Source organism: Lontra canadensis, unplaced genomic scaffold (assembly GCF_010015895.1).
Source record: "Lontra canadensis isolate GAN:19392208 unplaced genomic scaffold, GSC_riverotter_1.0 scaffold11, whole genome shotgun sequence".
Taxonomy (NCBI): Eukaryota; Metazoa; Chordata; class Mammalia; order Carnivora; family Mustelidae; genus Lontra; species Lontra canadensis.
This window is the reverse complement of record NW_022631005.1, coordinates 15,208,869-15,353,047: the sequence shown is the minus strand read 5'-3', so window position 1 is coordinate 15,353,047 and position 144,179 is coordinate 15,208,869. Positions and strand designations below refer to the sequence as shown.

General features: G+C 35.8%; 1 long non-coding RNA gene across 1 annotated transcript; it reads left to right on the top strand.

Annotated features, from left to right (window-relative positions):
* Positions 1-41,415: 41,415 nt before the first annotated feature.
* LOC116866870 lies at positions 41,416-131,464 on the top strand. Its single transcript, XR_004382499.1, has 5 exons — positions 41,416-41,478; positions 45,349-45,510; positions 53,316-53,459; positions 119,884-119,945; positions 131,116-131,464. It is a non-coding gene; the product is annotated as an uncharacterized LOC116866870 (long non-coding RNA).
* The last annotated feature ends 12,715 nt before the right edge of the window (positions 131,465-144,179 follow it).

Here is a 144,179-nt window from a genome sequence, read left to right as displayed (position 1 = left end):
TTTTCTGTTTTGTAGTTATTTGGCTCCAATCCTATTGCCACATTAAAGGTTTTGCACCATGATATAAATACTGTGGTATGTAGTATGTTTCTAAGGTATTTCAAATTTCTATTTACAACCACTTTTATGCTAATTGTGTAAGCCATATGCTAATTGTTTAAGTCATTTCTGCTGTGATTTGATAGTGTTGGGAAAACTGGTGACCAACTAGTCCTTTCACCCCTGCTTTTTTTTTTTTTTTAACAACATTCTTTGGGGAAACTTGATTTTTTTTTTTTTTTAAGATTTTATTTATTTATTTGACACAGAGAGAGAGATCACAAGTAGGCAGAGAGGCAGGCAGAGAGAGAGGGGGAAGCAGTCTCCCCGCTGAGCAGAGAGCCTGATGCGGGACTTGATCCCAGTACCCTGAGATCATGACCTGAGCTGAAGGTAGAAACTTAATGCACTTTTTTGAAAGGGATTGTATTGAAAGCCACTTGATTAACTGTAATCCTCTACTTCTTTACCCCTTCTTGTAGGTTTTCCAATAGTTAGAAGTTATTGACCCCAAAGGGAATCTTGCTGCTAAGGGCTGGGGCTGCATGAACTCTATGAAGTGCCCAAGTTCTGACCTCCTCACTAATGGGCTTGAAGTAGGAAATCAATTCTTTCAATCTTAGAATAGAGACAAATTTATTTTCTGAATGCCCACCTAATCTCAATGAAAGTTTATTCTGTTTTAGTAGGTTATGGAGAATATTTGTTTAAATGATTTTATACAGAGATGTAAAATCTTTCTATACCTATATACCTATATAGGTATATAGGCATAGAAATCTATCTATACCTATATTTCTATACCTATATTTGGCATATACTTTACTATATGTATATCTTGATATATAATGCATTAGATAGGGAAGTACTTTTTTTTTTTTTTGCAATGAATACTTGGCTAATTTGACTTGATTCCCTTGCATTTTACCAATTATGTACATTTATTTAGTGCATAAAAAGTGTAACAATTAATATTGAGGTGTAAATGAGTATGCATGTTATACCACTGTTTTATTCAAATGTGATGTGTCAAAATCAATTTGATATGAAATGCAGAGTGATAGATGAGAGTGATAGATATAAGGTATGTATAGTACAGTATGGAATTCTGTCAGTCTCCCAGCAGCATTTGAAAATAAAGAGTATAATGTGGTCTTTAATAGAAGAGTTTCTTGGAGCACATGAAATTGATCAGATATTATAAATAAGTTATACATACATTCAGAGAGGAAAGTTAATGAGGAAAGTTAAAGAGGAAAATAAATATATACGCAAAATGTGGTTTTGTATATATATTTATATTACTTTTCTTGTTTGTATAAACATTAAACAAATTTGAAAGTAAAAATAATCTAATAAACTTCAAATAATTGTTCAGTACTTTCATTAGAGTTTTTAATTTGATATTTTACAATCGTGTTTTCTATTTTTTATTTTCCCTTGGAAAGTTATAATTTAATTTTGCTCATGTTTAAAATTTTAAAGGCTGTCTTAGTGTTCTTCTATATTGCTTATTGTCACTTTTAAAATGAAAAGTATTCTTTATGTGCCTATTGTAACGTTTGTAACTTTAAAATAAGAAAAAAGTTAGTTTTTCTTTCTCAAGGTCTCAGAAATCATACTATTTAATATAATGATTTCTTTGTTGAGTCCTATAAGAAATAAGCAAAACTAGGTGGAGAAAGTGTAGATTTTTCATCTTATGTCAAATTACAATTGCATATTAATAGAGTATTTTTTAACTTAGAAATTATAAAAGTTCTACTTGAAAAGAAAGGAGTCATTTTTGTACATGGAAAGAATTTCTAAAGGTGAACTTGGGAGAAAAGATTAAAGGAAGATGGAAATAATTGATGATCCTTTTATAAGCTTTTAGAGAAAAAACATGCAGACACTGCCTTATGAAAATTTTTTTTCTTAGAAAATTGCACTTATATCTGAAATATTGTTGTCATATGACAACCTTAATTCCAATGAAGTGTTTATATATATAAACTATATACATAGCTGTCCTTAGTTGGAAGAGCAAATTTCTTTTGAATAATTCTTCTTTATACTCTTCCCAATTTTGTATAAATTTTCTTAGAAGTCATAAATGAAGCTCTTTTTCTTCCTTCTGGGACAAAATCTAATAATAATAGCTAAATTAGGATTATTTTATAAATTAAATATCTTTCTAAAATACTGAAATACAAAGGGCTAATTTTTTCTTTTTAGATTTATTTATTTATTTGAGAGAGAGAGAGAGTGGAGTGGGAAGGGAGAGGGAGAGAATCTCATGCAGACTCCCCACTAAGAGCAGACTCCCCAGTGAGCCTGGAGCCCCATGCTAGGCTCCATGCTAGGCTTAATCTCATGACCCCAGGATTATGACCTGAACCAAAATCAAGAGTCAATTAACCTACTGAGCTACCCAGGTACCCCCCAAATGCTGATGTTTTAATGTGAAAGTCACAGCTGTAGTAGTCATTTTGCTTTTATATTCCCTTTTCTTGATACATGTCTCTTTAACCACAATTTTTAAATCAATTTTTAGATAGAAATAAGCAGTTGTTTTCATTAACTCTCTACTCTCACCAAGAAAGATAAATGTAATTTTAACATAGCTAGAAAGTATCTACATGTAATTATAATGTGGAATTTTCCATGAATGAATTCTGCCTCTATTCATTGGAGTGATTTAAACTTTCCTGTTTTCTCGTTAGACCTAGATTTCACATCAGATATGTAGAAGAGAAGAATCAATCTCTTTTAATTATTCCTCTCTGTGCTTTAAGATGAGATTCTCTGTGACAAGTTCTGAACCTGGGTTTCCATGCAAGTCTTATCAAAAGTTTAGGATTCAGCCTAAAAAGTACGAATTTAGATGCTGCTATTCACTACAGCTATAAACTCCACTGTAAAGGGAGTGCATTGCACATCTAGAAAAATCTGCTCTGAGATTCCCTAAGATGATGCTGAAGTGTGGCATTGTGAATTCCAAAATGAATTAATGAAGAACACTGGAGATCAAATGTATATGTGTGTATATATATCATAGCTAACATGGTAACTGGACCACAGAGCCTTTTTTTTCTCACATTCTGCCAGCCATAGCTTAAACTTCCCACAGAGGATGGGGATTAACAGCCTGTCTCCTATGGGGTGAGGGGAGTATGAGTCAAATAAAATGTAGAATCTGCAAATGGAGCTCTGAAATGATGTAGTGAATGTTACATATGTAGTCTATTATGGTAACTGAGAACATGTGTGTCATAATGTTGGGCAAACCGATTCTAAAAATGGGAGAGAGGAGAACAAAAACTGACCCCCAATTTCTGCTCAAGTCACACGATCCAAACAAGATGCGCTGTTAGGAAAGATTTAATAGAATACAATTCTCTCCTGTCCACCATGCCTGTCTCTACACTTTTCTGCCCCTCCACATTGTCCCTCCTTATTTTTTAGATATAGTTTTCATTTATCAATTTGGATGACTAACTTCCCTATTATTCTGGAGTACCAGTATGTCTTTTAGACTTTTCACTAGTCTTCTCTGAACCCACAGATAGCTTTAAAATATCATGAACTTGAAATATTTCCCAAGAAGAAATAATGAAAACCCTCTGGCATAAGGACCTGAGAGGATAGAAGAGACTGGAAGACATCAAACCTTCGGAGACACTTACCGTGCATTTGGCACCTTGATCACTTACATCACTGGTGAAAGCCACTGTTGCTGGTTGCGCTCAGGTATTCATAGCTCTATCTGGAATGAGTCATTCGAAAGGGACTATATGGGGAATGGGGAGTAAGTACAATTGTGGAACTGATAGCTCAATTCCAGTGTAAAGAGTTAGTGAGTGCAGAGTGGGAGATAAGTAGTAGGAAATTCAAGCACATGGAAGAATTAGACCGAGTATCAAACAAAATAAGGAATCAAAAGTTTTGAAATGTGAGTTGGAAACATGGAGGCTAGTGCCCGTACAGGGCACCGGGGCACTGGTGTAACAAAGTTAATTTGAAATGTCTGCAAATTTAGTGACTGTTGTGGGGTTTCATATTACTTTCTTCTTTTCCTCTCATTGGCTTCATGAGTTTTGTTTGTTTAGCCTTACATTGTCCTCATTATTCAGTTTAAGATGCGAACATGACTTAATACAGTATATTTTAAAAATGTGTCACTTAGGGGCACCTAGGTGGCTCAGTTGGTTAAGTGTCTAACCCATGATTTTGGCTCAGGTCATGATCTCAGGATTGTGAGTTCCAGCCCTGCATTGGGCTCTGCACTGGGTATGGAACCTCATTAAGTTTCTCTCTCTTCCTCTCCCTTTGCCCTTCCTCTTTCTCTCTCAAAAAAAAAAAAAAAAAAAGTAATTTAAATTCTTATTGGTGCTATTGCAAACTCCTGTGTTTTAACCTGAGCTGCAGGAGCCTGTCCTCTATTTATTTCCTGGGGATTCTATAACACCAGCTCATCAGCAGAGATTGTTAAATCAAGGGGAGAAGGAGTGCAGACAGTAGTCAGTTTATAGATGGAAAATTAAATGGAGGAATGCATGACATTCTGGGGTTATTCACTCTGTCAAATATGGCTTAAAAAGATGAAGAAGAATAGGTAAATCAGGGTCCTTCCTTCCTTCCTCCTTTTACTTCTACCCCAATAGCTCCAGCAGACATGGAAATTTACAGGATAAATGCCAGATAATACTTGCCAAAGGGAAAAAAATAGAATTTCTAACTCTAAATCCACATGGTTACTTTTGCTTGCCAATCGTGCTCTAAAATGTCTTTACAACATTCTTCCTCTCTCATTCTTGTAGCTAAGTGCAGGCCTCTTTAACTTCCCAGTTGTCATTTACATTGCCTCTTGCTGCTGCGGTAGGCCCGTTTTCTCCTTCTTGAGCCTCACCTTGTTTTAATTCCTTTTGTGAACATTTGCCAGTTTAATATTCCCAGTGAAACTCGCCTGTACAATAACATGTCTCTTCTCAACAGTTTCAAAAAGTTTACCAGGTATTAGTTAAATATCCTTAACTTGATACTCAATGCTGTCCTATAATATGGTTCCACGTTATTTACAAGCTTACTTCCAAATGATGACTTTTAGCCTCCCTTATTCTGGACAGATGGCCTCATTATTGTCCTGACTCAAGTCATAGTTTCCCATTCTCGAGTTTTTGCTGTCACTGGTCCTAGGTCTACTAAGCCTTCTTTCCCACTGTTATGTTCAACTGTGCCATGCTGACCTAAGATCCTTTATTCCAAGATCCTATATTCTAAGATCCTGATCATTTCACTTAACTCATCACTTATGAAATTTTTATATTTGCACATGTTTTGTGGCACACCAATTTCTATCTTATAGTATAGTTCTCACATACAGCTATATTTGAATCTGTATTTTTATCACATCTATCTATATCTGGCGTCTTTCTTGGCTGTATTATTCAACCCATATTCCTTACATGCATGGTCTGGATAAGATTTACCTTTATATTCCGACCGCTCCTAGCACATGGCTTATGCATGAAAACCTTCAAGTATCTGTTGAGTGAATTAATAAATATGCTTAAGAGTTTTAACACTTGTGTACCGTAAATGCATTTGCATGAGTTTTGCAGATGATTCTAGTTACTTAATTTTTCTTTACAAACACTGTCATTTGCCCAGAGTTCTTGGTCATCTATGTCTTTTTTTACAAAAAAACGATTTCTAGAAAGGCACTTGCAAATTCTACATTTTAATTGTTCTCAAGATTCGGTCAGCTTAGTCATATCTTACCAATTATACAGCAAAGGTTTTTTTTTTTTTTTTTTTCATAGAAAATAAGAAACCAAAGAGAGCCCTGGAGAAGATTTCACAACTCTGTTTAGTAATCTAGAATTATGGAGTCTCATAAAAATTATGTCATCAGTTGCCAGAGGGTAAATTAATTTATTATTCCTAGTTGTATATAAGAGAAACAACTGATCATTTTGATATTATGTAGATAAAAGAAAATTGGAAAAGTTAAGAAAATATCCATACTATTGTGGTCGTATAAAATATTTGTAGTAGCAGGTATTCAAGTAGGTACTCAAGTAGGTACTCAAGTAGGTACTCAAGATACATTTTGATTTGAATTACCTGATTCAAAGCCACTCTTCCCTACTAATATGAATTAAGACTATAAATTTTAATAATTTTTTTATAAATAGTAATCATTTTGTCTCATTAAGAATATATTTGGGTTTATGTTTGCCAAAATAGATGTTTAAAAAATGTTTTAAAAATTAGGCAATGATGTTTTTCATGTAAATAGATGCCAGATAACTGATTTGGCCAATTTTGTGATTTATTTTACAGTTTACAAGATATTTTCACTTACAGTTTTTCATTTAATTTAATTTTTAAAATAACCTGATGAGATGGGTGGGATTCATTATTTTATACATGAGAAAATCAAATTATAACAAATTTAAGTTTTGAGTACCCAAAACGAGATATGTATAGAGATAAACCTTTGGATTCTAGGCTAGTGTCTTTCAAAACACCATTCACTTCATAGTAGTATACTATATATTTTCAACAAATATTTGTTAGTCAAGGAATATTATTCAAGGATGAGTATAGTATTTTTAGGATATGGGTATACCTGGCATAAAATTATATTTGATGAGTGACTATCAATAGATTAAATTTATGTAATAATTATGTAGAATATGATTTTTAAAATAAAATGTAGAAATACTTAAGGTTTTATCTTTGTATAAGTCTTATATTCTGCATGACATACCTTTGAATGATTCAGATATAGGTCCTCTCTGGGCCTAATGGTCTCTCTAGATCCTTTACTTCTAATATTGAGAATCTGTTATTGAGATAATAGCATTCTTATATGCATATGATTGATAAATTCCTGCATTTTCTAAGAGATAATTTTGAATTTGTTTTTAAATGTTGGGTAATACTGGATTATTAAGTGATTCCTTATTTACTGTCAGTTATGTGATAATTATTTACTAATGGTCATATCTGAATGCTTCCCTTACTTTTATGTATACATTTCTTTTTATAATAGCAATGAAAACACTCCAGGCCACACATTTCAGCATGATTATTATACCTCACAGGTGGTTAAATCTATTTTAACTGTCTTTATCTCTGGATTATGTAGCTCACCCACAGTTTTGACCACAATAATTTTTAAATTAAGGGGTTTTATTGAATTTTAATTAAGGACAACGCTAATACTGGTACTCTAAATTTAGTAAACTTGAAAGACACTTAAGTTTTAACAAAATAAATAAAAAGGTGTCTGGAGGGTAGCACAGAATGCAGGTCACAAATTGGACAATTATTTTAAAATATTGGTTAAGTTTATAGTATGTTCCAGCAGCTGGACACTGAGTGAATAGTTTAAAAGTGGTTGTTATGACAATGGTTTTTTTTGGTCTGTTAAAGCTAAGAAAAAATAGTTTTTTAGTTTTAGATTTCGTGTATGTAATATGGAAATAACAGTGATTTCTAAGCACAGGCTCTATTTTATATATTTTTTAATAACATTTTACTCCTAATGGACATATATAATGACTTTATGCTTAGAAGTACATTTTATTCGTTAAGGTGATGAAAACTTTTTAGCTCTATAGGTATTAATATTTTCAATTTTGAAGCTCTCTTTTTTCCCCTAATATAATAAAATTTTCTAGATCCTACCATATTGATATTTTCATTATCTGTTGACTGAAATGTTATGTAGTAGTAGTAAGTCTAGTATAACTGAGTAGTAGTGAATTTTATTTACCCCATACAATAGTCTACATATTTTTAAAAAATAATATGTGTAAGAGAGATATCATTTTATTAACATACAAGCAATGTTTTGTTTTCTTGTTCCCAGTGATTCATGGAAATATTGGGCTTTTCAAGGGGGTTTGATATGCTGAACCTTACAGCTGTAGGTAATATATTTCAGAACTATCCTTCTTTATCTTGGATGGGGGGCATTTAGAGGTAGCATGGCCTGGTGGTTACACTGGATTCAGATAAACCTGGGTTCTGCTCAGGGCCTAGCATTACTCCGTACCTAACAAAGTATGAGTCACTTCCCAAGCCTAAGTGTTCTCATCTGTAAAATGGAAAGATTTAATGACAACTACTTTATTGGGTTGCTATGAAGATGAAGCTGAATTATAAATGTAAAATAATTAGCATGTTTCCTGGCACACACTGTGAATTTAGGGATGTTCCTGATGTCATCATTGTTACTATTGTTCTTGTTGCTATCAACTCCCTAACCTTCTCTCTTCCATGACAGTAAGGATTAACATATATATTATGCTTCACTGAGATTGTGTGTCTATAGTGTGCTAAAATCATGAAAAAAATGAACAGTTCAGCAACTTAAATTTATTGACCTTCTTTAGTGTTTCTATTATTAGGCCCTATTCAAGGTTGTTTGGATATAGCAACACAGGTTGGAACATTCACATAATCCAGTAAGTTACAATTCATTCAAAATTTTAAAGCATGTGCCATATGATAATTTTAGGAAAGAACAACAGTGCATCTAAAATTACTCTAGCAGTGGAAGACTGAAGTTTCTTTTGAGAACATTGGAGGGTACTTATTCAAAAGAACCTAAACAACCTATAGGATTATCTTCACTGAATTGATGTATTTCTCAAGTGGCTATTGGTTAAATAGTTTTAAAATTTGTATTTTAAAATGCATTAAGTTGATCTAAAATAGAATCTGTGCCTCCTTACATACCTGGCTTGCTCATGGGGCTGGATATGTCAAATACATCTCAAATGGAAGCAATCAGTTCCACAAACAAATATGGAAGTGAGCCCGTTCACTCTGGACCAGTCTTCCTCATTTTACAATTGCTTAAACAGTATGGACAGTGTTCTTGGGACAACTTTAATGGTGTGCTTGAAGGAGGGCTAGTATTTCTGGGTCTACAAAATGCTTTGACTGTGCATGCAGGAGTAGTAAATCACAGAGGTCCTATCTTATCAGTGTGGCTACACTCATGTACATTTACTGGAAGGATAGAGGACAGGACAGAGCCCAGCATTTAGGAAACACATTTATCTGATGAATTAGGAGGAGTGACAGACATCAAAGAGAGTTACCTACAGAGAAATTAGAATCCTCATACACTGCTGGTAGAAATGCAAAATTGGGCAGCCACTTTGGAAGAACAGTCTGTAGTTCCTCAAAAGTTAAACATATAGTTACCATATGACCCAGAAATTGGTATATACCACTCACTGGTATATACTCGAGAGGAAGTTGTCCATGCAAAAATTTGTACACAAATGTTCATAGCAGCGTTATTCATGATAGCCACAAGTTGGAAACAGCACAAATGTTCATTTGCTGATGCATGAATAAATTAAATGAGATAAATCCATACAGTAGAATATTATTCAGAAAAAAAAAAGAAAGAGACAAAGTAAAATTACATGCCACTCCATGGATAAAATACTTAAAAATAGTATTATTCTAAGAGAAGGAAGCAAAGAACAAAAGTCTACATAATGTATTGGTCAATTGATATGAAATCTCCAGAATAGGAAAACCTCGAGATAGAAAGTAGATTAGAAGTTGCCTATAGGTACAGGTGGGGTGAGGTGGTAGGAAATGGGGAATTACTTCTGATGAGTAGAGAGCTTATTTTGGGAGTGATGAAAATGTCCAAGAATTGATCGCAGTGCTGGCTGCACAACTCTGAATATACTGAAAAATACTAAGCTGTACAATTTAAATGGGTAAATTCTATATGTGAATTATATCTCAATAATGCTGTCATGTAAAAAAGAGTGAGTTGCAAATCCCGCCTGTGTATCCCACAGATATTCATGATCAGTTTCATAAAACAGACTATCATGAGGATTTTCAGGTTTCGAGTTTAGAGTAGTTGAAACACATTTTCAAGAACAGTATTCATTGAAATGCATCAAAGTATAAGTGCACTCCCCGAAGAAATACTTTAACTCATGAACTTAAATAATAACCAAATTTAATTCATTCCAGGTACATTCTCATTAAAGAAACTGCTGGCCAAAATGTTGAAATAAGCATTTAGCTACTAAGTGAACAAATTAAACTCCTTTATGATTTAATTGCACCAGTGAGTATTTCTTTCTGGAATGTGTTTCTGCTTTGATACATTTCAATACACATCATGAATTATGTTGAATGATGGCATTTCAGCATGTGTGTGAGTATGTATATACATATGTATTTTCAAACAGCATTTAAAATGTTATTTAAAATATCTATGCATGTGTACATGTGAACATTCCAATTTCAACATTTATGTGTATGTATACAATACAGAAAGACATATTCCCATAAGTCCCATGCAGTGTAGTCATATTGTGGAGTATATATTTGCCAACTACTTGCAAGCATTAGCAGAAATATTCACTCTCTGCTTTCTCTCCTTTCCACTCCATATATATACATATGTGAATGTACAAATATTTGATAATGTTTATTTATCACGTGATAGACCCACAGTATTTATAGGTGGCTATTTTGATCATCATGCATATTTTGAACCACTGGAGCTATTTCGAGGAATTTTTAGTGCTTTGGAAATATACAGCATTTCACTTGTAGATGCACACAGATTCATGGCAGTGATTATAGAAAAGGAATGACTATAAAAAAATACAACAAAACAGAATTCAGCTCAAATCTTTTCCTACTCTTGTAAATCTCAGTGCAATGCTTTTTAGTCCATTGCTTCTGTCTCATGGAATTCTTTAACAGTGTTAATGTCAAATTTAAAACTTATTCCTCTTAACCTATGGATCATCTAACAAGAAATGAGAACTTTCCCTGTGTAAGAGAAATTATTTTAAAATTCTTTGAAATGAAAAAAAAAATTTTCTTTGTGGTCACACACATGCACTTACACACACACACACATACACAGAAATCATACATTTTTTTTCTTATCTAATTTCAGAGCTAGTCAATTCTGATAGTATGTTTGTTGAGCATATTATAGATAGTGGGAAGTCTCCTCTCACTGTCCCTTAATTCCATACCTGAATACCACTGTTCACATCCTTTACCTTTCTTGCTCATCCTGAGACATTCCGCTTCCTCTGGCACCCACAGACACCCAGAGATATTATAATTACTCACTTTTCCACAAAACATGTGTATCCCTCCCTTTCTTATACCTTTAAGGGGGATGCATGACTATAAATAAAATATACAGCTGAAATGTAGCAGTCAGGTAGCACTTTTAATAGCATTTAACCAGAAATGAGGTGGCAGTCCTTTTTCTGCCTAGTGGGAGTTTTATTTCAGGAACTTATTGCCACATGGAGCACAAAGGGACAAAATCCTGACTAACAAGAATAGAGTCTGCCTTCTCAAGGTGGGGTGCAGAGTGTCTGCCTGAGCAAATAGATAGCAGTACACAGACTCAGAGCTGACAAGCCCCAGGGGTTTGCCCCAAAGGAGGGACATTGTCTTTAGGGCCAAATCATTCCCAGAATGTCTTAGAAGAACCTGAGCTCCTTAATATGCCATGGTCAACTTGGTGAAATGGGAGCACCGCAAAGAATAAGAAATTTCTTCTAAATCACAACAAATGATAACAAGACCCGTGCGTATTATGGAGGGTCAAGGGTAACTGGAGGCTCATACAGTATTGGCAGCAATAAACAGGTGGAAGCAGAAATGTCCAGCCCAGAACAAGAATACATCCTTTTGCATTCATGCCAGAAATGCCAGCCTATCCCTTTGAGATTGTTGTATAAAATAATGATTCAGAGAGTTGTATTTCTGTGGTTCCATGGAATTGTTTCAATCATTTTCATCAATGACTTTGTTATCTTCCTAAAGTGCTACCAACTCTGGCAGATTGATATCTCACCTTAAATAGGCCAGATCTAATGATTCCTGATCAAGTTTTGGGTCTCCAGAGTGAACAAAACTGGAAAGCATGATATTGTCAAACATGGAGTTGTACCATTTATGTAGAGGCTCTTTCCTCTTTGTCCTTTAGCTTTGTCTTTTCTTGGTAAACTACAGCTCATTTGCAAAGGCTTGGGTGAAATGCCACTTTCTCTACGAAGTCTTCCTAGATAGTCCACCTGAGTTAAATTGCCTTCCACCAAGAACCCAAGAACCTATAACTCTGTGAACGTATTTTCCTTGTATCTATAATATTGTTTCATAGATTTTTTTTGGACTTAAGATTCTTTAGGGAAGGGGCTACATATTATTTAATTTGATATGCAAAGTTCTTTGCACAGTGCCTGAACATGGCCCTTAAAGGTGGAACCAATAAATGGTATCTGTTCATTGTCTAGTTTAACACACAATAAGAAGCTCCCTAGATTGACTTAGTGTTTTTCATTTAGTGCAGTTAATATTCGTTTCTCCATCATTTCTAGGTTTCACTTAGAATAGGAGAAGAGATGAGGACATAGCACATAAAAGTCTAACAAGTCATCCGATAACAATTCTGGATACCTTAGAGTAACCTAACAATATCGGAACTCCCCTTCACTTCATCATGGGTGTGAGAGAATTACACGTCTGTCCCTTGTGACCTTTTCTGTTTCTTATTTTCTTCGTTCATATGAGGAATTCTATAATAAAAGTCAGGGGTTTTGAAGGCATATTTACCTCATGCTTATCCTTTTGTAGTACACCCTTCTCGAGATTGTCAGCCAGCCGGCACACACCTGGTGCCTTTTTCAGAAAATTTCCTCTACTCATCTACCCTCTTCCACATGCCTATAGTTTAGTCATAAATTAGTCCAGGGATAAGCACTTCAATTAAGAAATTTCTTTTCAGCAATTTGGATTTAGAACCTCAAGTAGTTGGACCAGCTTCTCTACTGTCATAAAATAGGCCATACAGTCTAAGAAACTGAGGCGAGCAGAGAAACAAAGAATTGAACATGTGTGCAGAGAAGAGAGATGAGCAAGAAATAGAGTCCTTGGGGCACCTGGGTGGCTCAGTTGGTTAAGCGACTGCCTTCGGCTCAGGTCATGATCCTGGAGTCCCGGGATTGAGTCCCACATCGGTCTCCCAGCTCCATGGGGAGTCTGCTTCTTCCCCCGACCTTCTCCCCCTCTCATTCTCTCTCTCTCTCTCTCTCAAATAAATAAATAAAATCTTAAAAAAAAAAAAAAAAGAAAAAGAAATAGAGTCCTTGCCTGGATCCTTCCCTGACACTGAGCCACGCTTCTAGACTTGGGTTTCACAAGATAGCCTAGTATCCTTATATCCTATAAACTGTTTTTGTTTTTGTTTATGTTTTTGTAAAAAGTAATTAGATTTGGGTTTCTGACAGTTGAGTGTAGTGTCCTAACTAATTTACTTTCATGTAACGTAATGGATTAGTTGGCAAATGATAGTTTTTTTTTTCCTTTACAATCCACCCTGTATTTATACCCTCATTTTTTTTTTTTTAAGATTTTATTTATTTATTTGATAGAGAGAGGTCACAAGTAGGCAGAGAGGCAGGCAGAGAGAGAGGGAGGAAGCAGGCTCCCTGCGGAGCAGAGAGCCTGACACGGGGCTCGATCCCAGGACCCTGGGACCATGACCTGAGTGGAAGGCAGAGGCTTTAACCCATTGTGCCACCCAGGAGCCCCTATACCCTCATTTTTGTAGGGATGCTTTCTTAACGCAGACATGAGCTCCCCAATTATCCAGTCACCACTTCTCAGTACTCCTGATCTCCTGTCACATTATAGAATATTTAGACCTTGTGACCAATGTTCAGAAACAGGTAGATCTCTGGCACGTTCCATCAGGTGACAGCATTATTTTAACATTAATATATATATATTTTAGTATATATATATATATATGTATATATATATATATATATATATATATATATATATATATATATGCGCCTGTATCATCCTTTTTATTTAGGCTAAGAGAAATGGCAGTTAGGATGACTAGTAATGTCCTCACTATGGCACACACCATGGAAGTGTTAGCTCAGGAGGGAGGTGTTATTTAGGCTTAAGGGAGCTATAGAAGTACCTAAAGATGGAGGAAGGAAGAAAAATGAAGCCAGTGAGGTAGTGTGGACATGGTAAGGAAAGTGGAATATGACAGGGATAGAGCCGAAGGTCAAAATCATGTGCAAGATGAGTTGAGCAGAAGCTGACACATTTGTGCTGGAGAAGAGTAGCCCTTGGACTAAAGCACGGACCTTTATTGAGTGTTTTACTGCCACTGTGGAATGTGTAGGATTGAAAGTGTCTTTGTATTTCCTGTTACAAGTAAACAACTATGATCCTTTCTTAGGTACCTTTTGTGATTTATTGGCTTAATAAGATTTTTTTAAATATTTTTTTTTCCTACTTATTGTTGTTCTAACTCCTAATCTTTTAAAATTTTATTTATTTATTTATTTATTTATTTATTTATTTATAGTGTTTTATTTGCCCCAGGGGTACAGGTATGTGAATTGTCAGGCTTACACATTTCACATCACTCACCATAGCACATACCCTCCCCAGTGTCCATAACCCAGCCACTCTATCCCTCCTCCCCAACCCCCAGCAACCTTTAGTTTGTTTTGTGAGATTAAGAGTCTCTTACGGTTTTTCTCTCTCCCGATCCCATCTTGTTTCACTTTTTCCTTCTCTACCCCTCACAACCCTCCGTCCTGCCTCTCACATTCCTCATATCAGAGAGATATATGATAATTGTCTTTCTCTGACTGACTTATTTCACTCAGCACAATACCTTCTAGTTCCATCAATGTCATTGTAAATGGCAAGATTTCATTGCTTTTGATGGCTGCATAGTATTCCATTGTGTATGTGTATATATATGTATATGTATGTATACATACATATACATATATATATATATATATAATATATATATATATACACACACACACACCACATCTTCTTTATCCATTCATCTGTTGATGGATGTCTAGGTTCTTTCCATAGTTTGGCTATTGTAGATATTGTTGCTATAAACATTGGGGTGCATGTGCCCCTTCGGATCACTACATTTGTACCTTTAGGGTAAATATCCAGTAGAGTTATTGCTGGGTCATAGGGTAGCTCTATTTTCAACTTTTTGAGGAACCTCCATACTGTTTTCCAGAGTGGCTACACCAGCTTATATTCCCACCAACAGTGCAGGAGTGTTCCCCTTCCTCCGCATCCTCACAACAGGTCGTTTCCTGACTTGTTAATTTTAGCCATCCTGAGTGGTGTGAGGTGGTATCTCATTGTGGTTTTGGTTTGTATTTCCCTGATGCCGAGTGATGTTGAACACTTTTTCATGTGTCTTTTGGCCATTTAGATGTCTTCTTTGCAGAATGTCTGTTCATGTCTTCTGCCCATTTTCTTGATTGGATTATTTGTTCTTTGGTGTTGAGTTTGATAAGTTCTTTACAGATTTTGGATACTAACCCTTTATCTGGTATGTCATTTGCAAATATCTTCTCCCATTCTGTCAGCTGTCTTTTGGTTTTGTTGACTGTTTCCTTTGATGTGCAAAAGCTTTTGATCTTGATGAAGTCCCAATAGTTCATTTTTGCCCTTGCTTCCCTTGTCCTTGGTGATGTTTCTGGGAAGAAGTTGCTGTGGCTGAGGTTGAAGATGTTGCCTGTGTTCTTTTCAAGGATTTTGATGGATTCCTTTCTCACATTGAGGTCCTTCATCCATTTTGAGTCTATTTTCATGTGTGGTATAAGGAAATGGTCCAGTTTCATTTTTCTGCATGTGGGTGTCCAATTTTCCCAACACCATTTGTTGAGGAGACCATCTTTTTTCCATTGGACATTCTTTCCTGCTTTGTCAAAGATTAGTTGACAATAGAGTTGAGAGTCCAATTCTGGGCTCTCTATATCATTCCATTGTCTTTGTGCTAGTACCATACTGTCTTGATAATTGCAGCTTTGTAATAGAGTTTGAATCCTGAAATTGTGATGTCACCAACTTTTTTTTTTGTTTGTTTGTTTTTTTCAACATGCCTCTGGCTATTTGGGGTCTTTTCTGGTTCTATATAAATTTTAGGATTATTTGTTCCATTTCTTTGAAAAAAATTGATGGTATTCTGATAGGGATTGCATTAAATGTGTAGATTGCTTTAGGTAGCATGGACTTTTTCACAATATTTTTTCTTCTAATCCATGAGCATGGAATATTTTTCCATTTCTTTGTGTCTTCCTCAATTTCTTTTGTGAGTTAAGTTTTCTGAGTACAGATTCTTTACCTCTTTGGTTAGGTTTATTCCTAGGTATCTTATAGTTTTGGGTGCAATTGTAAATGGGATCAACTCCTTAATTTCTCTTTCTTCTGTCTTGCTGTTGGTGTAGAAATGCAACTGATTTCTGTGCCTTGATTTTATATCCTGACACTTTACTGAATTCCTGTATGAGTTCTAGCAGTTTTGGAGTGGGGTCTCCTGGGTTTTCCACATAAAGTACCATATCATCTGCAAAGAGTGAGTTTGACTTCTTCTTTGCCTATTCGGATGCCTTTAATTTCTTTTTGTTGTCCGACTGCTGAGGCAAGGACTTCTAGTATTTCGTTGAATAGTAGGGGTGATAGTGGACATCTCTGATGTGTTCCTGACCTTGGGGAAAAGATCTCAGTTTTTTCCCATTGAGAATGATATTTGCTTGCTTAATATGATTTTAATTGAGTATCTGTTGTATACTGGGCCCTGCTTTGCACTTTGTGAAAACAGGCACTGTCCTCACTCTTGTGGGGTGCACAGTCTAGTAAGGGTGACAATAAACAAGCACTTCAACAAATAAATCTTTGATCACCTATTATGATGATCACCTATGAGCCCCTTTCTTGAATCTTCCGCATCATGGTGCCATCTAACATTTCCTTTTGGAGTCAAGTACTTTTAGGCCAGAGAGCAAATATTTTATTTGTAAACAGATTCAGATGCCAGTTCATAAAGTTCAAAGAACAACTTCTAAAATAAGGCACATCATTTTTCCTAACTAGTAAACAAAGTAAGTTTCTATGCATTCTCTGCTTATGAATGATCTGGGTTGCAGAGAAGTGATGACATGTGAGCACATGGGATTGACCCAGCCTGGCTAACAGGGAAATGGCCAGGCACTTGGCTGTCCATCTCCTAGATGTTAGGCATGTTGGCAATGTCAGAGTAAAAGGATATTGTGACTGTCAGGACTGACAATTGTAAGAAACCCATATGAGAAAGTCGTGAAATGCATTAATATAAAATCTTACTGGTCCGTGTTCTTAAAAAAAGATTAATGGGTTTGAGGCATGACTTTTTCTCCAGAAGTTAGGGATTTCAGAAAGCAAGCAAGGACAATGTGCACCCACTTCTCCCATTACCTCAGGCTCACCCTCATCTTTGGCTCTAGGACAGCTCTGCGGTTACCATTCTAGATCAACCAGGATGGACTGTGTCTTGTAAGATGTTATCTCTGCACAAGCTAAAATTTACTTTAAATGCTGAAACAGTAACATGGAACATGCCAGAGCCTAGCAGTGCAATTATATGTGAAAGACTACAGATCTCCTCAAAGAGTCACTACTGGACTTTTGAAAGCAAAGCAGCCGGTGTGCCCAAATAATTAAATAATCAGTATGACCTGGATGAGGAGCACAGAGAGTGAAAGCCAGTTGTGGGAATGGATGTTCCTGATCTCCAAAGGCAGATCAGTTAGGGCACAAGCAGAAGCACAGAAGCAGCCAAAAAGCCACCAAAGACCTTGCCTGCCGGTGAAGGTAGCCTGCAATAGTTTTATATTGTGTCAGACTACATGCAAACTGGGTTTGTCCAGAGATCTTTAGTTTGACGTGAGTGATGTGGTCCTGTATCTCTTTGTCTATGCCTACTAATTACTACCTCAGAAGCACTTTTTCAGTCCTTTCTCATTATTTCTAAATCAGAAATTGAGTGCCATGCCACAGGCTTTCACTTATCATATGCTTAGCCTTACTGTGTGCTCAGACACGCAGTATGTGATGATTTCCCACAATTACCTAGCCATTCAACCAGTCAGCAAACAACCAGTCAGAGTAGGGGACAGCCACCAATGGTCCATGGGCCAAATCTGGCCTGCTGACTGTTTGGCCCATAAGCCAAAAATATCTTTACATTTTAAAAGGAAGAAAATCAAAAGAAGAATATAAAATGTGTCACATAAAAATTGTATGAAACTCAAATTTCAATGTGTCCATGAGTAAAACTTTATCAGAACACAGCCACACCCATTTACTTATGTACTATCACTCGTTTTCCTTTACCATAACAGAGTTGAGTAGTTGCCACAGATCTTGTACAACCCTAAAGGCCTAAAATATTATCTGGCCCATTATAGAAAAAAATTGTCAATCATGGCTTGAAGTATGTCCAGAACAATATGCCCCCATCTGGAGAGGCAGGGAGCATGAGAAGCTGAGCACCTCAGAGGTTCACAGGCTAGTGCTCTGATAGGAGGGAGCACAGAGACCTGGAGGCATTTATAACTTATGAAGAGTCATGGAAAACTTGCAGGATCAGAGGACATCTCTCAAAGACATGAATGTATCAATATCCATTTGATAATGAATATGTTGCTTTCCCAGAAAAACATCTTTTTAGCTTCCCCCCAGTACTTTGGTCATGTTTTGGTAGAGTTTTGATGCAGTCATGGATTAATGAGTTAATAGAGGGCTATTACACATGGGTTGAACATGCTTTTGTTCCCACTGGGCCACTGTTTAAAACCTTTTAATATTGACATTCCTAGAAAGTCACAGCAATGGAAGGCTTGTTCTGATGCAATTTCATCCATGTTGGGTGGTTCATTTTGAATAAAAATTGAACCAAACCAATAATGATAATAATGAGAAGGATGTCAATAGTGTGGGTCACATCAACCCTAGTGGCATTAATACTTAACTTGGGTCGCCAACATAAAAAGGCTTTCAAAACACTCAGGGTCCTGTTTATGTCTATGGTTATGTCTAAACATAGAGCAGTGGTTAGAAAAATGACCTTTAGAGTCACACAGACCTGGATTCTAGTACCTACGTGTTCACTACTTGTTCTTACTAGTTCATATACCATACTAAATCACTCCCTGACACATAATTCCTTCATCTGTAAAGAGAATAGTTATCTCTGTTTCATTAGGGCTGTTGGGATGCAGGCATTTAAGGTGGTTAGCTTAGCACAGTACCTGGCAGATAGTACCACTGAGAATATGTTAGCTACTGTTATCAATAAATATTGGCAATATAAAACAAAAGTCAAAGATGTAAATAGAATATAAATAATATTTGTCTATGCTAATATCCAGTTACCCAGAAAGGACTTCCTGTATGAAGTACACTAATCTGCTATTTTCCTAAACATCTGGGTGATCATAGGAACCATTTAGACCTTTTTTTTTCTTTTAATACAGATCTTTATCTTTCTTCTGATCTTCTGAAAACCTTGGCTATAGCTCTGGGAATTTGCACTGAACACAACAAACAGGTAGACAGATACCTTCCCAGGTGTGAAAACTATGAACATCCTTAGAAAAGGTAGGTATTATCTCAAAAATATGTATAAAACTGCTGTCCTTCAGAGTAAACCATAATTTTGAAAAATGTGGGAGATGTATAATCTAAGCAGAGTAAGTCAAAGTATTTATGGCAAGCCAATGTTTCAGAAAATAGAAAGTTTTGTGGTTCATATATGTAACTTATATAAGGCAAGCCTCCCACTGTATATTCTGTATCATTTTTCTTTTGATTAAATCCAGAATTAACCTTTCGATATATTACAGTTTGGTTTCTTTTCAATTAAAAATGATCATTTCTTTTTACTTTTCTCACAAGCATTATTTTTCCCTTCATCAAAGCCTTGCCTTTTATTCTACTTTTGACACAAGCCCCCACATTGCATAGGCATGAGCTGAGAACAGTCTTATTGAGAAGAGAGAAACATTTAGAATAATAGGAGTTGTTACACGCACAGTAACAAATGAAATACATCTTTTGTAAATAACTCCCACCAGAAATCTTATATTTCCAGGCATCTATGCATATACCTTCATATAACAACTTTTGCGTTCGTAAAACATTCATTGAAGGCAGCTCTGCACTTTTATAGAAAAACAACGTGCCAGGGATGCAAGAATCTTGCCAGTTCTGTGAAAAATGACACCAATTAAAGTTTAAATTGCTTGTTTTCTCATAAGGTACATATTTTCATAACTTTGAAATCAAATAATTGCTGCTTTTATATTAAATACAATAAAACAAAAAGGATGCTAGTTTAGAGGAACTGCTACAAGCATTTTAATATAATTTTCCCACCATTTAAAGTCACAAAATATGGAAAACAAGTCAAGTATGCAAAGTTCCAAGGAGATAGAGAAACTCCTTCAGATTATTACATCATTTGTCTTTTGTGTCAGGAAATGTGTATATGATTTCATTGTTTGATTAAATGCCAAAAAAAGGCACATTGCTCTTATCTAACTGATTACAGATTTTATTCATATGAAAAAGTATTTGTTAATGCTTTACCATTAGATTTTTTTTAAGTTCTAAACATGTATTTCCAAAAAAAATAATCCTCTAACTTCCCAGGCTTTATTTCTTTATTTTACATTAACAATACATGGTACTCAAATTTCCCAAAGTAAAAGCCGGTCCCTAATGATTTCATATCTGCAAACCAGGCAAACAGTTCCTTTCTGACTGGGTAGAGTGAGTGTGTGTGTGCAAGTTCTCAACTATATCATATCAATTTTCAAAAACATTAGGGAAAACACTTTTTAACATGTTGAGATATCTAAAATAAAAGGTTTTTGGATATGTGTCTCTGGGGCATTACAAACCAGAGAGGAAAATGCCATTTAGACTCTGATTCAAGTATTATAATATGTTTTGTTTAAATACGTTTGTATAATAATTCATTAATGTATATGTAAGGCTGCAATTAAGCAGATGAGTCTAATTTTCTTAACATAAAGCACTGATTAATAAATTTATGATATTTACTTAAAAACTTGTAGAACTGCTGTCACAGTGAGGCTCACATTTTATCTGGGGGTGTCTGAGTGACAGCTATGGTTTCAAAGAGAGATACCATGTGCTTTTCATGGTATAAACTAGCTGTCTGCATTAATAATAAGCTTGTGTTGAAGCCAATTTGAGGCTACATCGAGGGATTTCAAGGTCATTTGCCAATGGCCTGGCCTCCATTAACTTCTTCAGTAAAAGTCCCAATGATCCTTATTTTGGCCTTGAGTGTGGGTTATCAAAATCATCCCTCTTAATATTTCCACATAAATAGCTTGTTTCCTTAAATAGTCATTATATTCAGTGGGGACAGTTTCTGAAAGCTTCTCAGTTCAATAGAAAAATGCATTTGGAAAAGTCTGTTATTTTAAAATATATCTATATTTGGAAAAAGAAGACTTTAAGAATGCTTTGAATATTTAATTAGAAGACATTAAAGACAGATAAATGTTCCCCTTGTCATGGGGAGCATGAAGTGATACAAAACAGTGAGATTTCCAAAATATTGGAACTGTCAGTTTGCTAAAAGACAAGTAAGAAAGTAGGGTAAATAATTATGCTATGTTCACATACATATGTTGATTTAAAAAAAATGTCTTTTAATTGCTTACCGTATTAAATTAAAAGAATTGATATTAACACCTTGAGCTCCTTCCTTTACCATGCTCTTTTGGAAGAGTCACCCCCCCATTGTCATTTACATTAAAATCTGTAAACAATTGAAGCACTTTAACAAAGAGGACTTGGAAGCGATTGGTGAGAAGGACTAAAGAGAAATAGACCTTATTTATTGTGTTATTTAAACCTGAGTTACATTACACCATCTTACATTTAAGAGGCAGCCTGCTAATGCAAGCAAGGGTGTCTCCTGCAACGAGACAAAGATTAATGCCATGTGTACTGATGATGCTCCACCACAATTCAGAATTCTGTGGCGCCATGACGCCCCTGTTTGCTATGGTGGTTTGCCAAGAGAAAATTACTTAAACCAATTGTGAATGCATTCCTGTTTTACTTTTTATACAACCACATTTATGTAAGTAAATAGTATAATGAATATTTTTGAAATGATACATCATTTTGAATTCACCTAGTTTGTGTAAAATGCAACGTAGAGTTCTTTTTTCTTGCAAGAAAGACTTTCACATGGGAATGTTCAATTTTTCCCCCTGTGAAAAAGATTTCTCATAGACAACCAACCACAACTGGAATAGATTCCTTTAAACATATTGTAATGTGAGAATTTTCTTCAGCTGGAGGGTGTTTTATTCTTTAAATTGAAAGCCGTTGTTCCTCGGAACTAGTATGACAACATAATGCATGATGTGCCGGTCACTCTTTATATGCAGAAATTGATATGCTGAAAATACATATTAAACACTGAAATGCTATGTGATGTAGGAAATTCCTTCAGTGTTTTAAGTTTGTGTGCTTGATAACAGGGTTACCTGCTTCAGATACATGGGGGTTTGCAAATTGCATCGGGGACTCCACGTTAAGGATTATCTTTGTCTTCTAGATTCAGCCTAACTGGTTGGTTAAAGATGAAGAATTTAGCAACCAATAATTTGGGGGCAGTAGTATGTATCATAAAACCGTCACTTTTCTCATCCAACAATTAGCCCAATTTATTCATGAATGGCACCAAAAGACAGTGAATGTCTAAAACTTATTTCATTCCTCCTTAGAGAGCAGTTCCTTCCAAAACAGAACTGAGATCATTTATAGAGGATTTTGGTAAAACAGTTTTCTGGATTTGTTCATTCTGTTTTTTCCAAGGGGTTCCTTTAGTTTTATCATCCAGTGGAAATGTACATATGTATGCAAACACATGCATACATTTCTTAAGTAAGGGTTTATTTTATTATTTTTAATAGAAGTGTGAATATTTCAACACTTAGAAAAAAGAATTTAATTTCTGATGCTTTATATCCCTGACCCGAAAGGCACTGTGTTTTATTTTTCCCTTTTTGTCTTGAATGAGTCTGCTTATGACACTTAATACTGAAGTTTTTTATCTATAGAATGAAGAATAGTATCTAATTTATAGGATGTTTTAAGGATTAAGTAAGACCTTTTGTATAAAGAGCCTTGCATACTGCTTGACACATAAGTTCTCCCTCCATAAAGTTTGTTCTTTCCCCCCATTTGCTTCCCCTCATCACTCACCCTCTGTTCTAGATATGTGAGTGAGGGCTGGATGACTTCATATCGTCGTTTTGAGCCAAACAGATCATGTGATTCCTTTCATGGGATGTGGCCAAACTACTTGGTATCTGAGGCCCCTTGTGTTCACCATTTTGTCATAGAGGGAGGCTAACAATTTGTTACCTCACTGAATAAACAGTTAAAGGGTGCCACTCTTCTAGGTGCTGAAGACCCAGTGATGTGCATATAAATATTGTTCAGGGTTTTTATTCTTGTTTCTTAACATTTAATTAATTTCCCCTTCTACATTCATTCAGTTTCTTTTGACTTACTTTAACACTTTTTCTTGGCTTTACCTTAATCGAGATTGCACTGGTGTGTGTAGGTTCACAGGAGAACCCAACACCATGGAAGAGGGTTTTGGAGCAGGCAGGTTGTTTAATTTTCAGTGCTGGATGTCATTAACTCATCAGGGTTATGAGTTAACTCATCAAGAACTTATATTTGGGGACATAAGAGAAAGAAGTACAAATTATCATAGTAGCAATTGACAAGGTTGCGTTAAGTGTGTTGTTTGCTGTACAATTTCAATCATATTTATTTCTTGAAATGGTAGGCTTATACCTCTTGGAAATCCAAGTTGGTTTTCTGTAGAGCTACATTTCTTTTCTTTTTCTTTTCTTTTTTTTTTTTTTTAGAGCTATATTTCTGTAAGGAGAAAAACTCAGTTTTCACGAAAGGGTCAAGCGTATGTGAGAAATCAATTAATACAAATCAAGAGCAAGAACAAATATTTAGCTTGTAATGTCTCCCATGAGCTCAACACAGGGGATTTGGACAAATGAATCCTTTGTTTTCACTTAGCTTGAAAACTTGGTGACTCCTTACATAGTTAATCCTAATGTTTCCCATTCTGTAGGTATTCACTTGTATTACTGTGACTGGGCTAGAGTTTTCATTGCATGGTGGCTTTCTTATTTTTCTTGGTATCTCTCATCTTCTAGCAAAATGTCTGGTACATGGTGGTAAAGGAAGGTGAATCAGTCAATGGAGGGAAAGAACTTAAGTGTCCTGGATTTCAGAGTAAAACAAGGCGGACTGAGACTAGACCTTAAGGCTGTTGAATGCCATCCTTTGCCGTGGTCATTAACTGTGCATGTATTATTTATCTTCATCCATCTAGCATTGCAAAATGAGGTTTTTATTGATCAAGTAATAATAATATTTGTGACCACACAAGATTCTTTTAGAAGTTCCAGAGGAGTCATACTGATAGGAAGGTCTCAGTCATTCCCAACCAGATCTTCTAAATGCAACACAGTTTATTGGGTGTGAGAGGCTTTTGAAAATGCTCATAATCAATGTGCACTCCCTCTATCCTTCATGTACAGTAAATACCCCAGAGCGGTCAGAAGTGGCATGGACCCTCTGAACATGAATCCCGTCACTCTTAGCTCTAGTGCTGTGCTTTGTTCTCAGTGTTTGTCTTTATCTCTCAGCTGCCTGGCTGCAATTTATGGGGCAAAATTTATACCAGAAACGGTATGCAGAGTTGACTTAGGACAAGAGTTTTTCTGTAACTGAAATCTGCATACGGAAGCGTGTTTGCTTTCAAAGTCATTGCAACATTTACATTTTATTCATTGGGATGTACACTTTGGCATTTTAGAATATGTGACCATTTGGAGAATAGTCTTTGGAAGTTTCATGACTGTGCCATGTATTTTGTAAACACGAATTTCCCAGGATTTGCAAGAAGGTCATGGATTTGATCTATGACCCTGATGTCATAATAAGTTTGGCAACTTTTCCATGCCCATTCCTTGGATCTCTCTCTTTGCTCAACCACTGCAGGGTTGGCTCATCGACTGTGCACGGCTCTGTCTCTTTCCTGTGAGAGTAAATGTTTCATCAAATAAAAAGTTTTATGACTAGGCTTTCCTTGGACTGAGTTAAAATAAAAGCTTTCCCCTTATGTAATTAAGGCAGAGACAACTGTAGACACGTTCTAAATCCTTAAAATGCTCAATCCTTCTACAGTCCCCTGGTGCCCCCTTGGAGCAAAAGTCATTTTAATTATGTATTCTAGGTGAAAGGCAAAAGACCAGATCCCTCCTCATGTGGACTTCTAAGTCTTTCAAATCTCATCCACATCTCCTCAGTTTTTCTTTCATTTAATATTAAATGTTCTATCATTATCCTTAAACTTTCTACTGATGTACCAGTTTTTATTTAAAGAAATAGAAATTGGCCGAACGAGGCAATGATTGAGACTATTTTCCCCAGTGCCCAAGTCCCTTCCTGGGAGCGAAGCACTTCATGTTAATAACAATTTATTGCTCTTTACCTTAGTCAAAGGATATTTCTAAGGAGCCTAAAAGACCTAGATTTAGTGCAATCATGTGGTATCCTCAACAGTTCTTCTATACACAATCCAATTAACATAGTATCCAAGGCAGTCTGTGGAAATTAGTATAAAAAATGGGTTATGAGGGGCACCTGGGTGGCTCAATTGGTTAAAGCCTCTGCCTTCGGCTCAGGTCATGGTCCCAGGGTCCTGTGATTGAGCCCCTAGCCGGGCTCTCTATTCAGCAGGAAGCCTGCTTTCCTCTCTCTCTCTGCCTGTCTCTCTGCCTACTTGTGATCTCTGTCTGTCAAATAAATAAATAAAATCTTTAAAAAAATGGATTATGAATAATCACAAAAGTTTATGTGTAGATGTGCGTATTTGTGTGCATGAAGAGAAAAAGGGATTGGGAGTTATTGATAAGTGGTTGTATGTAATTATGGAGAGCCTACTATATCCCAGACAGTTGTGGCATGAGAGATATTGTAACACAGCCATGATCTCTAATCTCCTGGAGCCTGTGGAATAGAGGTGAGTAAGAGACAATAAATAAAGATCCATTTTGATTCTGATAAATGCTAGAAGGAAGTGAAATAGAACAATGACAAAGACATTAAGGGACTTCTTTTATACAGGAAAAGATTCTCTGAAATTATGGGATGGAGCCAACAATGTGAAGAAAAAGGAAAAAAGCTCTTCAGAAGAAAAAACACTAAGCACCAAGACTTGAGGGGTGGGAATGTATTAGAGCATAGTCATTTGGGATGGGGTTGTGCAGAAGTTTGTTTTTTATGTTATTGTTGCTGATGCTTTAATCTGGCTCAACTACGTCCTTGACCTCCCCTGGCTCTGCCATCTGTCAGAGTCCTGGCAGAAAAAATTTGGTTCACTCAAACTGATTGATTCAGGGGAATTTAATTAGGAGGTTGTTTACAAACCTGTGGGCACTATTTAGGGAAACAAACAAGGACTGATGTAATACCTTGTCACTTAGGAAGAAGAGGGAGCCTTTATAACTGGGCTTCTAGAAAGAGAGTTTAGGCTCAACAAGCCTTCTTAAGTGGAGCGTGCTGTCCACTGGAGGTATGGTCTACAATAAAGGAACACCGTCCATCCTCAGTGATCTGGAAGGTGGGGTAAAGGACTAAATGCCTTAGCTTCACTCTCCTCTAGTCCTTAGATAAACTCTGCTGGTAAACCTGAAGCTGGAGGGCGAAGGTAATTTGTTGATGCCTTTCACAACTGGTCACTTCCCAAGGTACAGGCAGGATTGAAAAGGGGGAGGGTAGAAATAGGAGGGCTAAGAATACAGAGCCAGTAAAGCTCTCTTTCCAGTTTCTTTCACAGTGCTAGGCCTGATCCAGTAGAGGGTCTTCGAGAGTGTAGAGTCTGAGGGGGGCATCATAGAGACTCACCATACATTTGGATGACTCTGACATTGGTAGACCACATGATAACCTAGTGGTCAGGAAGTGTTCGTGTTTTCCCCTAAATAACTGTGTTGCTGGGTGACTTAAGTGAAGAATTACGCCTCATGAGCAGAATAAGCAGCCTCTTTTAGGGTCACTGTCTACCAGGAACTAAATGTCCCTCTAATCTTTATGTTTCTAATTTGGGGAATGAAGGCTTTAGAAGCTGAAAACCATAGGGTAGTGAAGTATTATATGTAACTTTTTCATATTCATTTCTTATTTGAAATAGACTTGAAGTTTTGGGAAAATAATCTGGCATTAGTTTTTTCTCCAGTTCCTTTTTTTTTTATTATTACTTTTTTTTTTTTAAGAGAGAAAGAGAATATGATTACTGGGGGAGGGGACAGAGGGAGAGGGAGAGAAAGTCCTAAGAAGATTTCACAGGCAGCATGGTGCCCTGTGTGGGGCCGTATCCCATGACCCTGAGATCATGACCCAAGCTGGAACCAAGAATTGGAAGCCTAACCCACTGTGCCACTCAGGTGTCCCACCAATTCAATTAAAAAAAAATTATTTGTTTTAGAGAGAGGGAAAGAGAGAGGTGGAAGAGTCAGAGGGAGAGGGAGAGACTCCCTGCTGATCATGGAGCCTGATATGGAGATCATGACCTGAGTTGAAATCAGGAGTCAGAAGCTTAACTGACTGAGACACGCAGGCGCCATACCAATTTCATTTTTGATTGAGGCTCACAGGAAACTGCATTCACTTATAGATGATCTGATAACTATTGAACATTAAACATGCAAAGAAAGAGTATAATAGTTTGAGAGGGCTACCATAATAACCTACAACACACTGGGTGGCTTAAAAATGGAAATTTATTTTCTCATGGTTCTGGAGGCTGGGAGACCAAGATCAAGTTGTTGGCAAGGTGCTGATGAGATTTCTCTTCCTGGCTTATAGATAGTACCTTCTCACTGTATCCTCACATGTGCTGAGAAAGAAATTGCTGATGTCTCTTCCTCTTCTTATGATCCCAGTTCTATCAGACTGGGGCTTCCTCCTTGTGACTTCTTTTAAGCTTAATTATCTTCCTAAAGCCCTTATCTTCAAATGTAGTCACATTAGGGATTAGGGCTTCAATATATAAATTTTCAGGGCTCCAAAATTCAGTTCATGACAATGCTATGAGACAACTGTTTAAAGAAGATTTCAAATTGTCTGCCATCTGGGGGGGAAGTGTTTTGGGCCATCCTAACACCATATTTACTGAAAGCCAGAAGCAGATAAAGGAGGTAAGGTATGAAAAAAAAAAAAAAAAGAATCTTCTCTGTACCCACACTTCCCCTCTATTGTTGTCCCAGAGTGATGGTTCCTAATTCGTGAGCTGATCACTAAACACCAGGGGTCTTTCTTCCACCACCTCCCTTTCCTCACCCTCCACACTCTAAGTCTTAAAAGTTATAATTTAACCTTTTGGTTTGCTGAAAGTAATGGGGCATGGAAAATAGTCACACTATGCTACTTTCTCATATGTGGCTGTACTCACTTAGTTGATCCACTTCAGCCTAAGCAAGCTACCATTAATCCTGGTGATTTTAGTGCACTGGAGAAGTTTTAAAAAACCAAACCACTCACTACAAAAAAGACTGGAGTCAATTTGTGTCAGCAAGAAATATGAATGCCTGCCAAGAATAGGTTCTTAATAGTGCCATGAAGTGATTATATAGTTATCCACTCAAGGTCCTGCTTCTGGGGGATGTCAAATGGTATTATACCTGGCTCAACATGGTTCCTGTGTTTCAGTATGAGTAGGCACTCATTTTCAGTTTGTATTGCGAATAGGATGCAAATCATTCTACCAGAATGTGGTTAAGGTCCCTCCTTCATCATGCTGGTCAGAGAACAGTGGTCTCCTGGAAAGAACATAGTAGATAGTCTAGTGTGTTAGAAAATGTCTAATGGGGGCTTTCTTGAGGTAGAGGAGAGTTGGCTAATTCCATGGTGTAAATATTCCTGCCATAGCCAATTTCAAGCTACTTCCATGACATCCCTGGTTTCAGGGCTCTGAAGAGATGTACATAATCAGCTCTAGCAAGTAGTACAAGCCAGCTGCAGGATACCACTGGCAGTAGGTGGAAGGAAGAGGCAGAATGCTCAGGTCAGGTCTCCATCTAATCATTCTAGGTGGAAACATAGGCATGAACAACCTGTAGAGTGTATTCAGAGGCGCTTAATGTCATACAGCATTTTGCTGATGACCACTCAATTAATACACTTGATGAAAGCTATCTTTGGGGAAAAAAACATGGAAGAATTTTCTAGTTAGTAATGTAGACCAAAAAGAAAGGCACCATCTGTGTGGTGTGAAAGCTGAGAAACAGTGACAGGATTCAGACTAGTTTGGCCAAAAAGTTTTCCTCCCTCCTTCCATCCCTTCCTTCCTTCCCTCCTACAATATAAGATTTATTTATTTTACACACACACACACACACACACACACACACACACACAGGAAGAGAGACAAAGAGCATGAGCAAGGGGAAGGGCAGAGGGAGAGAGAACCTTAAGCAGACTCCTCACTGAGTGCAGGTTCTCAAGCAAGGCTTCATCCCAGGACCATGAGATCATGAACTTAAGCTGAGATCAAGAGTTGGATGCTTAACCCACTGAGCCACCCAGGTGCCCCCCGCCACAAATATTTTTTCTTTTATTTATATATTTATTTATTTATTTATTTATTTATTTATTTATTTATTTAACAGACAGAGATCACAAGTAGGCAGAGGCAGGCGGTGGGGGAGGCGGAGGAGGCAGGCTCTCCACTGAGCAGACAGCCCGATGTGGGGCTCGATCCCAGGACGCTGGGATCATGACCTGAGCTGAAGGCAGAGGCTTAACCCACTGAGCCACCTAGGTGCCCCAAATATTTTTTCTTCTCCTATTTGAACATTAAACATGCAAACATCTATGTGGTGCCCCAAATTTTCTTCTTTATTTCTTTCTTTACAGGGGAGGGAACGGGAAAGTTTTTATTTATTTATCTATTTAATATTTAATTTATTTTGTTCTTGAGAACTGACAATGAGATCAGAATATACTGTCTGTCCTTTAAAGTATATAAGTATTTCTAGCTACCTATATATCTTTTCATCATTAATTGTTTTCATCACTAATCACTCTCAGCAAATCATGTTTTTTTTTCTAAAATACAAGACTCCTTCTGGGTATTTGTACATAAGCCTTCTTGGATTAAATCGTCCCTGCCTGCCAATTAGATTAAGATTCTGAAGCAAAATCAAAGCCACTCCCCCTCCGCAGCATCCTTACTTAAAAATGTTTTGTTTTTTTTTTTCTTGTCAGAAATGCAAGTCACACATTGTATCTAAAGGTTCTATCCTCTGTGTTACAAAAACCCAGTAGAAGAAGAAAGCATCATTTTTTGTTTTGCCATTAGCATGATCCTTTAGATGCTGTTGATAGAAAGGCTTGGTACAAGGGTGGTAGTTCAGAATGAGAGGAGATGCTGCCTTCTTTGCTTCTTCTGGAGCTCAGGTGTCCTTGCCAAGACTCTGCTATGTGCTCTGGTATGTGACTGCCTTCATTGATGGGCATCAAGCATTTGCTTCTGCCACAATTCCTCATGACACCTGCTATTGCTCCTATCCATTGACCTCTGGCAGAAGACAGTATGCCATTTGGAATAATGATTTTTCTACATATTCTTCTAATTTAGTTTTAAATAGTAAAGCTCAAATCAATAAAGTAGAGTTTCAGAGACAGTAATAAACTTGTTCTAACTTGTACCCTATAAATTTCAAGATTGCTAGGATGCTGTATAGAGTATCTCCATATGCTTGATTACTCAGAATTTCTTATATTAAAATAGATATACATCTGCGGTGCTTAAATATATAACATATTAAGTAACAATGAACATTTATATCATTTTTACAGATTATGGAGTATTTTCAGATAAGATTATTTGATCCAAGCAGTAACTTGATGAATTTGATGGAATTACTTTATTAATGCCATTTTTTAATTAAAAAATTAAGTTTCAGAAAGATTAAGTAATTTTTCCAAGGTCTTATGGTCGGTAAGAAAAAGAATAGAAACTTAAGACTATATCTTCTGACTCTAAACCACTATTGTCCATGTTCTTTTAAAAATATACAAGCACCTGGGTGGCTCAGTGGGTTAAGCCTCTGCCTTCAGCTCAGGTCATGATCTCAGGGTCCTGGGATCGAGTCCCGCATTGGGCTCTCTGCTCAGCAGGAAGCCTGCTATCCCCTATCTCTCTGCCTGCCTCTCTGCCTACTTGTGATCTCTCTCTCTCTGTCAAATAAATAAATAATCTTTATAATTAAAAGTCTGTTTAAAAAAGTTTATATATATATATAACATATATATATAACATATATATAATATATATAGATATATATCTATATATATTATATATATATATGGGCTTAACATACTTAACTTGAAAGATCACTTAAAATTTTTTTTCTGCATTTCAACCTTAAAGTCTTATTCCCTGCGTTTATAGTCCTTTGATAGTCCAGTGTATATCTTTTTGCTTGAAAAAAAAAAAGAGATTATTCATTGTTTTCTCAAAAATGTCTGCCTAGGGTTTGACATCAGTTGACATTATGTAAGAAAAAAAGTCTCCCTAAGGTTTTTGAATTGTACAGAAACTTCAGGAAAATTGTACAGAAACTTTAGGAAAAAAAACTTTAGAAACGTTTTTAGAAAAAAACTTCACAAAATTTAGGAAATGTATGTTTGTTTCATAGATAAAAGTCTTTTCCACTTCAAGGTTGTTAAACACCTACGATGTACTTTTAGTGCTTTAATCCTCCCTCTCTCCCTCTCTTTTTTCCTTTCTCCTTCTCCTTTTTCTTCTTTTGAAGAATATTTTTGAATTTACCTGGTGCTTGGAGTATATGAAGTATAGATCCAATGTGTTCTTTTAGATGACTCTCCATGAGTCCCAGCAGCCTTTGTGGAATAATTCACCTGTATCCACTGATTTGAAATGCCCTTTCTATCAGAATCTACATTTCTGCATATATTGGGTTTATTTTCAGTTTACTACACTATTTTACTACTCTGTTAGTATTTGTATAATACTAATATACTCTTTTCATCTTTGAGGATTTAGAATATATTTTAATATATTGTAGAGATAATTTATATTTACTCATTTTCTGTATTGAAGGTCTCCTGGATATTCTAATGTGTTTATTTTTCCATATGAATATTATAGTTATCTTGTCTATTTCTTAAAACAGGAAAAAGCAAGATAGAACCAACCAAACAAACAAACAAAGACAAACACAAAAACACCCAGTTGTTATTTTGGGGAGGGTTATACATAAAAATATATGAGTTTACTTAAGGCAAATTGGTGTCTTTATGAGGTTGGGTCTTCAGTCCAAGGGCATGGTATCTCTTTCCGTTAGCTCAAGTCTTCTTTTCTTTGTCATTCCATAGCATTTACAAGATTTCTTCATATGAGTCTTAAAAATTATTTTTTAGTTATGTCTAGGTATGTCTTTAACTTTCACTTTCATTATTCTCTTTTTTACTTTGTTGGTCAGTACATTTCATACAATGTTAATCATAGTGGTATTGATTGGGCATTCTTGTTTTGTGCCCAGATCTAGTGTATTCACTAGAAAACACAAGTATGATGCTAGACTGAGAGAAGAAATAGATATATTTTTATAATGTTAAGGTATACTTTTATTCCAATTTTATTTTAAAAGCCAAAACCAAATTGATATATTTGACACAAAAAATTTTAAAATTTGTGCATGGCCAAAACCAATATATAAATGTTGAAAGATGAAACTCTGGGAAAAGTACTCACATTGTGGGGAAAAGGCAAATGCCACAAACATATTCTAGATCTTTAAAGTTCTCGTCATAAGAAAAAAAATGTAGCTGTATGTAGTCCTGAGTGTTAACTGAACTTATTGTGGTGATCATTTCCCAATATATATATTCACTGAATTATGTTGTATACCTGCACCTAATATAATGTTATATGTTAATTATACCTTAATTAAAAAAACATGGTAGAAATCAATGATTAAAAAATACCAACAACTTATATGTGGGCAAAAGTTGTGAAAATGAAACATACCGTTGGCTCTTATATATATGAAAAGAAGCTCAATAATGCCCACAGTAAAAGAAAAACTAAAGCGTATCAAGACCCCAGTGTTTCACTTACAGACTGGCAAAAGTCTAAAAGTATGTTGGTGAGGCTTCAGAAAAGTGAAAATTACGATGCAATAGAATGCTATTTAGCTATATCTATTAAAATTAATCGATTTCACTTCTGGTAATTTTTTCTACATATGTATTTGCATATATGCAAAATGATGTAGGCAGCAGATTATTCATTGTTGTATTACTTGTAATAATAAAATACTGGAAACAAGTGTCTATGTTAATTGTCTAGGCTAAATAACTGAACTAAATTAATTAAATTAATTATGGTACATCTATACAATAGAATACTACACAACTCTGAAAAGAAATGAGAAACTTCTGAATTTACATGGAAAAATAACAGAGTTGACAGCAATGTGCTTAGTGTGCTGTGTTTTGCTTATAAGGGGGAGAAATGAGAACATGTGTCTATTTGTGCTTATGTGTACATAACAAAGCTCTAAAGAAATAACCAGAAATTAAAGACAATGATTACCTTTGTGGACAGTGGTGTGCAACTAAACAGAGGAGGCAAACTGACAATGGAAGTTTCACCGTATACTTTTAAAATTTACTTTTCAAATCGTTGACCCATCTGACTGTATTATCTATTTAAAATTATGTTTAAAAAGACATCTATTTTGTTGAGTTTATTACTGAGAATGAAGGTTTAGTAAAAGTTTAGATTTCTTACCTGGGTGTATGATAGGATCTTTTGGTTACATCAAAGTTGAGAGAAACATAAAGGAAATAATCTAGGGATTATGACTGAATTTCTTCAGAAGAGGGCAAATAAAGGAAGACCTAGCATAAGATGTCATGGGGAATTATTGAAACTGAAGTCTGGGATTTTCTATTTTTAAGATTCTCTGAAAGAAATCCAGCCAAACTTAGATGATTTTCTCCTGTTGATTTTAATTTAATGTAAAATAATATGGTTTTTTTTTTTTTTGCATCTGGGAATTTTAATAAATTCATAAATAATACTTAGAGTTTTTGTTTTGTTTTAAATAACCTTACCTGTCTTAAGAGAATGTGCAAAAGGTAGTTAAGGTGGTTTTGATGGGTTTCTGGTTCTCCAAGGTGAAGTTCCTATAAAAGCTGGGGAAATCCTCAGTTGTCCCATTCCCACTTCATCCACGGAATTCCTCTGAGAGTGCCAGTCTGTGGCAAGAGAATGCCTCCAAAGGACACAGGGCCTGAGGGAGGACCATGGGTTCAACAGCAGTTCTGGGGCTTGTTCCGATGTGCTAATCCTATGACTGCTTCTTGGCTTTGCCCATAGCCTTGGCTCTGACTCTTGGCTTGGAACTTGGGCCTTGGCTTGGTTAACTCTGTGACTTCTGGTTCTGAACACTGGCTGTGACCCCAGAATAAATAGTTGCAGCAACCTCATTAGAACTCCTGCTCTGTGGTTCCATCCTGATTTCCTGGCCCTAGGCTGTTTAGCCAATGCCAGCTTGCAGACTTGAGACTTTGTCCAGAGCTATATGGGAAAGAACTTTAGTAAACTGTGAAAGTCTATACAAATATAAAAGATCAATAAAATTATTTTGATCCAACGTTTTGACAAAGACACCAATAAAGAAAGCTGGTGTATGGCGATAAGTGAAAATGGCCGAAGCCTTTGATGATAGTTACCAAGAACTGGACTAGAGATCCTCTACTTCTCTATCTATATTGGAAATGATGGCCTTATTATATGCACAGTATATTCATTCCATTAAGGAAAAAATCTTATCTCCAAAGTTTATTTACCATGCTTGCTTTGCTCCTGTGTTTCAGACTCAAATAGCCGACTGCACCCTGATTTCCCCCCATGAGGATGCCCCCTAGGTAACTCAAGTGGAATGTGGAATGTGGCTACAATTAAACTCAATTTATTCTATCTCCCTTTAAGCTTCTGCACTCCTGCTCCTTTTGCTGGTTCTCCAGGTCAAGGAACATTACCAGCATCTACTAATTGACCACATCAGAGACCGTGACATGAGCCTCACCTCTCTCATCCTTATCCTCAACTAACTAACAGTAATTATATCCATCTCTTTAAATTTCTTCTGTCTCTCTTCTCTCAAGCCAATATTACTCTTAAAGGGACAATGACAACAGGCTCCTGGCTGGTCTTCCATCTCCAATCCTGCCCCTACTTTAGAATTGAATGGAATAGAGAAGGATATTTTGAAAATACACACCTGATCATGTCACTGTCTGTATACTGTTCCCACCATTTGGAATGACCACTCTTCCATTGCCAGTAATGTAATTTTGCCTAATCCCTCACATTTTAGCATAGATGTCAAATACTCCAGCAGATTTTCCCTAAGACTTAGCTCATTTAGGACCAATTTAGTTGCTGTTTCTGGTTTTCTCTCATAGAAATCTACGTATGCTGTCAAAGAGCTTATCACACTGTGATATCATTGCCCAGTTATTTGTCTATCTTCTCCAAAGACTATAAGACACATGAGGGTAGAAGCAATGAGAAAAGAAGAAGAAATGTATATTTTAATTGTCATATTCTCAGTTCCTAACATGAACCAGGAATATAATTAGGTATTCAATAATTATATGTTAAATAATTGTGTAAATAAATGCATGAACTTTTAAAATGAAAGGCAATTCAGTTACTAAAACAAGGAAGGCATCTGTTTAGTTCTTTAGAGTAGTTGATTGAATGAAAGATACATATAGCTACAGAACAAAATAAAGGTGAAATGCAATAACGGATCAACAAATATAAAGACAGAGAGATGAGGAGTTTTCTAATTCTACTCTAGGTGAGGTAGAAAAGAAAAAGAGATACAAACAGCAGTTGTGCCATCTACTATATTCTCTAAGACACTTGAAAAATGAGAGGTAAGAGGAGAGAAAGGAAGAGAGAAGAATCAGATACCAACATGCAAAGAAAAATAGGTTTCCTAGCAGCTCTCATATGGGAAAGAAAGTATGATGGGTATCTTTGAAACTTTTTATTGTTAAAATTCTTTGGAACTCTGATGGGGAAGAGTTAACATTTTATTGAAGTTTTGCGGTAATGGATATAAATGGGGCATTAGCTTTTGGCATTTGCCCCACAGATTAGATACAAATAGGTCACGTGCAGGACATTCCTTAACTCTAGGCTAGCCCTCTCCTAGTGAGGATTCTACTGTCAAATGAACGTGAGTTTGCATCAAACTACTGAGCCCATGATTTTGAAATTGAACTTTGGAGTACTGGCAAGAAGGTGAGGCTGCAGAATTCCAATGATTCTGCTTTATAATGATTCCTCTTTATCTCGTTAAAAAAAAAAAAAATCCCTGTACGTGAACTGGATATTGCTTACCCATTTGAAATGTTATTATTGTATTATATATTCACTATTACATAGGAACTTATTTTTCTTCTCAAAACCCTTGAGCAAAGAGAATTTGAGTCTTAGACCATTAACTACATTAGAAGCTGTGGTGTAGCCACAGTAGTTATCAGGGATTCAGAAATACAACTGTAGTATAAATACAGCTTTTCTACACTTTACCTCATGTACTATTATCTTTTTTATTTTTTTTTTCTTCTGTTAATGAGGAAGATGCTAATTCTACTATGGAAATACTGGAAACAACTGTTTACATCTCCATCCACAAAAGTCTTCTCAATAACAAAATTCTTCTTACTGACTCCTCTATACAGTTTTTGTCATGTGTCTGCCTCTAGAGTTGTCCTTATCAGGGTCGTGTTATTTAATGAGATACAAGTATTAAAATTGCCCTACTAAGAACTTTGGGGGGAAATGCAATACCATTATTAGTAAGCCTGTATTAAATTTGTATTAAATTGTTTTCCACTCTTGACTGCCACACTAGTCTATGGCCAGACTTCCCCGACATGGGCACAATTGCCATCCTGGGCTGGGGAACTGTTGGGTGCAGGGCTTGCCCTGTGCATTGGAAGCTGTTTAGCAACATTCTATGCCCTCTGCCCACTAGATGCCTGCAGCACCCCCGCCTCAACTTTGACAACCAAAACTATGTCCAGACACTGCCAAACGTCTCGTAGGAGACAAAACGGACCCTGACTGGAACTGCTGCTCTAGGGTTTGTAGTTTGTTTTCTGTTGTTTACCCAAACTTTACACAGTCCAGGCTATGCGGTTGCTGCTCAAAGATTTTTTTTTGAATGAAGACATAAAAATCCTCTGTCCTCCCTGTGTTTTAAATAGGTGTCACCAAGAAAAGAAAAAAAAAAAAAAAGCTTTGGGGACCTTAACTATGTGCTCAATGCTGTTTTAGGTATTGTGGTTGACCCAAAAAGAAGTGCACAGCTTGGTTTCTGTGCTCAAGAAGTTTTTAATCAAGTTGGAGAGAGAAGACCAATACTCAAAGAATATGAGACTCACAAAAGACTGAATATATTGGCAATGGACCAAAAGGCAGAGTGGTCACATTCCGAAGTGTATGGCACAAGCTATGGTGATACTATCGATCTTTTGATTTGATGTTCCCTTGAAGGTTCTGTGACCTATTTTGACATGTGGGCAGTGGTTTATTAACTCAAAGCCTTCTGCTATGATATATAATAGCAAAGAGAACAGTAAGAAAATATTCTGTTTAAACAAACCAGATCACTTTTACATGTGACGGCCAAGCCATGCTGGGGAGGAGGCACTGAGCCTGGTTATGTTAGTAACTGAGTGGTAACTGAAGAAGACAAATCTAACCAGGCATGGCAAGCCCATGGCTGACATGTGAGCCTGTACATTTAGAATGAGGGTACGTTAATGGAGATCATACCATGTTTTTCCACTAACCTCAGACCTTAGCTATTTAATGATTATAAAACTTTCCTAACGTTTACCAGTTTTTAAACACATTCATTTTCTTTTATTCTGCATAACTCCTACTAGCATCAAACTGATTTGGGTCATGTGTTTTTGTGTTATCTAAACAGCATTCAAAAACCAAAACAAAAAATCCTTTTTTTTTTTTTTTTCACTTCTAATCATTAAAATCCTGGTTGGATAGTTTCTATCAGATTTTAATCTCCTGATAATTTTACTGTGATTAATAGTGGATCTTTGAAGAACAATATGCGGTCCATTACTATAATATCAACTTCATGTTTTATTTTTATTTTTTAAAAAATATTTTATTTATTTATTTGATAGAGAGAGAGAGAGAGATCACAAGTAGGCAGAGAGACAGGGAGAGAGAAAGGGGGAAGCAGGCTCCCTGCTGAGGAGAGAGCCTGATGTGGGGCTCGATCCCAGGACCCTGAGATCATGACCTGAGCGGAAGGCAGAGGCTTAACCCACTGAGCCACCCAGGCGCCCCTCAATTTTATGTTTTAAAAAACCTTCAAACTAAGTAATCTGACTAATTTCAGAGATCTCATACATTAAATGCAAAATAAGCCTTTTTTTTGTCACTACAGAGTTTAATCAATACCACCGACTATAGAGAACATTAAGTTGATGGGCACTGCTATGACTCGTCCAAAATATTTTGGCACTTCTACCTTCTCAGACCATAGGAGACGGTCAGATTCCCTATGGACTTTGAACTCAGTGTGGCCACACAATATGCTTTCACCAATGAAATGTGAGCAGAGTAACAAATGTTATTCCTGGACAAAAACTTTAAGAGGCTGTGCGTGATTTCCCTTTGTCACTATAACCAGTGCTGTTCCAGATAGTGGTAGGAAAGTGACCCCCGTGGATTTGCACAGAACTAGAAGAGGAAAGGAAAAATAAATTTGTTGTTTGAACAAGAACTGCAAATATAACCAACAAATACCAATATAACCAGTGAGATGGCGGGGGTGGGGGAGGTTGTTGTCACAGCCTAGCCTAGCCCACAAAATCCAAATTCTCAATTTTATTGAGAAATCTGTGGCTCATGGAAGTCATAGTGCTTGCATGTGGTCTCAGATGAAGTAGACAGAGTTGATTGCAGAGTGGGTAGCTGCTACCTGGAATAGTATGTTCTTTGCCCTACACTGATGATTTCCCAAATTTGGAATGTGTACCGATGGCAATTGGGAGGTGATTTTAGGTGTGATGTGACTATTACCTTAAATTCTAAAGACTCACATGGAGAGAAAATTAATCTCTGTCCAATTCTCTTTCATTCCTTTTGGTTGCAGAAGAAAAACTTCTCTGTTTGGTGCTACTGTGTCTTCAACTCCATATTTTTAGCTCCTGTCTAGCAATTGCAAATATCCGTTTCAAAAGAAAATCAAATGAGCCATCAGGACTCAGGCACTAAGCCATTCTAGATGGTCACCATTTCTAGATGGAATTTAATAAGATTTTTTGGTTTCATTGAGGCAAATTTTACAGTGACTCCCTTTATATGAGGTATGATTCTGCTTATCCATTGTCATAGTCTTAGGAAGTTAGCTTTTAGAATCTACTCAAGAACCAATAGTTAAAGAAAAGCATTAAGTAAGTAATAAGGTGGGTGATGGGCAGATGTGGAAACATTTGTGAAAACAATACACAGTGGTCAGTGGGTTTGAAGTAAACATGAGAGGGGAGGTAAAAATAACTGAAGCTGGGGAAACAAATTTTACCATGTAGAAGAACCAACTCTATTTCCTCCCTTTTTGTAAAAAAAAATAGAAATTCTAAAGAATTAAATATTTATTTATTCTATTAATTTCTATACAATCGTGTTAGCAAAACACACTGCTTTAACATGCACTAAAAAGAAACTGGTAAGCTCTGAACAGGGCAAAAATGCAGTTTCTCATACTTAAAGACTGAATATCACATATAACTAGAAAAAATGTCTCTGAATATAATGGAAAAAAGAAAATATCCACGATTTTACTGACCTTACGTGACCTGATTTGAACTTTGTACTTTCAAATTTAATAATCTATTTAAACAATGCTGGTGTAAACTGATTTCAAGAGTATTCTCTATGAAATATTGGGATTTCTGACAAGTACCTTTTCTATTATTGCATTCATTAATTTGAAGTCTCTGAATATTGTTTTCAGTTGACATTTATTTTCTATGCATGTGAATAAAATTTATTTTGTCTCAATTACATAACATTTTTCTTTTTGTAAACTTTGTCAGGATGAGGGCGATTTGGATGCTTTCTACTTAAATAAGTAAATAATTTTCAGTGAAAATGGAAGAAACAGTGGTTAGGGCGGAAGAAAGAGAAAAGATGACTTTCATCTTCTCAATATTAGTGGAGAATGGCTTAATTAACTAACATAGGTAACATAAAAGGAGGATCAGATTTTGAAACAATATACTAGGTATGATTTTGAACAACGATTCACATACTGGAGGTTTCAATAAATGGTTAATTCTCGGGCAATCCCTTCTGCAGACCTGTGTTTAAAAAGCCGAAATAATCAGAACATGAAACTATGTCAAGATCTGTATATCCATTTAACTTAAAATAAGCAGAGAAGCAAAGTATCAGTTTAGGTTAATCAAGTTTCAAAAAAATTTCAAAATTAAGATTCAGTAAATTTCAGTGTTATATAGAATGGTGGGAACTTAGCATTAACCTATTTTCTTATTAGATTCATAGCTGGGGTGTAATTTATTGAATACATATGTGTGTTTATCAGTTTTGAGGTCTCAAGGGCCAAACTCCATTTAAAACCACAGTGACCTTATAATGTCTTTGTTTTATGCTGTAATTTCTATGCTTTACCTCTGCTACCTTTGCAGTCAGATTGGAGTAGTATATTGCAATGATTTTTCTGGATTTTTCACTAAACAATATTTTATTGAATCTAAGTATATTAAATGAAGTTGGAGAAAGATCTCTTGGCTATACAACTGAATATCTGTTGCTCTTAAAGAGTTTAAAATCTAGATAAAGTAGATTTTATTTAGGGTGTAAGAATCAAATGCAAACTGCTAGAATAATCCTGTGTTGATTAGGCTGAGATTTATATCAGAGTTTCTCTTTCATTCGGTTGGAATATGGTAGAGGCAGTTCTGCTGTAACACTCATTTTGAAGACATGAATTTGTTCCAATGTGATTAATATATTAGGGAACAATTTGCATAATGCAAATTTTGCTCTCGCTTATGCACAATTTTGTCTATGAGAAATAAAAGGTGAGTAAACATAGAAAACCACAAGCCGTAGAATCAAGTTGCTTAGGAACACACACAACACCCACACACCCACACACCCACACACATCTCATTTGTCTGCTAGCCACCATGTTTGCTTCGTGTAGTAGGAGCCACACCCTTCTGTCTCATTTCATGTAGTCCTACATTCACGTCTTCACTTAAGACATGAGCTAAATCCTTCTGAGACTCACTTCCACAAGCAAAATTCAGGTCTTTTTCAAGGTAAATTGACATTTGCTATAATATTTATGCATTTATTAACCATTTATCATGTCTAAACTATGCTACAATTTTCATTAGATTTCTGAGTCCCTCATAAGTTTTTTGGGTATTTTGCCCCACTGTCATTTTCTTCATAAGTCTGTTATGTTATTGCATGATTTTACATCTATCTCATTTTAGCAGAACTCATGTTCATATGTCTGTTTATTTTGGTCTAATATCAATAGCAATAGTATCAATGACATTGAATCTGTGATAGATGGGAGGCTATATGGAAGCCTAACACTATAGCAATATTCACTATTTTACTCCAATACAGAAATATTTAGACTTTTTGAAACATTGCACTTATGTCTTACAAAAAGAATTCAGACATGTCTGTAACTTTTGCAATGTTAGTATCTTTTGCAAGGAGCCATTGTTTCTCAAATACATAGTCAATCATCTCATCTGGGAAGGATAGGGTCTTCTTGGATAATCAGCAGTTCTCAGTCTAACTGGACCAATTATTGTTACTTTGAATATTTTCCCTTCAGCGATTAAGGGACTAGAGAATGAAGTCCAGTTTCCCAACTCATTCGCTTATTCATGTTTTTGGCAAGTATTTATTGGGTAACTACCATATCATTCACTGATCGGCGCATGCTGGATGTTGTGGTGAGAGACACCAAAGTCTTGCCTTAAACAGACCTTTATATTTACCATAAACATTGTACATGTGCAATCACAGGAGTAATCAAAGAAAGTTAGCGGTAGATTTCTTAAGTCTTTGGTTTTGGAGTGAGTTTGTGGGTGGCACTCCTTCAGGATTAATGTTTCGTTTCAAATGGACCCTGACAAACTAGATTTAGATAGTTGTTCTCTTAGGAAGGGAATGCCAAAGACAAGTATTTGAAGAAAATGTTCTCAAAAAGAATGGCTTGCTCTTGGAAGAACGATCAACAGCCCTAACCAGGCCATGTTGTAGATGTGTGGCCTGGTGCTGTGTACCCAGGGCGTGTGGTAGAAAACTGCAAGAAAGACTTGTTTGGCTTCTAGTGGTTTCTAAATCGAATTAACCAAGCAAACATTTCAACTATTTGCCGCCAGTTGGAAACGTTAACTGTTCACATTAAACTTAAAATTTTTGACAATGTTTTAGTTCCTAATACAAATTTAGTTGAGCTCATTTAGTCTTAAAGGAAGAGGGGTAACTTACTTCGGTTCTTCTAAATATAAACTTGCTTTCCTAGTCAGATTATCCAGAATCTTTCCCGGTTCTTCTGGCTCTCTTTTCTTCCCAATTTCCTTTTGTTCTGCAGAGGGCTCCATGCCTTGGGTGAGGTTCTGAACTACAATAGAGGAAGAGGGGGCCTCTGTGGTCTGTTTTGAGTAGTACGAAAATGTATTGGACAAGTTTTACTTTCTTAGAGTGCTATATAGTGAATTTTTTTTATGTGTCTAAGAAATGGAAACATTTTGTCTCATATAAAAAAGAAATATTTTTATACTGCACTCCACTCACAGACCACATCAGAGGTATTCTAAGAATAGAATAGATCAAATATATTTTATGGAAATATAATGAGAAAAGGATGTGTTCCCAAAACTCACTCTGAACAAAGGAATGCAGCATAGTCAGAAATACTTTAATGCTCCTAACAATTTTCTCATGTGAAAGGCTGAGGAACAGCCCTGGTTTGAAGAAATCTCCCACTTCTCCCCAGGCTCCCTGAACTTGAGATCAGAACTAGGAAATCTATACATTGTGAAAAAGAAATGTATGGAAAAAGTGACTTGGGGCATTAACCAAAAAGGCATTTTTTGAAGGAAGAAAACATCAATATGAAACATTTTGTCATATTTCATTTCATTGATCATTTATTTATTTTATATATTCCAGAGTACTGACGCTTAGAAGTAACTGAAATTCTGGGGATTCATATTAGATTTGTCAGTCTATGTTTGAGGAAACTTACTGAGAAACCAAATATATTACAATCATTTGCTTTTATCATCTTGTTCTATCATGTATACAAAGAATAGTAAGACTAAGTATGTTGAACATATACCTTTCGTGAAAAAACAAAATACATCAAGGACTAAATTTACATTCAAATAATAACATTCTTTTTACAATAATAACCTACAGGTGTTCAAGAAACTAAACTTACTGGTTTTATTAAAATCACCTGACCAGCAGTTATATTTTCTTCTAAGCGTATTACATAATGTCATGTAACAATACATTAACTTGCTTTTTTAACTTTCCTAGCTGTTACACTGATGCGTAAGTGTGATTTTCTTGCTTTTCCGAGATTGTGTGTTCCAGTTTATATATTCATATTTATTCTTCTGCTGGAATCAGTGTTGCCACCAAATGTCTGTATTGTCTTGCTGAGTTTATTTTGCTTGATAATTTTTCACTTCTGAGATATTCTAAATTGGGCAATAATATTCAGCCCCCATTTCAACCCTACATTGTAGTTTCTTAAAAAATATATACATTCTCAATGGATTACTGATTATTTACTGTATATACTATAGTACAGTCTGAAGGGACTACAGAGTCCCATGAAAGAAAAATCATCATAATATTTATGCATTAAACACACATATTCATGTACATACATCTATTTTTTGAAAAAACCAAAATGCATATGCTATCATGGCCCCCAAGGTAGCAATAACATATGCAGAGAAAATTTATGCAGTTCCAGGCTGTGAACAGGATTTCTAAGAGCTACTTCCAGAAAACATTACCCCCCTCCTTGTTCTTCAATCTGTCCACTTACTTCACTCTGAAGACCTTCTTCTCTTTCTAAATTGACTAGTGAGCTGGATGAGTTAGTCTAATCACTTAGGTTTGCTACTTGGTGACTTCTGAGGAGCAAATGGAAACATTTTTAAGAAAGTGTGTATGGGGGTGCAGAGGCATGGTATAGTGTGTGTGTGCGCGCGTGTTCTTTTGTATATTTTTTTTCCCTCATAAAGAATTCACAGGATGGATACACAGCTTAAATATAGGAAGTAGCTTTATTTTTAAAAAGCTGAATGGTGTATTGAGGTGCATTTTTGTCAAGTTAAATTCCTCTAGTTATTTTCAACTAGGATAACAAATAGAAACTATGTAACACTTAGAAATTATTTAAAAATGTTTTCAAAAGATATATTTTTAAAATCTCACTTTGTAAAATCTTCTGATTGAAAAAGGAAATCTTACTGCTTTCATTATATAACAGACCTGCTCCAGGGGGATAAAAATGGTAAGAAGCAAATCATGCTCCGTCTTAAATGACATATATTCACATCTGTGACACAGTGTTCATTATATTATGTATTAATATTACAATATTTAATATTTGTGTAATATTTCTCTTTTTATACACTCACATATAGTGTATATATCCCTGTTATAAGCCTATAATTATGTACTTTAGCATAATATTTAAAAAATATTATATAGTATTACATGTTATTTGAAACATGCTAACTGCACTAAAATTCTGTTATTTGGGGACTTTTCCCCTAAGTTCTGATTCACCATGAGGGAATATTTGCATTAGAATGTGATAAAACGAAAAATCACATAGAATTTATGAGGTCCTGAAATCTCATTCCACTTGTATTTCTTGTCTTTTGCCTCCATTTTTCCACAAATAAGTTGGACATGGATTAAAGGATATACATTCAACACCTATTTTATTAAAGTTATGAGTTAAAAAAATAATAATTTTGCCCATGGGTGAGATAGCCCATTCTATTATTCATGATGTTAATTCTTAGTGATGCTTTTAAAATGGAGTTACATTTTACTGTCTTATACTTTCCATGCTTTGGTTCACTTTACATAGATTTTTACCCAGTCTCATTGGGTAATTCATCTCACAGAAAACACTGATATCATGCCATGGCCTACAAAGTTTTCTGTGATCTGGCTTCTGGCTACTTCTCAGGCAGCCTCTCCTGAACTCTCCCCATTGACTTGCTCTGCCTCAGCCATACTGGCCTTGTGACTGACCCTCCAATATGCCAGGCAATCTCTATCTTGAAGTAAGACTTTCACTTGATTGTTTCCTTTGGCTAAAACATTCTTCCCTAAATATCCCTGTGGTTGCCTCTCTTCCTTATTTCCATACTTTGATCCAATATCACCTCTCATTACAGTACTAATGCTTTAACATGTCACCCCACCCTTTTCCCACACTAGCATGCTGGATCCATTTAATTGTTCAAATTTCTACTTCCCTTGTTTATTATATTAAAGAACACAAGCTACATGAGGCAGGGATCATTGTCTCCTTTGCTTGCTGTTATATCCAACTACCCAGATTTGTGCCTTGTATGATACTCTCAATCACGTTCATTTAATGAATTCAATGAGTGAATGAATGAATTAAAAAATACAAGATAGTTTTTTTCAGTGACTGCAATGGCTTCCCATCTTTCCTCATGGCAATTTCTTTTCTCTGAATATGCTCCAATTTATTGGCATTCCTATAAAAATATCATTCCACAGTTTTCTTGATACATGCAGATCAATTTCGACTGTAAAGGTAAAATCTCTTATGATTTTGGGCACTAGACTGCCAGTGATTTTGTTTGTCATACTGTTGATTCATAGGAAGTTATAATTAATTAGAACACTGAAACATATTTTGTATGAGCTACCCTTATGTTTCATGCTCCCCCTTCCATGCTTGTGTTGTTGGTTCTATGGTTATAAATGTTGGAATTTGAATTTACTCATTTAACATATGATTTTATTATTGCTGACACAACTATTACAGGTTATTGAGATCCTCACTTCCTCCATTCATTCGGTCATTGAGTAAATGCTAATTAAATAACTACCTTGTACAAGGAATAGATATACAATGGAGAATAAGAAAATAAGGATCTTAGCCGTTCTATTGGAATGCAGCTCTATTGGAACTTACAATCTTGAGGGAAGAGAGGGCATTAAAATGTAATCATAATGCAAAATAGTAACTGTGTTGGAAGCTTCTCCCATCATAAGAACATGTAGTAGGGAGTTTGATCTGTCTCTAATTCATCTGAAAGATGAATTAACTAGTGGAAAAGGTGAAGGGAGGTTTCTGTGCAGAGGCAGTAGTGGAGAAAGCTTTTGTGGCATATAGCAGCATAATGTGTACAAGGACCTGAAAGAAGAACAAAGCATCCAAACTCAAGGATGTGCAGGGAAAGGAGTGAGATAGGGTGCAGGTGGGTAGGGACCTGATCCCGCAGGGCCTTAAAAGCAAGGTTAATGAGTTTGTTGTCTTAGATGCTCTTACTCGTTTGTAATTTAGAAGTCCTCAGAGGCAAAAGTTATTTTGTCCACTCTATCAAAAAGTGGTATGGTGGTGTTTTAGCTTCCTTATTGAACTTAGATATTCCATATAAGATTTATTTCAGTTAGGACACAATTACAGTCTTCAAGTGTATGGACCCAAGGGAATAAAAAGATGGAGGTTGGGAAAAGTCTGGTAATAAATAGCTTTCATTTATCTCCTCTGAGGATAGCACAGTGGGGAGTAGTTGTAAAATGCAGCAGAAAGTTGAGTAGAGCCAGGAAGCAGCACATTTTTTTTTCATTTTTTTTCTGTCTTGGTTTATATTTATAGGGTTAGGAAGAAGAGTTGTTACAAAAATCGGATGTCCCCTTTCAATTCAGAGTTTAAGCATCTTTTTGTTGTTGTTCAAACTTTCCTCCTCCTCAGTATAAAGAGTAAATATAAAGAAGTCAAACAAATGATAAATACTAATTAGATATTAACTTAATGCAACCTGAATGTACTTCTTCAATATCCTAAAGTACAAGTCTGGTAATAATTTCCTTATTTCAGTACATCACTCCACCCCCACACATGCTTATTAACAGGAAGTCTACCATAGGGAGAGGCCTCCTCCTACCTTCTGAATTGTTCGAGAACTCCAGGGGCTTGGCTGATAGAAAAGTGGTGTGCATTCAGTATTCTGCTTCCCAAAGTTTTGCTGAGAGAAAAGTCTGAGGCTTCTACCTGCCATTTAGTTAGGCCCCATTTGTCAGGACCCCTGCAAAGCCTACAGCGGTGCTACATGATGGGATTCCGGAGCATTCCTTGTCTGACTTCATATATCCTCACACATATATCCTCAGTCATTGTTTCCCAGGGCAAAACTCCCCACTATTGGGGCTGGCCCATGACAAGCTCTCAGTTCTCTTTCTGTCTTCTGTCAGAATCAATCCTCCCCCAGAATCCGTGAGGCTCACTCATAGAACTAGAACCACCAATCCAGTCTTCTACCTTGTTCCTGGAGAAGTATCTCTTGTGGTTATTGACATCACTTTCTCTAGATATTGGGCCCAGTCCCCTTGTTCTCCAGCTGTGAGGCTTCAGTAATGGGGCAGCAGGCTCCCACAGTCAGAAGTTCCCTGAGCTTGTCCGCCCTTCATTCCACTTCCACACCAGTACTCTACTGTCCTTAAGCCATCCAAAGAAAGCACATGTTTCCTTATATCTTTCTCATGTATTTCCAAAATGAATAGAGGCCCTTCAAATGACCTTGAAAAGCTTAAAATTTACTTTATGTTGACACAGTTAGGACTGGCCTGAGACCCAGGAGTGTAGATGTGGGATTGGCTTGATTACGTGATCAACTCAAAGGAAATAATTCATCATGAGAAATCAGGATGGGTGAGGACAAGGATCTTTCTATCTGATATGCACTGCTGTCTCTCTAGAACCTAGAACAGAATCTGATATATAACAGATGTGCATTTATTTGTGCTATTAATAACTGAATGGAATAATGACTTCTGTTAAATAGATTCATTTTTGACAGAATTGTGGACACAAAGTATCTCACCAAGCAAAAAGACATTAGTGGAATGCTTGGCTCAAAGTTTAAATTTAAGGCTACTTGTTAGAGTTTTGGAAGAGGAAATAGATGGAGAAGGTATGATGAGAAGAGCAGGATGAGAGACTGGGATGAAGAGCTAGAATGTTTTTCAGAAGCAGATTACAATAAAAACGTCACCTTTATAAACTATTTAGTTCTCTCTTTCAAATAAAGGAGGAAATAAATTTTCATGGTAACATAAAGCAAATAATTTTTTCTTCATTCTTCATACCCATATAAAGATTCTCCTTACATATTTAGCATTCATACAAATGTTCTTGAAATTGTCTCCTATGTAATATATATTTAAGGTACATGTCTCCTACATAAAAGTATATATTTTTAAGTAAACTAGATTAAAATTCAAAATAAAAAGTAAAATTTGATAGAATAGCTCTCAAAATGTTACTTTATTGTTCCTTCTATAAAAAACAACACAAAACAATGGAATATACAGGATAACCATCTATGTACTGCATAAATTTCATATATGTGATTTTTATTATACAGAGTGTAAGTCTTAATTAGGTAATTTGTATCTTAACCTCCAAAAGAGACATTCTGGTCTACTGGGCACATAGAAGAGGATTAAGAACAAACCTACCTAATCATGTAATTATATACCATACCAACATACCGAGAACCTAATATAAACCACTAAGATTTCTCATGTAAAGGATTGCATTCTCTGATAGTGCATTCTGGTAACTTTCTTTCCTTCAGGTGAAGCCCATATTAACTTATGGAATAAAGTGACAAGGTAAAAAAATGTGAACTCACTTATGTCTGTCACATAAATTTAAATCTTGTTATGTAATTAGGGTTGGTACAGATTGAATAAGAGGACATTATTTATTTTTAAATTCAATATATGACTGGCATTCCTTTATCTCAGATCATTTGGCCTTTGTGTTATTCCTGAAGCAGTATTTAATGTCTACTTTAACTTTGAACTTCTTGCTATGTGTTCTCCTGGAACTCTGAGCCTTATTCAAATTAATATTTATTTATTTATATAATTTATAAGTCTCTATTGAGAGAGCAATTCTTGTGTTAATTCCCAATCAAAATTTCTTATTTTTCTTTACTTGAACAACATCAACTTTAACTTCACTTTTGCATAATTCCTAACGATTTTCTCTCATCAAAATGATTCCCAAGAATAAACTGTGATTTTTTTTTTAGTAGGAAAAGGAACACAATTATGATGTTTGTCTTAGGAAATTCATAATGTAGAAACACAACAATTTACTGGCTTACAATTTAGGACTACCTCGAAATGAAATTGTGAAAATATAATAGCCATTTAACCCAGTACAGCAGAGGAAATTAAAAATTATATTAGACTATATAGTGTATTTGCTTGTAGGCAATGGGGAAAAAGTATTCTAAATCAAGTAAGATGTTAATTAAAAGGCTACTAGAAGGCCAAGAAAATAAAGTAGACAATTTTTAAAGATTCAAAGAATGTTTTTTAGTAATATTTATGGATACCTGTTCAGATTGTCTTTACCTGGTTCACCAAGGCAACCAATCTGTTTGGTTTATTTAGTGCTGTTCAGCACAGTGGTCAATCTGGCATTCCTTTTGTCTAAAGATGGTCAGGCCCACCAGGCTTGGTTGAAAATGCTACACAGGACTTTGAGACAATTTGAATATACAAAATATAAAAATATACAAAAAAAGAAAAAAAGAAAAAAATAAGAAATATACAAAAATATACAGGACTTTGAGACAATTTGAATTTTTAAGTCTCAAATGTCTATTTTTTATTTCTGAAAATTGAAATTAGGAACTCAAATCCAAACATTCTGGGTTATCATTCAAGGAGTATTTATTTAATCTGTCTAAATAAGTTGTAACCATTTTATATGTTATACACCTTTGGGACCCCTTAATAGCTGTAAATACTATGGTTAAAAACATCTGCATTAAGGTAGATGAAAACAGACTTAACCTCTGAACCTGTTTCTTACTAGCTGTGGGATTATTGGTAAATTACTCAACTGCTCAAAGCCTCTAAGCCTGTAAAATGGGAATACTAGTAATATTGAGCTATAGGTAGGATTAAATGAGATAATAAACTTTTAGAACAGTACCTGGATATTGTCAGTGGGAGATATTATTGGTAAAAACAGTAGTTTTTTTTTTTTTCTTTCTCTTTTCTTTTCTACTTAATAGAATACTATCTTCTGTTGACTCTCCATAAATGTTTGGTTGAGTGGTGATGATACTTACTCAGGCATACATAGAATTTGGGGCATAAAGTAAAAAAAGAGACCAGATGATGGTCATCACACTAAATTATTGTATCCCCATCTCCTGGAAACACACTATATTTATAGAATATTATATAAATATCATCCCCAAGTGGTTGATCCATTCAAGTTCTTATCTTGTGTCCATTTTGAAGAAGACCTCAGTTCAACATATCCTTCCTGAACCAGTTTGAACTTTACAGTGCTTTGAAGGCAATGTAGAATTTAACAGACAATTTCATGGTGGGTGGGTAGGGGGCATGTTGGAAAGGTAGTTTATATTTGACTGCACCTGGCAACATGTGAAGAAAATGCCCATTAGACATCTTTGTTTTTCCCACAGACATAGATTCCTTGTCTTCCCTCAACATCAAACCATCTTTCCTTCAAGTCTACTCTCTTGTCCTAAGAAATTCAGCTCCCTTTTCAAGTTCATATGCCTCAATCATTGACAAAGGCTGCACTTAGCTGAACCAACTATCTTTAGAAAGCACTTTTTAGACCATCTGTTTGTTTTTTCAAATATGCCCCCTTATGGGTCTCATATTCCTTGTATGGATGTCTCATCCCAATAAGCACAGCAAAGTAGACCTTCCAGAAAGACCAAGGTCTTCCTGGAGGAGACTCTGATATTAAGAAAATTGAAACTTTTCCCTGTTACTACTTGTAGAGGATATTAAGTCTGAAAGGATTTGAGTTATTTAAACATACCTAATATTTATCAAGGGCTGACTCTGTGCAGAGCACTGGATAGGGAAAATGAGAGAACCGAAACAGGACCAGCAGGGCCTGTGTCCTCCTGTCTGTGGTGAGACAGACACTTAAATAAGTAATACCAATGAAGGGCAGATTTTGATAAATAGAACTTACGCTGGTATGTGCACATAGAGGACACATTCATCTTAGCCGGTTGATTCTAGGAAACAATAATTTCGATTGTCTGAAATTTTATCTCTATCCTAAAAGAAGGATTGAATTTTGATTTGTAAATATTAAGTTCAAAGTATATTGAAATAACTATTGAGGAGAGAGAAATATTTAAGAAAAGCCTGGGAAGGATAAGAAAAGTTGTGTCAAATGAGCCATAGGGATTAAGCATTGGTGGTGGGATGGAGAAATGATAGACACTATAATGGAAAGTAAACCTAGAGAAGAAGGCCAGAATAAAATCATGAAAGCTTAAGGGAAGTTAGTCATGAAAAGAAATCAGGAAAATTTTTTGAATTGCTTTATTACAAGTGGGTTGGGGAAGAATCTGGGGTCAAGAATTGGGGTTAATAATATAATAAAGGCTTTTTTTGGGAATCATTATATAATTGAGCTCCATCTATGATTTCATTTAATCCACACAACAACACTGTATTATTTGCATTTTATCAAGGGGAAAACCAAGATATACAAGGATAAAATAATTTGTTCAAGAACACACAGTAAGTTCCCAAGCCATTGTTCATATTTAGGACTTTCTAATTCTAAGTTCTTAGTTTTAGTTTTTTTCTCGTATTGTGTAGGAACTGTGATTCTTCAATTGGACAGCTGAAATGAAAAGGGAGGTAGAAGGACATAAGGCATAGTGTAAACTGTGTTTATACAGAAACTGTGTGTTTCCAAGATTGACTGGCTGGGAATGATGAGAAAGAGCAAGAGATCTATAGAGGGAAGGGAAAAGAAAAAGGGCACCATTGCCACATATGCCCTCAAATAGGAGGAAACTCTAGGCCAGAATCCAAAACCTGGAAGTCATCTGGAGTAGATGATTGATATGGTATGAAATGATCATATCAAGGGGTGGATGAGCCTACATGAGAAGGATGCGTGGAAGAAGGGAATTAACAGAGGGAGAATGAGCCAGGAGGACAGCCAGGCAGGATGGGGTAAGAGGGCAACAAGGAAGAAAGTATGAATTATTCATGAAAATGGAAACTATACAAAATGCTGCAAAGCAGTCAAGTACTTACTCACTGGGCAACCCCAGGGAAAATCAGTCCATTCTCGAAGGTGCAATTTTTTTTCAAGATGCTGCTTAAAAAAATGTTGTTAAAGAAAAGGTTATTATGGGAACGAATTTGCTAACACATGGGAAATGCTGAGCGCTGTGGCAAGCATTCGGTTCCTGTTCAGTGAGGTCAGCCATCAGTGTCATTGTGATCAGCAGCACCATGGTCTTCACCATCATCATTGTTGATAAGAGTTGAAGGACACCCTTGGAATGATGACTCATAAGTTTTTGGTGACATTTAAGTAGTAGTTTCCATCCTTTATGGGACAGAAACAGATTACAAGAGGATGGGAGGAGTCAAAGAAGTAGAGAAAGAAACCCTGAAGTTTTTCTCAAAAATTTAGCAGTAAATGTGAGAACAGAGGGCTGTGACACAATGGTGATTAGTCCAGGAGGGTTTTTCTAGAATTGGGAATTGGACTCTGAGAGGAAGAAAACAGAAGAAGAGAGGTTAGGAGTAACTGAATGGAATGCACTTTCAAATGGACATGCAAGAAGTGATCCATTTGAAGGGATGTCGACTTTAGCAACCTCATCACAAAATTATTTGATAATATGGGTTTTTCATGCACAGGTGGGATGAGTTACAGAGAGATTACAATGGATGTAGTCTCATTCAGTATTTCATTTGTACAGTTCAATTCCCAGGATGGAGATTATTTGTTGTCATTCCCAGTTGTGCAGTGACTGAATTTTTTCCATTTTTTAAATATCAGTGATACCGAGGAGAGGTCTTAAGGAATGCAATTTAGACTCCTTATGGTCTACAAGGACATCACTGATTTGACTGTTCTGAGAGAGAGAGAGAGAGAGAAAGAGAGAAACATCTCATTTCTCCCCTTGTGCCAAAGGACATGAGAGTGAGTAAATCTTCACAGGGTATGAGATTGCAATAAAGATGTGTGCAAATTTAGATGGAAATTAGGCATGTTCCCAGAGCTCCTGGAAAATTGCCAGCATAGCTCTCAAGACATTGCCTTTATAGACTATGTATATATTTATTTCTTTGTAAATCCAGTCTATAGAGTTTTCTGTTTATGATTGTTCCCAAGGACATTCTTCCTCCAAGCATTTCTCTAAGCAGATACTCACTCAAAGCCAGTTTTCAAACCATATCAAATGTAATCAGTATTTTCTGTGAAATTCTCTCTCGCTGATATTACTCTTTTGTTTCTTACAATTTCTGTTGTGCAATAATCATAGTAAAGGCTTATAAAAAATGTGTAGGCATATGTGTGTGTATGGGGGAAATTCCAAATATGGGGAATTAACAGTATTGATTAGTTATCAAGCCCCTCAAACACATTTTAAATATACTCTTGAAATATTTTTTTTTGTTTTATACTATAGTTTAATTCTTCAGTGTCCTTTACATTCTAAGTCTCTAGAGATTGAGTTGTTTCTGGAAAGCAATATGATAATATAAGTTGAAATGTAGGTTATTAATTGCTAAAATGATCAATGCTATTACTTTCAAAATACTTAACCATATCAAGCTCTTTTTCTTACGCTTTCACTTTACTAATTCAAAAAAGCATATGCTGAAGGAAAGAATACTAAACCACTTTGAGTTAAAGAAAGTTAAAATGAATTAAAGTTTCTCTGAAAGACAAAAATATACTTAAATCGGTGACATATGTGCTTTTTTGGTGGTTTTCTATCTTTACACATAATACTAAATTTCTTTAAAGTAATGCAGTTCTCCATATAAAAATTTATTATCCAGAAAAAATAATAGGTCATTGTGAGAGTCAATGGTTACAAAGGTGGAGAATATTAGTTTTGGATGTATATAAACTCTCATGACTTTACTAAATACATGTATGAAATATTGAGCCAACTTAATCTGTATCTTTTGTGTTCTTTGTATTTCTATGATATTACTAAGGATGGAACCACTGGATACTGTACAGTTATCTATTGATTTCTATTTTCTGTTTATTTTATTAAGTATTCATTATTACTGAATTAATATTATCATAGTTTTTCATAAAATAAAATTGGTGCCATCCTCTTGCTTTTTATATTTCTGTTTTCCAAATTTATAGCATATTTTAGAGAATAGAGAAAGCATCTTGGTTGGAAATTTGGATAAAAGTCTATTATTTAATGAGAGGTACGAACTCTGGGCTGGGAATCAGGCTATTGGTTCTTCTGGCTCTTATGACCAGTCAAGGACCTCAGGCAAAGAGGAAAAACTATCCATAAATGGGCTGCAGGGTGTCTGTCTTGCCTCTTCTATCTTAGAGGACTGCCTTTAGAATCCATCAAGAGTTTATAAAAGTTTGAGTAATGTTAAAAGCATACATTTCTCTTTTTACTCAAATAACATTTTATTATATCTTTCTAATTACCCTCTTGAAATAATTCTGTTACTCTCAATTTCCTGGAATATTTTAAAATAAAAATTATGTACAATTCACACCAGTTACAGTTTCTAAGTATTGGAGTTCTTTTGATTTTCAAGGTTTTTGGTTTGAGGCTCATATAAATTGAAGTGATTATAAACTGGGCTTATATTTTATTTATTTGTGCTAATAGTATGCCCAAGCAATTCATTACCCATTGTATGCAGTTTCAGGGCAGAAAATTCAATGAGGAGTTTAGTGATAAAATTTTTAAGGGGGTGATTAGAACTTTACTTTGGTTCCCATTGTAGTATAGTGGTTTGCCTTACTGTGTATTTAATGACATCTATAATGGCGGGCACATAGTAGGTCTCTTCAGTCTGGAAACTCATGTCTCCTATTTGTGAATATTTTCTTGAAGATGATTTCTTCCCTTTGTTCTCTTTTTCCTGGAACTCTGATGACTTGGATAGTGGATCGTTTGGACTGACCCTCTAATTCTCTCACTTTTCTCCCCTACTTTCTGTCCTTTTTAATTTCCTGAGAAATTTCTTTATCTTCTACACTTTTTTGTTTAATTTCTACTATCACATTTTTAATTTTCAAGATCACTTTTCAATCAGAATATTCCTTTTTTGAATGTTCCTAATATTTTAAGTTATTTATTATTGTTTCATGAATGCAGAATCTCCTATCTTTTTGAGAATATTGATTAGAAATTTTAAAAAAAAGTTTCTTTTGCATAAAATCTCAAGTGCTTTCACCTTTCATCTCTGTTATTATTTCAGTTTCTCTCATGTTAGACTATTTCTTTAGAAGATCAGATTTTTAAATTATTTGCTAATATTCCATAATGTGGCACTAAATTGTTTCTAGAAAGCTCTGAGCATGTGGATGGTGTTTGTTGACTGTGGTTCCTTCTGTATATCTGACTGGGACATTTCTTTGGGGAACACAATATCAGAATCTTCAGGTCTTCCTTTGTGAGATGGTGTATTTCCCAGAGAGATAACTTCTATTCTCCTGCGTGGAATGTATAAAAGTGATTGCCAGAATTTGAGGGAGCAGAGGGCCTATGCAAAGTTAGGGGAAAAAGCAGGTGGCCATTTTACTCAAATCTCTTCCTTTTCTCTATTATCCTTTCAGGGAATGATAATTCTCTCACTCACCCAGGCTCAAAATTCTAAAACTCTCCTAAACTATTATTCCTCCTTTATTTAGAAATTCAAATTAATAAATCCAAACCAATAGCCATATTTTATCTTCCTATTACATTGCAACTTATTTGTTGGCAGGACCCAAAGGGCAGAGCAAGTTAAAAGAGTGGGTAAGAGCGTGGAATGCAGAGATAGATTTGAATCTTAGTTCTGTGATTTGCTACCTGTATGGCATTTTTAATGCTTTTATCATTTCCAAGGCTCAATTCTCAGCACTTCCCAGGATTTCTTCAAAACTAAGAATTAATATTCTATAATTTGTTTCTCAATAAAGAATTTTCTGTATATATTTTATAATGTTTTTTATATTGTATTCTTTTTGTTGTGTTAAAAAATCTAGACAATGTTATAAATAAAACATTATTTACAAGTTCATCTTCCATTCTGATGTACCACAGATCCTTTTTCCTAGTAATACCTGTGCTTAACCATACTTCTGTAAATTTAATTTTTTTCCTCCCTCTATTACTTAGGCTGTGCTTCTAAATCTCCTAATCATTGATAGATATTTTTCTAAGTTTGCAAGGTCTTTAGGAATTACTCATCTTTCCATTTACTCAGGAAATATTTTTCTCTGGGTTATACTTATCTCCTAGAACTTTTCTTTTATTAGTGCATGACGTATGTAATGAAGTTTTTTACATGGTCAATACTTACTCATTTTAGACTTTCTTAACAACTCTGGAGGCCTTCCTGAAGAATGGATGCATAGGAAGTGGTGTCTAGAATGTGTATAAATTTTAGCTGTTCCATTCATCCACAGTGTGAAGTAACAGTAATTCAAATGGAACCGCAGTCTATGGGAAAGGGTTAGGTGTGGCCCGTCATTAAAGACAGCGGTGTGATGTAGTGTCAAGTGCAGGGGAAGCTGTTAGAGTGTTTTGTCTCTGGGAAAGATTCAGGAATTGGTTACCATGCTCTGTCTCTATTGTAAATAGGCTGTGTTGAAAGAAGATAGCATAATGTAAAAGCATGTAAGAGCAGACTGCTCAAGAATGAATTGAGACCCAGGAATTGCTTCCACAATAGCACCAGTAAAAGGGCCCTTTTCAGTTGAGTCGATGGGAGTTTGACATATGTTAAGATGGAAATCTTCTTTTTTAATGGCAAGCTGGATGCTAAAATATTATTTACTTCTCAGTGTTTTACAGCATTGTGGTTTTCAAAGCCTCTCTCCAAAGATGGCTGAGATGATCTGAAGGCGACGTGTTCAGGGAAACTTTTCTGAGGTTAGATGGCTATTTAGAAATAGTCTTCACTTTTACTTGTTTATTTTTAAGTTTTCACATGCTTTGTAAAGAAATTTTTGGAATTATCCCTTAAGTGGCTCATGTTTATTTGCTAAGTCATATGAAACATAAGGACGTTAGGTCTTTTTTACTTATGGCTGGGCTTTGAAGACCTACGCTATATAGTGTGGATAATCTTGGTTCCTTTTACCCATGATTTAAAAACACTTTATTTCTCCAGAAAAAAAGCAACAATAGAGATTTGAAATATTTTTGTTTGTGTTTTCTTTTCTTGCTTGCCTAATCCAGTCATACCTTTTCTGGCTATTTCAATTTTCCTGTTTATCAAAGTCTGGTTTACTCTAAAAATCATATCATCAGTTGGCTCATAAGCCAAAACACACTGGAGTGATTTTGCATAAAGGAAAGCAGAAGACTGTGGGTAACTCTCATCTGCTAAAAGGGCAATGTGCTCAGATCTGTGTTGTAGGTGTCTCAGCCATATTAGTCGGATATGATTCGCCCACTCAATACGTACTAGCTCTGATGGAGTGTGCACATGTGATTAATGGTTGAACTTCCCTGCTTAAGGTGTTGTCACAAAGGGCTGCTGGACTGACAGTGTGGTAGATACAGCAACTTTCTTTCTTTTTTCTTTTTTAGGTTCTAAGGAGCTTGCAAGCGTGACATGTTCTTGTTTTATTTTTGTCCATCCTTTCATCTATTTCTCTATGTACATGTACACATTCAAATACATGCATAAATACATAGGCATCTATCTATGCCTCTCTATTTTTATATAATGTAACCACCGACATACCTTTAAAATTTCTGTTAACTTTAAATATATACTGTTAAATATGTACATACTTACATGCATATAAAATTTCTATTGACTTTAAATATACATATAAAATACAGCTATTTTTTTTTGGCTTTTACCCCACTCTTTTCCAAATAAAACTTTTTTTTTAGCCCAGAGTTACCAGTGCAAACAACCTAGTATTTATCCATCCATACATTTCTCCCTTTTCAAATAATAAATATATATAAAAATATATGTAATTATATAATCTATGATAATTATGATAGTACAATTTATAATACAATTATGTTATTATATAATTTATGTATAATATAATTATATATGATTATACATATAATTTTATATAATTATATAATAATTGATATTATTGCATTTTATTTTATAACAATGAAATCACATTATGTTTACTTGTTTGTATAACATTTTATTAGACATTCCTCCAAGACAACTGGTACATATCTAACTATTTATTTATTTATTTATTGTTTCAGAGGGAGGGAGGGGCAGAGGAAGAGGGAAAGGGAGACTCTCAGGTAGACTCCCCGCTGAGCATGGAACCTGACACAGGCTTGATCTCAGGACCCTGAGATCATGAATTGAGCTGAAATCAAGAGTAGAATACTGAACTAAGCCACCCAGATGCCCCCTAACTCATTATTTTAAAAGACTGCCTAATAGTCTATGGAAAAGATGCATCACAATTTATTTAGCCATTGCTCCTGTAAATAATTATTCTTCCCAGTCCAAACAACCTTAGGTTTGAGCTATTACAAATAATGTCTTTGTACATACTCCTCTAAATACTGTTGATTTTATTTCTACAAGATAGAATATAAGAAGTGGACTTTCTGCTTGAAAGATAGATACATATAGATTTTAAAAATATTTAATTATAAAAATTCAAATTTCTAGTAGGAACTACACTTTTTTTTTAAAATGTTTGCCATTTTATGGGTGCAAAGTGATAACTCATTATTAAATACTTTAAATATACAGTTCTTCTATTAACACTTTGAAAATCTTTATATATCTATAATACAATATATTTATTTATTTATTTATTTATTTTTCAATTTGGATTCACTTTTCTGTAAGTTGCCCATGATTCCTTTGCCCGTCTTTCTATAGCGTGGAAAGTGCCCCTCTAGGATGGGCTCCATGATTCCTGCCTCATGATATTTACATCCTCATGTATACTTCACCCTTTAAATACAAGCTGGGTTTAGTTATTAGCATCTAACAAATAGAATACTGATGAAGCAATGGGATGTGACTTCTGAGATTTTGTTACAAATGGCTGCAGTCTACTTTCTGAGTGCTCTCTTTTGCTCACTTTGTATTGACTGTGGGAAGTCAGTTGTAATGCCAGGAGGCAGCCCTATGGAATAGCCTATGTAGCAAGGGAATGAAACCTGCGAAAAACCATGTGAATGAGCCCGAATGCAGGGCTGTCCTCCCTAACTGAGAATTCAAGAGCCTGTAATGGGCAACAGCTTTATTGCAACTTTATAAGACATTTAGACCAAGGGGAATCCAGCTAAGGCACTGCTTGATGCTTGACCCACAAAAACTAAAAAAAAAGTGAAAGTTATTTTAAGCTTAATTTGGGGGGCAATTTGTTATGCAACAATAAATAATTGCTATATGTAGGGTTCTTAAATTTTTCTCATTAGTTAATAACTACTACATTTTGGTTATTTATAAATTTTCATATTCTTTGCAGATAGTTTTCCAACTCTAACATGTGAATATTGGCTTTCATTATGCTATCTTTTGCTATGTAACCTAAGATAAGTTTGCAGAGTCAAATTCTCCCCCCTTTAACCTTTTGACCTAACATTATGTAAAATGCATAGCATTCTAAATTTTTTCTATGACTTTTATTGTTTTATATTTACACTTAAATTTTCTAATTCATATGGAATATATTTTATAGCATTATCTGTATGTTATATCTCTTGGGGAAATCCTCTAAGTTTGCTAGAGTTTTCTTTAGGATTTCCACGTCTTTGATTTTTTTCTGTGTTTTGAGATGTTTCCTGTACTTAATCTCTCAAGACAATTTTTTCAAATTTCAGTAACATATCCACCTTCAGTTTTTGTGTTAAATTTTGAAATTCAGTAACTTGTTTCCTAATTGGATTGTTTTTTTCCTAATGTAATTGAATCATTTTGTGTGGACTTACAGTTTGTTTTGTGGTAGATAAGTTCATCAATCCCCTTTGTATTTCTGCCACATTCTGTCTCTAATCCTAATTTGTGTGATCTGATTTTCAAGTAGTTTTGGCTACTGCATATTACTGTGTATATATTACTGACTAGTATAGTCTACATTACTGAGGTGTTCAAAGTTATAAAATTGAGGTTATTTAAGACAAGTTTAAGAACTAATCAAAATATAATATTTGCCAACCCTGAACCTGGCAAACTATAAATGCCATTTATATATTCCATTGAAAAGGAGAGGTAGACCAAACATTTGAGAATTAAAAACTGAAAAATTTAGTCTTTCTTTCAAATTTAAATTATAATATTTCCTCAAGCAATATGATTTTTTTGGGGGGTGGGGATTGATTTTATTCTTTTAATCATCTACAAGAGGTTTTTAATGAGTATGCTTAAAGAAGAAAAAATGAAACAAAATGTCAGGTAACTTGTCCAAGAAATTTGACAAAATCAAGTAATATAATGTTCACGAATCTATTGTAAAATGATGAGCAACAATGAAGCAAACTTCAAATTTGACTGAAGGTAAACATCACTGAAAAAAAATTACTAAGTTATTCCTTTAATTGGCAATTCAACTGAGATGTAATATTTCATCAACAACTTAATTACATTCTCTACTTTATGTATATTTGTTCAGATTAATACACTTGTGAGTATTCTACTAATAAGTATAGAATGACTTACTAGACAAATTATGCTAAAAATTGTATGAAGGTTAGTTCTATGGTTATCAATGCATAAATGCAAAGATCAAAATTAGTAAATATGGCAATATTATAATAAATTTAAGTAGAACAATTTTTTAAAAAATCATGAAATAAATTAAATAAAACCTCAATTGTCACAATCAGTCAACTCTTTGGGTAGATTTACCAAGGAATTCTAGACTAGAAGATTATGTGGGGCTGGTGATACCTTTGGGAGTAAATTGGGGTATAAGTCTTGAGAAACAAAAAGAAAAAAAAAAACAAAAGAAAGTAGAAATGCTGTTTCTCTAAATGATCTTCCTCTTTCAGATCTACACAAACAGAAAAACATTCCTAAATGACACACATTGGCAATTTTGGGGCTGTCATCAAGAAAATGGTAGCTAATGTTGCATTTTAAATAGAGAAATGTGGGTCTTATAAGTTCTGCTTTCTTGTAGCAATGTCCACAGTTGTTTTATCTTTTTGATGTATTAGAACTTTTATGAGTATGTAAAGTCCTTCTTTTGTCTCTTGTAACAATATTTGACTTAAAATCTTCTTTGTCTGATATTGATATAGCCATTCCGGCTCTCTTCTGGTTACTGTTTGTATGGGATATCTTTTTCTAACCTGCTTTCAAAACACTTGTCTCTTTATATTTAACGTGAGTCTGTTGTAAATAGCAGATAGTTGGATCATGCTTCCTTTTTAAAAACATCTATTATGTTGATCTCTGCCTTTTAAGTGATGAGTTTCATCCATTTACATTTAAAGTGATTATTTCTAAGGAAGGACTTATTTCTGCCACTTTTAAGTTGATTTTTACATGCCTTACATGTTCTTTGCTCCTCAATATCTCCATTATTGCCTTGTTTCTTGTTGATTTTTTTTCATGTTCTCTTTTGATTTTCTTCTCACTTTCTTTTGTTTCTTTTTGTGACTTTCTTAGTGATTACTCTTGAGAATGCCTTTAACCTTTTAAATATTTAATAATTGAGTTTGCATTAATACTAACTTAGCCTCAATAACGTATAAATCTCTGTTCCTTTATAGTACTGTTCCTTTTCAGTAACATAAAACCCTCAATTTTATCTTGTTGTTGTCACAAAATTAAGTCTTCTTACATAATGTGCCCATTCATATGGATTTGAAATTATTATTTTATGTATTTGTCTTTTAAATCACATAGGAAAAAAGGCATTGCAAACCAAAAATATAATAATTCTGGCTTTTATATTTTCCTGTTATTACCTTTACTGATTTTTTTTTAAATTTTATTTTATTTTATTTTTTCAGTGTTCCAAAATTCATTGTTTATACACCACACCCAGTGCTCCATGCAATACGTGCCCTCCTTAGGCTCATCCAACCCCTTGCCCCCTCCCCTCCAAAACCCTCAATTTATTTCTCAGAGTCCACAGTATCTCATGGTTTTTCTCCTCCTCCAATTTCCCCCAACTCACTTCTCCTCTCCATCTCCCAATGTCTTCTGTGTTATTCCTTATGCTCCACAAGTAAGTGAAACCATATAATTGACTCTCTCTGCTTGACTTATTTCACTCAGCATAATCTCTTCCAGTCCAGTCCATGTTGATACAAAAGTTGGGTATTCATCCTTTCTGATGGAGGCATAATATTCCATTGTACATATGGACCATATCTTCTTTATGCATTCGTCCATTGAAGGACATCATGGTTCTTTCCACAGTTTGGCGACTGTGGCATTGCTGCTATGAACATTGGGGTACAGATGGCCCTTTTCTTCACCACATCTGTATCTTTGAGGTAAATACCCAGTAGTGCAATTGCAGGGTCATAGGGTAGCTCTATTTTTAATTTCTTAAGGAATCTCCAGACTGTTTTCCAAAGTGGCTGTGCCAACTTGCATGCCCACCAACAGTGTAAGAGAGTTCCCCTTTCTCTACATCTTCTCCAATACTTCTTGTTTATTGTCTTGTTGATTTTGGCCATTCTAACTTGTGTAGGGTGGTATCTCAATGTGGTTTTGATTTGACTTACCCTGATGGCTAGTGATGATGAACATTTTTTCATGTGTCTGTTAGCCATTTGTATGTCTTCTTTGGAGAATTGTCTGTTCATGTCTTCTGTCCATTTCTTGATGTGATTATCTGTTTTGTGTGTGTTGAGTTTGAGGAGTTCTTTATAATCTTGGATATCAGCCCTTTGTCTGTAGTGTCATTTGCGAATATCTTCTCCCATTCCGTGGATTGCCTCTTTGTTTTATTGACTGTTTCCTTTTCTGTGCAGAAACTTTTGATCTTAATGAAGTCCCAAAAGTTCATTTTCACTTTGGTTTCTTTTGCCTTTGGTGACATATCTTGAAAGAAGTTGCTGTGGCCGATGTCGAAGAGGTGACTGCCAATGTTCTCCTCTAGGATTTTGATAGATTCCTGCCTCACGTTGAGGTCTTTTATCCATTTTGAGTTTATCTTTGTGTGATCACCAAGACAGCATGGTACTGGCACAAAAACAGACACATAGACCAGTGGAACAGAGTAGAGAGCCCAGATATGGACCCTCAAATCTATGTTCAAATAATCTTCAACAAAACAGGAAAAAATATACAGTGGAAAAAAGGCAGTCTCTTCAATAAATGGTGCTGGGAAATTGGACAGCTATGTGTAGAAGAATGAAACTTGAGCATTCTTTTACTGATGTTTTTTTAAAAAAAATCTTCATATGGTTTTCAGTTACTATCAAATGACTTTTAATTTCAGCCTGAAAATCTTCCTTTAACTTTTCTTTCAGCAAATATTTACTAGTGATGAACCATCTTGACTTCTGTTTAACTGGGAATGTCTTCATTTCTCCTTTATTTTTCAAGAATAGTTTTGCCAGCATAGAATTCTTGACTGGCAGGGGTTTTTTGTTTTGTTTTGTTTTTCCTTTAAGCCATTTACTAGTCATTCCCCTGCCTTCTGGCCCCCATGGTTTCTGATGAGAAATTGGCTCCTTCTCTTACTGAGGATCCCTTGTACATGACAAGTCATATCCCTCCCTTGACACTTTCAGAAGTCTCTCTTTGCCTTTCAATAGTTTGATTATAAAGTGTTTCTGTGTGGATCTCCTTGCATTTATCCTACTTAGAATTGGTAGAACTTCTTAGATGTATAGTTTCACATCTTTCATCAAACTGGGGGTTTTCAACCATTATTTCTTCAAGTATTTTTTTCTGCCCCTTTCTCTCTCTCTTCTTCTTTTGGGAATCTCATATTGTATATATTGTACTTATTGACACCCCACAGGTATTTCTTCATTCTTTTTGCTTTCTGTTCATCAGACTAGTACATTTTAATTGACATATTTCCAAGATAATTGATTCTTCTTCCTGCTCAAATCTGTGTTGAATCACTCCAGCAAATTTTATATTTCAGCTATTATACTTCACAGTTTCAGAATTTCTATTTGAATTCTATTTGAATGTTTATCTCATTGTTGATATTTTCTGTGTGTTGAGATATCATTCTCCTGGTTTCCTTTAGTTGTTTGTCCATGGGCTTCTTTAACTCCTTCAGCACACTGAAGACAGTTAATTTGATTTCTTTCTAGTACGTTTAACCATTGGGCTTCATCAGGTATGGTTTCTGCATAATTCTTTTTATCCTGTGAGTAAGCCATACTTGCCTATTTCTTTGTATGTTTCATAACTTTTGGCTTAAAACTGAACATTGCATATTAAAATATGGCAAATCTGGAAATCAGATTTTACTCTCTCTCCAGAGTTTGCTATTATATCTTGTTGTGGACCACAGTTGTCTATTTGTTTAGTAAATTTCAAAATTACTCTTGTAAGACTGTATCCTTTGTCATGTGTGGTAATTGAAGTCTTTGTCTCATTATCTCAGCCATCCACGAGTGACCTAACAGGGATTTCCTTAAATGCCAAAATTTAGCAGATTCTGTGTTCATTAAGTATTCCCTGGTTGTTGTAAGATTTTGTATTAGTATTCAGAGTTTCAGAAGATTTGATTCTGAAACTTTTTGCCAACTTAATGCTTGCTTCCACAGGGGATGGATCTATGGAGTGCCATACTCCACCATTTTTAGTGATGTTCTTCCTTGTCAGCTGTTATTTTATTCACTTTAAGAGAAAATGAATTAAGCCCTAAGATTTTATTTCTTCATATCCTTTTTTCTTCTTACTGTAGCAGTTTACAGAAATCTTTTCTCTTATGATTTCCATGTGCATAGGCTCAAGATCCACATGTAGTTGTGAAATAATAGTTAATGCTTTGACCTCTTAAAGCTCCTATAGCTTCATTTACTTCCACAGACTTAACATTTAAGTTCATTAAAAATAATTTAACAGGGCACCTGTGTGGCTCAGTTGGTTAAACGTCTGCCTTCGGCTCAGGTCATGATCCTGGGGTACTGGGATCAAGCCCCACATCAGGCTTACTGCTCAGTGGGAAACCAGCTTCTCCCTCTCCCTCCACCTGCTAGTCCCCCTGTTTGTACTCTCTTTCTCTGTCAAACAAACAAACAAACAAACAAGCAAATAAGTAATTTAACAGAAATTGTCATGTTAAAATGAAATTTAAAAATGTCTAGTCTTATATTAACAAAAACAAATTTTGAAATTATCATGTTATTGAAATTATTATAGGGTGATGATTTTCTTCTTGTTATTTTGAGAGTTTTATAGTATTAGAGAGTTTTAATCTAGTATCATTAAACTCTTCACTTGTCTATCAGACTTGTTTGTTTCTGATAATTTATTTTAGTCATACAAATTATTTATTGCTTACCAATAGTTCTTAATGATTTTTGATTTAAAAACTTTATTTTTTTCTATAAACTGAAGTTCTATAATTCTACCTAAGACACTAAAGAAGTAGACTAGAATGTTTTTTCCAAAATTAAAGAAAAGGTTTTGTGAAATATCTCACAGAAGTTATGAGGCTTATGATATAAAAGCTCTTTTTAAGAAAAAATGTTCAAACATAAACCATAATATATACTGATATCATACTATTTGACAGAAATTATATAATATTTATAAAAAGTAAGTTTAAATCTGTATAAGAAAATTCTTTTTTTATTCTCTACCATAAAAAATGTCTTAGGGGAAGCTAATTTAATTTCAAAGAGTTGAATTTATTTTATTTCTATACACATCAATTATGTTATATTTGTATAAAAATATAATAATGATGAATAAGCTGGCATGAAATATTCTTCTGGTGCTTTAGAATAGCATGTCTTTAATGTGGCAACTCTTAACAGTTAAAGGAACTCTGACAGTTAAGTAATCCCTTCACCACTTAAGTACAACAGGATTTTATTATTAAGTACACTGCCTGGAAATGGTGTGCTTTTTTCATTCACACTATAAACAGTTTTGTTAGATTGGTAATCCTGCTTGTCAGATTTGTTCACTGTTTGATATTAATCAGTACGTTTATAAAAGGTGCAGTTCTGGACAGAAATGAACAGAAAATACATTTTAAATAATGTTTCCATAAATCATAGAGAGTCAGACATCTCTAACTCAGAGGTGTATAGAATATTTTGACATTTTGTGGGTGGCTTGATAGCTTGCTACTAAACCAAAAGTTTAATAGCAGAGCTACTGTCCATTTCATTGCATGACTATAGAATTGGCTCTCCTAGCATAAATTTGTTCAAAGTTCACAAGACTTTTTTTCCCTGAGCATTTAACAATTAACTTTTTAATTGTATTGTAGAATATGAACAATAAAAGTGTTATGACTATAGAATGAATGACATAATTTTGGATCATGAGTGGTTACCACATATGTCCTCATCTTTAAATTTCTATATTTCAGAAAACATTCAGATATCCTTTACCTTCATATTCCACTATCTAATCAGCAGATTTATTCACCAAAATACAATTTGTTTATTTAACTTGAAAATGTTGACATTGATTTGGAAGTAGTTTTAAAATCCTTTTAGGAACTCCAGGATTGGGGTGCCTGGTGCCTCAGTTGGTTAAACATCTCCCTTCAGGTCAGATCATGATCCCAGAGTCCTGGGATTGAGTTCTGCATTGGGCTTCTTGCTCAGTGGGGAATCTGCTTCTCCCTCTGCCTGCTGTTTCACCTGCTTATACTCTCTCTCTCTCTTTCTGTGAAATGAATCAATTAAAAATCTTAAAAAAAATTCCCAAACTTTAAGGAACTCTAGGACTTAGAATATGTATCCAGGGGGCTATAATAAGGGTCATTAAATTAACAGCTAGTTAGCATAAAATGATGGAAAGTGACCCATGATTGTCAAGTATAATTCCTGGGTAAGCATATAGATAACTTTGTTAGTTTTGCAAATAGGCCTTTATTTCCAAATTTTGTAGATTACAGAAATGAATATAAAGATATGATCTGAAAGCTATTTGGCCTAAAATGTGTTTTGCTCACTGGTTCTTTCCAAGCCTCCCAGCTCTCTCCATGGTTATCTGTTCCTCATGCCCACAGTTTCAAGGGACTAGCAAACTTTAAACGTTTTCCATGGTAAGCTGAGTGTTTTCAAGTTGTACAAGAATATTGTTTGGTTCTCAATTCTTCTCATCACTCTCTCATTTCCTTCTTCAGCCCCTGAATCTTAATACTTTCCGCACTTGATATTTTCCTCCCAGATGAAACCTCACTGTGCAGTGGCATTGACCAGATCTCAGCAGTTGCTAGAGAGTAGTAGCAGGTAACCCAAAGACACAAGGATGAGAGCAAGATGAGACATAAGGTTGTCCATCTCCAACAGGAAGCAAAACTACAGCAGGACTGGATTTCTTAATCCATTGTTTAATGTCAGTTAAAATCCTTAAATTACTTCCTTATAGATGCAATGAAATGTAGTCTTTTAAGACTTCCATACCACCAGCCCCTTTACTATCCAGTGACAGAGAACTGAAGAATTCTTGACAGACCTGACCTACATTGTATTTCCCTTGGTTTTTCATCTTATGCGTGTGTGATTACTGGTAAAATGCACCCAAACAACAGGCATTTCAGAGTCTATTGAGGTGTGCAGCTACATGACCATATGAACTTAGAGTCAGGAATTAGGAGGCCTACACTGCAGGCTACATTGGCACCATGGTAGCAGAGTATATTCTCAGATGCCTTATGGAGCTGATCACAAATATGATGAATTTTGGGCCAGGAAACCTGACTTCTGGTCATGGAACTACCATTATCTCTATGCCACCACAAGTCTTCAAAATTTCTAAGCCACAACTTCTTTATTATTAAAAATGGTTGCACTCTATGGTTTCTCAGGTCCCTTTCTTCTTTAATAGCTATTTGATGATACCGAGTGTTCTTTGTCTTCACAGTAGATACCAATAAAAGAAGAAACTAAACTATGAAATGGGGGAAGAGGAGCAGGGAGACAACTATTCTTTGATTGAAAAAAAAACATATTCCATATTATGCATAATGATAGAAAGGGGAATAAAGGAAATAATAGACCAATTACTTTTCTTAGTGAACAAATGTTTGCAGTTTTTAGGTTTATTCCTGAGTTACAAGACTTCTTTTATAGGCTTTATGAAAGACGTGAAACTCCTTAGACACATAATAATTTAGTTTGCCTTCCTTTTGATATTATGTTTATAAGATCAAGGGTACTATTGATATTAATCCATTATTGGACATTTTTATTGAAAGGTTTAAAAAGTACACTGAAGTATTATCCAGGGTAGACTCATTTTTAGGAGAAAACATAAACACGGAGAAACCATAATCCTGGTGTAATGTAGGAATCTAATTAAGACTAATGAGGCAACATTAAATTTAATGTATGATGCATTTTATATGTCTCACCATTAGAGCTGCAGCAAGCTGTTCATCAGAGTCATCTTTGGTGACTGTTCCCCTACAGGCATTCTTCAGCAATCTGGGATTAGGCCGTGGTGCTGGGCTTGTAGAGAAGCCAACACTAAAACAACCATGAAAAATTAAGAGTACCATTGGAATCATCTGTTGGTGGACTCAGTTGGGCAAGTTCATCGTGTGGGAAACGTTCTCCTAGGTTGTAAGGCTTGTTGAGTTTAGGGACCACCATGACTCAGAGTCAGTCACCAAAGGAATTAGAAGAGAATCAGGACAGAGCAAGTAGGAAAGAGAAGAACAAGAGAGGATGGTTTCACTGGATTCCTAAGATTCAGGGCCATTACTGAGTCAGAGGAATTCGGAAGGGTCCCAGAAGAAGAATATTTCATGCTGGAATTTGCAACAGAGTTTAGCTGATGTGGGTATAGGCACAAAGGAAGGAGAATTGATTCCTAGGAATCTGGAATTGAGTGTGTTTCACATAACATGATAAACATGTACAGTATTATCTAGCACAACAAATTACAGCAGCTAATGTTTATTGTGGGTTTTGTGTGTAGGAGGCAGTGTTTTACATGCTCAATGTGTATGACCTCATTTGGTTCTTATGATAACTTCATGGGGTAGCAATGATTACTGTCCTGATTTTACATGGGGGAAAAAAAACTGAAGCAGAGAGAGATTAACTAAGTAGCTACATAGTTAATGGCCAAATAGAATTAGAACATAAGAATCTGAATCACAACTTGAACCCCTAAATCTAGAGAAATAGGGTTATATTTTCACATGGCACAGAGAAACCTTGAAACCACACATGCTGAGATTGGGCTTATACTCTTTGTTTCAAAATGACAATTCCTTTGTCCATTTAAAATTTTAAAATTAAAATATCTATTGTAACTTGTCTCCTTAAATAGGAACCTGGAGTTCTCTGAGTTTGGGTCATGCTGCCCTGAAACTTTATAAATGGCTTATAAAATTGTAACTTTCTAGATGTGGAATGTTTCTGCTTTAAAACATAATGGGTTATCCTTGCTAATTGTTGCTGTTTGTTGACATATAAGCTTTGTACACAGTTTCTGAAAGTTTGAATTCATAGCCTTCTGTATCTTGCTGGCCCTGGGGGCGGGGGAGGAGAGACAGTGATGCAGATTTGTTGTTAGATGGTTCAGGCAGAGGACAAACCATGCATATCCATTGAAGGCCGTGGTTAAAACTCATTAACTCATAAATTCACTAAGTAAGGAAGTAACTAATGATATTAAATTCAGCATTGTGGAAATTATAGGGTTGATGCTCAAAAGAGGAAGAAAAAACACCTTTTGCTACTCTCGGTTGTTCCTTGTCTGTCTTAATTCCTTATGTACTTTTTTTGCTTTTTCTGCTAGCCCAACATTGCCCCAGAAATTACAACTTTAAAATTAGTAAGTAGCAGAGCTGAGAGTGAAATTCAGGCCGTGTGGCTCTGGCACCCACGTTCTCTACTACTCACTGTTCTGCTTGTTAGCCTGACAGTTACTTTCCTTTGGGAAACTTCACAAAAATTTCCCTCTTAATTTCTTTGGTAGTTATTATGCTAGAACCTTTTATATGTGTGAGGCAAACTGAAAAATGGTTAACTTGAAAGTGAATGAACCCTTTCTGGGCAGAACTACACATAGATGGAGTTGTAGATCCTAGTTTTCAAAGAACTTCATCTATACAGGGAAATATCAGATGTTTAAGGGCCTATGACATACGGATGAACTTACCCCTGAACAATTCGATTAGGAACTTATAACAAAGGATCTTTTCTTTATGACTTACGTAGCTATAGGCCTTTGTACGTTATGGCAACAATGTAGAAAAAATCTAAATCTGCTGGGCAATTCATTTTCTGCTACAAATGCAAAGCTAAAAAGATGGACCAGTTGTTTTAAAAAAAGAAGTCCAAAGTATCTCCTGAACCATCAAGAGTAGTTTACCTGCTGGCCTTTAAAACCAGTGCTTGAGTAAGTGATTGTCCAGTGGTTCTACAAAGGCTTCTTAAATGACATCTATCCCCCCCTCTTTTTTGGATTGATGATTTCATTAAAAGCCATTCTCCAATTGTCATTTTGCTTTCTCCACTTTAATGTGGTCTGTGGGGTTCATTAGATCCACCATGTTAATGGCATCAGCCGGGTTTAGGTTTCATTGCAGCTGAACCTCACCATTGCTAATCGCTTAGCTAACATATGCCAATATCACGGTACGTAATGACTCCTTCTGCAGTGACTACTTTATATTCCCATACCTCCCCTCTAAAACCCCAAAGTAGCATTGATTATCAGTGTGAACTGCAGGACAGTGGGAGCATTGATGGCTTCCTCTCTCATGCTTGGCTTAGAATCTTGCAGCTTTGTCAGGCATTTCCTGTGATCCGTGTTCCTCCTCTCCAATCCCTATCTTATGAACGTTGTTTGCCACATCAGGCCAAAACCAGGGACTTGCGCGTCTAAAATGGTACAGCGTTTTCACCAGTTGCTGCTCAATTTTTGCATCCAACATTGTCTAGGTCTCAGTGGCATAACTCAAAGCGATCTTAATTTGTTTCTGCAATCTCATTGGTCCCAGGGGACACTCAGGGAATCCAAGAGTGAGTGGGAAAACATTGCAGATGTATAAGGACAGTCTATTGCTCGTCAGAAGTTTTGGTATCTTGAGATAATTTTGAGCTGTATATCTCCTTTTTGGCTTCCTTTGATATCTGAGACCTGAATAAAAGGCACTGTCTGATCTCTTTCTCTCTCCCTCATTCCCCTAATGTGATTACAAAGGGAAAGATGAGGGCCTAACACTGAGGAGTGCTGGCTTTGGGGGTGCGGGCAGCAGCACAGTGTGATGGCAGAGAGGAATTCTGCTTCAAGGAAGATACTGCCCAATTTTTTAAACTTAATAGGATTAGTCATGGGAACTATTTTTAGCAGAAGTTCAACTTTATCCATGTATTTTTAATGTGGGAAAATTGTGTCCTTTTCCCTCCTCTCATGTTTGATGTATTCCAGCCCTCCTGTGAGCGTGTTTGAGTATCTTAGGGGATCTGGAGTGGAGGAGAACTTCCTCTCGGATTCTCTCTGTTTTCTTTCGTGAAAATGACATTCCAAAGCTGTTTCACTTTCTGACAGGAAGTGGAGCCTTGCCAAAAATGATTAAAGTCCGAGAAAGCATAACAGTTCCAAAGCTGCAGCCGTACTTTAGGAGTCCTGAGTTTGACATGGTGTCAAACAAATGTGAAATATTGTTTAATAAATTTGAATAATAGAGAGATAGGAAAAAATCATTCTTGGCTTCTAGCAGTAGTGACTTGAATTAAGTATGTAAAAGACTACCTACGTCTAATAAACTGAAATAAATATGTAAATACACTTGCATGAGGTTAGCAGGGCCTGTTACTTGATTCCATTATACTAGTTATATGTGTGGAAAAAAGCCTGTGCAAGTTTAAAAGTGCATGTATCTCTATATTTCTCCAGTGTTTAAGGGAAATGACTTCTGCTTGTATGATCAAATCGGTGAGGAAGAGGTAATTATTTTTTTAAATTTTATAATTAATTCAATAAACTTATCAATGAAATCACCTAGACCAAAATAGTTTTGTTCAAAAGGGCTAAAAAATAATTGAGAACTTGAGTCAATATCTGCACTCATAAGCCCAAAGGCTTTTTACATAATAACAGCCTCAATTATTTCACTGACAACTCCAATTAAATTGTGTTAGTTTTCCACCAGAGAATTATGCATTTATGTAGACAACCATGGGCTATCCCTTCCCCCAAATAAAACTGACCAACATAAAGAGCATCTTTCTCAAATTAATTAAAAAAAAAAAAACCCAACTTCTCTGAAGGAAAATCCTTGATGAGAAAACTTGTAAAACATTTTTTTTTTGAAAAATTTCTTTGAAAGAAATTAGTACAATAAACTGATTTTGTTACTTATTTCTTTCACTCCTTTGTGTATATATTTGGAATATATGTTTTTAGGGCAAAAAATTCAAACTTTTCTTGAAAACTAACATTCAGCCTATAGTACGATTCATGACCACTTTTTAGACAAGTCAAATTGATTAGAGGAGTCATTCAGTGTCATTGAGTACCATTTGTCACTTCATAAACAGCTACAATCTGCTGCCTACAAATGCAGAAGGACCGCCAAATAAATCACATCAAATGGTGGGAGTAGATAGTATCCCTTCATCTATAATTGGTACAGCCTCTCCTGTCACATTTGTTCATTCTTGTGATTCTGGCGTGGATTGACACTGACGTGGAAAGGGCAGCCACTGTCAAAGACGTTAGAGAGTCTATATTTCCATGATGTACGTGCTAATAGATATCCATCATAATATTACATTAACGTCACCCATGTATCAAACGTACAACTGAGCCATCTAGATATCTGAAGATAGGCCCATATAGTTCTGTTCTAACGGGAGATAAGCTCTTGACGTCGAAGGGAAACTGATAGATGCCAGAGGGAAGTAACACGATTAACAGATATATAAGAAAGCAACGCAAATGTAGCTTGCATGTGCTGTTTCCTTGGACATAATTATAAAGCTCTACAGTTTAATTCTGGGTAACATTTTCATAAAAGATCAATAGATACAATAGACTTTTGCTAATTTCAAAACATTTTTCATTTTAAGAATTCTTATTCTTGTCAGGCAAAAAAAAAAAAAATAGCTGCTATTACAATTAATGCTTTATATTATGTCCTAGGTTTAGGCTTTAACAAAAGTCTGCTTTCTTAGGGTCAGAACTCTTTCCCTCTGCAATATCTGTGCGTGTGCCTGTGTGCTCGTATATATAAGCAAACACACACATACGCACAGGCTTTTGTATATATTATATCATACTGCCACACTAACATTAAAAATTAACATAAATTAATGAAGACAATATACTTCCATAATGTCAAGTCTTTAAACACTGTAGACTCCAGGGAGATGAAAATGGACTTTAGTTGTTGCTGAAACATCTCTAATATATCGTATTCCACTCTGCAGAGATAATGGCCACGTCTACATGACAAACTGGAAAATTCAGTATTACATTAGAACAGCCTTGTTTTATTGGGTTTTTATTATTTGCAAGGAGCTTTGCATTTATTAACTCATTCAATTTTACAGTGAGTGAGAGAAGTGGCTGTGTTTATTCCCATTTTATAGATGTGGACATGGAGGCACCAAGAAAATAAAAGAGGTGCACAATATTACCAGGAAAGGAAAAGAACTAAAATTTGAAGCTCAGGACTATTTGGCTCCGGACTCCTTTGCACTATGTTATGCCCTCAATCAAACTTCTAGGACTGAAACAAATCTTTGAGAGCTGAGTACATAGTAATTAGGCCAACAGAGAAAATGGCCAATCTGGACCCTCTGAAAACTTTCCCCTTCTTATCCTATTACTTGATCGTGGGAGTATAGATGAGAATATTTGGAATATATGTTTTTAGGGCAAAAAATTCAAACTTTTCTTGAAAACTAACATTCTGCCAATAGTATGATTCATGACCACTTTTTAGACAAGTCAAATTGATTAGAGGAGTCCATGCAGACATGAAACTTTCTCCATGAAAACTCTGTCCTGGGCTTGCAATGTTCTCATTTCAGCCATGCATCCAATATATAAAGCTTTTCTAGAAGAAAAGTTAATAGGTGTGGGACTGTTGGAAAGGGTCCAGAAGATGCTATTTACTACAAATACAGAAACAAGTCAATCATTTGAATGAAAGATTCTAATTTTAGTATTTAATTAGCCAAAATCTTCCACAAAATTTTTGACCTTCTAGGAAGAAAAATAGCTCTTGGAAAAATGCAGGAACATTTCCCTTACAATTGAATGGAACTTGTAAATAATTATATGAATTTTCCAAAGAGTCTGCCTTACTCTCTTGGGAGATCTTATTTTCTAGGAAAAAATGGAACCTGGAGAGGTGTATATCATTAGCAATGAATCACTGCTGCAACTTTGCCCAAAAGATTCATAACTAGAAAACATGATTTTTTGGTAGGTTGACCAAATTAAATTCCATCAGAAATGTTTGCTTGTTGACACGGGATTTGTTTTGGAGAGGTATAATAAGCCTATTGATCTTTTCCAATAGATAGTTAAAAGGAAAGAGACATAAATACGTTTGAAAATAGGTTTGGACAAATAAGTGGCAAAAAGTAATTCTAGTTATTTGATCTAAGTTATGAAAAATGGCATTCCCCTATTGATAAACAACACAGAATTGACCAATATCCAAAGCGGGCAGCTTTCATGGGACTGTGCTCATTGTCAACAAATGTTGGGAAAAGGTCAATGGTTAATTAAATAATCCATCACCTCAGGATAGAGAGTAGTTCTCAACTCCGACAATCAGTGACAGAAATATTAAAAGGTCAAGAATTGAGTTACAATATATTCTGTTTGTTATTATGTATTATAAAGATATGACTCCATTAAAGAAGTAGAGGATAGAAAATGTTCATATCATTCTAGAAACATGCTTCCTAAACAAATTTTGGATTATTTACTGAAATGAATACTGCAATTTCTCCTGAAGCCATTGGCTTCTTTTGATTTTTGCACTTTTTGAAAAAAAAAAAAAAGATTCTTTTGATAGAGAACACTGTGTCTCCCTACTTGAAGAACTATGTGATGCTGGTGGCGTGGGGTTGGAAGAGAAGCTTCTTTTTTGAGAAGTACTTTCACTGGGTCTGGTGATTTCAAACTGCTATTTGCTCTGTAACAGAACGTTTTTGTAAATATGGTAGCTTTCAACTGCTGACTGTACTTTCTTCCCATGCTGGATAACTCTATCACTCTCAGAGAATAGTAACATCTCCAATTTCCTTACATCAAGTCCAGAATAACCCTTCTGTAAATTAAAAGTGCTACACAAACTTGATATATCGATTTGACCTAGTTTCCTTTTGCCAGGATTGGGTTTTTCATTATCCTTTTCAGACATTCGTTTTGGCTTTTTTTTTTTTTTTCCAGTGGGAATTATTATTTAATTTGGGCTGCCTTATCTTGCAAAAATTCTTTCTCCATCATCCTCCCTTACTCCTTCTTCCTGCCCCAGACTGCCATTGATTCATTCTGAGTTTTCAAGTCTCAAGTGCAAGCATTTCCTGTGTGTGTGTGTGTGCACGCGTGCACTCTAGGTTGACTAAAAGAAAGACCACCCATTTTAGTCTTTCCACCAGCTTTTCTCCTTTACCTCTTGGGGCCAAAATATGGAATGCAGACAAGGAAAAGAGGTGCCCCAGAACAACTGCTTTCCAGGAAGCCATAAATCATGTGTGATTAAAGTAATTGGCACCAATAGAAAGAAAGAAAGTTCCTGTGCTTTGGCTCTATAGTTTTGCATATGAGGGGAAACTGGTCAACTAGTTGTGATCACCACAGGTTTAGGAGAGATAATGCTTTATTTGAATAGAAAAATGAAGCCTCTTACTTCTCCCTGGAGAATGTGGGGCCTGAGGATGATATTATATAGCCACGTCACTCTGCTGCAATATTCATTTATATGGCTTCCCAACGAGGGGTGTTTCACCAGGGACTTTGACCCATGACTGTGCACAGCTTTCCCCCTTGCCATCTGGGTGATCGCTGCTGTTTCGAATATGGGCAAGTGTTATACGATTATTTTATCTCTTACTGTAAAGCGTTTTGAGAGATTTTGTATGAGAGGCAATATAAAAATAAATTGAATTGAACTGTGGCTTCACCTCTCCACTTTTTAGTGCTGAAACCTTTAGAGCAAAAACTGCAGTGCTGTGACAAAGGACGAGATTAAAATGATATCAGGAAAATGGTCAGCTCTGGAGATCCCTGACCCTCCAAGAGGGGTGTGTGTATGTGTGTGTGTGTGTGTGTGTGTGTGTGTGCTTTACTTGTTGTTACACTTGCAAAAGGAGTGTGTGTATGTGTGTGTGTGTGTATTTTGGTTGTTGTTACACTTGCCTGTGTGTTAGTTTAAAAGCTTACTATAGCTAGAGAGAATCACATTTGTGTTCTGAAGTTAGTAATTTCAAGTCACACGATATTCAGAATCTACTTTTAGTTGATGCAAGTCTACAAAGACAAGCCTTGTTAATTATACAGGTATCTTTTTTACATAACGTATGATGGTGCATTCAAAGCCACCATGAAAGGCCAAGGTCTGAGCCATGTCATATTACTTTCAGAATCCACAACTCCAATAATTTTTCTTTTAAAATAAAATAATCTTGGCTTAGGGTAATAAGTTTTTCCTGCAGAAATATGGTTTTGTATTTTATGACACTGCATCAATACATTATTTTAATAAATGGCTCTTGGTTCACCAGAAATGCTGTATTTTGACAATATCAGCCAACCTTTTCATTTGTTTAAGCAGGAAAAGTAGGGTGCCAAAATAAAGCTACTCCAGAAGAACATCTCAAGAATGTTTATGAAAACTGTTACAGCTACATTTATTAGAGTTAAGGCATAGTACTCATTTGTCATGCAGAATTCCAGGGAAGTGAGTAATTTCTGTATTTCTCCAAATGCCAGCGTTTCATATTTTGAGGTAACAATTTGCTTGTAAATATGAAAATAGCAACCTAGACTATAATGTGACAAAAAGGGGTGGAGAGCTGGCATTATCTGGCAATGCTTATGGGGTGTATTTGTGTGCCATGCCATGGTATTTCCCATGAAAGTACGTTAAGGAATGAAAAGACTTATCACATCAGGCTCTCTGACAATGGGCCTGAATTTTTAAAATTCTAATTAGATGATTTCTTCGAAGTTAGAAACAGTCCCCCTACTGGTCACCCCACGAGAACTAGGTGTTTCCCTAGCATACTCATTCTTATCTCCATCAAGTTCTCTCTGAAACTCCCCGTTTATAGATAAACATTTCAGTCCGTGGAAAACCAGACTAATTTCAAAATTGTGACCACGCTGACTGTTAAATTATCAAAATACAGAAAGCAAACTGTTTCCCATGCCAGAGTCTTTTTTGTTTGTGAGGTTGCAGAGAGCTCTTTGCTCTGTAGATTTGTTGTTTATTACTCCTTTTTATCTAAAACTCTCAACAATATTTTTGCATAGTGAATCAGAGTCTCCCAGGTATCCTGGGGATAAATGGGGATATTATTGGTGAATCATGGGGTCTCTAGGGTCTGAAAAATTATGAATGCTCCTTCAAAGGTGCTTATTATCTTAGGACGGTACAGAAAAACATACAGTCATTCATTTCTGAGTTTATTCTTTGTGGGAGAGTATGCTCTGGTTCAGAAGGGTCACTCCTACCCTGAAATTAAGATAACAGAAAATACACACACACACACACACATATGCGCGTGCATGCACATATATGCATATATTAATGCATACATTAGCATTTCCTTTTCACATAGCTCACTTCATAGAAAATGCAGCTGTACCTAGTAATTTATATGCAGAAGTAGAAAAAGATCTCAGGAATAAGACAAAAGAGAAAGAAGTATTTTGAAATTTATTGAGCTATAGGTCCTAACATCTCGTACTTACTTTCTCCATGCAATGGACTTGAATGTTTATATCCTCCCAGAGTCCATATATTGAATTCCTAATCCCCAACTTGATGGTGTTTGGAGGTGAGGCCTTTGGGAAGTAATTAGGTCACAAAGGTGGAGCCCTCATGAATGGGATTAGTGTCCTTTTAAGAAGAGATACAGGAGAGATGATCTCTCTTTCCACCACGTGAAGACACAGTGAGAAGGCAGTCATTCATAAGCCAGGAAGAGGGCTCTCACGCAACTTGAAGCTTCCAGCTTCCAGAAATGTGAGCAATAATGTTTGTTGTTTAAACCACCCAGTCTGTGGCACATGGTAAGAGCTGCCTCAGCCGACTAAAACATTGCCCCTACCTCAGTTGGATTTATTTTCCGTTTAGACCATGGCTCCATTTCCAAATGGATTAATTCACCTATGAAGTCACAGCCTGGGGCTCTAGTCTACTGTGCTGTTCTCCTTCTTCTGCTGTTGGAGTTACTCTGTGTCTCAGCACCTGCTGCTTATACGTCTGCTGTGCACCAGGACACAAGACCACTCACTTTTATTCAAATATGCCAGGGGTTTTCACGATACAGACTTCTGCTTGTGCTGATCTCTAAGACTGAAATCACTTTCACTCTCCTGGAGGACTGAGAACCCACTCATCTTGAAGTCCTTCTCCAATCCAAGTAGCAGAAATGAGCCTCAGTTTTCCATGTGCAAAATGGGGAATATATAGCATCCCTTTTTTATGGCAGCTATGACAATCACTGAGAGAGAGTGTGTGTGATACTCTCTAGTAAAATGTCCTGGTGTTCTTTAATTATTACTTCTCTGAGAACCAGAAATATGTTGTACTTAAAGCACTCAGCCTCTGATTATGCATCCATATGGAAATATCTTTTTCTATACCTTGTAGGTCTTATGGAAACACTGAGCATTATTTATATCTATATAAATACATAATACATATATCTGGGACTCCAGACTTAGTGGGAACTTAAAAAATATTTGTTAAGATGGCCTGTCCCAAATTATCAATGTGCCAAACGTCTCAGTGTATATTCCTGGATTGTTTGGACCAGGACCAAATTGAATTTGAAATTAGTTCCATTCACCAAGTTTATTCTTTCTGCAATGTGTCCTAAACCACCAGTGCTTTTAGTTTCCACCTTTGGACAGACTCTGCCAAAGAGGGTTGCTATATGAAATACACCAACAACATGTTTTGGTTTTGCATGATATTTTAACAACACCACAGTCTAGTTGGCAAGTTGACAAAAACCTAGACATGGAACTTCATTTACTGGCTTTCCTGGAGCTTATAGATTTTACATTAACAGCTTCCTTTGTAGCAGTCTTGGTGCTGGCTTGCTGCACCTCAGAGAGCAGTGCTGTGGGCCAAAGAGTCAACCTCCACGGTGCCAGTGACACTGCACTTCAAGTGGCCTCTCTGATGCCCAGTGTACCCAATGTGGCACAAAGGAAGAGGGAAGCACTCCCCTTTAAGGTAGGTCCCTGTGGTGTGGCCACATATACATTAACGTGATAAGACAGGCCCCCAAAAGAATTGTGAAATGCAAGACTTCCAAAGGTGTGGTGGGCTCCTTTATCAGACTTTTAAGACTGGCTAGGATAAACTGTCTTTCCTTAACTTATTTTTTTTAAAGATTTTTTATTTATTTATTTATGTGACAGAAGATCACAAGTAGGCAGAGAAGCAGGCAGAGAGAGAGGGGGAAGCAGGCTTCCTGCTGAACAGAGAGCCAGATGCGGGGCTTGATCCCAGGACCCCGAGATCATGACCTGAGCCGAAGGCAGAGGCTTTAACCCACTGAGCCACCCAGGCACCCCCTGTCTTTCCTTATTAATGGAGAGATTTGATACATTCCAAAAGATGAGTTGCAGTTCTGTGTTTTTCTCCATATTTACTTAAACATCCTATTTGATATCAACTGACCAGCTAGTGGAAGAGCAACAATAGGAACAACTTTGTCTTTTCAAAAAAAATATGTATAAAAATGCCTCTTAACTTTAAAAATTTTTTTTTTTTAATTTTTGGGTATAGTACTCTCTACTTTTCCATTTCCATGGTTTCAGTTTCCATGATTTCAGTGATTCAGTTATCCAAAGTCAACTGTGGTTGGGAAACAGATGATCCTCCTTCTGAGGAGTCATCAGAAGGTCAATAGCAGCCTAACGTTATGTGTCATTCACCTCACTTCATCTCATCATCTGCACATTTTATTGTCTCGTATCACAAGAAGGGTGGGTATAGTACAATAGGATGTTTTGAGAGAGAGACCACATTCATATCACTTTTATTACAGTAGATTGTTATAATTGTTCTATTTTATTATCAATTATTTTTGTTAATCTCTTATTGTGTCCAATTTGTAAATTAAATCTTATTGTAGTTATGTATATATGGGAAAAAAAACATAGTATATAAATAGAGAGTTCAATACTATCCACTGTTTCAGACGCCCACTGGGGAACTTGGAACATATTCCCCATGGATTGGGGTGGGTGAATACTGTATATTTATCCACATCCCTTTTTACTCCCTCAGAGGGAGCTGATCTCATCAAAATGTGTGTGGAGAGCTCAACTTTTGTACTTAGTGACCAGCTCACAAACTACATTCCACAAGGCACTGGGGGAGAGCCCAGAGAATCCTCATGATGCCATCTTTAGACTGAGATCACATTGCTCTGAATAAGTCTATGTGCAGCTAGTCATTTTAGGTTTAAGCCTATTCCAAATGGAGTTTCCCCAAACTGCAAGTAACTCTCACCTCTGTCAATCAAACCCACAAGTTTAAAATATATGGAGGGAAAAGAGCACCAAATCCTTCCAAAGATCCATTAGGTTTGCATTTTGAAGGAAGAAGTGGAAAAATATATATATATATATACATATATATATATGTATATATATATATATATATATTTTAAAGAAGAAGTAAAGTTTGCCTCTCAGGCCAAGTGTTTTCAAGTTCTCATATGTCTCAATGAAAGCCAACCTAATTAGTATAAATCAGAGTTTTGCATTATAGACATTCAAGTATAATGAGTTCTATTATGACAGATTGCAGTAGGTGAGATATATGTTATTCAATGGTATGTCTAGGGAAAAAAATAAACATGCTTCATTTCTTCATTAGAGAATGCTTATTTATAGAGCACTATATATCTACCTCCACTGTAACATTAAAGTTTTGACTGCTTTTTAACTGTAAAATGTGATACTGTTGTGGCAGCTGCACTATTCCAATGATAGCTGTAGTACAGCTGCTATCAGGGAAGGAGATTTATTGCTTCCCTGCTTGGATAAGGATATGTGCATATTTACTTTTAGTTTCATTGCTGGTGTCCTATATTTTAATGACACGAAGTGATAGGAAGAACATTATAATAAAGAAGCCCTTTAATTCTGCAAATACAAATGGCACACTTCATATAAAACTTTGTTTTAACTTTATGTAAATTCCCTGCCTTTTTCCTTCCGTGAAACAGTCTACATCAGGAGAGATCTTAGACTCCTGCGAGTTCCCGAGCTCCCTTATGTTTGTTGTTGGCAATTCTTTCACACCAAAGTCATGGGAGAGGAGGAAAAGTGTGGGAAGGGGAGGGGAGAAGATAGGAGAATAAAGAAAAAGGGAGAGAGTTGAGTGAATATCCCAGAGTAGTTCAGCCTATTTTTGTGTGTGGTAACCCATTTCGGAGGGAAGTTGGTGGTGAAAGTTTGGATTCAGCTTCGAGTCGGTTTGGAAGCAGATAGCTTGCTGTTCAAAAGACAATAAGGAAAAGGATAAAAAGTTGAAAACAATTTTTCCAACTGATTTTGTCTCTTATTCTTTGTCTTAATATTGTCTTGAACCAATAACCTGGTGACAGATGGGCAGAATTCTGAGCTCGTGGCAGTTTGGATTAGATCTGATAAGCATTCAGTTCTATTTGGTATTGAAACAGAGTTGGAAATCACATGAAGACAGCCTTTGTTGGAAAAGTCCATTACTTGGTAGTTTCTGATGGGTTGAAAGTGCTGCTAGAAGAGTCTTTGGAGTATTTGGGGATTTCATGATTGATATCAGGCAATACAGAGGTGCCCAATGTACTTTCAATTGTATTAATCACACTCTTTAGAGCAGGGAAAAGTTTTGATAGGTTCTTTCGTTATCCCAAACCCCTGAACTATCCCTTATGCTCATATCCTCCCCTCAATTTTTTGTTCAGAGACTTGTGGATTTAGAATGCTCTTTTAATTATTTCTGTTTGCACACTAATAACCTGTGAAATTAGCAGATATACATGCTCTATAGTGTATGAGATTTAAGGGGACATGTCTTGATCTTTCAATTACTAACAAAGTAATTTATAGCTCTCAAGATGTCATCACATACGTATTAGAAAATAAATTGGCAATTCGAAGGTCATTGAGTAAGTCGATCAGGTTATTTTACCTGTATGTAAAGAAAATGCAAATATAGTTCTTTCCTGTCTGTTTCCTTTTTTGTCAGTAATTTCAGAGCATTGCTGGTATTTTTCAAGCTAATTTGATGTTTTAGATACTAGAGTCTAATATGAGGACTGTTCTTTGCTCTTTAGCCACATGCAAACCATATTTCCATTGAATATTTATCAAAATGCAGTTCCTAAAAAGTTTGTAGGTGTCTTTTTAAACAAAGTCCAAATAGTGGCCTTTCTGAGTTAAACAGACAGACAGATTTGGTACATGCATTATCGTTTCTGTAATGATTGCCTGCAACTGCATAACACATGGAGACCATCTTTGATACATACAGAAATAACTGAGTTTGCTAAATCGTCTTTGCATTATTTCATTATAAAGCTATGCCAGCCAATTAATTCCTCCTTCCAGCATGTGAACACATTGTGCACCAAGTACTGAAATGGAGAGTGTTAAGATCCTACAACCTAGAAGAGTTTCGGTATTTCTTTGCGGAGAATGCAAGGAGCAGGTACACACTTCCCTTATTATTTCCTCATCCATAAATGTCTCGGTTTAAAATTACTTAATAATAACACGGGTAAAGTTCCAAGATGATTATTTCTTTGCACCATTCTGCCCTGCACCACTGTCTCCCACTTCCCAGCCTATAACCTGACAACCAATGACAAAGTTTTACTACTAATGGATATTTTACCCAAATCCATTTTAAAGGTTATGGACGTATGGGTTCTATTTTTCAGGTGTTTATAAATAAATGTTTAGTATGTATGTGTGCTTATGGTAATTTAATTTTCTGTTGATGTTAAAAAAACTATAAAAATGCAGAATTTCACATGTTCTCATTCTGGATTTTAATATCAAACATTATAAGTGACAGCACCTATCAAAAGTATGAAATTCTTCGAGTAATACAGATGAGAAAACTTCTGGTAAAGAGAAAATCATCACATGAGTAAGATCATAAATACATTAAGTTATTTTTGTCAGGTGCTCAACTGTATTTTATCCTAAAATTAGTTCTGTCAATTGATTAAAAGTAATGACATCTTTGCTGCTATAAATTTAACATGAAACACTATAAGATGGTGAAAGTTTATTTAGAATTTGAAGTTAATAATTTTAGTATGATAATTTAGTTTTCATTTGTATCTTTTAAATTCCACCACCTAAAGATGCTGCAAGGAATTGATCAATTGATTGATTTCAATTTAATGTATGCTTCTTCAACACATTTGGTTCAATCATTTTGATTGCATCACCTGATCACTGGCTAGTTATTAACTAGAAATTTGAGTAAACTGGCATATATCCAATTTTTAATCTTTGAAGGAGCTTATAAGTGGTTTATAAATGGTCCCTGTAGAAAGTGGGCAGGAAAGGTTGAAAAATGAATATTTTTCAAATACAGTTTCATTGAAAGTGAGTTGTCCCTTTTCTGATGGAGAGGAATGACTGCATTATTCTTTGCTGTCAAATTGTGACCACATTTGGGGATGGGTAGTGAGAGGGTAGTAGTATGAAAAGATCATTGAGAATTTGAAAGCATAATGGCATGTCATACCTATAGAAAATCCTAGTGAATAGTATTACTGGGCATGTTAGGTAACTGTGGAATGGAGAAATTAGGGAATGTGTTTAAGGTCACCAGCTATGTAAGTGGTACAGTGACAATATAGGAGCTGTCAGAAGAATCACTGGTATTGTAGAGAAATGCCTTCCAGAGAAATGCCTTCCAATAGATGTATGTGAACCACAAATGCAACCTTTTATGTTTTCTAGTCATTTTCTAAATATCACAAGGAAACAAATAGGATTAATTTCAATAATGTATTTTATTAAATGTATCAATTTTTATTTCAAAATATAACAATTAAAATAACTATAGATGTAAGTGACATTATTTTATTCATACTGTCAAAATTCAGTATGTATTTTCACTTACAGCACATATCTTTTCAAGCTAGTCATGTTTGAGGTTCTCAGGAGCTCGATGTAACTACCTTGTGGGACAACATAACATTAGAGTCTTCGAGAATCCAAAAGTAGCACACATGGAATTGTGATTGATTGGCTAGTAACCACTGTAATTAAAATGGCTAGAAATTCCAAAGAAAATGGTCCTACTGATGTACATTAATTTGGGGTCATATAGTGAAGGGACAGTTTCATTAGGGAAGAATGTAAGTGTTGTAAGAGACTATGTTATTTAGATAAATTAGAGCACAGGATAACATAGAAAGGATGTTTAAGTCTGTTGGTTGGTGAAGATATGGAGATATGGTTTCCTGGCTTCATAGGTTTATTTGCAATAAATAAATATTGTTACATGCTACTGTCTGAACTGTATTATGTACTCAGAGATAAAAACATGAATATGGTGTCAGTGGAGCCCATTGGTCCAAGAGCCCATTGGTCTATATTATATGTCTACACGTATGTTCAAAGAGAGAATGACAAGTTCTTTGAAAACTGGGCATCAACACTACAGGGTATTTACCCAAAGAAAACAAAAACACTAAACTGAAAAGACATATGCACTCTATGTTTACTGCAACATTATTGTTATTTTTTTACTTATGATGGTCATGATATGGAAACACACCAAGTATCTGTCAATAGATGAATGGGTAAAGATGTAGTGTGTGTACATACAACAGACTATTACTCAGCCATAGAAAAAAGTGAGATCTTACATTTGCAATAACATGCCCTGACCTACAGGGTATTACGCTAAGTGAAATAAGTCAGAGAAAGACAAATGCCATATGATTTCACTTATTGGTGGAAACTAAAAAATGAGACAAATGAACTAACAGATAAACAAAGTGTAGAATCAGAGTTAATAGGTACAGAGAAATTATAAATACAGAGAACAAACTAATGGTTTGTTGGGAGGTTGGGGAATGCGCAAAATGAATGAAGGGGAGTGAGAGATACAGGCTTATAGATTTTGAATAAATAAATCACAAGAATAAAAGCACAACATAGGGAATATAATGAATGGCATTATAATAGTGTTGTATGGTGACAGAAGGTAGCTACACTTGTGTGAACATAACATAAACTTGTTCAGTCATTATGTTATACACCTGAAACTAATGTAACATTGTGTATCAGTTATACTCAAAAAGAAACCCAAAAACTGGAGACTGACAGATATTCAAAGGGACTGAAGAACCAGCAATCCCAGCTTGCTCAATGCTGATATATAATGTGTGTATATAAAAGGCAACCAATGCAGGAAAGGAAAACAATAAAAAAGTTGATCTAGAAAATGACTAGGTCCAACTATGAACAATTGGCCTTTGTATCTGGGAAGATTTTAGAGTCTGAGAAGAGGGATTTACAGTGAAATGAGTTCACCTTTTTAGAAGATATACATGTTTTATGGCTACTGAAATTAATCAGTAGTTCTGCTGATAATTGAAGTATATTGGTTTAAAGTTCTCTTCAAATAATTCCTAAAGGAAACAGTCAACAAAACAAAAAGGGAACCCATGGAATGGGAGACGATATTTGCAAATGACATTGCAGACCAAGGGCTGATATCCAAGATCTATAAAGTACTCAAACTCAACACACAGATAAACAGATAATCATGTCCAAAAATGGGCAGAAGACATGAACAGATACTTCTCCAAAGAAGACATACAAATGGCTAACAGACACATGAAAAAATGTTCATCGTCATTAACCATCAGAGAGATTCAAATCAAAATCACATTGAGTGATTACACCTTACACCAGTTAGAATGGCCAAAATTAACAAGACAGTAAACAACAAGTGTTGGAGAAGATGTGGAGAAAGGGGAACCCTCTTACATTGTTGGTGGGCATGCAAGTTGGCACAGCTGCTTTGGAAAACAGGGTGGAGATTCCTTAAGAAATTAAAAAAAAAAAAAAGAGCTATCCCATGACCCTGCAATTGCACTACTGGGTATTTACCCCAAAGATACAGATGTGCTGAAAAAAAGGGCCATTTATACCCCAATGTTCATAGCAGCAATGGCTATAGTTACCAAACCGTGGAAAGAACCAAGATGCCCTTCAACAGATGAATGGATAAAGAAGATATGGTCCATATATACAATGGAGTATTATGCCTCCATCAGAAAGAATGAAAACCCAAGTTTTGTATCAACATGGATGGGACTGGAGGAGATTATGATTAGTGAAATAAGTCAAGCAGAGAGAGTCAAATTATCACATGGTTTCACTTACTTGTGGAGCATAAGGAATAACATGAAGGACATTAGGAGTAGGAAAGGAAAAGCGAACTGGAGTAAATAGGAGGAGGAGACAAAGCATGAGAGACTGTGGACTCTGAGAAATAAACTGAAGGTTTTGGAGGGGAGAGAGGTGGGGGGATTAGGTGAGCCTGGTGGTAGGTATTAAGGAGGGCACCGTATTGCGTGGAACACTGGGTGTGGTACAAAAAACAATGAATCTTGGAACACTGAAAATGAAATAAAACAAAAGCCTAAATTTAAAAAAAAATTTTAAAAATTGCTTTTTCTATGTGGAGTTCCTCAACAACAAAATAAGAATAAAGTACGTCTACCTCATTAAAAATATACGGATTAAAATACATCTGATACCTCACAGCCTGGGCTCAAACCTTGTATCTCTGTGATGTGGGGCAAGTTACTCTCTCTGTGATATGGGGCAAGTTACTCTCTCTGTTCCTCAGGAATATCAAGTGCGAAAGGAGGACAATGAGCCTCTACTCACTGGGCTTTATTGATAATTTTAGTTAATATATGCAAAGGGATTAGAACATTCCCTAGCATATAAGTGCCCAGTGGATATTATTTATTGTAATTATTATCATTATTATTAAAGTTACCTGGGGAAATGTTAAATAATACACTTTCCTTGACTCTGTTTTATATTAACTGAATTGGCCTCTTGGAAACTGCTAGCATTTGTAAAATTCCCCAGTGAATCTGAGGACGGGTGGAGTTTGGAAGCCCCACTGGTGGATAGAGGATGAGTACTCCTGGTGAAGCCAATCATTCTCAAGATAAGCCTTTACTCACAATAGCAGTGATATTTGTCTGAACCCTACATTGGAGTCATCAGGGAACTGTAAACATCTGGATGCCCAGAGAGCACCCAGGCCAATTAAATGAGAATTGGCTCAAGGTGGGTCCCAGACATTGGTATTTTAACCACCCCTTTCTTCCCCCCTACCCCATGGTAGCAGCATGTAAAAAAGACAGGGAACCTCTGATCTTAGGTAGGTTTAAATCCTATATCCTATTTTTTTTTTTTTTTAGAAAAATGCTTCTAAGGTTTTAGATGATGGCAAATTGACATAAAAATAGCACATTAAGAAGAGCTTTATGAAAAGGGTGCTTAACTGACCTAGTGTTATCTTTCCCTGCCCTTTTTTATATGGATGAATAAAGACAGATAGGAGTTAATTGCTCTTCAGCTGGATCGAGGTCAGTCTTTTGTACCGAAATCTTAGAAGTAGGTTAAACAGGAAGGTATTTTTTGTATTACTGTACTTAACCTTGACTTGGGTCATTTATTGCAGTGTTTCCTAAACTTAGCTGAGCATCAGAATCACCTGGGGAGCAATTTCAAACGTAGATTTCTTAGCCTCACCTCAGAAGATTTTGATTTGGTTGGTTTAAGATGAGACCCAGGAACCTGAGTTCTTTAAAAGCTTCCCATTAATCCTAATGATATCATTATCATTCGCTGTGTGTAGTGAATCAAGGTACCAATGGGTGGCAAAACTGATGGTAATGTTAGTAATTAGAAAATGTTGACATAATAAAGAAAAACAGTATATTTCCCCCTTTGGTACATAGTTAGCTAAATAGACCTTCCCTGGCTATGACTTGTCTACAAAATGACTTTTCTTATCCCCTGTTTAGTACTTGGCGTCCAATAGGATCAAATGTTATGAACAACTTGTTAATAATACAGAGCAATTTCTAGGCTCTTTTTATATAATTAATCCTCACAACAATCCATTATTTTACAAATTAGGAAACCAGAACCTCAGATGGTTAAATAACTTAGTTGCAACCACATAGCTGGTAAAAGTAATGAAAACTGAAGTTGAATCCAGGTGTTTGCAACTCCAAACCTCCGCTATCACTAGTGAGCATCAATACCTTGACAAACACTACTCCTAGCAATAATCAGTGGCACACACACACACAAATAGGGGGTGAATGCACCTGGGTGGCTTAGTTGGTTAAGAGTGTCTGACTCTTGGTCTCAGCTCAGGTCATGATCTCAGGTCCTTTGCGCTAGGCATGGAGTCTGCTTGTCCCTCTCCCGTCTGCTCTTCCTCCTGCTCTCTCTCTCTTTCAAATAAATAAATAAATAATAAATAAAATATTAACATTTTTTGGTAAGTTTTCATTTTAAGAAATTAAAAAAAAACACTTTTTTTGTTGTTGTTGTTATGTGTGAAGTCTAATTAATAAGAAAATAAAGTTGCTTTATTTTATTTATTAATTTATTTATTATTTATTATCTGGGTGCCTGCGTGGCTCAGTCGGTTAAGCCTCTGTCTTCAGCTTGGGTCATCATCTGGGAAGTCCTGGGATGGAGCCCCACCTTGGGCTCTCTGCTCAGCTGGGAGCCTTCTTCTCCCTCTCCATCTGTACTGCTGTTGTACTCTCTCTCTGTCAAATAAATAAATAAAATCTGAAAAAAAAAATATATATGTGTGTGTGTGTATATATACACACATATATATATTCTCTAAGCAGTTGGGTTTGAGAGGCTCTGCATACTCATGCTTATAATTTTCATGCGTTTATAATGAATAGGATCATCACAGTAAACGGAAATTGACTTCCATATTGAAGAATATCTAACTCCTTTAATAGAATACTGCAAGTAATGGTTGGATAAGTCTTTAAGGAGCAACAACTTAAACCTTTAGGTAAGCCTTGGAGTCAAATTTAGGAAAAAATAGGAGAAGGGTATCCAAACGACCCACAATGTGTCTATAACCTTAAGACAATATTGACCTACTTTGCTCTAATGATGAAATTCAAAGAGCAGAATATTCTCCAAGTAATGAGGAGTGATCTTGCCAGTTTTGTTATCTGAAAATATGTATGTTTTTTATCAGTGTTTATTTAGTCTTTGGGACACTTTGAATCCATTTAGGCACAAACTTGGTTTGTGGCATTGGGATTTCAACTTCCCCTATGTAGTGTATCAGATGTCCTTCCACGAACCGCAGTAGGATCTTGCACATTGCTCCCTTGTAGCACTCGTTATGTCCTAGTATCACTGTCAGCTTAATTGTATATCTTCAGTCAAGGCCCGATCATTTCCATCAGTGGAATGCAGGGTCAGATATCTGGTAGGTCCCCAGTAAGTAGCTATTGGAAGAATGAATTGATGAGATTAGTGGAATGAAGAGCTTAAAGTGTGGAACTGAGCTGTGATTTTTTTCTAATCAGATCCTTACTCCATGTAGAGTGATGGGCGCCTTGCTTCCAATCACCTAGTAGCTCACAGAATAACTATAAGCTATCAAAACCCTTTTTATCTCTCAAAGGAACCCTTGGGTCGATTCAAGTGCATGTAAATTGTGGGAAGGCCTAAAAGCACTTTATATTTCAAAAAGAAAAGAAAAATATCTATTACTTTGATTTTGATACAATGTTGAAAACATACCTAAAAAGGAGACTAAAGTTGAAACCACTGTGAAGAGTGCAAGTAGGGACATGCATAGCTTTACATTACAGCACAGCATTAGTGTTTGAGAGTCTAAAAAATTAAGAGCAAGTAGCAATAGTGACATATGATATATTAAAAAAGATTTAAAAATGTATTCTTTCACCAAATGGTGTAAGTTAAAGTAAGCTGTCAAATTGACAGCACATTAATGCCAGCTTCAGATTAGCACATACTGTATCACAGTGGAAATTGTATCCATTTTATAGAGAAATTAAAGATGAAATCTGAGCAAAATAGCTTGAAATTTTTTTTTCTTTTTTTTCTTTTAACAGTTTTAGAATCATCATTACTTGCTAGAATCCACTCTAAACATAACTGGAAGAATAACCATAACAAATCATGATAATTTATATCAGAGCTTTATTTTGGGGAAAGTAGCATCAGATACACTTCATACTACTTACTCAAACTATAATTATTTTCATTAAACTATAAAATTGCTTACTGCAGATTTACTCTAAACACATAAAATCATATCCTGAACAATGAGCACTACTAGACCACAAATGTTCCAAACAACTGAAGTCAAGTGTAAAATAGCAGTTCTTGATTTATACTTTTTAATTATATATCTTTGTAGACACAATCAATGCACGTTTGTGGGTTTATAATATATTCCTTTTTATTTTGTTGAAACATCCGACAGGCTTATTCAGTCTCCATCCTGTTAATTAAAAGATAGTGTCAAAAAAAAAAACCCTTATGAAAATGATGTCAGGTGCCTATTAACACAAACTCTCAAGTAGTTTGTATCTGTCAAGAGTACAGATTATTCTAGAAATGAGAGAGGTCTGGGAGAAAAGCTAATAGGTTTTGTGCCTTGTGAGATGGGGAGGTGATCTTAAAGGTGGTTGAATAATCTTGAAAAAATCAAGGAGATGTAAAAGACTGTTCTGATGTGTGTGGTATATCTTGTACAAAGTGAGTGAAAAACTAGGGTATTGAGAGCAGAGCGTCTGAAATTGCTTCCGGTATTCTTATTGTTGCCAAACAACATATTTAATAGATACCTTGACGGTTGTATTTTTTAAGTACTATCTTTGTCAAGAAATGTTTACTTTTGTAAACTGTGTCCCTCCCTATGATAGCCAGGGATTTCACGTCATGGGAATAGAACTGGAATTCATGTGTTTCAGACTCGTTAGGGATCTTCACAGAACTTGTGAATACTGACAGTACATACAGTAATGTATGTCTATTGTTGTATGGGATATGCTTTCTACTGTATTAAAACATACACAAAAGATAGTTTATAAACATGACAAATTATTTAAATATTTAGTACCAGCAAGACATTTTAAATTTTGTAATTGTTACAGGTTTGACTAGTAAGGTTCTTTCTGATGTTTTGACTGGATTTCTGTATATATATTCTTAACAAATGTAGAGAGCAAAATACTTTTTTTTAATTTCACTAAGATTTAATTATTTGGGTTGGGCATCTATATTTCTAAATTCACTTTGAAGTAGCAAATGCTCACTTTTCTAGTTTCTGTATAGATACTAGCAAAATCCAAATCAGTGCAGGATTCGGCAAACTTGTGTGGATATTGCAGTTTTCTTGTTCAAGTCCAGGAAGAGAAGTGTCTCTGTTTTGTGAATCTTGAACAAAAATCTCAAGTGTGTTCTGATTGAACCAATTTAAGTTACCTGCTGCTGATGAATGGGTTACTGTGATCCAGGAAGCATGCATACATGAGTGGCCTCGACTTGGTTACATCAACCCCCTTGAGCCTAACCTGTAGCCAGCAAGGACAGTCTACTTAATTCTTCTGCTTGGCTCAGATCACTCAAGGCCCCTCATTAGAAATATGGATTGGGATAATAGTGCTCAAAGTATATGACTGGAAAGTGTTGGTTCTGTTAGTAAAGAGAAAAGAAGTTGTTTAATCATTTTAATTAGAGGCTACAAGCAACATTTTACATTGCAAAGGGAAAGTTAACACATTCACAATATCCAAAATTACCTCTCCTATGTTTTTTTTTTTTGTTTATTTGTTTTGTTTTGTTATGTTTTGCTTAAAAAGAATATAGTATTAATGGCAAGAAAAATTATATTTCTTAGCAAAATTATTTATCTCAGTTGCCTATTTTTGCTGAGAATCCTACTCACTGCTTCAAATTATATTTATTATATTCACATATACATATATTCTCAATTCTAAAGTATATCACACTTTATTAAAATAGTTTTAAATTATTCGTAATATATCAGTTTGTTCTTTGATCAAATTGTTTCTCATTTGAAAGCTACTGTTCTCAATGCATTCTTTTAAAGAAATAGAAACCAAATTCAGAAAAAAAATCTATGTTACTATAACTCAAGTGGATGTGTGAAAATTAAATTTAATGTAGCTTAAATATCACAGGGCAGTGCAATTTTCATCACTAGAGGTGGTGAAGAAATGTGATGGTGGTGATGAAGACATCTACAAAAGTTGGAGTGTTCTGTCTAAATAAGAAACAATAGAACACTTAGGTAAATTTGGTATATTTTGGGCAGAAATTGGGTGATATTTCTAGCCTTCTCAGAGATATATTGACATTTTGACATTTTAAATTTTATGTCACATAATAATTCTAGTTATTATATGTTATTTTATCTGCCTTACTTAATTTCAATTTGTGTTTCTTTAAAATGACTGGGTGTATATAATATTGTCTCACAAGATACAAAAGATCAACCTCAGTCATGGGTGAATGTCAATTCATATCCATAAAATCAGATTAAGATGCTCAACTATGTCTTAGATTATCCCATAAACTGACTTTCAAATTGAACAATTGTGATATTTGAATATTTCTGTTAATAGCCTTCACTTATAAATTTAAAGATAGTTTTAAAGAGAGATTGTGATTGCATCCCTGTATTCAAGCTTAATTTATTGGTGTATAATTCAGAAAAATATCTGTATGAATAATATTTTATTTTTTGCTCTCCCTCTACCACTTTGGTCTTATAGAATAAAGGTAACGCTGTGTGGATATGACATTGAGATTAAAATCCTGAAAGTCAGATGTTTTTTCAGGGATTTGAGTGAAAATAGAATACCTTGGTCTAAAAATTTTTCAGAATTACATTATAATAGACTTATACTAAATCTCAGCTGTGCATAAAAATGATACTATAGCCACTAGGGGTGACTACAGAGTGATGAAGTGTCATAGAAACAGCCAGTGAATGGTGTTTTTTTATGTAGTCACCTTGAGAAACACATTAGTTAAAACTTTTTGCAAGTGAGAGAAAATAGAATCTATTCACTATCATGACCAAAAAGACCAAAGGTATGGTGGTTTCAAGCTTAGTTTCACACAGGGGCTCAAATCAAGTTCTAAGGGCTTCATCTCTCCTAATTCCCTAGTTGGACTCTGCTCCTTTCCATGTTTTGGTTTCATGCTCAGGTTTGAGTTTGGAGCAGGCTGGCTCCTCCTGCCACAATTTCACTGCCTCACAACTCTGTGTTGGAAATAGTTGCAAGAATCCTGAGGCTAAGAGTCACCCTAGCTATGTAAGCTCCAGTGACATGTCCACCTATGAACCAATTGCTGAGCCATTGAGTGATTGCTTGCCTTGTTTACTGCTGGGTCACACGCCCGTTGTTGGATTCCAGGAAAGAGCATCAGCAAAACCACATGAAGTCTCCAAAGAGAAATAGGGCTGTTGCTGGAAGAAGAGGAAGTAAATGCTAATAAAGCAAATGTTTACTATGTGAGTCTGGGCATTATGGCTAACTTTATTCAAGATGTTTCTGGAACTCTTGTCTTAGTATGGAAAGCCTATGAAGCAATCATTCCTCCAAAAATAGTCTTATTCTATATTCCCAGAACATTTTTTATTGAATATGATTTTATAAAACTTAATTAGCCATCACACTTGTTAGCTCTGCTGTGACTGACTTTTGACTAGTTCCAAAATAGCATTTGTCTACACAAGGAAAGGGTTTGCTCCTGTTGACGATATTAAAAAAGAGAGCACAAAATATTTTCTTGTTAATTCCAGAAGCTCAGCTCTGAAAATATTCTGGGAAAATAACAGTATCACTGGCATTAATGTGTAGTATTCCAAGTTGAATGACTTGAAAGAGTCTACACTTATTTGGAGATATATAGTCTGGTTTATTTGGGTACAAAATATCTCTTCATAGCAATGTGGTTATGAGCATAGGTCTTTAAGCTTGAATCCCAGGTTAGTCTCTGTGTGGTCTTGGAAAAGTTATTTAAGCCCCCTACTTTTTTAAAATTTCCATTTATAAAATAATAATTATAATTATACCTGTTTCATTGGATTGTTTGAGGACCACATGCATTAATATACATTTCCTGATAAATGATAGTTATTGCTATTATTTTAAAAATACAACTAAAATTACTATATTCTATGTCAGAAGAAAAAATTACTCTATATCAACTTAAGAAAAATATCCAACCTATAGTCAATCAAGAGTACAAAAATATGCCGTAGGTAGGATGAAAACATGGGATACAGATTTGAACCTTGACTTTCCCTTAAATAACTTTGATTTTAGGGAAAACTCTACACATCTGTAGGCTTCAGTTTCTTCACCTAAAAAAAGTTTTTTTGTAGCAACAATATTGGATAATTCTGTAAGTAATGATGCAATCCAGAATGAAACAGTGACCAGAGTTGGCTTGGGTTAATTAAGCAAGACATCCCAGTAGACACATGTTTGGGACATGGTTTTGAAGTATATTAGGGAAAAAGATTAGTGGAGGGAAAATAAAGTAATAAGAGGGGTTCCCAGGTGAAGCTAAGCAAAGGCCAGCAGCAGCTGAAACATGGAAGTAGAGTTCATCAGATAACTTACTGGGAGGGCTATAATTGTGTATATATATATATATATATATATATATATATATATACACTGATTAGTGTATAGAAAACACACTGTGAAATAATAAGAGTTGACTATAGAGAGGCATGAAAGATTCATCTACCATACAGTATTGAAGGATAGGCTTAAGATTTTTTGAGTAATAAGAAGTTTCTCTGAATTTGTGAATAAATTGGGGGAATATATGGTATTTGAGATGATGACAAGCATTTTGAAACAAGGCCTAGCACAGCAAGTTACACATAGCTTTTCCAGAAATGTGTGTTTCTTTGAAATTCACGGAGTTTAAAAAATAGATACCCCTGATTGAAGTACTAATACATCATGGTCTTCATATTATTCTCATAATAAAATGTTTCATTTTAATCATACAGACCTACCTTTGCTTTTTTAAATGTCGTCTCTCACACCTAGACTTCTCTCCCTCTTCCCCTCCCCCCAATTTGAGTGTGGACACACGTCCATGCTCTCCCAAATAAAATAAATAAATAAATAAAATCTTTAAAAAATAGGCATTAGTTGTAGGAGACATATAATTGAAAACTGAGACTAATTTATAGCATGATTTTAAACGCTTGATAGGATATACAGAGAGAGGTCTATTTTTTCTGAGTAGGTCTATTTTTTCTATTTTTTCTAAGGGCTGAAAATATTGTGGAGAAGTTTAAGGACTTTGGAGAATGTAGCCATAGTGCACTATTATTTATATATACATTACATCTGCAAGAAGAGGGGAGTAGTATTATAGGAACAGACAGTCCCAGATTTCAGTGGCTTGAAACAGCATAGTTTCTTTCTCATTCCTGTTGACTATGAATGTTAGAATGGGTGGAGATTCTGCTTTGTGTGGTCTTCACTTTGGTTTTAGTCTGGCTGCTATAACAAAAATTACCATGGACTGGGTGGCTGAAACAAAAATTTATTTCTCACAGTTCTGGAGTCTCAGAGGTTCAAGATCAAGACATTGATAGATTCAGTGTCTGATGAAAACCCACTCCTAGTTCATAGATGGCTGTCTTCTTGCTGTGTCCTAACATGGTAAGTGCTATGGCATCTCTTTTACAATAGTATTATTCTCATTCATGAGAGTGCCACTGTCATGACCTAATCATCACCCTAAGTCCTCACCACTAAATAGAGACACATTAGGGATTAGGTTTCAACATATGAATATTGGAGGGGCACAAATTCTCTGTCTATATCACCACAGTAAGATAGCAGCCATTTTCTGGGACACTCTGGTTACTGAGGCATAAAAGCAGAGAGTTCATTACACATTGTATACTGGCCCTTAAAGCATCCATGGGTCACTTCCATTGTCATATATATTTTTTTTTGTATTTTATTTATTTGTCCTTTTTAAAATTATTTGAAGTTAATTGATATACAATATTATATTAGTTTCAGGTCTACAACATAGATATTCATTAATTCTATACGTTATACGATGCTCATCATCATAAATGTAATTATCACCTGTCACCCTGAAATATTATTACAGCATTTTAATTATATGTCCTATGCTGTACTTTTCATCTCCATGACTTATTTATTTTATAACTGGAAATTTGTACCTCTTAATTCCCATCACGTGTTTCACTCATACCCCATCACCTTCCCTTTGGCAACTATGAGTTTGTTCTCTGTATATATATATAAGTCTGTTTCTGTGTTTTTTGTTTGCTCATTTGTTTTGTTTTTTAGATTCCACATATAAATGAAATCATATAGTGTTTGTTTTTGTCTGTTTGACCTTTTTTACTTAGAATAATAAACTTCAGGTCAGTCTATGTTGTCACAAATAGCAAGATTTTTTCCTTTTTGTAGCTGAGCAATATTCCATTGTGTACATGTTACCACATCTTTATACCACATCTTTATACCACATCTTTATCCATTCATCTATTAATGGGCACTTCCATTGCTTTCATATGGATATTATAAATAATGCTACCATAAATATAGAGGTGCATATATCTTTAAATAAGTGTTTCTGTGTTCTTTGAGTAAATACTCAGTAGTGGAGTTACTAGGTTATATGGTATTTCTATTTTTAAATTTTTGAGGAACATCTCTACTGTTTTCCACAGTGGTTGCACCAATTTATATTTCTACCAACAATGCATAAGAGTTCGGTTTTTCTCCACATGTTCACTAATACTTGTTATTTCTTATCTTTTTGATATTATCCATTCTGACTAATGTGTGGAGATATCTCATGGACGTTTCGATTTGCATTTCCTTGATGATTAGTGATGTTGAACATCTTTTTGTCTGTCCGTTGGCCATCTCTGTGTCTTCTTTGGAAAAATGTCTCTTTAGGTCATCTGCCCATTTTTAGTGAGAAGATGCTGATGATAATGATGATGGTTGTGGTGATTATTTTGGTGTTGGATTAAAGACCTAAATGTAAGATCTGAAGCCATAAAACTCCTAAGCAAAAACATAGGCAGTGATCTCTTGGACATCAGCCTTAGTAACATTTTTCTGTATGTTTCCTCAGGCTAGGGAAACAAAAAAAACTAAACTATTGGGATTATACCATACTAAAAAACTTTTGCACATCAAAGGAAACCATCAACAAAATGAAAAGGCAATCTACTAAAGATTTTTGTAAATGACAAATCCAATAAGACATTAATATCCAAAATATATAAAGAACACATTTTTTCTTAATTTTATTTTTTAAAGACTTACATTTTTTAGGGCAGTTTTAGGTTCATAACAAAATTAAGAGGAAGGTACAGGGATTTACCACATAGGCCCTGACCCAACATAAGTAGTCCCTGCCCCCCATTATCGATATCTCCCACCAGAATTGTATATTTGTCACAGTAGATCAACCTATGCTGACACATCATAATCATCCAAAGTCTATAGTTCACATTACAGTTCAGTTTTGGTGTTTTACATTCTGAGTTTGGACAAATGTATTATGACATTTATCCATCATTTAATGATGTATCTATCATCCATCCATAGGACAGAGTATTTTCACTGCCCTAAATAGCTTCTGTGCTCCACCCATTTACTCCTCCCTCTCTGAACCCTGTGACCACAGATTTTTTTACAGTCTCCATAATTTCACCTTTTCCAAAATCTCATGTGGTTGGAAGCATACAGTTGGAAGGATACTTTTCAGATTGGCTTCTTTCACTTAAGAATATATATTTAAGGTTCTTCCATGTTTTTTCATGGCTTGATAGTTCATTTATTTTTTAGCAGTAAGTAAATGGATGGACCAGAGTTTGTTCTTCCGTTCACCTACTGAGGGACATCTTGATTTGTTTCCAATCTTTGGCAATTATACATAAAGATTCTACTAATATCTGTGCAAGTTTTTTTAGAGATTTAAGTTTTGAATTCATTTTGGTAAATGCTTACGAGCACAATTGCTGGACAGTATGGTATGAATATTTTTATTTTCATAAGAAACTGCCAAATAGTCTTCCAAAGTGGCTGCATCATTTTGCCTAATAGTTTTGTAGTGGTATCTCATTATTGTCTTAATTTGCCTTTCCCTAATGACATATTATGTAGTATCTCTTATTTCTTGCATATGCTTTTCATATACTTATTTTCCATCTGTATATCTTCTTTGGTGAGGTACCTGTTATGCTACTTGGCTAATTTTATAATTGGGTATTTTTAAAAAAATTGTTGAATTTTAAGAATGCTTTGTATATTTTGGATAACAAACCTTTCTTTATCAGATGTGTCCTTTATGAATATTTTACCCCAGTCTGTGGTTTTTCTTCTTATTCTCTTAATATTGTCTTCCACAGAGCAAAAGTTTAAATTTTAATGGAGTCCACCTTCCAGTTTATCAATTCTTATACAAATATTGTTGTTGTTGTTGTTTGTTTTTTTTTTAGTAATCTCTATACCCAATGTGGAACTCCAATTTAGGACCCTGAGATCAAGAGTCAAGGTACTCTATTGACTGAACTAGTCAGGTGACACATCTACTATTTTTTTCATAAATTGTAACTTCACTGTTATATCTAAATGTTCATCACCATAGCCAAGGTAATCTAGGTTTTCTCCTTTTTTATTTTCTGGGAGGTTTATAGTTTTGCATTTTATGTTTAGGTGTGTGACTCTTTTGAGTTATTTTTTGTGAAGGGTGTAAACTCTGTGTCTAGGTTCATTTTGCATGTCCTTGTTTAATGGTTCCAGCACCATTTGTTGAAAAGACTATCTTTGTTCCATTGCATTTGTTTTTATTCCTTTGTCAAAGATCCATCGACTATATTCATGTGGGTCTATTTCTGGCCTCTCTGTTCTGTTTCATTGATCTATTTATCTATTATTTCCCCCAATAAATAGTTTAATTTCTTTTGAGTGCTAATGTAAATGGTATTATGTTTTAATTTCAAATTTCACTTATTAATTATTGATATATAGGAAAGTGATTGACTTTTGCATATTAACCTTTTATCCTACCACCTTACTACAATCCCTTAATAGTTCCAGATTTTTAAAATTTTTTTTATTCTTCTGCATTTTTTACATAGATGGACACATCTTCTGTGAACAAAGGCAGTTTTATTTCTTCCTTCTTAGTCTGAATACCCTTTTATTTCATTTTCTTGTCCTATTACATTAACTAGAACTTCTAGTACAATATTGAAAAGAAGCAGTGGGAGGAGACATCCTCACTTTGTGTCTAATCTTGGTGGAAAATCTTGAAGTTTCTCACCATTAACTATGATTTAGCTGGCATTAACATTTATTGTTTAAAGTATGTTGTGTGGTTGTATTATTTCAAAGGTGACAGAAAAATTCAATTCTACCTTCTGCTGTGAAAGAAACTGGGAACATTTGGTGAATGGCAAAAATGACTACTACATTTATAAGAAAGCAAAATATTTTTAAGTTTTAAAAAACTATTAAAATAACGATTTTTCAACTTTAAGAATCTACATATTTAAGTAAAACATGAAAGACTCAATTTTGTAGTACAATGTTAGCAATGGCTTGCTCAGAAAACTTTGTTTCTATTTTGTAGCTTCTTGAATAAAATTCCATCTCCATAGAAACTGGCATCTCCCTGCAGCCTTTGTGTCCCTATCATCCTACACAATTATTATTGTAAATAACATTGAATGGAATTTTTTCTGCTGCATCAGAATTTTGTATGAGGAACAAAGGATGAGAAGAAGAGGCAACAATGGCTCTATATTTCAAAAGATATCATACTCCCCTCCTCATCCAACTGACATAAGCAGACGAGTAGATATTGGAATGCACTGAGTGAGTGGTACGCTACAGGCACAGAGGGAGAAGATTTTGATTTCTCTCCTCCCTCTCATTCCAAACCTACTGAGGACTATGAGAAAATTTCTTATAGGCATTGGAGTATCTACCAAAAGAAAGACTGACATCTTCCTCTCCTGATGAAAGCTTGATGAGCTCTAGAAGTTCATGAAGCCATTGCTGGCACAGACATCAAAGTTTTCCACTCTGATAAAGGTAAAAGTTCTGAAACGGAGCTTCATATGTATATTATGGAGTTTGCTTGAAGTTATGCAAACAGAGAATTCTGAGACAAATAGTTAGAGCATCTGTAACACAGAGGAAGAAGAGACAGAAGAATCAGGGAAGCCTGTATCATTAATGTTTTGTATGACAAGGGTGTGTGAGTATCCCATGGTTCAAGTGGAGGCCTCAGAGCCCCCTGTGTCATGGGAACTGCACCCGTAAGAAACTGCCGGGCAGAGAGCCAGGAGCAGGAGATGAGAGCGAACAGAAGTCAGCCGTAGAATGCATCATCCATCTTAGGAAATTTCTGGGAGATGGCAGCCCTGAGGAACCCACAAAAACTTCAAGACTCTGCATTTGGATAACTGCCCCTCACACTTTCACCTCACATGTATACCCTTTGACAGCCCAACTATGTTGAGATGCAAGAGAAATTCAGAAATAGCAGAAAGGCAAATAAGCAGTGAGAATTCAAAAAAAAAAAAAAAAAGGATGGGCAGTGAAAAAGCAAACTATGCTGTCCTTCACTATTGCAGGAACCTCATCATAAGCCAAGATTCAGATTGGAGACAAGAGGTACTTTAATTTGGATATGAAATTAATATTTTGATCAAGACTATATTTTAAATACTGAAAGGAGTCAGTCTGGGTTTTCTGGATTTTTCTTCAAAGTACAGAGAAAGAAAGATTACCAAGTATGGCTAGATGGTGTGATTAATGGAAAAATAAATAATTTTCTTATTGAGACCATTCCTGAATACATTAGTCTACTTCATTGTCTTTCTCCCACAATATTTGAAAAACAGGACACTAGGAAAGTAGACTGAAGGACCTGGGCTTGGCATGAACGGGGACTGGCCTACAGCTAGGGGAATCCAGACTCAAGGTGATCTGGCAGACCATGTTTATGAGTGGAACTGAAATTGAAAGCCTGATACTCAGTTTAGATGAGACATGATTACTAAAGGAAGGGAGACAGTAGACAGTCCAAGTAGAGGCCAACAGGATGAGAAATGAGAACGCCAGATCTTGTAGAAATTCCAAAGAAGAGAAGGAAGATTGAGCATTGAGATGTTCCAGTCACTGGAACATTGCTGCAGACATATTTTACACTGAGTCCAATAGCCTTAGCTGTTAAGACTGCTGACCCATTTTGGATACCACCTGGAAAACTTTCTGTTTCTGGCACTGAAACTCCTACCCATTCTTCTAGGATAGTTATAAAGCCACTACCTCTGCAAAATATGTTTACCTGCCTCTTCCTATATTCCCTGGCTGGAAATTATCTCTTTTCCCTTGGACTCCAATAACATTTTGACATTTACGCTTACATATAATTGTGCTCCTATATTTCCCATATGCATGTGAAAATCAGGAGGGTTTGCAGTTACTTATACACAGGAAGTATTTAGGAAGTATTTGTAGGGTGAATACTACTGTGAAAATAAATTCACAACTTAGAATAATTTTAAGCCTGATTTTTTAAACTGCAAAGGAAGTTGCACATGGAGTCAACATCAATAAGTGGTATTTATTAAGCAATCACATTTACATATCAATTTGATAAACAGCATGCCAAGTAAGTTAAATAAATTGTTCTCAATTCTCTGAAAGCAACTTTCAACCTTTTGATTTTGTGAGGTCCAGAAACAGATCGACTGGAAATACATGCAGAATGCTATGAAGCTGAGAAAATTTACAAGAGGAGCCGGATGGTTGATGGTGACTAACAATTAGAGAAAGATAAGATGGTAGGCAGGAATACAAATTAGTTGTGGGGTCAAATATAATAAGAAATTATTTTTTTCTTTTTAGCTATCACAAAACAGGTGGCATTGAAGTTGCAGACAGAAGATATACTAATTTTTTTCATGTTCTAGCTTGCTGGTAATACTGAATACAAGCAAGTCGCTTATGTCTGAGTTTCCTTTTTTTTTCCCTGAGAGTATAAAATTGGATGAGTAGACTTTATTTATTTTTTAGCAGTAAACATTTTTTTTTTCCCAAATGAATTCTCATTCAGAATTGCAATAGAAAAAAAAAAAAAAAAAGATAAAACTGGAGCCACTGCGGTTGAATGGGGCATTGAGCCTCAGGGATTCTGGGCTGCAATTTCTGCTTCCGTCAAGCATTTGCAACTGATTCTAGACATTTACATATCCACATAATACAAGTAGAAGACTTTTGGTATGGACCGCCTCTTCCATTTGTTTCTGTATTCAGAGTCTATGTTTTACAACGTCCATTTCCTTATATGTGAAGAGTGAAATGTACTTTTCAATCAATTTTCTCACTAAATATTTAAAAGAAAAACAAGAATGAGATTTAAGCAAGTGTAATTCCTGAGCTAGAGATATAGAACCTGAAGCCCAAAAAGGTCAGGGACACAAGCCGACCCACTTACCATCCTGGATCTGCAAATGTACTTAAGGTTTGTTTTGTTTTGTTTCTTTTGTTTTGTTTTTGCCTGCTGGAACTTTCTGAAAATTCTGAATATTTTTTTTAGTTTAGTCATGTATTTATATAATGATGATGTCTTAGGGACTTCATTGATGTTCTAAAATGGAAATACCTTATATTTGCATACTCGGGTTTTTATAAGCTGTAAGATTAGCCAACACCTGCAGGTGGATATATACTATATAGAAGAATATGAGTTCCAGTACCAAATATTCCTTAAAATTAAGACAATGGATTTAATAATTAGAGAAATTGAACTGACATTCTAGCTTACTTGGAAGACCCTTTATACTAGAAGCTAGTAAGATTTAGAACTACAGGGTCTTCCATGCCCCAAATGTTTATTCCACTGCAACATTTGTCAGGTTATCTAAAAGAAAGAGAAAGAGTTATGAGAAGTCTTATTTGAAAAGATTGTCCCATGCCTGCATTTGCTCAAGCTCTCCGCCCGGAGAATTTTAGAGTAGAAGAACGGCCGTAGGCATTGATGCACTTCCGGCAAAACAACATTTGGAAAATCCTTAGTTTTGATCAACTACCACCAAAAACCATGCTCCTTCCTGCACATTCTTTTTGAAATAGGACATACCCCAGATTTGTGAAACCAAGCACAGAAGAATAATGCTTGTTCTCAAGCCAATTGGAGGAGGGCAGTGTTCAAGTCATCACAAATATTGTTATAAACAGAACAATGGCATTGGCAACATCATTTGATCTTTGTGCCAAGGATGAAATTAATGTCATATGCTTATTCCGATGGATGACTGGAAGTTAAAGTTTCCACCAAGCACACTTAAAAGCAGTGGTGTCCTCTCCTACTTCCATTTTTCTTTCTGATAAGTCAAGAAACTCTCATAAACAATACTGGCTTCTTGAAGATTTAAAATAGCAAAGGAGGCTCAGAAGTTTAAAAATTATTTTAATTTAGAGGTATTTTGTTCTTCCTTGAAAAACAAAGAGACAGACACACAAAGAAAACCCTCCAAAGGTATCAACGTTTACAGGGAACAGGAATTTCTTCCATTCTCTCTCAATCTCATGAACCTTCCATGATTGAATAAGTTTCTTGCAGGTGTTAGGAAAATATATTATGACATGGGTCCTTGGAGGTTGGCCAGATCCAACTCTGGCAAATGCCTACCATTCCCAATCTGGGCTACTTTGCATTTATGATTTTCTTTGTGAAACTTCTCAACTTGTGGTTCAGTGCTTTGTGAAAGAGGTTAGTACTGGATGAATGTGGATTTATTTCCCAAGTTACACATTTTCACTTGCAACTTGTACCTCACCAGGTCACCATAAGACAAGAAAAAAAAAAAAAAAAAAGAGATGCAGTGTGTTCTCAGGTTGGGTAGGCAAAGACACAAAGACAGCTGTGCTCTGTTTGCACTGCAAGCTTTTGATTCTGTTTGCTTCCTGGCCAATCAGAAGCCAGATTTGCGTGAGGAATCCCTCATGCTTTTACTTGAAAAGCCTGAGGAAGAGCAGTGCTACGTTGGTATTTCTACCCTCCCACCTGGGTGGAGCTTTCAAGTTAGGAACTTTCGAAGGAAGAATATGTATCTGGGAATGGGTGAGAACCAAGGCCAATCAACAAGTAAAGTTTGATGGTGATTCCTTACTGAGTTGGATAGAAATAGTGATCTCCTGAGAGGCCTTGGATATTTCTTTGTTCGAGCACCGATTTCACTGAGTCTGAAAAACCAGTCTCACTTTTAGTTTTGGCTATGGTGGCTAGAGATCCTTAAATCCACATGGCTGGGGTTGCATTTTCCTTGAAATATGCATTAAAAGAAGATTTTCCCTTCCTGTGTTGTGGTGGTTCGTTATCTTATGCTAGAGCTGGAACAAAATATGGATGTCATAAATTTTGTCATTTTTAAGGTTTAATTGGTCACATTATTACAAAGGTAGTCTTGTGGGAAAAAAAACCCCGCATACCACCTTGGCAGTCAATAACAGCCGGAACTGATAACCAAACTTCTTTAATACGGCTCTTCACAAACACTGGCAGAGATTAGGAAGTTGCTGGAGTTGGAAGGATATCACTGGAGGCTCTGGGAGTTTCTTCTGAAGTCATTCTGAATTAGCAGCTAATGGGGAGCTTTCTTTGATAGCGTTATTATAATTAAATGCAGCTGGATGAAAATCAACCACAAAGGGAACTCGTTTGTTTATCATTACTTCTGACTTTGTTAGCAGATGTTTTCGAAGTACCATAGTAGCCAGCTTAATTTGTCTCTGTGTAATGTGAAGCAGGTAAACTCTGATTAATAAACTGACAAGGACATTCCTAATTTCTTTTCTGAAGTTTCCTTCTGTGACTCTTCCATGGCACATATGTCAAATCCGGAAAGCACACGGATAAACATTCAATTTCTTTTTATATATGTCAGGCCAGCTGAAATGGAGGTGTCAGTCGGCGGTGAGCTGGCTTGTCAAATGTTCATCTTGAGAGCTGCTGTAGTATTATCGCATGTAAGTAGGCTAGTGAGAAAGATAAACACATATGGCACATACGTACCAGGCTAGAGAACAACGACAGCTCTCTCCGCTGTAATCACTATTGGCTTTCCATACGGGACTCAATAATTTTCAGTAAATTAGATCCTTTATGGGCTTAAACATTAATTCATCTATTTAAAAAGGGTAATTTTGACATATCCTTTGCTTATAATAAATGCCTCCTCCACTTCTTAACAGGCAGACTTCCTCACCACCCACTTTATTCAACACACGAACTTCAGTGTCTTCATTCAGAACATACTTTCTATCTGCTTCCCTTTCTGGGCTAGGGTGCAGCTCTCCTCCCATTTAAAGAATGCTTGAGGGACACCTGGGTGGCTCAGTTGGTTGGACGACTGCCTTCGGCTCAGGTCATGATCCCGGGGTCCCAGGATCAAGTCCCACATCGGGCTCCCAGCTCCATGGGGAGTCTGCTTCTCCCTCTGACCTTCTCCTCGCTCATGCTCTCTCTCACTATCTCTCTCTCAAATAAATAAATAAAATCTTTAAAAAATAAAAAAAATAAATAAAAAAATAAAGAATGCTTGAATGTCACACCCCTCTCTCCAAATTGTTCCCACGTACCTGGAAAGAATGTGATTTTTTTTTAATTGCTCCACAAAGCTTAAATATGCAGCATCTGTGACTCACATTGCATCCATTCCTAATACAACAAAACGCATGTGCTCTATGAGTTTGTGCTTTCTCTAAGAGTAGTATTTGCTCAAGATAAAGTTGCATATGTGCCTGCATGTCCTTTGATTTTTTTGTGTGTGTGTCCCTGTCAATGTTATCAGTTTCACGTTGTGGTGTCTACATCTGTTTTTAATTGCCATAATACCTAGCACAGTACTAAGTACTTCATATTACTTGAAAATCACTTTTTTTTAAAAAAATGCCTGTGCTGTAACACATCTATTGACTCACTGATTGTTTCTGAAAATTGACTTCTATGGAGACGTGTGTGAATGTGTATATTTATATGTATGTTTGTGTTGTCACCTGTTTGCTGCCCAGAATTCATTTGGACTTAGCAAAAGTGATGAAAAAACTGGCTGACTCTGAAGTTCTTTGCAGATAAGCATAGTTTGGAAACGTGATCTTTGGCACTCTTCTACTTCCCTTTCTTTAAAGGCCCGATGGAGGTTTAAAAGTGTTCTTCATGTAGGCAGAGTGGAATAGAAGAGTGAGCATGAGCTTTGTGACCAGATGGGACTGAATCTCAACACACCTCCCTACCAGTTCCCCAAGCCTGCGCTTTGTCATCTGCAGGATTTAGGACAATAATACCACCTTGTGAAGATTGGAGATAATATAATCTAAAGATCTTGGCACATAACCGGACCTCAGTATATATTAGCCAGTGCTGTTAGAAATAAGTAATATGTGAGGCCCCTGAGTGGCTCAGTCGACTAAGCATCAGCCTTCGGCTCAGGTTGTGATCTCAGGGTCCTGGAACCAAACCCCACATCGGGCCCCCTATTCAGCAGGAAGTCTACTTCTCCCTCTCCCCCTTGCTCTACCCTTTCTCTCATTCTCTCTCTCAAATAAGATAAATACAATTTAAAAAATAAATAAGCAATATGATATTTCAGTAGAAGAGAAAAAAGTTAAAAACCATCACTGTTGCAGGGAACAGTGTGAGTTGGCCTTTGGTGCTGGTCTTCAGGAATGATTATTCACAGCATGTCTTGGAACACCAATTTAGATGTTATTTCGTGCAAAAACTAACTTAAAATATTAAATTACAACTAAAAAGCAATCGAAATTCATTAATATCGAAACAGTATATCTTGTGCAAAGAGAACATCTATCTGTGACCAGCTGAGTGCTAACTGTACATTCAGCTCCCAACCACCAGTTGTCATTTGATTAAAAATAATCCATTTCTAGCAGGTACATTTTCTAATTGGGAGACTTTTCAAGGAAGCTTCATTAAATGCCCACTCTCTACAAAAATTTTTGAAATAATTGTCCATATTAGAAATGTCAGGATGATTAGTTAAATCACAATCTTAGTTTGGTATATAGTGGGGACCAAATGTGTGTTTTACCTTTATGTCATTTTGGAATACTTGAGAATTTTGTCTGGACTCTTTTAGCCTTTTAAGCTTTTTCTTTAATGGGAATCTGTCTTTCCTTTCCCTCTCTGAGGTGAGGAGAGCCCGGGTAGAGTCGCAATGTTTTAATAGAACTGCAGATTAGTCAATTTTGAAAAAAAAAATCCTTGTTAAGATGATTGCCCTTGAGGAAAATCCTTCATGTGTGAGTAACTATATTTATTATTTCAACTACTTTGCTAGAGAATAGAATTACCTGAGAACATTTTGAAGGAGGATCATGTGCTAACTGTAGAGTGTGGCTTACAAACAATGTGGCATGGGCTTTCTGGAAAAATCTGCGTGATGGCAAGTCAGAGAATTAAATAAGGGAGTTGTTGCACATGACTCTGATTCCTGGCTCTGTATTTTAATTTATCTCTTAAGATGACCAGATTCATAGACAAGATAAAAACATATATATCCAGCATCTTTTTTAGAGGATGGAGAGTGGAAAGCCCATGGGGGACTGTCCTTCACTTGAAAATAGCTAGAACTAAATAACATGTGTCTTTCTTAAAGCGGGGATCAGGGATATCTATTGTTCCAGGATGTGGATTTACTCTGAAATCTAGGGAAATTATGCCACATCTTAAAAATCATTCTCAGTGGTTGCAGCATTCATTAGGCTGGTGTGAGTGACTGTGAGATAGTAGTTTGTCAGATAATTTGTGGGTGCAATTGCTTAAAGAATGTCATTCAAGCAGTTAACAATAAAGTAGCATTATTTAAGCAGGATGACTGTTTCACTATCACTGGATCACAACTTGATGCATTGTGAGATTCAGAATAGATACTGCAATTTTGGATACCATGCCATTTTTGTGATATTTGTAGAGTCCCTTTGAGCAATGCTACTTAGAATGTGCTCAGGGAGGTCTTTCTAAGTAAAAGAAGAGAGTGATCTAAAAATGTGGGTATAAGGAAAGTTGAGGCCAGGTAGACAGTAGATCTCAAGGATCTTGGGAATGCCCCTTGCAATGAAGCAGAAGGTCTTCCACCGTCTGCTACTGAAAATGGATGTCCATGATTTTTATCGTAATGTCTGGCATATGAGGGGTTTTTTGGGTGCGAATCAGAGGGAGTCAGGGAGAGATGGGTGTCAGAGCTGGAAGCCTGGAGTCTGCAAAGGTGATAGGGATTCTGTAAAAGCTATCTGTTCAAATCAGGCAAATCTGGCTGCAGGAAGTTGCTGGAATGTGTAGAGCTTAGTCTTTGTGTTAAGGAGGAAAAAAATGTCTAAAGTTAAGGAGACTAATATGAAAATGTGTGTGAGTAGTGCTAATGGTAATTCTTCTGGTGATATGTGTCTGCTTTTAAATTTCGAGAAGCCCTGACCCTGGCTTCAGTCCTCCCAGCTTATCTCTCAAACTATTTCTGGGCCTTCATTCGTTTGCTCTCAACCTGCAGCACTCCAACAGACTGGGGTGAACGTGGCAATGACCTTGTTGATGCCCTAGAGTCCCATGTCTCTGCCTCAGAAAGATCTGTCAAAGGATGGACCCTCCTAAGAACTGCATCCCTTCTTGAAATTAAAGAGAGAAGGGGGACTAATTTGAAGGATTGCTTCTAGACTTTTATCTATTTCTGATTTTTACCCAGCATCTTTTGTGAAAAGTTATACCGCAAAAGTCTGCAAAAGAAAATAGAGCAGATGATGGAAACAGATGACTAAAGTCAGCTGTTCCCTAAAAGCGGCAATAATGTCAGAGTGGTAACTGGATAATCCATTTTGTTTTGGGTTTTGTCTTTTTTCTTATATCTGAATTGTCACTTGGTTGTCTCTTATTTATACTTCAGCGAATGGTTCACAATGTGTGTGTGTGGAGACATGTGAAAAGTAGCTGTATTGTAATATTTATCATTAAAGAGCTGCCTTTGTTTCATTTTACAAGCATCACATTGATGATTTGAATAATAAAGCTGACTGGCTTACTCGCTGAAGGTTGCTTCCATAATGGAGCAAATTTATGTACCGAGGTTCTCGTTTTCTTTATTAGGTAATTGGACAAAATGCTGAGAAACTGCCACTAATTGAGCACTCATTCCAGCTTTTGTCTATTTTGAGGCTGGACAGGTTTTCTGATGTTTGCAAAAGAATTAAATATCCATGAAGGTTTGCAACAGCTTCTCTCATCCCAGTATGTTTTCATTAACTTTAACTGAGTCCCTGGGCTTAAATGTGGTTTATCCCAGAATTTTAACACTCACCTTTTATAAGAATCACATATTGGAGGATGTTTTCATTTTAGGAAAAAAGTGTGATCAAAGACAGGTCATATGTTTCCTTCTTTGAGGCAGCAGGGGCAAATGGGTAAGGTTCAGATCAAATGTTTTTGCTAGCATGACATTCAATAGGTAACAGTTGCCCTGAAGCAGGGCATGAAAGAGTTAGGGGAAAGAATAATAGAAACTGAAAAAACCTTTGAAAATCCATATAATATTAGGTATTTTGAGAATCAGAAGTTGAAAAAATTTTCTTTATAGGAAATGCACAGTAAAGCATAGCTATGCTATTTCAATAAAGCCTTCCTCTCCCCTCCTCCTGCCCCTGTTCAAGTTTGAGACCGAATAGTCGCTTTTTGTCTTTCAGGGGCACTTCCTTAAGGTCCTCTTTGCTTCCACACCACATCTTAGACTTCAAGTCTGTCTTTCACAGGACGTCCAGACTAATTTTCTGGAGGCACATCTGATTCTGTTATGGTGACATTGAAAAATAATAAAAAATTCCCCAAATTTAAAATAATAAATGCATCACGTTATTTAACCCAGACCGACTTCAAAGATTATTTTCTAATCACGCATTCAGGTTTGCACCAAACTGGAAGAATTACCCGTTCTTCTGAAGCAGACCTCTGTAGGTACACATCTCTGCATTTGTGCTCCTTCTCTTCCTGAAACTGGTACTCCTCAACTCTTGGCAGTTCTGCCAGTTGAAATTCTACCAATCCTTCAAGGTGTATTCTGGCATGCAGCCTCTGAGATGGCCCCAGTGATCTTGCCTCTTGGCATTCATGACTGTGTAATCCCTTCTCATTAAGTGTGGGCTGGACCTAGTGACTCCTTTCTAAAGAACATAGTAGGGCAGAAAGGATGAGATGTTACTTGTGAGATGGGATTATGCAAAGACTGTGATTTTAGATCTTGTTCATTCTTGCTCTCTTCTTCTTTCACTTGGAGGAAAGCCAGCTGCCATCTTGGGAGCTGCTCTATGGAAGGGCCCTGATGGCAAGGATCTGAGGAAGGCCTTCAGCCAATGACCAGTAAGGACAAGAGGCCTCGGTATAGTAGGTTTTGAGGAACTGAAGCCTGCCAGCCACCATGAGGGTCAGTTAGAAGCAGACTGTCCCCCAGAAGAGCCTTCAGAAGATCCTACAACTCAGATGACACTTGGATGGCAAGCTTGTGAGAGATTTTCGGGCAGGGGCATCCAGCTAAGTTCCACCAGGATGTGTGACAGAAACTGTTGAGATGATAATTTTTGCTTAAGCCACAAAATTTGGGGGGTCATTTTATGGTAATTAATAACTAATAGATTTTGGTACCAGGAGTAGGATTAAAATCCTTGAAACCTGTAATTCCTCTAGTAAGAAGTAATATCTCTCTTTTATGTTCCTAGAATACATTGTGGATACTGGTATTTTGGCCCATTTCAAATTCTGCCTTCTTTCATTTCCATTTGTACATGACTTTTCTCCTGTATCAAACTATAAATTTGATATAAAGGTTGGAGACTATACCATATTAGTCTTTGAACTCCTTTCTCCTAGGATTTTGGCAACAGATTCTATGCAGTAAGTGCTCAATAAATATTTGTTGAATTGAATTCAGTGAATATATTTAGTCATACTTCAGTGAGCCAAAGTTAGTAAATAAGAACAGTTGGCCAATTCGTGCCTAAAGATTTTACAGCTCTTGGGTTTTGTCAATAATTTGTAGGTATGAAGACTGGTGGTTTATTCAGGGCCATCTTCCCCAAAATTTCAGAAAACTGAACACTATTTCTTTTTATTAGAGACGTAAATTATAAGAAAACACAATCTTGATGAACTTTCTATAGATTCAATTAATATTTTCCCAGGTTAAAACATGAAGACTCTTAAATTTTGTTATATGACAACATCTACTGAACTATCACGATCGTGAGGATATTTTAGACTTAAAGATGCTATCTTCCAGGATAATACCAGAGCATCAATTTATCTTTAGAAGTTCTAAATGGTTCAGTGTGACATTTGTTTGCTACCCTGTGTAGTGGTTGAGGACTCACAAATTGCTTATGAGCTTTGGTATTGCCATGCAGTAGAATGAATGTTGTTTTTGGAGTGATACAGTTCTGGCTTGATCTTGGGCAAGTTACTTAATCTCTCTGAGTGTTCTACATATGTCTAATGGCACATAGATCCCAAGCCATGGGTTTTAAGAAGTAATCGAGACCATATTCATATATATATGTGTATACACATGAATATATGTGTATATAAAGAATCTATATATTGAAATATTTTATTTTTTGAAATATATATGTATATATAAAATAATTGAGACTATATATAGATATAATCTATATATAATGCATAGAGAGAGACTATTTCTCTCTTCATTCTGTCTATCCAAAGAGCTTAATACAGTGTATGGGAATTAGAAATTATTAAGTAAACGGTAGCTAAATACCAGCCTATTCCTTCTCTTGCTAGCTGTTTGATCTTAGGTGAGTCACTTAATTGGATTAATCATGAGTTTCCTCAACTGTAAAATGGGAGGAATAATGGCACTGCAAAATGCTGCTGTGTTGATTAAATATGATACTCACTATAACATCCTAGGATCATTGTACAGCATTGAATGTTCCACATAATTTAGGTATCATGTATATATGATGTGCATATGTCTATTTTCACCTATTCAAAATAATGTAAATGTGTACTGTAAACTGCAGACTTCACAAAGCAGGTGGTCATTTATGATAGCATCTAGGATGGGGTCTATTTCTAATATCTCACTGGATTTGTGGGTGTAGAGAAAAAGCTGGGTAATCAGTAGGTGACCAATAAAGGTTTGCTTTTGCGTATGCTAATGAGTAGATAGGACACCAGGCTCCAGGTAGCACTGAACAAGCTGATTCCTAAGGTACGGGTCTGCCAATGGACTGTTTAATCACCCTCTTGGCCAGTGAGTACTTTTGCTACCAAATATCTTTTGAGTCCCAGAAAAGAGTTTGATTATTTCTCCAAAGGATGCACACAGGATTCTTCTCCTGGTTAAAACACATACCATATACTATAGCCCGTTGAGTGGTCTAGGCTCAGATAGATGGCAGGGTCATTCTCTAGGCCTGCTCACCTTCCATCAGAAAAACTGTCAAATACGCTGGGGAACTTGTTGCCCAAGTTTTTGATGTGGTGACCATGGATATGCACAGCTCAGGTCTCTGTCAAGAGAAGAGCCTACTTACTGCTTGGAGCAGAGTTGACAGGCTGTCCTAGCTGTTCCCACTGTAAACTCTATGACCAAGCTTTCCCTGGTTGCTCCCACCAGTAGCTGGGTATGGTGAGGGCACTAGTGCAGACCTGTTCACTGAGACTTCTTCCTCCGACCTGGCTGACAATTTCTCAGAACTGCCCTGCTGTCTGGGAGGCTTCCTACCCAACTTTACTTTCCCCTGTCTTTTCATAGGTATCAGACCAGACATGTGATCTGAGATCCTGTCCTATTTAGTCCTGTTCCTTTCTCCTTTACCCAAAAAAAAATTGAACCCCTAGAATCTTACATGTCAAATTCCGCCTTGGCTTCTCAAAAGATCTGCATTGACACAGTTGGTAATATGTTATCATACCGGAAATAGAGCTCCATTCTGTAGGGATGCTATCCTGGAGCTATTCTACTGCATGACCTCACATACAGGAATCTGTTCCCTTCAGTGAAGAGAATATGCTTGTGATCTCTGCTAGGAAAGAACCTGTTAATTCATGCAGGAAGGAAAATAAATGTTTCAAATTCATTACCACAATTGTGGACCCCTCAACCCAGTCTTATAATTTGTACCTTTGTATAAGCATATTTATTTAATATGTCTACATGTTTCATATACATTAATTTAATTCTCCAGTTAGCCTATAATCTTCTTGAAGGCGACAGTTGTATCCAATTTATATCAATTTGTGCTTTCCCTTCTGACATTAACACTTTTGAAACATGACAATTAATAAATGTAGAATTAATAATTCTATAATGAGTCCAAGAAGAATGTTTGAACATTCAGATCTAGGTTCAAATCCCAGCTGTGCTGCTTCCTGTGTGTGCAACCTTGGCCATGTTTGCCTCTTTGAGCCTCAGTTTTCTCATCTGTAAAGTGGGTTTTGTGAGGATGAAATGAGAAAGTGTAGTGAACACAGTCTCTGGTGCAGCTAGCCATCTCTGTGTGGTATCAAGAGTTAATTTCACAGAAAATAATGTTAACTATTGTTGTACACTGCAAGTTCCCCATAAGCATATTTCATAACAACATGTATTTCACAAAATACAAATAAATTTGCATAACTTTTTTGGATCCCAGTTTTAAAGAAAATTATTCTTTATCCTGGACTCAGCTCTCTAGATGCTCAATATTTGTTATATTGCTAAAATAATATAATATGTATAACAAAACATAATTATAACATACCATAATCATTATAACATAACTGTACGATACTTAAAAATATAATTATAACATATTATGATGTCATTCATTATATTTTTATTAATGCTTATTACTTATAGTAATTATTAATGAAAAATGATTAGAGTAGTCTTGAATTCTTTCAAAACACAAACAACATATAAGAAAGCTGTGGTTAGTTGAGTTTCTACTATACAAACATTCATCTTCTATAGGTTTACCTATCTTATGGTCTTTATAAGCTTAGAATATCCTGAATGACAGGCTTACAGTAAATTGCCCAAGGCCTGTTCTGTTGGCTATTATGAAACAGGAGGCAAAAGTTTTCCAGGGTTTACCTATTCTCCTTATCTTATCTTCTCAAGGCTGGGCTCCTCTGCCTCCCAGGCTTACCAGGGCTGATGGGAATGAAGTACCCATGTTGATAAGTTAAGGGATAAGACTGAAGCTAGCTCCCAAGGCCTGCCTTCCCTTTTGGGGTACTGCACAGTTTAACAGTGACCTTCAGAAGATGAGAACCTTGTTTTTGTTTTCCAATGAAAATATCCTAGGTGGTGACAATATTAGACTATGTAAGCACAAACAACTCGGGAGTGGATTTTGGGTGTGTGACTACATTGGTTAGCCCTGAATCACAGCAGAGGCTGCCACATCTCCTAATCACTTCAAGGTGAGCCTGCAGTTTTCACCCTGATATCAGAGCATTTAATATTGCTTGGGAACACACCCTAATTCCTACAGAAACTGGAGTTTTTGATAACTGGATCAAAAGATATGTGTGATTTCTGTAAGATGTCTAGTCCTTTATTCTGCAATGGTAAAAATATGTTCTTCCTAAGTATCTATAATCTTTTACTTCTTATGGTATATAAGCCTGAATTATCAAAGAATTAATGAAGATGTCCATGAGTGATAAGCTACAGTAAGAAAGATTCTGACTGAGGGGTATTAAATCCGCCACGTAAACTTTTTGACAGCTGAGAAAAACATGAAACTAAGCGAAGATATTTCAGTGGGTTCTCTGCCTAGATGCAGGATGAAGCTTTATATCACAGTGAACAGAAACGATTACCTTCTGTGTTAATACATAGTTTTTAACAGTGACTACTCCCAAGGTTCTTTCTGTTAGCTAACCTGAATATTTTATGCTGTAGCTCAGGAACATTTTTCTTGTTTCCATATTTTTAAAGTACTTTTTGATTCATAGCAGAACGAATTTTCACGTAGTATTTTCCCATCTGCTTTTAATTTGCTACTAGAATACCTCTGCCTTCCACTGATCTAAATCCTGTTTTACAGAGAGCTGCTTTACTCGGCCTCACCTCGTCACCCTGGATTCCCTTCGAGCCTTCCCTTCTGACTAATATGTAGGAACGTTCATATGCATATACGTGACAACTGCAACCATTACCTCCAAACGAGCAGCCAACTCTGATGCTGTTTGCTCCGAAACATTCCACAATTTTATCTGCATTTCTCCATGGCTAACAACACACTTTTGTCACTCTTATCCAGAACAATGGGGTTTCCCAGCTTTTGTTTTTCAGTACTCCCACTGTTAAACATTTTTGAATGTTTTTAAAATGTTTTGAAACATCAGCTTCAGTTATATCACTTATAAGTGGACTGCTCTATCATTTTATTATATGCATTAGAAAATGTATAATTTTATATATTATAAAATGAATGCCAAAAGGTGAGACTTCTTGAAGAATAAGAAAAAAAAAATAATGAGAAATAGAATTTCAATTCCTTTTCTTTCTAAATGAATTGCTTAGTATCTCCTTAAGGGAAGTACATCCCATGCACCCATCTTTGGAGACTATTGTCCTCAGAGCAATAATAGTATTTTAATCCATGTTCTTGTCTTTTAATTTGTCCTCTTAAATTCATCTCTATTTAGCTGCCAAGGTGATCCATTTGAAATGTGTACTTGGCCTTGTCATTCCACTGCATAAAGCGATTCAAGGGTAGCCTCTCCCAGGACCAAGTCCAAGCCCTCTTGTACAAAACTTTTCACACCACCCCCCCACCCCCGCCGCCACCTCCCCACCCCTGCCATTACATCTTAATCTCTGTCTTTTGCAACAGACTTCCCATTTTAATAACACGAAAAAGTTTGTAGTTTGGCTCTGCACATCCAACTTTTATATCACTCAGTGTTTTTGCTCATTCTATTCCTTTCACCTGGAATAACACTCCCAATCTTGAATCACCATTCCAAGATTCATTCTTCAGAAGTCATCTCAAGTGTTTTATCTCCTTTTTCAAGAATCTTTCCCAGGGTGATTTTAACTTCTAGATATTATAGGCATAGGGAAAAAGCCTATGGGCTTAATCAAGATCTACTGTAAAGTTTAGCAACCAGAAGGAGGGATAAAACCTGCAAACTTGAAATGAGCACGTGTTTACTTACTTAAGAACATGACATGTCATTATATCAACCAATCAGCTGCTATTGCAACTCAATACAAATGTTCTTTATTTGGGTTATATAAAAATTATATTCATCTGTGACATGTAGAAGCATTTTAGTATGTTTCCTATGATATGGACTAGGACCTCAAAAAGTAGTAGTGCATCCAGGCTACCAATGTTACAGAATATCCTTGGCTTTGTGGTGTTACTATATGGTTCTAAGCACTCAGATCATTCAGATTTTATATTGAAATTATCTCACATGTCTCTTTTCACTTTTTCTAGAATATAGCAATAATCAATTTAGAGCAAAAGGCTCATATACCAGGATTTAATTTCCTCACTGTATTTTGTATAACAAACTGCTCAGTAATCAAAATTTTAACTAAAAAATTATGTGAAACTAAATAATATATATATATCTCAAATACAAATATTCTAAGCATTAAGTAAAATCAAAATTTATAAAACTATAAATATTATATATATATTCTTATTCTAACAGAAAATTAAAATGATACATAAAATATATTTAAATATAAAAAATATACAAATGAAGACAATTACATAAAATTACTAAAAATATTTGATCTTTTAAAAATAATGATGTGTGGTTCCTGGGTGGCTCAGTTGGTTAGGCGTCTGCCTTTGCCTCAGTTCATGACCAGCGGCCTGGGATGGAGCCCCATATTGGACTCCTGAGCCTCACTTCTCTCTCTGCCTGCAGCTTCCTCTGCTTGTGCTTGTGCTCTCTTTCTCTCTGTCAAATAAATAAATAAAACCTTTTAAAAAAATTAAAAAATAAAAATACTGTGTTTCATTTCTTGAGTTTTAAGTATTTTTTTTGAAATTTTCTTAAATGGCTGAAATAATTATTTTTGAACCTATACTAGTTGGAGAAATATTAAGAAAATAGGTATAAACTAAAACCAAATATATTATTCTAATTACATTATCATCAAATAAAATCATTTTTGTTTGATAACTTTAGGAGAGCATTGTAATCTTTCTCTCTGGAATTTCATCCAGTCATTTCACTAATAGTGATATAATTTTGTTTCAAAGAAAGCATTTCTAGTTCATCTTCATTTTCTTTTTTGATTGCATATGGATGGAAAATTCAATACAGGGTTACCTTATCAATACTAAAACTGGTATGCTTGCCTTACATTTGTTCAGAAGTTCTCTGTGCAATATCAACTTTGCTTTGTTTGCTCTCATTTTCTAACTTACCCAGGGTATTATGAAATGTAGAAGAATAATTTTAAGTGAGAGTTCCTTTATATCACTTGTGATTTTAACACTGTATGTAACTCTTTGAGTGGAAATGATGTTCATTTGACAAGTGATTTCACTACAAATTGGTAACTTTTCATTAATGTTGATCTCAAGATGTTTTTATATTTGTCTATTTATTTACCTTTACTAAAGAACTTGATATTTTCATATGGTTTTGAGTTACTGTCTGACATCCTTCCATTTCAAACTGAAGGACTCTTCTCAGTATTTCTAGAGGCAGGTCTGATGTTAATGACCTCCCTCAGCTTTTGTTTATCTGGCAATGTCTTATTTTTCCTTTATTTATTTATTTTTAAAGTAAGCTCCACAACCTTTTGAAGCCCAACATGGGGTTGAACTCATGACCATGAAATCAAGACCTGAGCTGAGATTAAGAGTTGGATGCTTATCTGACTGAGCCATTCAGGCAAAATCTCCTGTCATTTTTTTTTTTATATTTTATTTATTTGACAGAGAGAAATCACAACTAGGCAGAGAGGCAGGCAGAGAGAGAGGAGGAAGCAGACTCCCTGCGGAGCAGAGAGCACGATGCGGGGCTCGATCCCAGGACCCTGGGATCATGACCTGAGCCGAAGGCAGAGACCCTAACCCACTGAGCCACCTAGGCACCCCCTGTCATTTTTAAGGAGAGTTTTGGTAAATATAGAATTTTTGGTTGCCTTTTTAATTTTTTTTTTCTTTCAGTACTTTAAACATATCATTCCACTGCCTTCTGGCCTGCAAGATTTCTACTGAGAAATCTACAATTTTATTAAAGATCCCTTGTATGTGCTGAGTCACTTTCCTCTTGCCACTTTCAAAATTCTCTGTTTGTCTTTGTCTTTTAAGAGTTTGATTATAATGTGTCTTGGTGCTGTTTCTTTGAATGCATTCTACTTGGAGTTCATTGAGTTTCTTATATTTGTATATCCATGTCTTCTGTCAAATCTGGGAGGTTTTGAGCAATTACTTCTTTAAGTAAGCTCTCTAAACACCTTTTTCTTTCTCTTCTCCTTTTAGGACTCCCATAATGTGTGTACTGATCTATTTGATGGTTTCCCATAAGTCCTTTAGAATCTGCTCACTTTTCATAATTTCATTTTTCTCTTCAGATTTAATAATTTCAAATGAGCAGTCTTCAAGTTCACTGAATCTTTTTTCCACTTGTTTGAGTTACTGTTGAACCCCTCTTGTAATCTTTCAATTCAGTTATATTTTTCAGATCCAAAAGTTTTGTTTCCTCCACCTTTAATCTCTTGATCCCAAGTGTCTGGTATGTAGAATCCTTGCAGTTTTCCCAAGTCATGGCTGTTTCTTTCTGCACCTCTTCCTAGTCTGTGATCTGAGTCACTTTTGTCCATCTGTGCTTTAAGTTGGGTGACACATAGACCAGTGCCTCAGGCAGCTTAAAGCCAGGTTAGAAAGTTTCAAATTTGGCCCACCTGTTCTCCTCAGGTCACTGAATGAAACTGGAGTCTGATTGGACTGCTCCTTTCCCCAACCTGGGGGAGACAAGGGTGAGTAAAAACCTCCTGAAATTTTCTACTATTTTGTATGTGTTTTTTCTTGGTTGGGTGTTTGCTTGGTTTCTGTAGATGTCTGATTGAATTCCAGAGTGTCTGCAAAGCTATTCTTGTCAGTTTCAAAGGTTGGGTTTAGTGTTTTCAGAACTTTTAAAGTACCACAATAAAGAGTCATTTGAAATACACCAGTCTGATTTCTCTAGCCTCTATCAGTGTAGTTGTTTCTTTGGGCTTGAATTTCCTCCTTCATGGCTGACCTATTTGCTATGGCCTCTGATGTAGCTGGTCTATGGGGCTTCAATATCCTTTGCCATGGTTAACTACTCTAAGAAAAATTTCAGAACCATTGACTCTGGCCAGAGGCTGTTTTGAGAAATTTTTATCTTTCTGCCAGTTGGAGAATGAAAGAACTGTTTAGGTAGAGACACCACCTAATTCAGAGTATTCTTCCAATTATTTATATATATATATATATATATATATATATATATATTATTTTATTTATTTATTTTTTTAGGTGGGGAAGAAGAGGTAAAGTGGAGTTGGGATGGGTTGAGTGAGGGAATTGCAGGAGCAAAATAGAAAAAGGCCTGAATGGGCTTTAAGTGAAGAGTTCAGGGATGCGGGGTTGGGAAGGACAGGGAAAGGGGAATGATGAGCAAAATTATTCACTCATGCTCAGAATAATGTTATTTCCTCTATTCACTCCTTGCATTCTTAATATTATAAAATAACATGATCTATACCATATGGCAATCTGATCCATCTTTGTAATTCTGGTATCTAACAGGGCATATTAAACACTTAATTGGTGCTCAGTGCATGTTGAACTGAAATGACAATTATCTAGTCTTAAAAGTAGTTCTGAATACAAACCTTTAGTATATACCTTTCCCACAAGAAAGTTATTTATTATTAAATAATGTTACATGAGTCTGTCCATAAAGTATACGACAACTACCTAAGGTTGAAATATGTGTGAAAAACATTTGTAAATGCATGTTACTTTTATCTCTATGAAGTATGAAGGAGATTCTGGGGATGATGAATATTATTTTTTCCTTAACATAGAAGTTTCTAATTCTTCTATTTTTCTCTCTTTCTCAATTAGTCAATCAGCAGTACTGAGGATGTGTTTGCTCAGGATTTTGCAAAGTGTTATCAGAAATATTAAGAATGTCATAGTTATGGTCCTGGGAGAACAATACAATAACTTGCTCTCATCTCATTTGGTAATGAGTTTATTTTTTTCTAAATGAGAATTCTTAAACTTCTGTCCTGTTTTATTTTCATTTTTGATGAGTGAGATATGGAAGAAAGTGGAAGAATAACCAAATTTAATTTTCTTTTGAGAGACAGTCTTGTGTATAGGAAAGGGCCTTGAACTCAGCAGCAGCATATCCAAGTTCTAGCCTTAGCTCTTTCACTCTTCACTGATGTGTTATTGTTCAAAGGAATTTAACTCTTCATTTTTTTAGGTTAAAATAAGTATAACCACAGTTCCCTTACTAAGGAAACTTTCTGCACTCCTAACAGAGTTTCGGGGAGTCTGAGTCAGAACATTTGTGAGAAGAGGCTGTAAAATGGATTGTTGTGGTGGTCTTTCCCTTCACCTGCTGATTTGTTCTGTTTTTTTTTGTTTGTTTGTTTGTTTGTTTGTTTGTTTTTCTGTTGAAGGAAACACTCAATAAATTGAAGGGCAGAAATTGGCATCACTGAATGCCCAAGGTTGTAGCCCATGGAGAGCATAAGTTGCCAAGAAATCTTCATGTATTGGAAACAGGAATTTTGAAGAGTGTGTGTGTGTGTGTGTGTGTGTGTGTGTGTGTTATGAGATCATGTCTCCCCCCAAGCCTCACAATTCTCTAGGGGCTTTCTAACCACTTAGTATAAAATCCAACATCCTTCCTATGGCCTTCAAGACCCTTTCTCTTACCTCAAATTTATTTCCTCCTCATTCCTCTCTACTCCTACATCTTTGTTGTTACACAAACATTCCAAGCCCATTTCCTGCTCAGGGGTTGTATATTTTAATTCTCCTTTCCTAATTCTGTCATTTGCATGACTCATATTTTCTCTTTATTCAGGTTTCTACTCAAAGGCTACCTCTTCCAAGAAGCTTTCCCTGATAATTCATCTAAAATATTGTTTCTTGTCTTTTTAGCCCCATAACCCAACTATATTTTTGTTCTTAGTACCTAATTTTACCTCTCTCTGTTTTTTTATCTGCACTTGCAATTATTCTTATCCTCCACTAGAATGTAAACTTCAGAAAGGCAGGAGCTTTGTCTGTTATTTTTCCAGATCTGTGTTCAGTGCCTGACACATTATAGATGCTGAATAAATAATTGTTGAATGAATAAATGACTGGCTGGATGAGCAAATAAATGTAAGTGTACATTCTGTGAACTCTATGTAAGATTTGCAGCCAAGTCTGTATTTTTGGAAGGATTATCTCTTGTTGTAGGTTAAGCACCTGATCGTAGTTAATAGCACTTAGCTTTTCCCACTATTTATAATATCGCACTCTTTTGCTCTTGCCTCAAAAGCCTGAATGGATTCTTTTAAGCCACTGCTTTGAAGCCATTTGTATATTTTTCTAAAGATGTTTAATGAGTTGGAAATAACCATGCATGAAGCACTTTTAGTGTAGCCTTTATAAAGTTAGCCTTTGCATGTAGAAGTCTTGTTAGATAACTCACTGGATAAAAATGTATTCATTTATATCAGATTGTTTCTTTCATGAGGATGCTTTTCAAGTAGTTTAAAATATGAGGTTATAGCAGAATGACAAGACACAGATCCCTAAAACACAGAAATTCAAACTGGGCTCAGGCCGAACTCTATGGGCAGTTTTCCTGGCAGCATCACCACATAGGCAGTTAGAGGCAACTCTTCGTATGAGGCCGTGGCTTGGCCTGCTGGCACAGCTGTCAAGGTTGAGGAAAGCAAAACTAATCGTAATGGGTGAGATTCCAGATTTTAGTGCCCTAAACACTTATGAGAGTAACTGCACTGTAAGCAGAGGAAAAATTAGAGAACATAGGAAATTATGGAGAACTTAGCACAGTTGTATTGACCCTGACTTGGCTACCACAGTAGTGCTGAGTTTTGTTATGATGGCAATAATTTTTTAGCAGTAGGACATGGCAAAGGGTGCTGAGATACAAAGGTGAGGAGCAAAAAGGGGAAGTCTATAATTCCCTATTAGGTAAAGAGTGAATGTGCAGACAATGTGTAGGTAAACAGATACAACCATGTTTACTCCTTAGTTAAGAGTAAAACTGTATAGCACAGGCACCTGGAGACTTTACAGAGGGAGGGAGACACTTTCAAAAAGTCATTCAAAAATACGTAGAGTAAGAGAAGAGGTACCAGGCAAGAATTTTTCTTGCAGTCTATCTTCTTATAGTTGAGGAGAATGGTTTATTCCCAGGTTTGGCCAGGAAAATATTTATCCTAATTTTCTTTGTTTGCTTTCTTCTTTTGGAAAAGACAACTTTGAAAGAAACGTTAGTCTGCTATGCTAGGAAGTGACTTGCTGAGCTCTGATATGACAATGGAGAGCATTGCTGTGAGCCAATCAGGTGCTGCCTGTGGAGATGTTTTTGTTTGCAGCATTTTCACACATACTTATTCAATAAAGCTTTTGTTTTACTGACATTGGAAAACAGTGCACTGCATTATGCTGTGATTTTGAAGTGACAGTGTCAGTGGGACTAGAGTAAAAGATTTGAAGGGAATTGAGGCTGAAAATGAAAGCTTTGTTTTTGCTTAGTTAGGAAGGAAAGTTAAATTTAAGATTTTTTTCCCCACTCTTGCTTTCACCACCGGAAAGACAAAAACAACCAAATAGTAAGAGAACAACAGCAAAACCAAACTTGTGTCTCCTTGCACTATTTTAAGTGAGAGACTATAACTCCAAATCCATCTTTGTGTTTCTTGGGGAAATAAAATTTTCACGACTGTTCATGCCACAACTTATGATAGGCAAGACATATTTAATTATCAATAAGTAATATTGCTCAATTGAGTCAAAACTTGACATTCTGAAAAGTGCCTGTTCAAATAAGATAAAGTGATATTTAACCAGCAAAAAAACGGTGTCTGTTATCAGGGTTCCTGTGATCAATCCAAATCATAAAGAATTTCTTGCTTATATCTGAGTTGTATGCTTAAAACTTAGACTTTGAAAAGGTAAGGCAACAAGTAATGACGATAAATCCACTATAGGACAAATCGCTGTCCTCTGCTACAACTCTGCCCCTGGCGTTCTGATTGACTTTGGTGTGCTGCAGAACCTTGGCAGGCCTTCCTCTTCCTCATCGGATTGGATGAGAGAACGTAACTGCACTATGTCTAATATGTCTTTCTGTTTGACACTCTATGAATCACCTTGTTTCAGAAAATAAGTCCTCCAAATGTATGCAGTAAATTCAGAGTTAAAATATTATTGACCTTCACATTCACGGAAAGAGGAGGTGATTGTGGTTCTCCTAACAATGCTCCCACAGTTCTATTTTTTGATCATAGCACTCATGTTAATTGGTAATTGTTTCATATGTCCTTGTCCTCCATTAAATTCTGATTCTTTGCATTCCTGATATGATGGTTTTTCCCTTCTTAAAAAATAATTGCCCCATGATAATGATCTTTTATCACCTTTTTCCTCTTCAGATTCTCAAATAATGTATCATACTGTTTCATTACTTATCCTCTCTATTTTTCTAATTCCTGATGAACAATCACTAGTCATTTTTTTCAAAATACTTCTCAGTGGCACCTGACCTTGTCACTTGCATCCTACCTTATAGGAATTAATTCTCAGTCATTCCTAATATTCACTGCAAGCTCCCCAGCTTGCAGTGAACATCATTCTCTGGTATTTTCTGGGAACTGAGGCTTGACCTCTTCTCTTTACATTTTTTCCCCAGGCTCCTAACTGATACATTTGAGTTCTAGATCCATCAGATAACTTATAGTTCTCAAATTATTGCCTATAGTCAAGTCATTGCTCCTAAACTGTAACTGCCTTCTAGTTAAATTTACTCAGACACTTACTGGCACATCAGGTTCAATGTGTTTAAACCGGAACCAATGGCATCTCTTTCCCTACTTCCCAGATCAGGGATTTGGAAGCTTTCCAGATTCTTTTTTTCTGTGTTATCCTCCTAACATGGTCCTAGCTTCTAATGTATCCTAAATCGTAGACTGCACCTTCTTTTTCTCATGGAATCCATCAATATTACTTTAACTTACACTTTCAGCACTTCACACTGGAGTTATTATTTTTATTATTAATAATAAATTAATAAATATTAAATCATATTATTATTTCTTTGACCATTTTTTTCTTGTCCATTCATTCACCACACTGCAGTCATAGGAATTATTTAAAACTGCAGATAGTATCACACATCTTACCTACTTAAAAACTTTCAATGTTTGCTGTTGCCTTCCAGACAAGTTAGAATATCAGGGCATGAAAAGCCCTTTTTTAAGGTATCTATTTCTGAAAATAAATGATTGAATTTTCACCACTTGCTTAATCTTCACTATAGTCATACACACTACTTATAATTCTCTGAACTTGGCATACCGCTTTATATCTGTATCCCCACAGTTTCCTTACCTGGACCCAACTGCATGAACTTTTCTATGACATGCTCGTAAGCACAATTGGTTGTTCTCCCTTTGGGTTTTTAGTGCCTGTCCCCCATACTTTGTCCAGACCTCATTTATCTTCTCTCATTAGCCATGTTTTACTTATATCTGAATCCCCAGTACCGAACGCTGCTCCTGATAAATAATAGTTACTGGGTATGAACAAAGTATCAAACATCTCAGACAATAATTGGGAAGTAATACTAACAATACAACCATTTTATTAAGGATTCTGTGATCTTTTCTTGCGGCTCTTTCTCCCCATAAAAATAATCCATGAGTAAAATAATTAAAGCAGGGGATAGTTTGGTATTAAAATCCTGAAGGATAACGTGGCTGTCGGTGGGGAAAGATCAAGAGGAGGAAGCTAGAGTATTTTGGGCACTTCTGAGGGGGGAGATGGAGACCATCTGGAAAGGAGGATGCTGCAGGAATGAGAGCCAGGACGGAGATAAAAGTGAAGGGAAAGGAAATGGTGGCTGAACAACATCAAAGAGGCAACCCAACTGAACAAGTCACTGTGCGCTCACTCTGGCAGAGATACAAGTGGGTGGCATTGGACGATGTATCCCAATGGTTAAGACAAGAATAAAGAAACGGGGACATAATTTGGTTTAAGACCACTTCCTCCAGGGTAGCTGGGCTTATGTGCTCAGGACAAAGTAACAGGAAACAACAGAGTACGGTTCTGATGTTTTCAATTTCTTTTTATGTGCAAATGTATCTAAGTGTGTGTTTTCTACTCTGAATAGCTCTAACTTAAACTATTAATTTAAGGAAGTCCTTATTAACATGTTTAGCTCTTTTTCCTTTTAAAGAAATCCACCCGACCACCCTGAGTATGAATATGATTTTAGGTAATGTCCCTCGTTTCTGAAAGAAATAATTTCTCTGTTTGGCCATGGGTTTTTCTTAGCTGAGCTCAGGTAGACCTGTGGATAGGATATTCATGTGACTGAAACAGAATACTGTATTTCTTTGACTTAGGAAAAAAAAAATTATAAACATAAACATCCTCTTCAACCATTTGTTTACAATTAATTGCTAATGATAGATAGAATGCTTTGAGAGCAACAGGAAATATAAATAATATAGAAGAAAAAAGAGAAAAGAATAGTGTTAACAATAACAGTTGCAGATGGTTAGCGTTTTCCCTGGAAAGTATTGTTTTAAATTTCTGTTAAATCTTGCCAGATTCTGGGAGATTGTTTGATCTTAAGTAAAACATGTTGCCACTACTTCAGTGATAGTAAATGCTGCTGAAACATTTGCAAAATAAAGACCAATACACTGGAAACACATGAACTTATGTGTTTAGGTGATAAATCCATAAGTGCCATAAAGAAATTACTTTTTGTGTGGTTACGTTTTCAGAAAATCAAGTTGGGTCCTTCAAAGTATTCATACAACATCCATGATCTGCACTGTGGGATTTTACTTGGATGGAATTAAAATTTTTAAAAATCTCCCAAAACCCTTTCAAAATGCACATATGCATATACATTTTTCATATACCTGCAATTAATTCCTTCCTTGTTCTGTAAACAATGAAAACAAAGTCAAGTAATATTCAGTAATTATACTGGTAGTAATTCTAGATACTGAGAGACTTTAATAGTGTGGTTGAAAGGAAATACTTGAGTATGTTCTGTAGATGCTCGGCTGACTCACAGCTCAGTGTTTCACACAGCAGTGAAATGATGAGACATTTGCTATTGTGTTACAGTCAGACTTATTTGGCTGTTTATCTTAGGAATTGTAGAAAGAGATGTGAGCTGTGGCATCTCGAACTTGAGGAGTCATTAATCAATGAGAATATGGGACCAAAAGCCAATTAGTGTTAATGTGTGCATAATACAAAATAGCAAATATGGAAAAATAAAAAACACAAGATAAAGAACTACAAAACATTCTCCAGTAATGGTATGACTACTAATATACTAATTCCTATTGATGCCAGGAGAGGGTTGGTATTTTAAGTCACTTTCACATTAAGAGCAATTCTACTTTTGTCTATTTGCAAATCCAAATAAAAACAATAGGTTAGTATCAAGTGTAGCTTCAGACACTGATTTACCAAGGAATCTGAGGAAGAATCTAAAAAACTTTAAAAGCTGTTTTAGGGTAAGATGGATTATTCTAAAGAAATTCTTTGGAAGTTGTCCCTCTTGAATTTACAGTCACAAATTTATATTCCCTTTGTGATATAAGTGGAAATGATCTATCTTCTGTTCAGATCGTTGGTCAGTATGTCAGTCAGATCAAATGCCACTAATAAGATGCTAAAAAGTGCTTCTGAGGAATGGGGAGTTTCTTTAACAAGCCATAAAGTGCTTTTTAATCCATTTCTTACTTGTTAAAAGCATTATGACTCTTATAGATTGTTCTATCATGATGTGGTTTTAATTCTTTATGAGAAGTGAAAATGCATTGTGGAATTCTGAAATATAAGTTAAGAACTGAGTCTGGGTAGCCTCCTCAATAGTAGCCTTACCCCAAGTCTGAGGTAATAATATAGTTCTGGAAGTACTGTACCCAATGAAATTTTTAAGGATTTTTAAGGAAGGCTATAAGAATTTTTTTCATGAATTAAATTTTTAAAACTTACTTTTGACTTCTAAAGAATTTGGTGTCTCATCCTCTGAATCAAGTCCCTTTTAGAATACCAAACCAATTAGTAATCATGGGAACCCTATGAAGAAGCAAAGCTAGTGTTGCCTTGTGGATTAAAGAGACTGTTTCATTTATCGTGTGAAATTTAGTTACTTCTGGGAGTAAGAGCAAAATTACCAACCTTTCCTCATTTCTAATTAATTCTTTTATAGGGACCACCTCTTTGATTAAATTAAATCAGATTTTACTGATAGCTAAATGTAGAGGTACAACAGTGAGTAAAATCCTAAAATTAAGGTAGAAGGATAGAGACCAGGGTAGAAGGTGGTGACAAGTTCATATCAATTTGCCTGCTGCATGGAGAATGAGTTGCAGAAGGGCAAGGATATGAGATGAAATACTATTGCAATTGTCTACATATAGAAATATGGTGGTTTGGAGAGGGATGGTAGAATTGGTGGTAGGTTTGAGACTGAAAAATACCTCATGATTAAAGTTGTAAGACATGATGATGAGGTGGATATGGGGGAGGAGGAGAGGGTGAGATCACAAGTGCTGCCTCGTTATTACCTAGTAGATGGGAGAGAACATTGGAAGTGGGTCAGGCTGGGGGTGGAGAAAATGGGAATAAGAATAGTAATTTATCTTGAGACATTTGTGACATATTTAATCTTTTTCACCTTTATATTCTAGACTCAATTTAAATAGTTATATCTCAGCAAAAGGTAAATCAGTTAATTAGTGAGGGTATGATCTACGTGCTTTATACAAATATATAAAATCAAATATATATATATATCTACATATATATATATATATATATATACACGTGTGTGTGTGTGAGTGTATGTGTGTGTGTAGAGAGAGAGAGAGTGCATACCATGATAAAAAAGTAAAATTTTACATTTCTCAACACGCCATCACTCCTATTTTTTATATTGTGAAGCTTTTCTCAATTAAGATTTATATAGTTGCTTTTATGACTCTCTTAACAAAGTAAAAAGAATTTGAATTCTCCTTGTTTCTTATCTTCTTATGAATACTGTGTTTATTGTCTTTTGACTAATGGTCTATATATGGAGCATCTTACAGTTGCCAATAATCCAATAGATCATGATATGCATTTAATTTTGAATGTTTGGGAGCAAGAATTTCCAAGCATGGTTTTTCTACTCATATTTTTTTTAGGATTTCCTTCTCTTGGTCAGAGAATGTGTGTTTTTGCTTTAGGAACTTTAAAAGAGACTTCTCTGCTTTGTCTCCAAGCCCACTAACCAATCTAAGGATCAGGAAATAGGACTGACACCTCCCCCCATACACACACTCACACACACACATGCACACACATACACACTCATGAATTCTCTTTTAAACAAAAAATGAATTGAAGAACTATACCAAATATACATGACCAAGTTTGGGAAAGAATGTTAATTATTTGGTTGTGTCTATGCTGGCAAAATGATGGAATTTTGTGGTAATTATTTGAATATAGCATTAAGAAAACCTGATTTGAAGATCTGGGTTCTCATTTCCTACTGAATTATATACAAGTTCTTTGGCATAGCATTTAAAGCGTTCCACAGCACGCCACTGAGCCACTTTTCTATCTTTATCCTCCTCTAATCCTTTCTCTCTAAGCCTGTGCTCCAGACAAACTAGACTGTTTGTTATTCCCTACTTTTCCTAATACTACTCTCTAGACCTGAAATCTTTTGCTTTCTTACCAGATCACTTCCCTTCTTGCTTTTCATTTCCTGCCCATGTCCTGTTCAAAATTCTCAAAATTTTGATTGCTTTTCTCTCAAGGCCTGTCTCAAATGTTAGGGGGACCATAGCCGTGCTTGGTTATTTTTCCTGAAGCATTTTTAATGATTTGCATCTTTCTCTTATGCTTTAACCTTGTAAAACTCCTACTCATCCTTGTTTTTCTTGTTGTGACTATCATAGTGACTTGCATGTATCATAAAACCAATAAGTATTTTTTTTTAAATTAAGTTGAATCATCCCCACTGACAGCCACTATTTATGTTAGACATTGGGAAATTATTCAAATCACGAAATCATCTTGTTTGCATAGACAAAGGTACTGTACCAGGCTCTCCCCATTATATTGCCTCATTAGGCCTCATTCACCAAGCATGGGTTGAACACCTACTAATTGCAGTGTGCTGTGTTACTCTGTCCTGGAAACAGGACCAAATATAATTACATAATCATGTGTCAGGAAAAATATGTAATTATGTGCATCTCACATATTCAAAATAAATTTCTAAAATAAAATAATTAGACTAACTTGATATCAATTAAATCTTGTCCAAATAAAGACGGAACATTCAGCTTTGTTCAGTCTCATGTAAATGCTGATAAAGAGAGTTAATCCTTCCACTTGAGAAAAACAATTAACACATATCTAACCCAGGCACTCATTTATTCAAGAACTTTCTCAACCAAATTCATAAGTGAAGAAAAATTTTTCTTCTCAGTGCCTCCGTTGTTTTTTCAAAGGTGCTTCCAAGGATTTTGTTTCAGAATCTGATTTTGGTATGTGTCTCAGGGTTGGTTATAAACAGGACAGAAGAAGGAGAGTTGAAGTCTGGCAGCAGCAAACAATTGTGGAAAATCTGTGAAGTAATATTGTCCTTGCAACATTTTCCGGCCTACTTTTCAGGACCCATGGGCTTTAGATAAGCATTAGGTATGTGTCCAAAATAAACCACTGGCGTTTTTAAGCCACTGTCCATCCTTGGTGTAACTTTCTCACAAATCATCAACTTCATAAGATACACTATTTTTCCATGATTAAAAAAGTTGGGGGATGGGGGACTACCTGGGCATGTGTGATCTGACGATTCACTGTTTTAACTTAAAAATTTCTGCCCAACAGTGCATTCGTAAAATGACCACACGATGATTTGTAAGCCAAAAAGCATAAGAAATGCATTATGGGTAAGCAGTTTATTTTTGTTATTCTTTTGAAATATTCAGCTGGTATTAAAAACAGATCTTTTGAGCTGGAACAACAGTGGTACAGGTAGACTTCCTACTTTTGGAAAAGATCTGGTCTTTAGCTTATGGGAACCAAGCCGAAGCAGATGTGAAAAGTTCAACTAAAGGAAGAACAGATTAAACGCACTTTTGTGGTTGAAAAACCAAAACAGATGTTATTATTAAACCACAAAAACCTGGGTACATTTAAGTAACACTAGGTGTCTGAATTTTAAATTTGGATTTGAAATAATGAAGACATTTAAAGTTACACAGGCTGTTGTGTGCCACTAAACTCTTAATCTCAAATCAAGCAGTTTGCATATTAAAAAAATTTTTTTTCAAGAACATTGAGTCTCTGTCATTGTTCTTATCATTTGAAAATGAGAAAGCATCTGATGATAAAAAAACAAATCCTTTTAGTGATTTTTAAATTGTTTTCCAAAGCATTTTGAAAATGTGTGTGTTTGAATATATATATATATGTGTATATATATATATTTACACATATATAGACAGCTAGGACAGGTCTAGACTACTGTTGTTACAATGTAAATCTTAGAGGGATGGATCAAGTCACAGGGGAGTACTAAGGTGGTGCCAATACCTGAATGCACAGACCATTGGCCAACTTCCTGGAATACTTCCCCATATTTGACCGCTCTACCATGGGATATAAAATGGTATGGAGAAGCAAATGAAACTCAGAATTGCTCTGCAATGGCATGACTACTCTTCGATATTGAATTTTGTCTTTCTCAATAACTTTTTGTTCTAATATGACATCCCTTCTACTTCAACACAAAGAGGTTAAAAGCCCAAGTTAAAAGGACACAGACACCAGGTATTATCCAGTGAAAAATCCTGGATTTTTCACTGGAGAAAAGCCAGCAGAGAGAGAGGGTGGTAAAGGGAAGGTAGCAGTGATTTGTGTCATAGCATTTGATTATTAATCTAGATATGTTTTACACATTAGGCCAAAAGGGATATATTTAGCTAAAATGGACATTGAGGATGTAGTCTTTCACCTCTATTTGGAAAAATGGGTGTTGTGTGATATGCAATGATTTAGGACAGGGCTGAAAGGATGCCAAGCTCTCACATCACTTCAAACATTGGAAGTGAAAGAATCTCTATTAATTACCTATTCCCATTCAAAGAATTCTCTTTTTCACTCTAGTTCCAAGTTGGGAGAAGAAATGGGGTGACTCCTAAACTCTTTGAGGCGTTTTTTCTAATCATGTATGCTTTTTGTCTCCAAATGAACATTTCTAAAGATCTTTAAGATGATTCCAACTCACACCCTTCATTCCCTCCCTCACTCTGCCTTCACAACCTTGAGAATCAGGTTTGAACATTCCACATGGGAACGACCCGTGCTTTAGCTTAACGTCTTCGAAGACTCATGATGTAACCAGACTGTTATATCATCATATTGGTTACTTATTGGACTCATAATGCTCAGATATATGTTTTATTAAAAATTATATTATACCAATTTCCCTTTTTCTTTTTAATTTTAAAGTGTGGTTATTAGAAAATTTAAAATAACTTAAATGACTTGCATTTGTGGCTTGCATTTTATTCCCATTGGACAGTTCTGTTCTGTCTGGTAAAGAAGAGAGAGAGAGAGAGAGAGCAAAAGAGAGAGAAAGGAAGAGAGACAGAGAATGAGAGAGAAAGAAACATGTGACTACTTTGAGAAAATAATATATTACATGCCTTTATGCTGTACTCAGCCCTTAGCAGCATAGTTTTGACTGTGCATGAATTTCATTTAAAAAATAGGGTCAGCAGTAAGTGATTCTGAGATCGTAAGTAATAAGGCAAGATCTGAAAGCATGCATCTCTTGGGTGGCTAGAGCAATATAACAAAGAGGAGAGATGGTGTTTCAGCTCGGATACATATGAGAGGATGTCCTTGCTTGGCCTGTGCATAAGGGGTAGTCAGCTCTGGATGGTATAAACCACATTCTCCAGGACTGTACATTCTAGATAAGACCTAGATGTGGATAATTCAGTGCCAATTCCTTGGAATTGGTAGTCAGCTCTGGATGGTGTAAACCACATTCTCCAGGACTGTACATTCTAGGTAAGACCTAGATGTGGATAATTCAGTGGAATTCCTTGGAAAAACTGTGAAAAAGAACATAAATGGAGCAATGAAAATATATGGGAGATATGTAACTCTCTAACAATTGGGAATCATTTATTAAATAATTCTTCAGTTACATAAATACCCATTGAGCTTTTATTGATGTCCATTCATACCTCTTCTAGACAGTAGAAGAGGAACCAAAGAAACAAAATCTATGCCCTTCTGATTTTTGCATAAAAAGAGGAATAGAAAGATGACAAATGTGAAGACGAATGGTTAGTACATCATGTTTTTCTATGAAGAAAGTTGAAGTAAAGCAAAGGGATAAGGGGGCAGGGAGTCTTAATTTAGAGAAGGCATTTAAGGAATTCCCCTTTGGAGAGGGGACAATTGAACAGAGACACGGCTGAAGTGAGAGAGCAAATGAAATGGTAACTGTGGGAAGACTATTCCAGGCCATGATAGTGGATGTTCACATGTCTGAGGCAGAGGCTGTGTGGTATGTATCTGAGGAATTACATGGGAGCAGTGAGGCTAGAGAGGAGTGAGGAACAGGGAGAACTGTAGGAAGTAAGGCTACAGAGGGAATTGGGGTCAGGTTGTGCTGGATCTTGGAGGATAAGATACCCTCCACCTTACCCTTGGAGGGTAAGGCAAGGATTCAGAAGTTTATTTTAAGTGAGATGGCCAGCCTTTGTAGAGTTTTTTTTTTTTTTTAAGACTTTATTCATTTATTTGACAGAGAGAGGGAGAGAGATCACGAGCAGGCAAAGAGGTAGGCAGAGAGAGAGGGGGAAGCAGGCTCCCCACTGAGCAAAGAGCCCAATGCGGGTCTCGATCCCAGGACCTCAGGATCATGACCTGAGCTGAAGGCAGAGGCTTAACCCACTGAGCCACCCAGGCGCCCCACCTTTGTAGAGTTTTGAGCATGGTACTGATGCCATCTGGATTTACATTTTAAAGGATCCCTCTGATGGGAAGTAGAACATATATTCTAGTGAGGCAACAAAGGAGAAAGACTGATGAAGAAGCAGTTCAAATAGGCTAAGTTAAGGCTGGTAATAGTTTATACTAGAGGACTAAAGTGGAAGTGGTTAGAAACGGTTGAATTTTGAATGTATTTTGTAGATGAACCAAAGGGTTTTCCTGATAGGTTGTATTTGTGGGAGAAAGAAAGAAAAGAATCACAGATGACTCCAAAGGTTGGGCTTGTGTAGCTATAAAAATGGAATCACCATTTATGAAGACAAGGAAATCTGTAAGAGACCATAATAAGCCAAAGATGCATATTGTAATCTACATGGAATCTACTAAATGGAAAGCTAGAAAATGTATAGCTAACAAGCTAAAATAAAATGATTAAAATATTTGATTAACCAAAAAGAAAAATAAAACAACGTATAAAACCAATGATTCAAATAGAAAACAAATACGGTGATGGCAGACATAAACCCAAATATTAGTGATCAGTTTATTTTTTAAAAAAATATTTATTTATTTATTTTAAAGAGAGAAAGATAACACATGAGTGGGAGGGGCAGAAGGAGAGAGGAACCAAGCAGACTTCCCACTGAGGGTGGAACTGGTGTGGGCTCCATCTCAAGACCCCAAGATCATGACCTGACTGGAAACCAGTCAGAGTCTTGACTGCCTGGGCTACTCAGGGACCCCCAGTAATTATTTTATATGGACTAAAAAGTCCATTTAAAACTAAGATGACAGAATGGTTAACAATAAAATTTGAAAAGAAAACCCTGTGATTCGAACTGGTAGGAAAGAGTGAAAATTAGAATTTAATTTGGATATGATAAGTGGAGATGGTTAATTGGCACTTGACTATTGAAGTCTGGAGTTCAAAAGACAGATGGAGACTGAATATGTCAATTTGAATCACTAGAATTTTCAATACTTAAGAATCCATCTTTCAAATTCATGGTTAAATAGTGACTTAGCTAATTGGCTATTGAGTACTTAGTGGACATGTTTTAAAGGATATTAAAATACCTTACTGATAATGTATTAATAAACTTGTAAGATTTCTTTCCTTCTGGGATTCCATTATACTATCAAATAAATATTTCACTGACAGGGAATTCAGACCAGATGGTTGCTATAGTCCTTTCCAAATCTAAAGTTCTACCCTTAGAAGGTAAATCCAGGATCAGTGCAGGTGAACCATTTCATTTCTCCACAATAAAATATTCCTTGTTGTGTTTTATCTAAATCATGTGAAACAACTATGAAGGCTACTAGCTCTTAAACTCCTGTCAAGGAGTTCCAAGTTGCCCTGAGACTAATTTTCCTTGATAAATGCCATCAGGCAATCACTGGTACAATTTATTTTGCTAAAATTTTATCTTGTTAAAAATATTTGGAGATTTGGAGATATCTATATATCTATATATCTATATATATAGATATATATATATTTGGAACAGTGGGATTCAGATTTTTTTATTACACTTTATCACTACTTTTCTAAATGTGTGACAAATAAAATCTAAAAAATGCTTTCTTACTATGTAGTTGTGTGTTTTTTAGCCTATACACAATTATTATGGTAAGAATTACAATTCTTACCACTATAGCTCTTGATTTGGGGCTCATATTCAACAGATGGTCTTTTTGATATAAATTTTGGTATTTGTTATACTGAACCTAACTGATATTTTGAATTCAAATCCACAGGTTTATAGTTTGCTGTTAAATGTTAGCTTCATTGGCAATTCTATATTAGAGAAATCTGTTTGCATATTGACTCTGTATTCCAAAATATTAACTCTCCTCCAAGATTTATGTTATAATAAAAATGAACACAGTTCCTTCTGTATCTCCTAGTCTAAGCCATTCACAAAAACTTTCAGGGGAAGTGACAGAACAGAAGCCCATGTATACCCTATCAAATATAGTTCTTCTCAGCTTGATAATTACCAAAAGCCTATATTTACATTTCATCAGAGATAAATCTACCATAAGTTAATTGTGTTATATTTTCTACATGGCACCAATAAGGGCAATTTTAGAGTACTGAGAGAGGTAGAAAGAAAGAGAAAATACTGTACATAGTGGAGTCCTTCCTTCCCTTCATTCTGCTCAAGTGATGCATATTTTCTGGTTGCACTTCTCATGGGATTCCAAGTGTTCATAAGGTTCTGAGTTTGATCACTTTGTCCGGCTGAGTGTGATTCTAGTTTTTAAAGATTTGGAGGGATAATCCAATATGATTTGTAAACATGAGCCATCTACCTCATGTAATGCTCAATCACAGAAAAATTATTGGTTCCATATCTGCAGAAAAAAACTGGCTGTGTTGTTCTTACCTAGATGAACATATTAAAATCAATTTCAAAGACAATTTGACCACATGATATTATTATCCTACAAATAAAATGTGAAACTTTCAACAAGATAAAAGTCCCCTTAACTGTACCATGATTTAACCCAATCTCCATTTTATCAATGAAGATATGATGTATAACTTCTGATGGGAATAAAGATGAATTATTCTTTTGCTTTTCCCTAAACTCTCCTAAAATGAATGCAGAGGGCGGTACTAGATACTTAGTGGAGATGTAGTTTCCTCATCTGGCCAGATGCTTGGTACTGGCCTTTCAATCTCTGTTCACGCAGTTCTTCATGTCACTGCCTTCAACGTCCAGCAAAGATTCCTCATTTCACGCTGCCTTCAACGTCCAGCAAAGATTCCGCATTTTCATAGTTTTCTCTGAACAATATGTCCTATGCTAAACCTTTCCTCTCCTAATGTATTCATCACTTCTAAAATAGTCATTCACTGTTCATAAATGTTGTCTGGTAATCACTCGTTTATTATCAGTATTTGTAAATATGCGTTGAACATTTACTACAAATCAGGCATCATTTTAGGTGTTATGAACATGGAAGTAGCGAATAAACTCCCTTATGGTCTAATCTAGTTGTAAAGATAGTACATTTAAAAATGTATCCGCAATCAAGTCAGGTATGGTTTAAGAGCGAGAAATCCTACATGTCATAAGAGCATGTGGTTGGGTCTCTTCCCTGGCTGCACGTTGTAATCACCAAAGGATCTAAAATAAACAATAGCAAAATTCATGCCAATGGTCTGATTCAGGTATAGAAGAGACCTGAGGCATTAGTAGTTTTAAAATCCCTAATTCCATTGTACAGCCAGAGTTGAGAACCCCAGACCTCTCCTTTCACTGAATGTCTGTGGGGACCTTTAGTGTAGAGGTATTGACACATGTCCCTCTGGCCAACATCAGTACCTCACTGGGTTTTCAACTCTTCACAAAGAACGCTAATAAAGAAGTTTGAAAAAAAAAAAGGCTGGGTTTGCTTTTAACATCTATTTTCGTGGTTCCAGCAGTAAATTAGAAGATTGTGGATTCTCTGTGATGCAGCTGCTGGGAACAACAGCAGCCTCTGGAATTCCTCATCTATAATTCATTTAATAAATTAAATACCAGGCATCAGTGATCTTCATCCTCATAGAATGGGAATAGCATCCATTTTATTTCCTTTGCCAGCCCCTTTCCATATGATGTCTTCACCTTTATGCTTTATTCCCAGCTTTTCTTTAATTTTAAAGATTGTTCTCTGGGCCCAGGCACTTTAATTATTTTTAAGCAAAACTGGACAAACTCCATGTCTACTATGGATTAAAAAAGACAAATAATCTTACTAGTTAGCCAAATTTAACCTTACCAAAGAAAGAAATAGAGCATGTATTCTTTTAAGTGAGGCTAAATATAATATTGCTTATGGTACACAGGTAATTGAAGAAATCAGGTTTTCCCTCTACCCACTTTATATCTAGATAATGGCCTCATTCTCTCCCCCCCAACCCCTCATCACGCTGTCGCCTTATTTTTCTGCATAAACAACCTGTCTTTCCCTTTTGTGATATTTGCTTTTTCTTTAACTATCACCCTTCAAAGGTTAAAAAGAGAGAGAGAGAGGGACTATCCAGTCTGCATCACTACTTAAAACTATTAGAAGACAGCAATTCACTAGTTGGGACAATACAATTCAAAACACCAAAAAGATAACAGGTTTTGAGAAATTGGCATATGTTAGTGATTAAGCAATCATTCATTTCCCACAGATTTCTTTTTATAGGAAACTTTGGAAAATCCCAAAAGAGCTGACCGAGTCATTTAAACCACAACAGGTTTCTTTCAACATCAAAACCATGGGTAGGAGTGGGCGAGGGATAATTTTCTTTTTTTTTTTTTTCCTTTTCTTTTCTTTTCTTTTCTTTTCTTTTCTTTTCCTTTCTTTGCTTTTCTCATATTCTCTTTTCTTCCTTCTTTTTCCGTTTTCTTCTCTTCTCTTCTCTCCTCTTTTCTGTTCCTGCCCTGTCCTTTCTCTCCTGTTTTTAAGCATGGATAGCTTGGTCTGAGTGTGCAGAGCTGTGGCTTCCCCTCCTGTGGATGCCTTCTGAACAGCAGATCTAACTTCCTCCTCAAACCAAGGCATCCTGAAAACATCCAAGCAGAGGAAGCATTTTTTCACCATGACATGGGAAAGGGCCACAGAGATCCAAATGGAAACGGACATTTCATGTGAGTGACTATTTCTACCCCAGCTTGGCTTCTTGCCTAATTCAACAGACACTTAGGTGGCTGAAGAGGGAAATTTTTGTTAAAGTGAATCCAGCTCTGAGTTGGACACAGAGCCTTTTGACTGGTGGCCGAGTTCCTTGTGATAGCTGGCAAAATTCACAAATTTTTCTTTTGGTTGTTGTTGCTGGTTCTGAAAATACTTCATTTCCTGGCAAGTTTTCTTTCTTTAGTAGATAAAGGGAAAGATCTTTTCCATCTACGCCATGTAACACTCCTATCATCTTAGAAACTGTTTTCTCAACCAGGCAGGATCCCCTAAAGACTCACTCTCGCTCTCTCACTGTGACCTCTTGACAGCTGGCTTATAACCAAGTGGTCTCAGAAAAGTCCTCCCTTTCCCTGATTGTGTATGTCAGCAGGAGTCTGTTTGCTGTCATCAGAAGGTTCATCTTACATGTATGACCACAGGAGCTGTGTGTGTGTGTGTGTTTGTGTGAGGGGTGGGCACAGAGCCCAGTTTTAAGCTTTCAAGAATACTCAAAAACTATGGTTGAGAAAATTAGAGATTAAGATGGTGCTCCTTTCCCTGTTGCTCCCTAGGAAGCAGTGTAACATCTCTTGTTATGGGCCACCTATAAAAACACTGCCGTGTTTATCAAAGATAGACAATCTTCTACACTTGTGGCAGAGTGAATTGACACAACCTTTCTGGGTACCATGGTGGCATTACAAGTCAAAGCTTTAAAAATCATGTATCTGTACTTAGAAATTGATCTTAAGGAAGTATTCATGAGTGTACAATAAGTGCTATTAACAAGGATTTTCATTGCAAAGCAAAAAGTGAAAACAAATGTCCAACATTTGGGAAATGTTGATGTGTCCATCTAACGGAAGAGTTTATAGTTGCGTTTTTAAAAGATACACAAAGATATGAGGTAAGGTCTTTGACACGTTGTAGAGTGGAGGAAAAAGAAGAGTAAGAAACTGATACAGTTTAATGACATCTTTGTATAAATATGTATGCACAACTGCATAAGTAAATGACTAATAGGAAATAAACCAAAGTTGTAGCAGTGATTTTCCCTGTAGCATGCCATTCCAGCTAGGATGGGTGGATGGATGGATGGATGATTATGTAGATACACATAAAACTATTTTTGTAAGAAGGAAAACGCACTTTGTTAGATACAAAAAAGAAAAATGTTTACCTAATCTGTAAATAAGTTATGAAAAAATCCATATCAAAGTAAAAAGAAGTATTCCATAAGCTTAACCATCCCAGATATAGAAATAGCATAAAACAAATGAGAAATTCTAGATAGAGCAGAGGGCTAAGAGAACACCTAGTTCCTTTTTCTGTTTTCCCAGGGGAGAAACAAGAAGCAGAGAGGTGGTATCTCTTTTATCAAGGTCTGTTAGTAACTTTGTGATTAAGGTAGAACTAGTCTTAGCCCTTAGATGATTCGATTATGCAAGAGATGGCATTTTATTGTCAATGTAGTTCTTTGTTTACATGTAGGTCATTGATTTTGATTAAGTTTGGATTATTTGGTTGGCATATTAACCTCCCAAAGGTCATCTGTTTCTTGATATTGTGGGTGGTTTGACATTCTAGACTGGAGAAAGTTGTTGCAATATTAATAATAGCCCTACATGTTGTGTAGACTGTATTTGATAAGTGTTGGTGTGCAGCAAGAGCTTCTGTCTTTGAATCTGTTGCTATTTATGCATGTGACTTTTAATGTAGATGACTTTGAATTTGAGATTAACCTAAAATGCAAGGGAAGGAAACTAAAAGAAATGATTTTCAATCCAGCAACACAAAGTTCCTTCAGTAAGTTATTTTTTTCTGTACCAAGTACAGAAACTTGTAAGAATTCAGTAAATACTTGTTGACCAAATTAATAAACATACAATGCTTTCAGAAACATTTTCCCAATGGCATGGAATGATATGTAGTTAGAATTAGCAGTATTGTTTAAATAATTCACATAGGCCTGTCCTTAAATAGTATGATAAAATAAGACTTCCTGAAGTACAAGAGTGGCTTCAGTTTGGTTTAAAAGCTTCCTTTTCTCCATCTGTAGATCTTACGTTGCAAATATTAACTGTGAAAAACATCACGTAATACCTACTTGGTATTATAACTTTCTTATAATTCAGTCAGTGAGTATATATAATTTCTAAGTAGGGGTATTTAAGTTAATTAGTTCTGAATACTGTTTATTAACTATATTTTAATGACCCATTCTTTTTATCGAAAACATTAAAACCTTTTAGAAATTACTTTATAAATGCGATTTTAATTCTTTGACCATATTCGTAGACCACTGCTTTCTCAGGAGAAGAGATTAAATGATTCAGGTTTAAAGAAACAAATTACTGTGCTAATCTTCAGGTATTTCTCTTCCTGATAGGACTACTCAGGTCTAATTGTGGCAACGCAGGCCCATCACAATGCTGGTTTCTTTGGTGCTCCTTGGAGGTATTTGTCAGAGACTTGAGATTTGGTTTAAGAAACACTAGCCTTCGGCTCTTTCCGAAACAGAATGGCTCCTCTAAAATAATATGTATAGTTGGCCTCATGAAAACATGGCTGAGTCCACCAGGTAGAAGGACTTCAAATGTAATACAGGAACTTTTAGTAGCATTTGGGCTGGTGTTCAGGATTCTTAGAATTAATCATTCACATGTCTCTGAATGTTGTGGACATTCTGAAAAGCCCAGAGCAGAATTGCTAGAACTGTCCCACAGTGGAAAGGGGTTTAGTTTGACCATGGAAGTTTTGAATAAATTGGGAAGTATTACTTAAAAGCCAGGCACCCAGCTTCCTCTGATAAATTGCAGGTCTGGTAACCCTGGGTTCTCTTCCTCTTGTGGCACTGACTGGTGTGTCATGTGGGTAGAGGCACCGGCCTGTTGGGATGAGGCAGGGAACCTTTACCAGCCATGCTCCGACTCTGACCTAACCTGCTTTACTCAGACATTAATGCATTTCCAGCTTCATCATTATGGACATTTGATTTTTTTGACCACCGTCAAAGGACTAAAGCATTGTTGGTGCTGCCTACTGCCCCAGGAATATTTTCTAATTTGACTCAACATTTAATCCCATCCTGCACTGGAAGGTATGCTAAAATTTCAGTAGGTAATTCCCTTTTATATCCTTTTATGTGTAAATTATAGGCTCTCTTTATTCATTTATGTCTTCCTTCTATTTTTAAGGAAATAATACAAGGCTTCCTAACCAGCTTTTCTGGGCTACAGCAGACTTTGCTTTTCTCCCCCTTTTCTGAAGTCTTATGGCATGTTTTACCTCTAAGACTTTAGTTCTTAAGATTGGCACTGTAATATTGCTTTGGAATTCAATCCATTTCAAAGTCAGACATTTTTCTCCACAAAGGGCAAGGATAATGCCTTTTGCCAATATTACATATAATTCTAATATTTTTACTAATATTACTACTAATAAACTGGTGTTAATTTAGTAAAAGTCCCAATATTACCAAATCTAGGAGAGTGCTGTGCACACAGCAGATCTGTAAGTACACTCATTGACTCAATCAGTATTTCTACTTCTTTACTATTTAACCTAAAACATTAATTTCCTTCAGTATGAAAATTACTTATTGAACTATAGCACATCACCTGTAATACCTAGCAACTCAAATAATATCAACTCCTCCTTCATAGGTTTAGGAAGAAATATTTCTAACAAAAGCAGAACACAAAAATGTAAGTGCCTGCCCTGAATTTCTATTGCCTTATACATTTCTTCTTACCACTGCTGAGCCAATGTTTTCCTCTTTTAATTTCTCTATTAACTTTAATTAGGCTCATGAGTTTGCTGGCCAGGTGGGTTTTCCCTAAATACTCACAACTCCATTTTCCAGGCTAACAGTAGAATTAAGTTAAGCTGCAGATTTGTGGCAGAATCTAACATTATAAGCTATGGAAGGTTCCAATGCCACCACAACTCATTTTATCCACTGAGGATTTCAGCAAGCAGCACTTTTAATAAGCCAGGCTCGACATTTTTCAGGGAATACTTTGGGATCCATTTTTGAAAGCAATATTGGTTATGATTCCACAGCTGGAAGATTTCCGAGGAAATAATGTTTTGTCCTCTTGAAAACATACTTGGTCCATACGGTATACAGAACATAATAACTCCAAGCAACCGGTTCTCAATTTTACTAACACATATCTCAAACATGTAATTTTCCAATGGCATTGTAGTAGGCAGATGATAGAAGAAGAGTAGGATTAGTTCCAATTTACTCTTTTATTTCATTTTATTTTGTCTTTTAGGGAACATAAATTGCCTACATTATTTATGTATCTTGGTGCATTAACATAGGTTTCATTTGTAATTTTCTTACTAAAAATCTTGAAAAAAGGAACAGAACAGAGCTGAAAATCTTCCTGCGATCATACAGAGCATTAGATCGTCTCAGGTACTAGCTGCTGGTTTAATAAAAGGATAGGATTTCCATTTACTCCAGGCAGGCTTAATGTATTGTTCTCGGAGTGAGACAGTCAGAATGAGTCAGGAGCCAAAGAATACACTTTATAGACACAAATAATCGTAAATTCAGAATGTCACCTTTAGGCAGAGGCATTTTTATTATTGTTAGTGGAGCTGCTGAGTAGGTTTGATGTTTTATTCTCTTGAGGACTCAATGTTCCCGAGTCCTGGAGCCCTGTCTTTATCAGGCTCGCAAGGAGGGAGCCCAGCCAAACTTGCTTCCTATACTTCTCTATGATTGATAGCAGATGGCATGCTTTAAAATAAACCTATCCATTAGCAGTCCTCAGTGTTTTTACTCAAGGCATTTACAACTGTCTCAAGCAGAAAACACATTCACTCCATGAGCTAGTTTCAGTCCACAACAGCTGTACAGGTGCAAATCTCTCATTAACTCTTAAATAGTAGTGAGATAAACAATGGCTTTTTCTCTTACTCTATTTAAGGGAGTATACTTCAAAGCTGCTGTAGAATTACTCTCCTCTACAACAGAGCTTCAAAGGAAGGAGTGTTATTAAAACTAAGTAATGTTATGCAATGATACACTGGCCCAAAGAATGTATAGATCATGTGGTGGATGTTATAGTTTTAAAATTTGTTTCTAGGCACACAGATTTAGTGGTAAATTACAGTCTCATAAGAGTGTTTGTGTTGAGGTAGAAAGAAAAAACGATACTCAGTAAGAGTCCTTGGTGGCACTAAGGCCTCTGATTTCCGTGCACTTCTACGAGAGTCCTGTTGTCTCCTTTCCCCGTCCCCTGTCCCTCCGTGTT